Source organism: Magallana gigas, chromosome 10 (genome assembly GCF_963853765.1).
Source record: "Magallana gigas chromosome 10, xbMagGiga1.1, whole genome shotgun sequence".
Classification (NCBI taxonomy): Eukaryota; Metazoa; Mollusca; class Bivalvia; order Ostreida; family Ostreidae; genus Magallana; species Magallana gigas.
In genome coordinates this window covers 19,337,687-19,481,865 of record NC_088862.1, presented here as the reverse complement: position 1 = coordinate 19,481,865, position 144,179 = coordinate 19,337,687, and the positions used below count along the sequence as shown (strand labels likewise).

Genomic DNA, 144,179 nt, shown 5'->3' with positions numbered 1-144,179 from the left:
ACAATGAACGCGCCATTTTAGATAGATCTTTTCCCGTTATAACGAGATCTTTTCTTATAATAACGAAATAATTAACTCAAATGAGATTTTTTTCTCGTAATATCGAGATAATTACCTCGTAATAACGAGATAATTAACTCATAATAACGAGATAATAAACTCGTAATGACGAGATAATTAACTCGTAATAACGAGATTATTTCTCGTTATTACGAGATGTTTTCTCGTTATTACGTGATTTTTTTCTCGTAATTACGAGATAAATAACTCGTTATTAAGAGAAACGATCTCGTTATTACGAGTTAATTATCTCGTCATTATCTCGAAATCAAAATATCTTGACAACTAAGTACAGTAGATCTTTTTAAAATTTGCCAATATCCAAATATTTTTAGGTAAATACCAAACCCTTTTTGTTATTTTAGTATTTGTAAGATGATTTTTATACCCCCGCAAACGAAGTTTAGGGGGGTATATTGGTTTCACCCTGTCCGTCTGTCCGTCTGTCTGTCCGTCCGTCTGTCCGTCTGTCTGTAGACGCAACTTTGTCCCCCCTATAGAAGTTTTTATTACTGCATGGAACAGTTTGAAAATTTGTACATATGTTGAACACCATCTGAAGATGTGCACCTGCAATTTTTTTTAAGATCAGACAAGATTTAATGATTTTATGACAGTTTTCATTTTCCTTATTCTATATATTGTACACTAATGTTGAAAAGTAAGGGAGGTAATCCTTACAGATTTTATTAATTAATTAAAAGAAAACACTCTAAGATATATTTATATAAATACATCCAGATGGAGTTTTTTGTCTTTATGTCTTAATTTATAAAAAAAAAATATTTTTTATAAGTATTCTATCAACTGACAATGCAAAGTTTTTGTTTGTCAATGAAAATTCTTAGGAGCTAATGAGAACATCAAAGACAAGTGTGGCTGAATTCATTTGTCCCAAGGGAGCCATTATCTGAGCCATGGTTCAGATGGAGCATGTGTTTAGAGGAAATTGATAATCTGTAAAATGGGTGATGGTTTTGGGGCTATTTTAAAACTGTTTCATGTAAACCAAAAGGTCTATCATTATAAGGAAATAAATAATATAATTATTAATAAAGAAGTTAAACTATTTTTAGAGGTTGTTTAAATTTATTTGTCAAGTAATTTGATGAAGTGACCCTATTGGGCATTAATTTAAATGAAATTCAAAATTACTGATATGATTGTAGTGTTTTGGCAAATTTAAAACTTTTTGTAATATTAAATTTTCTTTTTTACATATTTTTACATAGTATGGTAATTATGGTAATGTTTTGGGAGTTTATTAAATTTAACAAGCTCATCAAAGAAAATCATAGTCCTATGGGATCAATTTTCTGATATGGAGTTCAATTGTGCCATAGGAGAAAGTGAGGAAAATTTGAAACAACTAATTGCATCTGTCAAGACTCTTATTAGAAAGATATTGAAAGTTTTATCAACAGAAGAGCATTGCATTTCTATTCATTGCAAAGGGAGGGGTTATTGTCATTTTGTTGGTTTTTCTTTAAATCAATTAAATTAAAAAAATATATCATCAAATACATACATTTGTAAATGTATTACTGTTATAGATATGTATTTACAGTGAAATTCTGACAATTTTGATTTTAATTTTTCTTTGTTAACTATTTTTTTTTTTTTACAATTCTAGAATTTTTTTTTGGTATGTGTTCCAAACCTTAATTATTATTCAATTCAATTATTTGTCCCATTTGAAATTAGCCTAGCGGGGGTATTAGTCCCATTAGGACAGTTCTAGTTTCTCTATTTCTATATACCCCCCCCCCCTCCCTAACTTTGTGGCCCCACTTTTCTCAAGGGAATCATGGTTTCATCAAACTTTAATCTGCTTTTCTGGCCGATTGGGTTTTGAGAAGATGATGTTTTAAAGATACTTACAAATTTTTAATAAGTCTTAATTATCTCCCCTTCAAAAAGGCTGTGGCCCTTCATATTTTACAAATTTGAATCCCCTCAACCTAAGAATGCTTTGTGCCATGTTTGATATCTAATATATACTATATTTTGTTTGTCAAACCACTTATTTTAAATTTTATAATTTTTCTAGAATAATCACACAGATTTCGATTAATTGTAGAAGTTCCGTAAAGAGTTTGAAAAACAGCAGACACAACAAGAACATAAGAAAGACGCCATTTGTTCAACATCTATGACGGTAAGTTTATTGTAGTAAATTATGTACTAGCATCGAATCTTAAATAATTGCATTTTTAATGCAATGAGTTTATCAAACTTCAGTATAAGCCGATAATGAGTTACATCATGTATGCAATTTTATAATTTTAATGGCACTTTATTTTCAGCATCAAGTACTGCGTAGAAGGTAAGACATGACATGAATTTATATTTTATTCATTTTCTCAAATCGTGATGAACACGTGCATAAGCGTGCAGTCTTTTGAGCAAAAGTAACCTTTCTATTGCCACCTCGAATTTCACTATGGCATTGTGCTGTCTTCAGAATCCTTGTAAAAGGTTTCCAAAGGATGCAGTTTCGAAAAAATATTCATAGATACATGTACCAATAATAGACACTTGCCTAAAGAATGTAACTTGGCTAATCATTTAAGTGTGTCTAAGGTAGTATGGGACATCTCCATGTTGTGACGTATTATTTATTTTTCACAAAATGTTTACAAGAAGAACTTTTAATTAAAACGTTAAAATAAAAGACTGACCACAAGAATAATAAGAACAAATTCCTATTGATTGGATAAATCTTAACTGTGGTCGACGGGTATATCCCGCAAATATAAATCGTTATCCCCGTTGTCCTTACTTCCAAATGATAAACAAAATCACTGCGTTACCTTTGAGCTTCCTCCACTTTAGTAGTAGCATAGTACATAGCTGATGTTTTAGTTTTAGAGAACTAAAAACTAGAAACTGAAAAAAGCTTGAAACTGAAAAAAGCAAGAAAAAAAATTGGTAGCAGGCTTATGTATAATTATGCATACAGTTTGCAAGGTTGTACTTTTCTTGATCCAAGGGGGTCAGTTATAATCAGAGGGGTAGTGACCCCGGGCTAGTCTCATTATAATGTGTCCTTGTTTACAGTATATTTAACAAGAATCGTTATTCATATTACAGATACCAAGCTCCATTGTTTGAGCAATTTCGTTATTTATTATGGAGGAGTTGGGTGACAAATATTCGCAATCCATACCTTGTAATTCTCAAGTTTACTCAGGCAATGGTGAGTTTTTTGCTATATCACTACGAACAATGATCTTATCACATAATGGTATTTTAACACCTGGACATAGAAAAGGAGTGCAAAATCATAAATTTCAAAAATGATTTCACACACGGATCATAAAATTTTAGAATGATTTCATTAAATTATTAGAACGCAATGTTTCAAACAAGGGAAAATGCTTAGAAACATTTGAAACTTGGGAGCTATTTTTGCAGTTTTTCACAATTTGCTTCTTACCTTAACAAGACTGTTAATTATCAAGGTAGGTACCCAAATTAATGATGTATTTGCGAGTTGATAGATTATCAGATTTAGACCTCTGCTAATGTGGTGGAGACGGCTCTGGTCATTTATGGTCGGATCCAACTCTGCACGGTTTTATTGAATCTGATAGTGGAATTGCGATCGTGGAACTGAGATTCACTCTCAGACGGTCACACCTTTAAATAAAATACTTAATTTTTATTAAAGTTTTTTAAAGTTGTATCCATTTGGTAAACCACGCGCAAAATAGAATTCACCATTATAAAACGTATGTACCTGCTTGTATTTAAATCAAATTTATGCTGCACTCGCCGCCTCAGCGGTCGCACTGTAAAACATATTACTATAAGATAGTACTCAAAAAATGATTCCATATTTCGTAAAAACTACAAAAATGACATTTCCTCAATACAAGGCGTCAGGTACAAGAAACCTTATAACTAAAGTACCATTGTACAGTACTGTGTGATTAATAACTTTTGATTCCCCTTTCAGTTGTTTGCTGTTATCCTTGGATTGTTCTACTTAAAGACGGACAACCATTACACACAGGATGACGTCATGAATATTAACGGCTGTATATTCTTTGCTATAGTATCGTTAAGTCTAGATAGCATCTTTCCCATATTAAATGTAAGTACATCGCATTATTGAGAATATCCTAATGTAAAAGATATTCTGCACATAACTTTTCATCGTGTTTTATATTTCGATTCTTTTCAAAGGTTTTTCCTAGCGAGGTCCCTATTTTTGTGAGAGAGTATGGAAGCAAATTATATAGAGTGGACATTTATTACCTATCTAAAATTATTGTGGAGGTAACTTTTTTTGGATAAATTGGACACTAAACGCAAGAAAAATTAAATGAAATTAATACACATGCAATGACCTAAACATAATTATATATTGCCCTTATTTATCTCAATTAATTTTTGCAGATTCCTGTACACATAATTAATCCTGCTCTTTTCATGACGATTTTGTATTGGATGAGTGGTATGTGGTTTTTACAGTTTAAAAAAAAACTTAATAAAAACTATAAAGTCATTTTTCACCTTTTTATGAATAACAAATTTTTAGAAATTCAATAGCGTTACATTTTCATAAATAATTATTTTTTCAGGTTTGGTATATGACAAAATCCAATATCTGACAGCTATAGGAATATCTGTTTTGGTTGCTAATGCTGCTGCAGGATTTGGTAAAATATTGAAGTTTATTCGTGTGTATATTGAAAATCTAATACATGTGTATTAACTGTTTGACTACATGTATTATATTTCACTTTTTTCTGAGTTTTAATCTGGTTCCAGTATTTTCTCTTAGCTTTTTTCTTCTTTTTTTTTTTAAACAGGTTACGTCATTTCTGCGAGTGCGCCATCCATAACTGCAGCTCTTTCTTTGGCGCCATTGTTACTAATGCCGCTCATGATGAATGGAGGATTCTTCCTAAATAATAGGTATTGATAGGATTTTGAAAACGTTAATATTCTAAAAAGGTATGGTCACGATTTGAGCTGAATACTTCAAATTTGATTTGTTTAATTTTTTGTATTGTATAAGGTATTTCCCCTTATATTAATGATTACTCCAAAAATGCTTAAATACAAGAATGGATAAGATACTGAAAAACAAAAACAAAATATGTAATGATTCTTTCAAAAGTTGAATCCAAACGATGGATATTTTACATACAATCGATTTGTAATTCTTTACATGATTTTACATTGATTTGTATTTCTCTAGGTTCACGTAATTAGGGCACTATACTTTAATTCACCTTAAAGAACCTTATTGGGTTCAAAACCACCAAAACATTCGGCAATTTTTTTTTTAATTTCTGTTTGTTAGAATATTCAACTGACTACAATTAGATATTGTGCATTTGCAAAACAAAATATCAAGACTAATAACTTATCCAGTCATTCACCCAAAACCACGCGCAATTCGTGGTTTTCCTGCAATTTCCTGCACATTCTCGAGGAAAACCGATATTATAAAGTACCGTGTAAATAAATGATCGTCATGTACAAACTGCATTCTAAAATAAGGGGGGGGGGGTTTAATCTCTCTGCAATACTAACTTCTGAGATTTTAATATATTATCTCAAAAAGCAAGCCAAAATACAACGTTCAAAATATAGTTGTGCTCGTTTAAAGAAATATGTTTGATATTAGTGAGTTCCTATGCTTCCCCAAAAACGCATACCTTGCAGTTTACAATTTTTTTAACTCAAGTTTTTTTTATGTATCAAGTTTATATTTCCGTAATTTTAAACCAAGTCTATATTTGCGTATTTTAAAATCAGAATGGAATCAATGATATTGATAATGTTCTTTGATTTAAATTCTCCTTTAATTTCAGAACCGTGCCTGTGTATTTCCTATGGATAAAATACTCGTCATGGTTTATGTACAGCAATGAGTTGATGATTCTAAATCAGTGGACCAATGTTGACCAAATAGGTTTGTACATCTAAATGTCCAGTTGATGTTCCTCAAGCTTGATCAGTAATGGTCGCTGTTATTGTTTTTGTTTACGCTAATGTACACCTGTATATTTAAAGGTTGCCATAAAAATTCAACATGTCTTTCAAATGGAAAACTAGTCACAGAAAGCTTAGGGTATAAGAAGGTAAGATTTTAGACATAGTTTCTTATTGATACAGTTATCGTTTCTGATTGATACAGTTATCTGTCTTTTTCACTTTGATTTTGAAATTATCACTGTTTTAAGACCTGTTTCTCTTTCAGGACAACATTCCTATGGATTGGATATGTTTAGCAGCGCTGACGATTGCTTTTAGACTTCTTTCTTTCACAATTTTATTCATTAAAGCCAAACTTTTGACATAATAAAAAATCTCAACGTGTATCTCCTTGTTTTACCTTGTCCTTGCTTAAGAAAGCTGGGTGGTCAACAAATTAAAAATATATATTTGAAAAACCTTCTAAATATTTCTGTCATTTAGAGTCAAGAAATTTTCTTAATAAAATTATTTTAAAAATTGTAGAATCAGAAGAGAAGATTATATAATCAGTTAGAAATCATGGACGAGGTGAAATCTTTTTATGAGAAGCTTTTTAAAAATTCAGACTATGAGCTTTCTGATATAGATTTAGAATCAACTATCCAGCCTCATAATATTACTAAAATTAGATAAAACAACATCTAAAATTTTAGAAAAAAACTAGAGTGAAAGTGAAATATTAATGTGTTTTAAAAAGCATGAAAAATAAGTCGCCTGGAAGTTATGGTTTCACAGCTGAATTTTATAAGTTCTTTTGGGCTGATCTTAAAAACTATATTAAAAAAGCAATTAACCAAATATTTTTACGTGGAGAATTGCCAGTGTCTCGGAGGTTAGGAGTTATATCATGCCTACCTAAAGGTGACAAACCTAGGCAATTCCTAAAAAACTGGCGACCAATTACACTATTGAATGTTTTTACAAGTTAATATCTGGTTGTGTCAGTCTTAGGATAAAATCTACTCTGGATTTACATATTTTTAATACTCAGACTGGTTTTATACAGGGTAGATACATTGGTGAAAATACACGATTTATTTATGATCTTATGTCTTATACAGAAGTCAACAATATCCCTGGATTACTCATACTTATTGACTTTGAAAAAGCCTTCGATTCAATTAATTTCATGGTCATTCATTTATAAGGTGGTACTTTTTTGGATTCGGAAATCATATCATCAAATGGGTAAAAATTCTCAATACAAATTTTAAAGCGGCCGTTCTCCAAAGCGGCTTTCTGTCACAACAGTTTGAAATACAGCGAGGATGTCGTCAGGGTGACACTGTAGCCCCATATCTTTTCATTCTTTGTGCTGAAATATTGGTTATACTATAAACAAAATAAAGATATTAGAGGTATTTTTGTGTATGATAGAGAACATAAAATATCCCAGTATGCAGATGATACATCCCTCATCCTTGACGGTTCTGCTTCATCTATATTTAATGCTCTCGAAACTTTAGAATTATTTTCAAAAATATCGGAGTTGAAAGTTAATAGCTCAAAAACAAAAATTACATGGTTTGGTTAAAAAAAATTTCATCTGAAGTCTTTCATCGCTCAAGATGGAAATTAGATTGGGGAGCCACTGAATTTGTATTATTATAGGTATTCATTTTTCTGTTGACTTGGAAAAAATTCCAGAATTAAATTACATGTATAATATTCAAATTCCGAAAATCTCTGCACTCATCCAACAATGGGAAAGGCGAATTCTTACTTCCATAGGAAGACTTACTGTACTTAAAAGTCTTATTATTCCAAAAAAAAACCCATTTACTTCTTTCATTACCAAATCCAAGAAAAGAAAAATTAATTTCTTGAACAATGACTTTTTTTTTTAGATTTATTTGGAAATCCAAGTGTGATAAAATTAAACGCTCAGTCGTGACACAAAACCTCTTTGAAGGAGGTCTGAATATGGTGAACTTGAATAATTTTATAGACTAGTGCGGGGGGGGGGGGGGGGGCAATCTTGGATGAGTATTTTTAAAGCAGTGTTTAGAGATATTGTGTCTGGATTTTTTGGTTTTGGTGACGCTTTTATTGAAAATCTTTTGAACAACTGTACCAATACTTTTTGGAGAGATGTTCTGAAGTCATGGCTTATTGTATTGAATACACATTTTAACCAAAGTCTAATTTCAAATGATTACATAACATATGCTCCAGTTTGTTAATTAAGGAGGATAAAAAGCCTGTGTTTTATAAAGAATGGTACAGAAGAGGTGTTAAAATTGTGAAAGACTTTTTATATGAAAATTGATCATTTCTATCAAAATCTGATTTTGAAAAGAAATTCAATTTTAAAATATGTATGATCAGTGCTGTAACAAAGTTTGTAAAAGGTTCAAAGTTCTGTAAGGAAAGCTGGTCAAAAATCGTAACCTCTAATGATATGTCAAAAAATGGTGAAATAAGTACGTCCTTGACCACTAATGATAAACATTTGCACACATTTTCAATTGCATTAGTGGATGGATTTTAAACCTTTAATGATATAATATAATATACATGCACTCTATACTTACAAAAGCATATTATCAAGGAACAAAAGGACGACATTTACATTTGCAATCAAAATTTACTTAAGTGACGTCATATATAAATGAACAGGTCATGGACATTGGTGACTGATGTTGAGTCTAATATGTTAGACAACCTCTGTATAATGTTGGATAAAGATTTGATTTTGATACGATACTACATAAGAATTAGATAAATTTGGGGGGAGGGGGGGGGGCAGTTATTTGATCATATATATAGTCCTTTATTGTAATATACACCATTCTGACAATGCCCCTGACATTTTGCCGTTTTACTTGAAATGAAATATCATCATAATATCATTAGTGGACGGTGTATCATTAGAGGTTGCTACAAAGCATTGTTAAAGCAAAGCTATGAGTAGTGTATCAACTACTTCGGCGTATTATAAGCGGCTGATATATCATTTAAGTACCTCAAAGGCTATCTATAGTTACCACAACATTTACAAAAGTCGCTCATACATATTATTATTTGTCGACATATCAACTATTTTCGTCCATGATAGCGTCTCCTTGCATGGTTATGCCCAGTTGCATAGTCCAGCGATTTAACTAAAACCAGTTTTTACGAATCTTGCTGCACAGTGAATAACATCATAAGCCATCGCGTGTATTTCCCTTCCGTGTTCAATTCAGCCAGATCAGATTTTAATTTTCTATTGTGCATTGATGAAGTTTTCCGGTCAATTTTTCCTTTGATACGTCGATCGATAGAAAAATTATTAAATTCATTTCTTAAATAAGTAAGGAAACATTACAAAATCTGAACATTTTCCTGCATCTTACACAGTGCTCTCCGCCCAAGAACTTTGTCTTTTAGACTGCTGTTCCGCGTAACACCAAAGGTTTCGCTAGTATGCATAATACATTATTGATCATGGGTTACCGTTCAGATATAAAGACGACATATCATTCTGTCCCAAGATTTTTAATAGAAATACACATACTTGTCAAAGAAGTGCAATTGAAATCAATTAAAGGGAAAATTCATTTTTCACACGGAATAATTCATAGAAACGAAAGATTTCTTTCGGAGATTTATAATTGGGGAAAGTTTACATCTTTTTTTCCAATCAGAAGCCACTCGGAATACCTTGCTCAATTTTTAAACGTTATCATCTTGGTCTGCTTCAATAAAAAAAATCCCCATAGACATCACTTTTTTGAGCCATGTATTGAATCCTGATAAGTTAAAGGAAGAGTTTCGACATAGAAATCTTGGATATTTTTCATTCTTTTCAATACATCGTTTGAACCCTGAGGTAGTTATGAATACCTAGTAAATAAGCAAAATGTGAATCAAGGATATATCGGGACAGTGTAATTTGTTTTTTATTGAATATATAAATTTCTCTTATTTATTTATAAATGTCTACGATTCATTTTATTTTTATCTTATGGGTAATTTAATACGATTGATAATGATATTTTTTATTCTATATAAGAACATGCAGTGCAAATGTGGTCCTTGGACCAGCCACATATAATGTTTGAGGAGAGACACATCGTCTTGACTGGAACTAAGACACGAAAATGAAATTACCTGAATGTCCGCGCATCTCTTTGATACCGACAATAACCGTAGTAGAATTTTCTTTAATACACAAAGGTACACATATAATATTGTAAAATCTTTCAAAAAGAACTATGAAACCTATAGATTAAAGTTATGTGAAAAGGTACAATACTCTGATAGAAAATAATTTTCCCATGTCTGTTAAATATCAAGATAGGTTTTATGTGTATATGTTTTCATAGATAAACTTAAACAAGGTGGATAGTAGACATGTTTTATTAAAACAACCTCTCATTCCCAGAGGCAGACAGAAACTCTCCCTGTGAGCATTTAAACAAAAACAGCTTTAAAAGTACAATGTGTTATTCACTTCTGTTCCAGCTTTTGAATATTTAATAACCTTCATTGACATTTCATCACCATCTGGTATTAATATCAATACATTTTACATATACTGCTCATCAGTGATTTGGGTTATCCAATTATTACAGTAACTTTACTATTAAAAAGTCTATTTGTTTATTTAAGAAGTTCAAAAACGGTTTTGGTTTCAAATGATGAAAATACTTGCAATTCTTTTTTCTAAATAATTATGTGAATTAACGCATTTCTTTCATTGAAATTCCTGAACAGAATAAAATAATAAGACAAATAAATAACCCTCCTTCCCAGCCAAAACCCTTGCCTTAAATGAAGTTACACGAAATATTATTAAAGATGACACTCGGCTTAATGTTTTTACTAAATATGCAGTCAGTTTTTATTTTGTGTTAGTAGACGTTTTTTAAACATTTTATATACATTAACACTAAATGACAATTTTTGGAGACACCCTGTATTAAGAAACTTATACACTATATGAGTGTTTGGCACCGCCCTAGGGATTCAAATCTCTAAATTTGGAGACATGAAATTCAAAATTTTGATAGACGGCTTTTTTCTTTCTTTATATGCAGTCAGTTTTTATTCAGTATCAGCTGAAGTAAAGAAGACGATTTAAAAAAAACCCAATAATTGCATTAACACTACATGTACCAGTATAAGCCAATTTTGATCCCGCCCTAGAATATGAACCCTGCCTCGGGGGAACGAATTTTAAAATTTTTGTAGAGGATTTCCTGGTTAACATAATTATGAAGTCAGTTTTTCTCACATATGTGTGTTAGTAGAGAAAGTGATTTTTAAACATTATTGCATTTGCGCTATATCTATATGGCCATAACCCCCCCCCCCCCCTAACGGCCTAAACCACTGACCAAGGGCCATGAATTTCTCAATTTGGGTAGAGGAGTTCGTGGACATGAAAACCACGCATTCAGTTTGAGGGAGGAGAGAAGATTTTTGAAAATTTAGCTTTGTTTGCATATTGGGCCCCGCTCGTGGCGACCCGAGCTGTTTACCGTTAATTAATTAATAAAATCTTAAGGATTTCCCCCTTACCTTTCAACATTAGTGTACAATATGTAGGTTAAGGAAAATGAAAACTACAATAAACTTATTAAATTTCGTCTGATCCTAATAAACTTTGCGGGTGAACATCTTCAAATGGTGTTTAACTATGTACAAATTTCCAATTTATCACTACTTCATGCAAAAGGAAAAAATTATATATGGGGGGGGGGGGAAACAAAACTGCATCTACAGACAGACGGACAGGGTGAACTCAATATACCCCCTAAACTTCGTTTGAGGGAGGGGGCATAAAAATTTGATTTGCTAATGGTTTAATATTTACAGAAGGGTTATCTAAAATCACATGGCAGTTGATCCAAAACTTACGACTTCGAACTATTCAAAAATTCAAAACTGTTGGTTTTTCTACTTTTAATAAATATATGTAGTTATCATAAAGATTTAAAAACAGATGTGCACAAATTTGAACAAAAAATAAAACCTATCTTTATATATTTCTATAATAATATACAAGTTGCATGGTTAACATGTGTTATAATTAGTGGATACAAATCATCTGGACTTCATTCTACAGTACTTGTTTATCATGGTACAAGTGCAAGTCGCACTCGCTGTTACCATCATAGCCATGCAAAGAAATATCATATCTTAGATATGGCCAAAATATGAATGGATGCAAAAGATTGAGATTGTTCGTTACTTTCTGCCCTAACCTCAATTTTTTCTACTTCGAAGTTTTTTCATGGAACAGTTGATACCAGGGGAAGAGGAGTGTATTGCATCCCTTTGATTTTTTGGTGAAAGACAAGGGAAATCTGTGGATTGTTTTTCATGACGTTTGAAATTTTTAGATTTCTGATTATTTTTGGTGGACAAATGTTTCTCACTACGAGTATCAGTACCAGCTGTATTGTCTTCTTTCTTTGTGACATCAATATGGTCCAAATTTCTGCCACTGTTACCTTTCAATGATGACTGATTTTTTTCCAGATCCTGATGTTCAGTTCCATCTTGCTTTCGAAATTTTACTTTTCTATCAGAATTTACGAAGTTTTTCTGCTTTTTTTGTTTCACATCCATACATTCTAAGGATGACCTGTAGTCCAGAGACTTTCTCTGTCTGTTTCTTATTTTGTACTTAGGTCCTCTAGTTTTGCGTTTATTTGGACTTGAGAAATTGAACTGAATATCTTCATCAATCTGAGCTGCTTTATCACTGACCAAAAAACACTGAAACTCATCACCATCGTCCAACTTTCTTCTTTTCTTTGTTCTGTTAAGTTGATTTTCTGTTAAACTTTCAGGAATTGATTTAAGTCTTTTTCTTCGCAAAGGGGAACCAAGTGGTTCTGCTAATGATTCCTCTTCTTGACACGCAGACTTAGTCCTGAAAGACATTTGTCGATTTGAGAATTGAGTATCTATGAAGTCCACAAAACCAGTATCCCATGAAGAGTCAGATCGTTTGCCAGGAGAGGAAAATATTTCTGGTAATACATCTATGGCTTCATTTTCAGGTACATTTACCTCTGCTTTCTCTTGCTCTATCTCCCATTCATGATCAGAATTTTCTTCAAGCTCCACTTCATTTATTTCAATAAATGATGCATCGCTACAAAGTGAGCTATGTCCAGTTAAATCTCCTTTTTCAAATCCTTCAAAGTTTGACTCCGAGTCACTATCATGCAAAAGTTTATTGACACTCCTATCACTTAACACAGACCAGCTGCCATTCAGTCTTATTCTCTTTTTACCTTTAGGAGTACTGCCTTTGGCATTTCTCCAGATCAAAGGTGATGACATTCCACGAGGAGTTACACATTTTGAAAGTCTTGAAGGTGACTTTGACTTGGGAGTTCTCACAAGTGATTTACCATTGTCCTTGCTGATGTCTTTCTCCACAGCTTGATAAATAATCTGTCTTTTTAAATTTGATTGCTTTTTGTGTGATATCTGCTTTGAAGGAACTCCATCTGAAAGAACAGACTCAATACTTTGGGAATCTTTTTCACTTTCTTTACCATTGCCAGAAAGTTTCTCTGGTGTTTTCTTGTTAGCAGTTGGATACTTAAGTTTTTCTAGTTTTCTTGGTTTTGAAGTACTGAAGTTCTCCTCAATACATTTTGAATTCCTTCTTTTGTTCCACCGCTTCCTTTTATTTGACCTTGGTGTCACGCTTAACCCACTTTTTGGACTGGCAACAATGGGGGTGGTTTGTTCCACTTTATATAAGCCATTTCTTTTCTTTGGAGTTGAAGTGTTGATCTTTTTGGGAGATGTATAACACGAGGGGGAATCACTCAAATTGTTTTGTCCTTTGCCATCCAACACTAAAGAACTATTTGAGCACGAGTTCCTTTCTTGCACTTTTGTTGTTATATCTTTCAGCTCACGATCAACAATAGATTGTCTCTGATTTGTGGACCGTAAACGGTGAACTCTATCTATGTAACACAAAGACTTCTCTACATCTGCCTCTATTGTATCGTCTTTGTCCTTGGGAATTTCCACAGTCAAAGGAATTTTCATATTTGCACAAGTATTTTGTGATTCACATTTTTCGTTGGTAATGCGTTCTTGATTTCCAGAGAGACAAATTTTGCTAGGGAGTTGGGAAGAATGACTGACATTATTCAATTCCAAATCCATTGTTTTTAATGCAGTTTTTTGTTCATATTTTGCCTCTTCCTTTCTAATAAAATCTTTATCACTTACTACAGAAGTCTCTTTATTTTCTGTCAATTGTTCTTCTTCATCACAAGTGAAATCTTTTTCAGTCTTTCCTGAAGACTTTCTTTTAGCTGATTCTCTCCTTAATATCATGTTGTCCTCTTTAATATCTGCATCCTCCCTTCTATTTTGTGGAAGCTTTTTCAAGTCACATTTGTCTTGTAAATCTTCATCTGAAATGCATCGTATTGATTTTCGTAATCTTTTAGAATACTTGACAACATCTTGACAAGTTTCTTCATTGGTTTTTTGCAATTTACAGATTTGGTCGCTATTTTGTTTATCCATCTTCACTTTTTTCTGCATGTATGTTGGTTGTTTCAAGTTTGCTGATCCTGTCTGCATTGTCTCCTCAGAAACTCTATTGTTTAAATTTTCTTCAAGTGTTATTTTATCTGAAGCCTCGGCTATGTTTTCATCTGTTTGTTCATCAGGTCTACCTTCCCTGTTCACGAGTTGGAATCGAGAGGAACGCCTTGGAGATTTCTTTACCAAGAATTTTTCATTGTTCAAGCTTTTTTCCTTTTCAAAGACATCTGTCTTTTTCACAGTTCCAACTCTCCTTTCTAAGACACACTCTTCTTCATTCAATTGTGTATGAGTGCTTTTCTTCTCAGAAGACTTTTCTGACAAAAATGTTTTTTTTCTTAAATTGCATTGTAACACAGGAGATTGCTCAAAGGAAGCTTCGATTTTGAGGGGAGACCTGCATGTCTTTTCAGAATGTGTTTTTAGCAAGTGATCACTTTTTAGGGAAATATTGCTTATTACTTTTTCATTTTTAGGTAAAGAATTTAAATTCATGAAACAGAGGGAACTTTGCTCCAAATTCTTTTCAGCACTGTTTTTCAAATGTTTCACACAAACAGGCCCTTCGTTTTCCATCTTAGCCTTTACAGATTGTTCACCATCTTTATCAAATTCTTTTGTTTTTTTATGTGAACAAGTACTTTTCACATCACTTTTTTCTAAAACCTTTGTTTCACTGACTTGACTAGATGATCCCTGAATAAATAAAAAATTCCTCGTCCTCGCTGGCACATAGTGCTTCTCAAGTTGCATGTCAATTTCAGCACTTCTTCGAACTTGTCTGTTTTTTCGTATTTCATGCTCCATGTTGTCTTTAAGCAATTTGCTTTGATCATTTTCATTTGCTTTAAGCCAGATTTCCTTGGGACTACGACTGCTTCTGCGCTGTACTTCCGAATTAACAATCTTGATTGTTGTTTTTTTGGAGGAATTCTGCAAATTTCTGGGTGTAGATTTAACTGTCGTTTCCTTTCTGCACTTTACCTCTCTACTGAAAAATATAATGCAAGCTAATCATGTTTAATCCACTAAAATATATCGTCAATTCTTGTACATGAGAAACTAATTAACGTTTATTGTTTGGACTTAATATTTCTCAAAGGTTTTGATAACAATCTATTCTTTTATCCAATGCATGCTTTAAGCAAGGCCAGCATTTTTTTCATTTTTAGGTTTACGAACAACAAAATTGTAAAGTTCTGTTGGAGGAAAAATTTGTTGACATCATCTTTATTCTAATAATATTAAATGAATTGCAACTTAATGATTGTGGTGTGTAACTGCATCAAGTGTAGCATGACTTGTAGCATGTGAAACATATTACTGAAAAAGTACAATAAAATACCTAAGACATGCAGCTTTGATATTACATGTTGCTATATTCCTTTGTCATTTTATAGGGATCGAGTCATCTATCATTATAAGAATCTTTAGTTATAATTGTAATTGTAAACATTAATTGTAATTGTAATTGTAAACATTTTAACTAGGTACAAAGTTTTCCAATTTATTTGTTAAGGGTAAACTTCGTCTATACCAATAAAACAAAATTTCATATTAAATGGTTGAAATAAGGAATGCTATACATAAATGTATAGTCAGAGGTGTTAAGCATGGACATCATCATTAGATGATGTTGCTTTAGAATATGTTAACTTTCTTTAAGCAAATGATTTTAGAATTTCATTTTATTCAGCGTTTTGGATTCTCGAGTGACTGGTTCCTTTCAACTTTGCAACACATCGACATGCATTAATTACATATTGGTCTGACAAGATAGTTTGATCTTTTTAGTTGTTGATCTCGGCATTTTATAGCCCTGCGAACAAATTTCAGACCAAACATAGGCATTAATCACAAGAACCTCAGCTCCATACATTTTCTCGCGCCATATTAGACACAAAATTGTTGCCTTACAATATCGATCCCGATAATGAAATCTCGATCCTTAACCAAAAAAAATCTTGATCTGGTCAAAAATTTGCTGTCGGGGAAAAAAAAGGTCTTTTTGTAATTTTTTTTTTTTTCTTATTACTCAGAAAACTGAGCGGCGGGTTTGTAAACTTAAAAATCAAAAAATGATGGCCTAAATGTTCATACACCAGTTTGTTTTACCTATGAGATCCACTGACAATGCTACAGTGCTGCTGCAAAACACGTTGCAAGAATGTTGCCTCATTAGGACCTGAATTAATTAGAGAGTCCAAAGCATGGTAATGTTTCTTTTCCCTGATGAACTCTTTGTGTTGTTCTTCTGCCACATGCTAAAAGAAAGTAAATTACAACAAATATTAATCATCAGCCCCTTACTAGATACCTCTGTATAAAATAGGTTCAATAGTATAGTTTTCCTATAGTGTCATAATAAAGCAACACTGAAGCAATTGGTTGACACATGTTAAGAGGGGTGTAATGATATACTACATCAGGATTTTCATGAAATTCTATTTTTTTCAAAATAGTTATGCTGACAAACTGTGTCAGGAGTTTATTCATGAAATACCAAACTTGTAAACTCAAAAGTGGGCAAATTTCTCAGAAAAAAAACCATCAAAATCAAAACTGTCTGCAAATATGCACATCAAAATATTACGGTACGTCTATATTAACTACAAATTTTCATGCTATTCCATTTAATAGATTCAGAGGACTTGTGCTGAAAAATTGTATAATTAAATATATGTTTGCCAAACTTATCTATCATACATATTATGGACCAAAAACATGAAAGTCTAACAGACACACAAACGGATGTATAAATGGATAGATAGACTAAGAGATAGACCAATGTGATGATTCAACTTTCTTAACTTCTGCTTTTGTCTCTCTGAGAAATCATGACATTACAAAATCATTTTATAACGATGACTTCAAGAACTTTGAAAAACAACTATAAAATGAGGATGAAATGTCATCTCATTATTAAAAGATAATGCACATATTAATTTTGTTAATTGTGTGTCCACTTCCTTAGACCAGCAAAGAAAATTCAGTACAGGTGGAGTCCTAATGGACTAGACTAGACAAGTGCTTTATCTTAATTCTATTGGAATCTACATGTATATTGGAATTTTAGACTACTAGACAATTTTTTTTTCTATCTTAAAAAGTCTTTTGATATTTCAAAGACAGACGCAGAGCATACAAATTTTTCTGGTGTTTGAAGTTACATTTTAAATTGCAATACACTAACATTGTTTTATTTCAACAGTTTTACTGTTTAAACCAATATGATAAAGTTAATTTCTTTATTCTTAATTCTCCAATAATTAGGAAAGGAATTTTTGATAACATTTTATTTTGAAACTGTTTTATTTATCAATACCATGAAAAATCTATCAAGTAAGTATACAATACATTTCTTCAGTTCACAAGAGGACATGTAACAGAAAACCTTTAAGACAAGAAAGAAGATTTGGGGAAAAAAGGCATGGTTACTTGTCCAAATTGACAAGCAAGAATAAAAAGTTAATGTAGAGTCCTGTATGTAATTCGAAATATATCATAAACACTTAATTATGGTAAATGATTTACTGATCAAGCAATGGCAAATTCTGCATCACCTACTTTTGTCAAATTGTCGTATTTAGTTTCACAGCATTCACAATAGCCTTTCTTCTTCTCTTGGAGTCGCTTCATTTCCTTTCTTCGGCGCAGTTCACCAGCAGTGACAATGCGAACACCTCCTACAATGCTGGAATTCAGACGTTGTTTTCTGCAATGAAAACAGATGCTATATAAGAATCATTTCTAATGTATTCTTATGTGCATTAGTAGTACATGTATCTAATCTGGTATTATAGAAATCCAAGTCTATGAAAAAGATGTACATGCATAATGAATAAAGAATTTGTCTGTTGTTTTTTTGGCAATATTGTATTTTTGGCAATATATGATGAATATGATAAATATCAAAGACAAAAGTTCAATAATAACAAAATCCTTAGAGTAAAAATATATCAATACTTGTGTGAGGACTTTGAACTCTCCTGTGTTTTGGTCGACTCCTTGTGTTTAGATTTTGTGGTTGGAGTTTTAGCAGGTTCTAGAGGAATCAGGCCTATCCTGTCCCCCCTCTCCTCCCTAGACCTCTCCCCTCCCAGTGAGGTCCCATCAAATGGGCAGGTGCCCCGTGGAGTCTCCACATTAGCATGAGGCCAAAGGTCCACCTGCTGGTACACCACCTTGTACTGTCTTGTTGTGGATTCAAGTTTCAGGTAAGGGGGCTTAAGTTTCTTGACTATAAAATAAAAGAATGAGACATTAAAAAGTGTAAACAATGAAGACTTCTTAAATTAAATAAAAGTTTTAAAAACAAATATCTACGTTTACATCTATTCAAATGTTCTTGTTCCTTTAATAGAACATACTTATTGTAAAACTTAAATGAATAATAGCTAAAATTGTGACGTCTACACCAGAGACTTTGCTAACATTATTATGACATCACAATAACGTCGTTACTTTGGTAAGTTGTAAAACATCTGAAGATGAAAATGAAAGCGCTTATGTTTTACTCGGATTTAATTTATATATATATATATATATATATATATATATATATATATATATATATATATATATATATACACACACACACACACACACACACACACACACACACACATATATATATATCATAACCTACTAATGTGTATTATATATCATTTAATGGGTATTTTATACATGTAGGTTAATTTTCTATAATTTTCACAAGTTTTATTAATCTATAAAATTTGAACATGCAATTATTCTTAGCAATAAAAAATAAACAAGTTAAACTTTTTGTATAGGAAATGTAAATGTATTTAACATCCCGTGAAATCATTCCATCTCTTGCTGAAAAAAACCTAGATTATCTTTTTAATGCTAATTGTTCTGCTTTAGTTCAGATATAAGAAAGGCATAGTATTTAATTGTCGGGATCAAAATTTAATGTAGTGAAATGGAGTAAAATACAATGGGGCTTTCTATAAAGATGGATTCACTGCTGTATAGAAAGATCCTGATGGTACAATAGGTCAAATTTACAAATTGAGCCACTGAATTTCACCTGAATTTTACGCATCTCCTAAATATTTTACTTCTGAGATTCTGTATCTGATGACAAATGAGTAGTTATGATGTATGAGGTCTGCTGGTAGAATATTGTATCCGTTAGTGTTTCATAAAAGAAACTTTATGAAAGTTAAATGTGCCATTTGATTTAAATAATTTATGCATTTTCCATTTGGTAAAAAATAAAAAATTTGAAAAAGTGAGTTCACTTAAAATATTGTAAAAGTACATAGCAGTAAAAACTTGAAATTTAATTAAAATAATTACATGTAGAATTATCTTTTAATAGGATTCCAAAGAATTTTCTTCTCACATTTCATAGAAATGAATAGTGTATTTTCTTTCTAATAAAATCATTTTTATATTTAATTTTGTTTATTTATTTGTTGAATTTTCTATCATTTATAATGTTTATTTCACCACATACATGTACCAATTCAGACTACCTTTAAATCAAAAATTTCTATTGGCCATTGACAAAAAAAGACGCCTGACCATCCAATGAAAACAAATACACCGAGTTTAATTGACAGGTAAAGCGAGGTGCATGTTATGTGTGCTGGTTGTACACTGACGACTAGTCTCAGTTATTGTTGTAAATTTAAAAAAAAACATGCTTATCAAGACATGACCGTATCACTAAAAGTTGATTTATGTTTGTTTCTGTGGAAGTCATGTTTTGTTAATTGTATATAATATTTTTAAGCATGGCGAATTTTAATAGTGTGCTGAATGTATAAAAACTTTATATTAAGTAGTCTTCCTGTAATAGCATTCTTGTGTTCGTTGAAAATTAATACAATTTGCTAAAAGATAGTACGTACATGCATATATCATTTTTTCTAGATTTATTTTTGTAAGTATACCTACACAAGTGTAAAATACCAAACACAAACAATTTGGAGAAATGTAAATCTGATGAACATTTAACAGGGTCCTCGCACACTTTGCTCAAAATGACTTACACCATCACTCTTTGCCTGAAATGCTGCACGCTTTGCTCGAAACACTAAACGGTTTACATGAGACATATCTCAAATGAAAGTCGCTCACTTTTTTGGTGTAGTAGTATGTTTCAGGGTCTGTAAATTAAAGCTATCCAAAAAGTAAATCTATCCCTTTCAAGCCACCCTCCTTTTTCTTTTTTCTGTTAAAAACATTGTTACCAACATTATAAAACACAATCACAACTACAATTCTAAGTAATCAAATGTTAATAGAGGACACACCTTTGTAACTTCCACGAAGATTGCTTCCTTTGGTCTGAAACAATAATAAAACTTTTTAAGTAGAAATTCAGCACAAACAATGTAACATGTGTATTTTTATTCATTATAAAGCCATTGATGCACAGGATTATTAAAATGTAATGAATGGATTCTCTATGATGTTAAAAAATCCTAATAATCCCAAACTTGCTTATTAACATCCATAATAAGGTACAAGAAAAAAAAACCACTAGTCAACGACAATGCGGAACTGGTATGAGATGACATGAAGTTTATACACATCAGAAATGAAACATCTACTGTTCAAAATATATTTCTTTAAATCATTTGTTGGTTTTATACCTAAATATTTTCATATTCCAGTGTCTTTGTCTATGAAAACACTAGGAATCGATTTTGGACAATACAGTCCAATAAATTCAAACGATGTATTGTTGGGGCGCAAGTGGGGTTTGCATTATAATTTTCAGCATTTTTAGTTTTAAAATTATAATACGAAGTATGCAAACCCTGCTTCAGCCCAACAATACCATACAATAATAAATATAAGTAATAAGAAATCATTCTTTAAATATTATGAGGTGATAATTTTGGTCGGGGCTTGGTCAAATCTATTATAAAGACCTTCGGGCTTTATTGGATTTGATCACGCCCCGACCGAAATTATCACCTCAAAATTCTCATAGACTGATTCCTTATTCCTCAAATAAAACAAATTTATATCTAGTAGTGCTATGCCCCCCTTTTTATTCTTTTTTAATTACATCTTTTTAATATCATAGTAATATCATAAATGAAGACATCAAAGTCTTTGTAAAGATGGGATTTTTGAAAACGTAAGTTACATAACTGATGTTTAAAATGTGATTGTTGTGTGTTGTTTCCTCATATATTTAGACAAATCTAATTTGCACAGCAAAAGATAAAGACTGTAGCAAAAGTTTCAATACTTTTTCATCCTTCTATTATTAAACAAAACACAATAAGTTTTGTATATTTTTGTTTCTTATTTCTATTCTAAAACAAGTATTTCTAATTGTGCACTCGTTAAATGTTGAATGATGTAGAATCATAAGTTTGTAATTGTTTTTCAATCTAATCATTAGTAATCATGCATCATAAAAGTTCGGGTAGATCATTTGGGAATCAGAATTGTGGGTGCAGATTGTCAACAATAATGTTGTAACAACTATACCAATAGTCAAAGTCATAATATTAGGGCTCCTATAGGTTTGAATTAATTATCAATACTTTTATCATTCATGCAGAGTTTTATCTTACCTTAATATTAGTATTCACTGGAGGAAGTTTGGAAATTTCTCGCTGGATCCACTTCAAAGCCACTTTGAAAATATAATTAGTAGACTACCAATATCAGTCAGAAAGTTTTTGAACATGTCAACTTTTCAAGGTAAAAAGAGTCAACAATGAGATATTATTTAAAATACAATATAAAAGTCACATTAAATATTCCAATCAATACAGATCACTAATGGTATATTATGTTTTTGATGATGATTCTTACCATCTAAAGTTATAATCTTAATTCCCCAGTTTTCAGCATTAGTCAACACAGGATTTGTCTGAAAATAAATATTTCAAAATGTTTTTCAAAAGGTGTGAGCATTTTCAGGGTATGAACACTCAAAGAAGCAAAATAAAACAAGAGATGTTTGTGAAACACTTATGCCCCCCTCCCTTGGAAACATCCACAAAGAAATTGAGCGTAAACTGCAAATTTTTTTAAGTCCAAGGGGCATAACTCTGTCAATTGCTCGATCGAATCCAATATCAAACTTGACCTAGATATTATTAAGATAAACCTGCATACCAAATTTTATATTAATATGTGCACCCTCTGTGAAGAAAATGAGCGGAAACTGCAAATAACTCGAATTTTTCTAAGTCCAAGGGCCATAACTCTGTTGAAAATTGTTCGATCGTACCCAATATTAAATTTGACCTAGATATTATCATGATAAACCTGTATACCAAATTTCATTTCAATATGTTTATCCTATGCGAAGAAAATGAGCAAACTGCAAATAATTCGAATTTTTTTAAGTCCAATTAAGGGCCATAACTCTGTTGAAAATTGCTCAAATTATCAAACTTGACCTAGATATTATCATGATAAACCTGTACATGTATACCAAATTTCATTTTAATATGTTTATCCTTTGCAAAGAAAATGAATGGAAACTGTTGGTGGACCAACCAACAGACCGACAGACAGCAGCAAAGCAATGTGCCCTCCCTTCTTTGAAGGGGGGCATAATTATTAATCAATTTAGGGCAAATTAGAACTGCGCGTATAAACATGGTATACACAAACATGGTATACACAGGAAGAGAAAACAAATGTCATTCATTTTCTTACATCCAATCTGGGGCCTCAATTTAGATGATTGACAGGGGTACACTGACCAGGTAAATTTGAAGGCGGTGCTTATTTTCTCGGTCTTTAAATGAAATGAAATCAAAATTAAAATGTTAGAATAATTTGTCATTTCCCCCTTTAACAAGCTTCAACTTGCTAGCCAGGCAACAGCTACCTACATGCAGGCCTCAATTAAATTTGTTGTGTAATGAAGCATTCACAAGATCCTGGTTAATCCGTGAATTTTATCCTGAGAAATGTTTTTTTTTTTACATAATGGAGTTTCTAAACTTCAATTATTTTAATCTCTAATTTAGTACATACAACACTGTTCTACCAGTATTTGCTTATATCATTTACATTGTTAACAAGAACAATGTAGACCTAAATCAATACCGGATGTCTATAAGTCAAACCAATATTGTAAAATCCAGATTGTGAAGAAGTGCAATAATTTTGATCTTTCATAATAAGATGAACGACACCTAGATTCTTTGTTACTTATATTGTTTTTACAACAAACACCCTGGCATGGTTGACTCATTCTAGAAATAAAAAAATAATCAGTTTTCTCACTTAAAAGAGAGTGTCACTGTGTGGATATTTTGTGGATATATCAATAACCCATCTACTGTGACAGGTGATCACTTGACAAGGGCTGTGTAATTTTGTGCAATATACCAACAAAATGTGCGAGAGTTGGCCGAAGAGTATGCAGAAATCATATATGTAATACCTTTCTATAAATACCTTCTCATTAACTGACCATTTTATTTAGCAGGCCTAACAAAAACAACAAAAATGATCTTGTATAAAAGATGATGCCAGCGATGATCCATCACACAAGGAGACAGCCATTTTTTAACATATGAGTTACACTGGTTCATTAATAAAACTTCTAGAAGTGTTTTTGTGACCTATATTTAAGTGAACCTTTTTTCCAAAGCAGACAGACACACATCTTTGCTAGCCAAGGTTTACTGATCCGCACTGCTTCTCTTAAACCCTTGGCATATCGTGCTATCAAAAGTGGGGGTTTTTATCCCTGGATTTTGATTGGGGTTTACTGATACTGTTCGACCAATCAAAAAATGCAAAGCATATCTTATTTAATCAACAATGTTTTCCTACTGTTTATTCACGAGTGTCTCCAACACAAATAGCTCAAAACCTTTATTTTTCTAGTCTTTCTGTTTGAGCCTTAATGATGCATGTATCATTCAATGGTGCAATAACAAGTACACCAAATTGTTTATCAACAAAGGCATACACTCGTAGATTGAGGATTTCCCAACTGTTTTCCACTTCCAGTCTTTCACTTTTCAAATTAATTCAATTTATATGTAACATTTCACATATTCCTATTTATTGAATACACTGGGCATTAAAACTTTCTTCCAACTTGTCAATGCCAATGTCTACAAAGACTGCCATTTCTGCAACAGGTACATATATAGTACAGCATCTTTCATCATTTGGCTGATTTAAAAATAGGATAAGAGAGCACCTGACAAAAAAAAATCCTGACTTTTGATAGCACGATATGCCAAGATTTTGTGGGAATCGGTGCGGATCAGAAAACCTTAACTAGCGAAGATGACAAACACAGTAAATTGATATCTTCAGTAATACAATCCTGTAAAAAAAGTGTTCAGTTGGTGGTAAAAGCTAGAACTGGTCAGGAAAATTAAATAAAACAAACCTTTTTTTTCTTTGGCCAAATAACAAAATACTGGAGACGAACATAATGAAACATAATGTATGTAAAAACATCAATACCAACCTCTTTAGTGACAGCTCTTTTTGCAATAGCTTTCCCTCTGGTAACCTAAATTAATATATATTAATAATTAAAAATCATTCCAAAAATACATGTCCCCTACTGAATAATTATCCCCGTAACTATATTATCCCCATAACCTAACCTAATTTATTATTTCCTCATTAATCTTTTGATCTATAAAATATGCTTAATATTGAATAGGTTTCAAAGAGAAAATTCTTCATTTAATTGTTGGTTTACAATGCAAAACTAGAAGAACTTTCATAATGGGACTTAAACAAATTCAGGGCTCAATTCATATGGGGACATTGTCAACATTTCTTTATTTAAAGTGACTATGATAATTGAAACATGAAACTTTATATATAAAGAGATACCTACCCATAAACAAGTATTTTTAAAAGTAAACTACAGTTACAGTCAAACGAAAGAGTGAATGTCAACTTAGCATAAATTTAGACAATATTGCCAAAACATTTATGGACCAATGGGTATCAGGAATCATGATTTTTTTTATGTTCCCCTTATCCTACAGATGTTACATCATATTTTACTCAAGACTGGCCAAGTAGTTTCTCTGAAACAGCTGAAAATGATCAAAAGTTTATGATCAACTTACAATGGACAGCAATAGGACAAGTGAGTGACTAAGGTAATCTTAAAAGTGCCATATTGTGTTGTGCAGATATGAAACATCTGGCTTTTGCTGTATCCATCTGGAAGAATTCTTTCATACTTTCGAAATACACACTTCAAAATGAAATGCACCAGCAATAGCGATATAATAAAAGCTTTGGCAATATTACAAGTCATCTTCATACATGTGACCTATATACATAGTTCAAAATTACTGCACAAACTTTGACCAAAAGCACTCTGTGGGTGTATGAGCCAGATTGGACTAAGGGGAGAGAAGATATGCTCTGGACAAGAGATCTCGGATGAACAGATGGTCAGTAGAACAGACTGATCTCTATAGGTCGCCCGCAGAGCGGGGCCCAATAACTGTAAAGTAAAGTATATATACATACTGACTCTAGTGGAGGTATGGATCCAGAGGCAGGGGAAGGAGATGGACCACAGTTAAATGGACTAGGAGTGGAGACGATAGATGGACTCTCAGGTGACTGGAAGGGTTCACGTTTGTCAGGTTTCGATGTACGGTTACTGGTAATGACATAATTGATATCTTTGTGGAAAAACTCATCAGCCCTCTGTAAAAGGAGAAGATCTGAAGATGAGGTTTAATGAACATGTACTGCATAAGCCATTCAAAAAATTCCAAAAAAGCATGATTATTAAATATTGGAATCATATTATCTATGTGTATTGAGAAGCCAGCAATTTTCATAAACAAGCAAGATATTTTGACAGTACATACTTCTTTAAATTCTATAAAATCAAAGGTGCAAGTAATATTCTATGGACTTAACTCTATTAGGCATTAGTACATGTAGTTATTAGGTTATTTCTTATTCAGATAAAAATTCAACAGTTCCAAAAGTGAACCCTAGCTTTTCACTCAAATCACCTTACATGTATCTGCAACACAAGTTAATTTTTTTCCCCAGATATTTTTGTTTTTAAGACACATGTCATCTGATATAACTACATGCATTAAAAAGTGCTATTCTATACAGCCTTAACTGATAAAAATTGTTTAAGACTTAAACTTGCATGGTCTCGGCAACCTCCGTTTTTGGAGGATAGATTTTTATCCTCCAAAATCAGAGGATAGATGCTTGCACCCCTGGTGGATATTTAAAAATGAAAGGCAATTAACTCTATTTATAATGACCCAAAATGTCAGACAATTAAAAAATCGCCTTTTCCATTGATAACTATTGATAATATTTAATAAATATTCAAGAAAAATGATTAGAAGGCTGCTTTTAAATAAAAACTATTTTAAGGTAAAGATCGACTCTCACTTTTTTATTTAAACAATAAACATATCAAATATTCGGCATTTGATATTTATAAATTAATGGTATCATTTTGATGATTAAACTTTGACAATGTCTTTTTGTGTTGAGGGGTTAGTTTTTCATAATAAAAATGTAACAGTTTACAATCATTCATTAAGGAAACATGGTTACAAAGTTCCTAAGATATGCAAACATTTACTTTGTCATCTTTTTGAAAGATGAATTAACATAAAAATTTTGTAATTTTATTTAAAAGAAACAGTAAATAGTCTCGGTCATTTGTAAAACTGAGCACCAGAACTTTTTAATCATATTGTAAAATTACTAGAATTTCAAATTGGCTTTAATTTCCATATGGTCTGGTGCTTGCATATTTTCAAAAATGGAGGATAAATTCACCCACAATGCAGTGTGACTTTCTATATATGGTAAAAATTCGGCCGCCATCTTGAAATTGAGCTATCCACCAACACTGGATCTTGCCTTGACCTGTTGAACCATTAGACTTGTTGGGAAGTAAAACCCAGGGGCACACGTAAACAAAATTTGCAAATTTATCATAAAGTGATGTCACAAGTTGCAGAGGATATGTGCGCCAAACAACTTCTATTGTTCAAGTGATACAGGGAGGGAATGGGCTAAAATATCAATCTCACCTTAGGAAACTTGCACTCTTATTCTTAAAGTTTATATTATTAACTACACAGTTTCTATATATTATTTCACATTTTATACTGTATTACGAATGAATAATAATCATAGGTCTACCGCTCCAAGTCTTTTGATGTCTTCTTTGATTGACCGACATTGCGACTTTTCCTTAACATCTACAAATATGGATTTTCCATTCAACGGTAGCTTTTCTTTCTTCTCCACAAAGTTCAGCTTTCGTCGTCCCTTCGGACTGGTGCCACCTGGAATTGACAATGTTCATTTACAGGCATAAAAAAAATTAAGATTTATAATTTGAAACTCCCCCTCTATCTCATTGTTTATGAACAGATATAAAAACTAGAACTGCCCTATGGGACTAACACACCTGCAAGACTAATTTCAAATGGGACAAATAAATGAATTAAATAATAAAGGTTTGCGACATATACCTAAAAAAAATTCTAGAATTGTAAAAAAAATATTCAGTTAACAAAAAAAATCAAAATTGTCAGAACTTCGCTGCAAATACATATGTATTATGTAATATTGAAATACATAAATTTCTGCATCTGATATTTTTTTTTATTTTAAGGGGTTCTAAATCTATTCTTAATCCTGTTGTTTAATACATTAAAGCTATACACGCTATAATTTGCGTCAATTTTGAATAAAGGGGAAAATGTGTGTGTTTGATTACTAATAAAAGTTACCTTTATGCTGTTAATTGTAATGCTCAATTCGATCACATAACAAATATATCAAATATTAAACAATAAAAAATATTTATTTTCCTGCCAGGAAAGTAATGCCTCCTCGTGAATATCAATCTATCACGTGATATCGACAGCTAAATTTAGTCTATCATACCACAACTGGTGAAGGGTCAACATCTTCATAATTGTGATAGTTTCACAAAGGAAAGGATATTTTCAGTAAAGCATAAATTTGTCCGATATACGAGTACAAACAAAAGAAAAAAATACAAGCCTGTGAGTAGATATGAATACTTCCTTTAAAAAAATGACGTAGACCTGTGTTTTTCCCTATGTGCTATTTATAGATCCTATAAGTGTTAATGCAGAAGTAAGGGTATCGTGAATGACAAACGCATTTTACTCAGTATACATGTATGTATTTCAAATTAACAAATGTTAAGCATATTAAAAATCAAGTTTGATATTTAATTAGGCAAACAATAACAACCACCTAGTTCTCCGCGGACATGCGCAATGAGGTCGGTTTCGCTCTTCCTTCATCAATATTCATGAAAAGGTATATTTTCCTGGCAGGAAAATAAACAATTAACAATCTATATCTTTGTAACGAGATGGAATTCACCATTGTAATTTACAGATTAAGGATAACTTTTTTAAGTAGACAACCACTTGCGTTTTCACTGTCATTCAAAATTGACGTAAATTATAGCGTGTATAGCTTTAATGTTGGTGCTGACCTGTTTAAATTTAATGATAGCAACATATTCAGGGATCTGGGTCTTTTTTCAACTAAAAAGAATTAATTCATTTTGGGTATGAAACTATAGGAAACTATCACTGCCAAATAAAAAAAAAAAATCTGGTGTAGAATGTTATAGGAAGTTGCGATAGAGATTGCAACTTGCAACTCTTGGTGGTATTAAAATATTATAATGTGTTTAGTAAACATTTATGTCTATTATTGATGATATTCAAGCTTTTTATTAAAAAATGATAAAAAGAGGATTAGATATAGATTGCTGCAATATTAATTGCTGGTATAGTATTGCAATAAATCAGGGTTTCGTGATTATGACAATGATCATACTCTGAAAACAGTATGATAATTATAAAGCATTAAACTTGGTTAAAGGACGTTTCAGAGAGAGCAGGTCTATGGGATGAAGTTAACAATGATGTAAGATATGTGTATACTATCATTCCAGCTGCACACACCCTAACGGTGTCCGGTCAAGTTGTACACAGACCAACTCGTATACAGGTCAACTCGTATACAAAATTTCCGCATAAAAAAATGAAAGTCAACTCGTTTACAAAAAAATGCCCGTATACCTAACCGAAAGTCAACTCGTATACAATTATTCCCGTATAGTTAACCGAAAGTCAACTCGTATTCAAAAAATCACCATAATATGAAAGTCAACTCGTATACAAAAAGTTAGAAACAAAATGTGAAAGTAATTGAAAAGTAAATTAAAACACTTGGTTTCTTGTAATAAAATTTCTTTATATATTGCTTCCGTAATTCAGCGTAAAAAGGACATATCAGAATAAAATGGATGTTATCAACTATTACAAAGATTGCAAAATTCATACATGTATAATTGTGCATTATCATTAAACTCGGTAACAATGTAAAATTACAACAAAACAATTAACGATAATTAATTGTGTCAATCCAATCATTATTATTTGGTAATTATTTCTACACATCAAAACAATAATTGTTAAAACAACAAGCGCGGTATTTCTTGCTTCTCCAAACCGATGACTTCTCAAAGGCTAATTAAGATACTCCTCATTATTTTGTTTGAAAAAAAAAAATATATCCAACTTTCCGCTTTATATGTCATTTCCCAAACTTCTTTCACCATGGTACGACACCTGTGTGTACCCTGTCGATGAACTGTAAGTAATATACCATTGATTAATAAGTTAAAAATTTGTTTATTCATATAATGAGTGAAAAATGAAAAGTGGATATAAAAGTCCGTATGAAATTTCTTTAAATAATTATATATATATATATATGTGAATATTCAATAAAAACATATTTAAAACTAGAACTGTCCTAATGGGACTAATACCCCCGCAAGGCTAATTTCAAATAGGACAAATAATTTAATTGAATAATAAAGGTTTGGAACACATACAAAAAAAAAAATTCTAGAATTGTAAAAAAAAAATTAGTTAACAAAGAAAAATTAAAATTAAAATTGTCAGAATTTCACTGTAAATACATATCTATAACAGTAATACATTTGCAAATTTATGTATCTGATGATATTTTTTTTTTAATTTAATTGATTTAAAGAAATATCAACAAAATGACAATAACCCATCCCTTTGCAGTAACTGGAAATACCAGTAGCCAAGCAATGCTCTTCTGTTGATAAAACTTTCAATATCTTTCTAATATTAACAGTCTTGACAGATGCAATTAGTTGTTTCAAATTTTCCTCACTTTCTCTTATGGCACAATGGAACCCCATATCAGAAAATTGATCCCATAGGACTATGATTTTCTTTGATGAGCTTGTTAAATTTAATATACTCCCAAAACATTACCATAATTACCATACTATGTAAAAATATGTAAAAAAGAAAATTTAATATTACAAACAATTTTAAAAGTGCCAAAACACTACAATCATATCAGTAATTTTGAATTTCATTTAAATTAATGCCCAATAGGGTCACTTCATCAATTTACTTGACAAATAAATTTAAACAACTTCTAAAAATAGTTTAACTTCTTTATTAATAATGATATTATTTATTTCCTTATAATGATAGAAACTTTTGGTTTACATGAAACAGTTTTAAAAAAGCCCCAAAACCATCACCCGTTTTACAGATTATCAATTTTCCCCTAAACACATGCTCCATCTGAACCATGGCTCAGATAATTGCTCCCTTGGGACAAATGAATTCAGCCACACTTGTCTTTGATGTTCTCATTAGCTCCTAAGAATTTATCATTGACAAACAAAAACTTTGCATTGTCAGTTGATAGAATACTTATAAAAAATATTTTTTTTTATTAATTAAGACATAAAGACAAAAAACCTCCATCTGGATGTATTTATATAAATATATTTTAGAGTGTTTTAATACTATTAATTAATTAATAAAATATGTAAGGATTACCTCCCTTACTTTTCAACATTAGTGTACAATATATAGAATAAGGAAAATGAAAATTGTCATAAATTCATTAAATCTTGTCTGATCTTAAAAAAAATTGAAGGTGCACGTCTTCAGATGGTGTTCAACATATGTCCAAATTTTCAAACTGTTCCATGCAGTAATAAAAAATTCTATAGGGGGGACAAAGTTGCGTCTACAGACAGACGGACAGACGGACAAGGTGAAACCAATATACCCCCCTAAACTTTGTTTGCGGGGGTATAATTAAATACACAGATATACGGCTAGCAATCTATTGCCTACTTAAAAAAGACATACTGGTTAATTAAACTAATTAATATTGGAGTTGACTTTCGGTTTAGTATATGGGATTTTTTTGTATACGAGTTGACTTTCGGTTTAGCATACCTATTTTATATGAAGAATTATTCTTTAGTTTTTTTCATGCAGAAATTTTTGTATACGAGTTGACTTTTGTTTTTTTATGCGGAAAATTTTGTATACGAGTTGACCTGTATACGAGTTGGTCTGTGTACGACTTGACTGTAAATCACCCTAACAGTTGCACTGTAAAACATATCAAATCTCTGTAACAGAAAGTTGGGAAATGATTTTAATATTACCGTAATATTAAGTAAAAGGCTAGAGGAATTCTGAATCTATCAATACTGATCTTTTAACTAAATTTAAAATCTGTCTGATCTTTTAACTGATCTAAAAATCTGTCCAGGTTTTCTTTTTTTAACAAATCTTGAAAAATGTCGATATCAATGAAATATATTATAGTTAAAAGAAAAAATAAGACATACTTATAAAAAAATGAGGCCTAAGCGTTTATATACACATGCTCACATCACATGCACCATCAGGTTGGGACCAATCTCCCAAATGGATATATTATTCTGTATGGGGTATAATATTTCAAATGGGAAATAAATTTGAAGTCCCAAAAATGGATAATTTTCATTTTGCTAAAAATTAGTCAATTCTGCATTAGAACTTGTCAGATGAAATATAACTTTTGGCAGAGTTCTTGAAATCTTTCGGTCCTGTCGGCAAGACCGATTAAAATAACCAAGGACCGATTACTTGAGGTTGCCTGTCAGTCCAAATGACCGGTAAAAGTTGACAGGGGGACTTTCGAAAACAAGACTAAATTTCGTACAAAAGCAACGAAGTTGATGCAAACTATTCTGGGTAATCTCTGAGGAGATCCGAATGCATACAATAAATCAAGAGGATTTGTCGCGGATTTTTGGCTCTCTCTAGACTGATTATACGTTTTCGGAACATTTCAGTACTAATGAATATAATTTACGTCACTTAAAATGTAAACTTCCGATGCTTTCAATAAGTTTGGCGAGTGTTTAGTACATATCAACAAGGTGTGTTTATAATGCAACTAACAGATGTATAGTCATGCGATAGGAATAAGGCTTTCGATCATTTTCCAACATAGATATAGTCAGAAATCACTTGGAGAAATTGGAGAACTTGTTTAAAACATAGCGTGAACCGATGGCCCCCTATAAATCCAAGATGGCGAGTGTCGTCTTTTTTACGTTTTTTATGTATATAAATACACTTTTTACACATTGAAACAGGGTTTTAAGTTATTGTTTTCATTGTAATACACAGAAATACACACAAAAATACTAATTTTATAATCATTTATGTCTTCGGGAGTAAATAATAAGAACTCCACTATCCTACAACTAAGACCCAGTGTGGCATGATGTTTGCAGAAAGAAAAAGAGAACGAGAAAGAAAGATAAAAAAGGAAAGTTGATGAGAGAGAGGGAAGGCAGTTAAAATTAATGAAGTGATAAATAATAATATGAACGTGAGAACCCAAAATGTGAAAGTTAAGAGGAATCATATCAGGAAAAATTGAGAGAAATTGGGAGGCTTGTAAGTTAAGAACGGAATGAATTGATAATAAAATTCAAATAAAGTTAATTCATCTTTCTATTAAATTATTTTGGACTGATAGAAATTTGTCCGGACTGACAAAATTAATATTGTTTACCAAAACAGAGTTCTTGAAATCTTTTTTCTGCTGTCAGTCATTTGGACTGACTACCATCTGAAGTTTGTCAGTCCGGACAAATATCAGTCATATTAATATCTCGGGACTGGTCAAACGATGAAATTAATGACTACTTGTTACTAGTTGTTAGGTTTTAAATATATTAGAATTATTTTAATAAATTATGACATACAATTTAAAAACAAAGATGATATTGCTAATTGGCAAGACCAATACACTTCAGCTCATATAACACGTTACCTTTTTTCGTATCATTTTTCATGCTGATTTTTTTGTGCGAAAGCCACTAAGTAAGTGTAGCATAAATCATTCAAATCCATTTTTGAGAAACATTTCACAGTACACGTTTTGCAACTAATGAAAGATATATCTTAGAAAGATTAACATTTTATCATTCAATGTTTTCTGACTTTTCACTAATTTTGATTATTTTCAGTCCAAATAACCGCGCGAATATCAGATTCGCAGAAGGCAATGGATTTGTTTCTGATTGGATAAAATTCATCTAGAGAAATACTCAACCGGATAAAAACGGATTTAACGTACGTGTATGATTGTGCTTTTTGTGATCATTTATTGAAGGAAATGTTATTCAACAAGCTCCAATCATCATTTCATCATTTGATTTTCATTTTTTTTAAATACTCAACCGTTCTACCAGACAAGAGTTAATTAACCGACAACTTCGGTATAATAAATTAATTATGGTTTGGAGATATCCAGAAGTTAACTTGAACCAATAACGTTATGTACATATATTTATTTTCCTACTTATTTGAATGGTTGAGTTTAACTTTATTTGTTTGTTATCATATACCAATTAAACCTATTTCATAAATTTCAACAGTACTGAAAGAAATAACAATAATTAAACCATTGATTAACACACCATCACATACGTATAGTTTTTTGGTGCTTATTCCCAATTAAATGGTTTTCTATAGTTTTTCATTGTTGATTTTCAATTTTTAAATGTAAAATTCGACTTGCTGTTTTCGTCTATGTCGAAAGCGCCCGCTTATTGATTTGGATGCATAAATAAGGACACTTCATCGCCTACACCAATATATATATATATATATATATATATATATATATATATATATATATATATATATATATATATATATATATATATATATATATATATATATATATATATATATATATATATATATATATATATATATATATATATATATATATATATATATATATATAACACCTCTTTCTTCATTTGCTGTTGACCAGGGCAATGTCGTCGACGTACAGTAGAATTATTGGAATATCTTAGTTTCACCCACGGCTATTCCGTGGTCTTGAAACGACTAGATAATTTAAAATATTGCGAATAATGTAGGTGATAGGTTATAGCCTTAACTGATTGTTTGACACCAGTTGAAAAATCGAACTACACAGTTATGGGATTGTAAACTTTCCCATATTATTTAGTAGTACATGTAATTTGTAAAGGGGCATTTCTCAATCAGTGAAACCAAAAGGCTTCTTAAGGTCAACGAAAACTACGTTAACACCAAGCAAATTCTTCCAGCCTTATGTTTATTATCGGTACTGAAAAGTTTGCTACTGGACAGGAGTAATTACTTTGAGAAGGACATTATAAAAACTGTGTGAGTACAAGAAACAACAAGAACACCCCGGTATATGTTACTTTTATAGAGAAATTACGAGATTTATCTTAATTGTTTCAAAACATTCTAATTCCTCCAATTATCACATTTAAATTAACATCTGCATCACTTATTGCAAAAGGGAAAAATCAATATTATTGGAGACAGGAAAGACGCCTTATGATTATTCAGTTTTGATTCAATGATAGATACTTCATTGGAAGTCGACCTATGATAATAAGTTTTAGAAATTTTGTTCTTCCTCTTTTTTTCTTGTTTTATTCACTTACATGTTCTTTACGGACGCTGTTTGAGATTTGACACATATATTGCATGTAGATTTTCCATAGACGTACACGCAGATTGTCATAAAAGACAGAGGTGTTAATTACCCAACACACACTCATAAATACACCGAGAATTAACCAATACTTTATTCCGTCTTCATACTGAACATGGAGGACTTGGTAGTCATCATCATTGTTCCTATCATCATCATTGTCGTTTCCGCCATCGTGTGTGTCATTTGCAACAGAAACTGCACCAACAAACTTGACATCAACTTTTCCACGACTCGAAACAGCACAGCATAAACCCGAAGGTAAATATGCTTTTAAATTAATGTTTGAGATATAAGTACCTATAAGATCTTTTAGACTACTATATAAAACCTACTTTCTGTCAGAAGTAGGCACGTAATGATAGAGGGACCATCTTTCTTAAATTTACATATTTACTGTAGAAAATTAAGTTTTGAAGGAGTTGCCCCCCCCCCCCACTTTTAGGGACTATATAAAAAACTGTAGTGAAGTTAACAAAATTAGCTTTCAAATCGGAGTTATAAGTACTATATACTATCCCCCCCTCCCCCCCCCCTCCAAGGATAAGGATTTTGAAGATTTGCGGATAATAATGTTGCGGAACCAAATTGGGGGTGGGGGGGCTAGACTAATCTCCTAAAAAAGAAAAACAACTAATTCCCCCAAAATCAGGAAAATCCTAATCCGGGGGGGGGGGGGGGGGGGGGGTTAGTATACCTATGGCTCCAACATGTCAATATTTCCGTCTTCTCACGGTAATTTTTGGAACAATTTTCCTTCCCGCGAGAAAAAGTGAGGGGGGGGGGGCTGAACCCTCTATGATGCTATGTGCATAATGGTTAGGTCTAACTTTGAAAAAAAAGCCCCCCCCCCCCCCCCGGTTCTGACGCCTAGGCGATGTTAGATGCCTAAAACGTTATTCCACAATGGTTAGGAAATTTGCAGTTTTTACTTTAAAGTAAAGGAAAATAATTTTCGTAAAAAGCACAAACAAGTTTATGGCTTAAGAGGAATTACGATGAAAGGTATATATATTGCTTCTGGACGGGAGTAATTACTTTGAGAAGGACTGTGTGAGTACAAGAAACAATAAGAACACCCCGGAATATGTTTCTTTAGAGAAAATACGAGGTTTATCTTGTTTCAAATCATTCTAATTCCTCCCATTATCACATTTAAATTAACACCTACATCACGTTATTGCAAATAGGAAAAATCAATATTAAGACGCCTTATAAGTATTCAGTGTTCGATAGAATGATAGATACTTCATTGGAAGTCGACCTATGATAATAAGTTTTAGAAATTTTGTTTGGGGGGGGGGGGGGGGGGCTGAGCCCTCTATGATGCTATGTGCATAATGGTTAGGTCTAACTTTAAAAAAATGGCGGGGGGGGGGGGGGCCCTAGCCCCCCCCCCCCCCCCCCCCCCGGTTCCGACGCCTAGGCGATGTTAGATGCCTGAAACGTGGTTAGGAAATTTGCGGTTTTTAAAGTAAATTACATAATTTTCGTAAAAAGCACAAACAAGTTTATGGCTTAAGAGGAATTACGATGAAAGGTATATATATTGCTTCTGGACGGGAGTAATTACTTTGAGAAGGACTGTGTGAGTACAAGAAACAATAAGAACACCCCGGAATATGTTTCTTTAGAGAAAATACGAGGTTTATCTTGTTTCAAATCATTCTAATTCCTCCCATTATCACATTTAAATTAACACCTACATCACGTTATTGCAAATAGGAAAAATCAATATTAAGACGCCTTATAAGTATTCAGTGTTCGATAGAATGATAGATACTTCATTGGAAGTCGACCTATGATAATAAGTTTTAGAAATTTTGTTGGGGGGGGGGGGGGGGCTGAGCCCTCTATGATGCTATGTGCATAATGGTTAGGTCTAACTTTAAAAAAATGGCGGGGGGGGGGGGGGCCCTAGCCCCCCCCCCCCCCCCCCCCGGTTCCGACGCCTAGGCGATGTTAGATGCCTGAAACGTGGTTAGGAAATTTGCGGTTTTTAAAGTAAATTACATAATTTTCGTAAAAAGCACAAACAAGTTTATGGCTTAAGAGGAATAACGATAAAAGGTCGTGAAAAGGTGGATGTGCAATTAAACAAAGTTGCGCATTTGTGTGGGATGACGTCAGAAATATATAATATATTGTTGTAATTAAATGATAAAGATATGTAGATTCATTTTGTTTGAATGATAAAGATAATGTAGATTCATTTTGGTTTTTTGGAGTCCCCCCCCCCCCCCCCCCCCCCCAATTTTCATTTGAAAGACATTAAGAACAGGTGAGAAAAGACGATTCATTCTTTTAAGGCAATAACTGAACGATTGAAACATGAAAACACAAGACCATTTATAATAATATATGTTTACCTTTTGATCCATTTTAGATTTTCCATGCATCTTTCCATTGAGTTGCCGAGACGTGATCTGGCTACAGTTTCGCTAATGTGATTTTGAGCTGAAGACAATATCTGTACAAATGGTTTCTGCCATATGACCTTTATCTGATAATACTGGGCTGACGATATGGTTTCATACTTCAAAGTTTAATTTAGGATGCATCATGTCGACGTTAAATACTTCTTATTTTTATCCTGTTACCCTGGATTGTTAACGTGAAGCTAGGTATTTGTGATCCAGAGAAAAAATATACATTCTGAATGTAGGGGAAAGTCCAATTCCATTTACTATAAATAATAACGCCTCGTTGTAATTGCTCCATCGAGTTCTATTCTTCTTTTTTTTACTTTCCTATTTAAAAGGAAAGAATACAAAAGCTATCTTTATTCCAATATACTGGATTGAGGCAAGTCTCATGGGCCACGTTGCTTACGTGAGCAACAATGCAAGATATATTGTTTTAAGGGTCCTCGACACCTTTGGAAAAAGTTTAGCATACCAGCCTAAACATATATTTCGTAAACATTTCGATGTAGCATGCATTTAGAGAATGACATAAAAAGTTGAATTTTTAATGAAAAAAATTGCCACATAATGCGACACCACAAAAATAACATATTGCTTATAAACAGTTTCATAACGTGTTGAAAGCGCCATGTTGTGACCTACTGTTATAAAAAGTAAAAGTCAAGGGATGTTGAGGACCCTAAACTGATAGTTTATCTCCCTGATTGCAGTACAGTAGCATGCCAAATGGTCATTGTATAGTATTCTATTTCTTTTCTTAACCAATTAATATTTACAAATTAAAAAAAAATAGCCTGCTTTTGAGTTTTGTAATAATTTTCCTTGTTAAATTTGAACCTTTCTCCCATTGGAACTCTCTTTCATAATTAATGTTACAGTTAAAAGCTTCATTTATTTCATACGATATACCCCGCGTATCATATATACGAGTTCAATCCTGCGGTTGTTTCTCAAAATGCCCTTCGACTGATTAGGTATGTAGTTCGATTTGCTGCGAATACAATACCAAACAAGGCGATTGGGGCATTGGAGTGTAATAAGAAAACTTGGTGAGTGAATTACGAGTTATGACGAAAATATAAAAACGATTAGTGTTTCGCATTAGTATTCTTCTTTTGATTACTAAGTTCATCGGTCAGCAATTTTGTAAGTTACTTACAGAACCTTGTCTCCGAAGTTTTTCATTTACTTGTAATTCTTCTTAAAAAAAGGTTTCTTAAAAATATGAATTTATTGATAATCTTATTCAGAGAATAAATTAAACACTACTGCCACTGATTTCATGTTCTTTAAACAACTCGAATTAACATCAAGGTTACAAAAGTAAACACCCGTCAGCAAATTATGAAAAGTTGTTAACAGTGTCACAATATGGATTTGGTCATCTTAACCCACAAATTAACATCTCCGTGTACGTGTTTTTATATATCTATTATAATTTCTAGTAATCTCACCACAATTGCATTATTTATCTTATGTTGTAAAATATTCCATGAAGTGTTTTATGTATAAATATTTACATTTTCAATTGTCTTTGTCTGTGATAACATTACGAATGAATGTTGAACCCTAAAACCCAACAACTTCATAAAACATGAGTGACACAAAATGGGCGTGTCTTGTGGCATAACCGAGAAACGGTATTGGCTGCGCCGCGTAGTTATACATAGCAGGCGCTACATAAAAATAGTGGTATTAAGATGTTGTTTTAAAGTGTTCAAATTGGATATAATATAAATATAAGTAATAAGGAATCATTCTTTGAATATTATGAAGTGATAATTTCGGCCGGGGCGTGGTCAAATCCAAGAAAGCCCGAAGGGCTTTATGATAGATTTGACCATGCACCGACCGATCACCTTACAATACTCAAAGAATGATTTCTTATTCCTTAAATATAATCTTTAATTTATTTGATATTCACTTTATCAATAAACACACCAGATACAGTAGTAGTAGTAGTAGTAGTTTATTGGCATATACATTACATACATTGCCATAACATAAAAACAGTAATTTACAATAATTGTGGGTACAGTCCATCTTATTGAAACATTCGTACACATATTTCCCAAGTTTTAATAGCGTTAATATAGAGCCAGAATTCCGTAAATCAATTAATTTTGCCATACTTGGTCGAACATAGAAGTATTTCTTAACATACAATTTTTTTTAAATCCGTGTAAAAATCACAAACCAAAATCAAATGCCTTATGTATTCATCTTCGTAAAAATGGACCCCCCCCCCCCTCCCCCATGTGGCCCAACCGTACTCCTGAAGAATAATTATGATTTTGACAAATTTTAATCAACACTATCTGAACTGTCTAAAATTAGAGCTTTTCTAGACAATTGGTGTTTTAGAAGATTTTTCCCTTAAAAATTCCTTCGAAAAATTTGACACCCCCTCAAATTGTGGCCCCATCCTAACCCCGGGATCATGATTTGAACAATCTTCCCTACCTTCGGATGCTTCCACACAAGTTGCAGCTTTTCTGCCCGACCAGTTTCTGAGTAGAAGATTTTTAAAGATTTTTTCTTTATATATTTAAATGTGAAAATTCGACCCCACCCCCAACTGTGGCCATACCCTACCCCTAGGGATCACGATTTGAACAAACTTAAATCTACACTACCAGAGAATGCTTCCACATAAGTTTCAGCTTTCCTGGCCGATCAGATTCAGAGAAGAACTACGAATTTTAAGACATGTCTTCCTATGTCAAAATTCAACCTACATTGTGGCCCCACCATACCCCTATGGGGTCATGGTTTGAACAAACTTAAATTTACACTACCTGAGAATGCTTCCACATAAGTTTCAGCATTCCTGGCTGATCAGTTTCAGAGAAGAAGATTTTTAAACATTTACTCTATATATTCCTATGTAAAAAATTGAGACCACCCCCATTGTGCCTCCACCCAACCCCCGGGGATCATGATTTGAACAAACGTTTTGATGGTAAAAGAATCTGGGGGAATAAGCCGTTGCAAATGCCCACGACCTTCTCATACCTCTAATAAGAAGTAATAATCGTACGACTTAACTGGGCATTTAAACGGTGGACAGTATTGTCCAAATGAAAATGTCCAAAAAGGCGTAACTGTGCTTAAATTTTATAGTATTTACATATACTTTAAACTGGCAAATTTGAAATGACAATCACGCACTCATTTAAAGAGTTTAAATACAAAAATGTTGATTACTTTCTAAAAATATTTTATTTACCAATTTACCTCAGTCATCATATACAACCCCTAACGCAGGGGAGTCGACAAAGAGTATGGGGGAGTCGATTCCACCATTTGTAGTAGTCGATTTTTTCCGCTTCGGACACCGGAGGAATTTAGGTAACACCTTTTGTAGGTATTTAAAAAAAGGTTTTTCCAAAAATAAAAATGAGTTGCGTCGAAATCAAATTGAAAGTGGGGGGGGGGGGGGGGGCTAGACTTGTACAAAATATTGACAAGCAAAAAAAGGTCTTTGGTATGTATAAAGAATGTGGGTGCTTAAGATGTAGATTCGGCAGGAATCTAGGCGCACAAGGAGAGTGAAAATTTCATCAATTAATTTTGAATATTTTTCGAATTATAACCGTTATTTGGTTTCTGTTGGATGTGGAATGAGTGGAAAAATATTTGAAATGCAAAAGGTTTTTATTATAATATGGGTCTAAATATAGCAACACGATGCAATTCATGCAAAATCCTACTTATTTACAACTGTTTTTAAATGATTTTGTTGTCTCTGGGTCTTCTCTCCACAAATTTGAAACGTGTAAAGGTAACATATTTCAACATTAAAAATGTCGCATTTTAAAAAAAGATGGAGAGATGACCCAGAGATGACTAATTATGTACTTTTCAAATTATTTTTTGATGGATAAAAAACAAAGTCCATTGATATGACAGTGGTGTTTCAAACAGTACTTTATAGAGCATATATTGACAAGTCTCTGTGGCTCAGTGGTTTCGTCCTGGATTTAGTGAATACATACATTCAGTGTTTTGGGTTCAAATCCAACTGGTGGTCTTTTTAAAAAAAATTAAACTTTTTTGTTTTAAATGTATGTTATTATAACATGATGTTGAATTATAATATACCGGTATATTTTAATTTGTTTTTATTGATTTCTAGATCTGCTGTATGAACACTATAAAAAAAATTCTTTTCTTATTACTATTTTTTTAGGATAACACAATATAACTTCATTAAATAATGTTTTCATTAACATTTCCAACTAGTTATCGGTTTACCTCTCATTGCCATTTTTGAAAGCTTTGTGAGTTTTTTAATAACCGGAATAGCCATGTACTTCGACTCTCAACATAATATATTTTTGTTGAAACCTGTACATAGCCTTTCGAGGTTATAGACATTTAAATCCCAATTGATTCGTGTCGAGGATTCCTGCAAACTTACAATCTTGTGCGCTCACTTTCTTTGCAAAAAAAAGTTAGCGCCCCCACCCCCACCGGTTCCGACGCCTATGATATATACCACACGGAAGACAGCGGTAGTCAAACCACTAACATATAACAAGGGGACTTGTTATTCGTCACTGGTCATACTTTGTGTTGGTCTTCTGGTACAACTACTATGCTTTTTCTTTCACAACAAAACACGCATTTGTAATGTGATTTTCCTGCCGATACAATTGGAAGTGAAATACATGCCTAGTTAATAGTTGAATTTTCATTAGGCGCACACTGTACGTTTGACCTAGCTTGTATTCTGCATTTTGAGCACAATTACATGTTTTTGTCCAGCGTATGTCCCTGTTGTGTTAACAAGACTCTCAAGGATTCAGCGATGGAACGTTTTATCTTGCCATTTAATAGTTTCTTGCATGCACAACAACCATCTGTTTACAATATGAAATCGTGCAATCTTAAAGAGAATAACATACATTTCATATTTTATAAAAGTAGTAGAAAACGCATATCAAATAATTTCAAGTTATTATTAGCAAATTTTTAATTATTAAGAAAAGAAAAGAAAAATACATTTTAACAATGTATATTATTAAGTATAAAAAGAAAATTACATTTTAACAATGTAAACAAAAAGATAAACAAAAAATCCAAAACGCGTACGATTCGAACAGCCTCTTTTACAGTGACATTTGTTCAAAGAACTCCTCGCTTACCACTACACCATCGATTCACTAGTTTAAAGGGTATAATATAGCTGATTGTATTGTTATCAGTATTACGCAAACAACTGGACTTAGCCATTTAAAGACCAATCTTAAAAGTTAAAAGAAGAAAACTTACTTTTTACCATAGAGTGCATGGGTTTTCGTACCATTTTTTGGAAAATCGAAAAAGATAGACGTTAAAATGTGTTAACAATATTCGTTCTTTAAAAAATGGTACGATGACCCACTCTATGAAAAAATATAATTTGAACATCCAATTTCTATATCATTTTGTTGCCAAATTAGCATATAACTATTTTGTTGTCTTAATAACAATTAAATGTGAAGTTACTTTTTGTGGGTTATGGCAGCACTGAATGTATAATGATGACATATGTTTAATAAATGTAACAAAAGTGAAATTTGTTAGTTATAAAAATGTTAGTTTTTATAATGGACCTATGTGGTTTTTTGCCCCGGCTTATTCCCCCAGATTCTTTTGAGTTTTGTACTTAGAGGCGAGGCGAATATTGAACTTAAAGGGTATAGCTTAATCATAACATTGATCGAAAAAAAACCCAGTGATAATTGTTTTATTTTCTGATTCAGCGACGAATTGATACAGAAATATCAAATTGTTATCAAGCGACGTTTGAAGCCATAGCCGAAAAAATTTAGAAGCGCTATATTTTTTCGTTGGAAGAGTAAAGAGTTAGGAATTAATCAATCATATAATAATTTTTATTTATTTAAAACCCTACCATTTCATATATGATCAAGTTTGCCTGATCAACCCGTTCCTTTATTTCAGAAATTCAAATGTTGAATACATAATAATCATACTAGTATCCCCTTTCTATTTCTCCAAAACTATTCATTTGTTTAACAATGCTTTGTGATATAATGAATAATTTTAAATTTTCTTGTTACACCTAATTTTCATATTTGTGCATGTTAGTATCTATCATGCATTTGTACAACGAAGAAATTCTGATATTTAAAAAAAATAGCAAATTTATTTAATTTGAAGGTTATTAGCTAACAAAACCAATCAAGCTGCAAAGTGGGCATCATACGAAGAACTGTAACGTCAAATCTTAAAAGTTAATGCCCGGGTTACACCATAAAAATTACACAAATTCATACTCAGACGAACCAAAACGATTACATATCGGTATTACAAGTTTACATGTCTGGATTTTTTGAACACGGTTACCATCTATATTATATTCTTATATAAAATTTCACTAGTATGTTTTTCTTAGATTAATATACCTAATACCGGTACATGTACATGTTTTATACTTTTTAGTGTGCCTTTTAAGCCAATTTTTGAAAAAAAAAAAAAATAAAGAATTTGGCGATGCCTGTTAAAACCCCTTAATATAAAGTGAACACAATTATTTTTTTTAAATTCCTAAAGACACTTTAAGAAAATGTATCGCATGTGCACATACTAGCATTTAGTTTTTCTTATTAATTCTTAAGGAGGCTTGGTGGTCAACAAATTACCCAATAGATCTACCTTATAAAGAAGATGGGGAATAAGATAGCGCAAATGCCCATTCGTATGGAACGCCATGGCTGCCTTATAGCATAATACCATAGGTACATTATGTCAAATTATCATTACATTATGTCAAAGTCCATTACGTGGTGTGAATATATCTTTACGCTAGGTCAAATCGTTATTACGTGATGTCAAAAGCACGTTAGGTGAAGTAAACATGTCTTTACATGATGTCAATTGTTTACGTTGTGATGTAAAATCATCCTTACGCTATGCCAACATTGTACAACCAAAGGTCAATACATCATGACATTATTTCGACACTGTATTACATGGGGCGAATGTATCCTTACATTATGTCAACATTTTATTACATGCTTTCAATATATCCTTACATTATATCAACACCGCAGTACGTATCGCGATTCTATCCTTACATTACGTCAACATTTTATTACATGATATCAATGCGTTTTTACATTTTATCAACACCTTAATACATGGTGTTAACTCATCCTTTCATTATGTCAACACTTTATCACTTCATGTCAAAAGTACATTACTTAATACGAAAATGTCTTGACTTTTTGTCTAAACTTTATTACGTGATGTAAATAAGTCTTTACATTAGGCAAATTCTCTATTCCGTGATGTATACGCTGTATTACTTTAAGTCGAAACATCATTCCGTTATACAAACACGAAATCCTTGGTCTTTGTATATTTGTCATGTTTTAAATACAAAGTGTTTTAAATACAAAATTTACTATATAGAAACGGTACGCCGATTTACCCAAATGGACCCAGAAAAACCCCAACAGTAGATACTAGTAAGAAGCAGTGATTTAATCATACAAGAATGAAAATATATATAGGCCTATAAATAGGTCTTCTGAAAGCTGTAAAAGACTTATTTGCTGACAATTTAATTTCTCGAGAGTGAATGAACATTTACGAATTTAAACATTGAATTTATAGTTTAGATAGACCTAAGTTATAAGAATAAGACTTAAAATCCAAGTTTTCTCGTGCTCATCGGCCCTTGAATATTTAAAATGAAATGGATATAAAATCTAAAAATTACACACTCAGTCATTAAGCAGTCAGGGTTCTTTATCGTTCCAAAGCCTGTATGTCGTGGCGCAGACACCCAGTGCATATTTAATTTTCTAAAATTTAGTCTCAAAGTATTTAGTAGTTAAAATAAAGTATTTAGTAGTTAAAAGTAAACGTTGCTATTGCTATCTTAAATTAAGGATACTGACCCTAACTACACATGTAGGTATGGCCGTTCTGCTACAAAATTATTATGCTATGAAAATGATTTTTTCCTTATTGCTGCAGAGGGGGTGGGAATGGTGTTTGTGGAGGGGGTACGCTACGTTCCTCTGAATAAATTTTCTCCTTTTCATCCAAGAGGGCACTTGATAACTTATATGAAATAAAATCTACAAATAAATTACAAGAGATCTTTAACCCCTTTAAAGACCTTCTCCATCTTGATATACATGTTTTTTATGAAATGTTGGTTTCAGGTAATTGTTCAGACAGAGGGTATAAATCAGAAATATGTCATAATAAAAACGCACACAAATAAGAGAGGGGAACTTTATTCGCCGATTTCAGAATTATTATAAAGAAAGGCAAACACTTTTGGTAGAATCGGTACTGTCTTCAGGGTTTGTCCCATACATGTAACTTACTAATTTTTAATTAAATGAAATAATTCGACAGCATGAGTGTTGGTTTTTGTAAACAGTTAAATGTATGATCATATTACATATATTTTCGTTGTAAGTATAGAATTGGCGTGAAAATAGGTTGAGAAGGAAATTTACGCTCATTCCGTTGAATACCAATATCCACAGGGGTAATAATATATTGCGGAACGTAACGGAACCAGAATCTTACAAATAAGTCAAGTACTGCTGACATTGTAATTTTAAAGATGGTATGCTTTGGAATGCGTTTCGTTTGTTTTAAATCTCTAACTAATAGAGAATATTTTTTGCTAGCTTAAACTAGTTAGTAAGTTCTGCTGTGAAAATACTGTAATATGTTAATATTAGAGTAGTAAGTAATATAATTATGTATATTTTTCATTAAACAACGAATTTAAGCAATAAAATTAAAGATCAATCTTATTTTGAAATGAAATGAATAAAAACAAAATAAATCATTATTTTTAAATTTCTATTTTCCCATTGGATGACCCTTTACTGGTTCCGTTCTGTTCCACAAAATTTCAATAACCCCTGGATACATTTGGGTAAGCTTACCGTTTCCTTGTATATAGAAAGGCCGATGTATCCGTGTTCGCGTAACGAAATGATGTTTCACCTTAAAGTAATGGAGCATGTACATCATGAAATAGAGAACTGACGTACAGCAAAGACTTATTCACATCACGTTATTAAGTTTAGACATAACGTCATAAACTTATGACATCAAGTTATAAAGGTTTGACATAATAAAACGATATATTTACACCATGTAATAAAGTGTTGATAAAATGTAAAAATGCATTGATATCATGTAATAAAATGTTGACATAATGTAAGGAAAGAATCGCGATACGTACTGCGGTGTTGATATAATGTAAGGATATATTGATATCATGTAATAAAATGTTGACATAATGTAAGGATACATTCGCCCCATGTAATACAGTGTCGAAATAATGTCATGATGTATTGACCTTTGGTTGTACAATGTTGGCATAACGTAAGGGTGATTTTACATCACAACATAAAAAATTGACGTCATGTAAAGACATGTTTACTTCACCTAACGTGCTTTTGACATCACGTAATAATGATTTGACCTAGCGTAAAGATATATTCACACCACGTAATGGACTTTGACATAATGTAATGGTAATTTGACATAATGTACCTATAGTCTAATGCTATAAGGCAGCCATGGCGTTCCATACATTCGGTTTAGGCGTAAAATATAATTTCAAATATTTTTTTTCAAACTAACTAACTAACTAACTTGATAATGTTATAATACAAGTTTAAAAATTTTAAAGGACAATTTCTAAAGTCTATATTCAGTTTTGAATATTTTAACAAACGATAACTTTTTTAAAAGTTTTGGTGGTATCGAACCCACATCCTAAAATTTTAGTTCTATAACATTACCTAATGTCTGGTGCTCTAACAACTGAGCCATATCAGTCACAACAAACTCCATTGCTATATATGCGACTTCGACCACGAATTTACGGACTTGTATAATTCTTTTAAAACGTTAATTGTTGGAATACAAAATGACATTTTTAAAGTATAGTGGGTCATCTCTCCACGTATTTGTTGATTGAAATCGGTTTGACTCCCTTTCAACCTTATATGCACTATGGCAAACTCAGACCCATTCTATAAAAGAAATGGCAAATATGGAGCTCAGACCCACTCTATAAAGATCTAAGAGGCCCATGGGCCACATCGCTCACCTGAGTAACAATAACCATAATAAAATCAGCTTTATGCAGTCACATACAAAATACTTGAACAAAGTCGTATAATAGATCCTGTATAAAAAGAATTCCTCTGCTATTCTCTTATGTTTATCATTGAGCCCCTTTGTAACAGGATGATTTTACAGTCATATCACATAGAACTCTGCAGTTCTCGAGAAGATCTTAAACAACTGTTTATACATGGATAATAAACCTACATCAAACTTTGAAGGCCTTGTGAGGCCCAAGATATAGTAACATATGAGTTTTTGAGAAAAATTCAAATATATAATGTACAATTCCTTTGTAAAATTGAAACCAACCCCCCCCCCCCCCCCCCCCCCCCCGTGGCCTAACCCTACACCTGAAGATTTTGCATGATTTTGACAAATTTTACTATAAATTATCTGAACTTTTCTAGGCAAATTGTGTTTTAAAAGATTATTTTAAAGACATGTATATATACATGTATATATATTCTAAATTGAAAAAATGCCCCCTCCCAACTGTGGCCCTAACCAAAGCCCAGGGATCATGATGTGAACAAACTTGAATCTTCCCTACCTAAGGATGCTTCAGCATAAGCAAAAGATTTATTGCAGCTTCAGTTTCTGAGAATTTTTTGAAGATTTTTCTCTATGATTATATTCCTATGTAAAAATTCGACCCCCCATTGGGGCCCCACCCTACCCCTGGGGATCGTGATTTGAATAAACTTGAATCTACCCTACCTTAGGATGCTAAAGATATTTCACTATATATTCATGTTAAAAATTCTACCCCCAACCCCCCATTGGGGCCCCACCTTACCCCTGGGGATCATGATTTGAACAAAATCGAATCTACCCTACTTGAGGATGCTTCAACAAAAGTTTTTCTGGGTGATCAGTTTCAGAGAAGAAGATTTTTCTCTATATATTCCTATGCAAAAATTCGACCCCTAATGGGGCCCAATCATACCCCCAAGAATCATGATTTGAGCAAAATTGAATCAACACTACCTGAGGATGCTTCCATACAAGTTTTAAAGATTTTTCTCTATATACTCTTATGTAAAAACTTGACACCAAATTGTGGCCCCTACCCCTGGGGATCATGATTTGTCAAGGATGTTTCCACAGAAGTTAAAGCTTTTCTGGCTGAGCAGTTTCAGAGAAGATGGTTTTTAAAGATTGACTCTATATATTCCTATGCAAAATTCGACCCCCCCCCCCATTGTGGCCCCACCCTACCCCTAAGGTTCATGATTTGAACAAAATTGAATTTATTCTACCTGAGGATGCTTTCACACAAGTTTCAGCTTTTCTGGCCAAATGGTTTTTGAAAGAAGATTTTCGAAAAAACAAAAAAAAAGTTCAATTATTTTTAATTATCTCCCTTTTAAAGAGGGCTTGGCCCTTCATTTTAACAAACTTGAATCCCCTTTATCTAAGGATACTTAGTGTCAAGTTTTGTTGAAATTGAAGCAGTGGTGAAGAAGTCGAGACTGTAAAAAGTTTATGGACAGACAGAAAAGTGATCAGAAAAGCTCACTTGATCTTTCAGCTCAGGTGAGCTAAAAATGACACTGTTTAGAGGTTTTGACACGCATATGCCAGTTTAAATCAACCTAATCAATGATTATTGAAAAATCATTGCTTTGGGAGTTTCTCCTATAAACAATCACTCACATTGAAAGAGATGTGGACCAGAGAACTCATTAGATGAACGACTATGCAGTATAAACAGTTCTTGGGGGGATGGGAATAGTTATCATATAAGGAATAAGGAATTATTCTTTGATTATTATGGTGGGGTTTGATAATTAAACCCTTAAAATACTTTCATTGGTGATTTATGCAGGATATGAAGGTTGGGCATTTGTGGGTTATGTAAATTTTTTCACCATTTTATTGTTTTTATCATTATTAGATAGATAATTAAAAAAAATTATAATAAAGGAAAACATTGTAGATTCAAAACCTTAATACAGCTCAGTTGGATTTGACATACATCTGTGAGTAGTCTATAGTTTCCTTTTGAGCATTGACATTTTAATGGTAGTATTATGAGTTTGAGTGAATCATAGAAAACATTTCTTAATCAATACTAATCTTACTTTCTTCCACATATTACATTATCTTGACAATTATGATTGTACAGCATGTACACCAACTTTTATTGGCATGCAAGAAAGTTTTACAGGGTCCACAAGTACCATAATCATCTAGCTATAACATTTTAACCAGTCTGTCAATGTCTCTGATAAATCATCAAATAATGTTGTTATGAAAAAATGGTCTACAATATCAACTTCAAAAAACAACTTTTAGGTTTTATAAAAACAATGAAATATTTCCATAACTTCGAATTGTTACATGATATCAAAATTATGTGCAATGAAAGATCTCATTTTTGTTTCTTGAAACACAAAAAGAATTTTTTAAAAATTAATTGCATTGAACATGTATATTCTTAGCTTATGAAACATTTAATAACATTAAGAACTGGTGTGTATCAGTCTTCTAAATCCAGCTCTAGATTTTCGATCTCATCCACGAGCTCCTGGCGCCTTTCAATTTTTGCTAGCTGCTCTTTCTCTGGGTTTTTTATCTCACCAGAATCTATTTTTGTTTTTAAATCATCCACCTGTTTTAATTTCTTTTTCAAGTTTCTGATTTTCTTTTCTATGGCAGCCTTATCATTGGCTTGCGCCTCTTTTACAGAATCTTCCGAGAGTTTTGTTCTGGCCAGAGTCTGTGATATGCTGACTTCACTGGGTCCTGTCCCTTCAGGGGCTGACTGTTGATGCTGTTTCTTCTTTTCTTTCCTCTTTGCATTCTTCTTAGCAGACTTTGACATGGGCTGGCTTTCTGACTTCTTAACAGTCTCCAACTCTGCTGGATTAAGACCAGGAGGTAAAGTTGGCCGACTTTTCATCCATTGAACTCCTTTATTTTCATATCTGAAAATTATTTACAGTACATTTAATTGAACCTTTTATCCTTGTTTGTGTGTGTAGGGGGGAGGGGGGGCATGATATTCAAAATTTTGGTAGAAGGCTTCAAAAACATTATAACCATGCATTTCGTTTTTCTCAAATATTTATGGGAGTAAAGAAGATTTTTCAAAAATTTACCAAATACATTTTTACTCTATATTCATATTGGCCCCGCCTTAGGGCCTGAAACCCTGACCCAGGGGCCATGAACTTGACAATTTTGGTAGAGGGTTTCATGAAAATCATAATCATGCATTTAGTTTTTTTCCAACATGTGTAGATGTAGAGAAAAAGATGTTTGATAATGTGTTTTCTTCTCATTGGGCCTTGCCAATGAAAATATCAAAGAAAATGCTAAATAATAACATATGTGATTTGCCTGCCTTCAGCCGGGGTTTTTCTTTAGCAAATCTCAGCTAAAATCAACAGATGGATGAATTACTGAGGGATCTGCATTTTATGATTTTCATTTCTTCAGAAACACTATTGAAACATATCAAGAATATATCGATCTTTCTTGAGGCACAATCATGCAATTGAAATTAAAATTCATAGAAATCACTCATTTAATTAACCCTCTTTTTAGAGATGCTTTATACCATTTTAATTAAACACTTACACTGGAACTTCTTCCTGTGGTACATAGCCATCTTTCACTTTCCTTGGTTTTCTCCATGTTCCATCTGGCCGCCTTGTTGCAGGGATATAAAGTTCTCCTGAATTTGAAAAGGATTAAAATTCACAATCAGGTACAAAAAAACACTCAGATAAAACTTAGGTTAAGACATGGCTGGCATGTATCAAGAACATAAAGCCATTAATTGTAATGTACAAACAGCAAAACTTTAGGGAACATGTAATTTAATATCTCACATTGTTCATTTAAAAATGTGCAATGAACTACCTGAAGAAACATGCCATGCTTTGGGAACAAATTATTCATGTAAAGTAATTTTTCCACTGAACCCCGAATATAGTATATAATTCACATGTATGAGAGTAAAATTTCAACTTATTAATCAACTTCTAGCTTAGTTTTTAGACTCTTAAACATGTTCAAACTTCATTTTTTAAATACCTAAGCAGTCTGTACATAAATTGTGTCTGTGATTTCACACCTAACATTTATAGGAAATCCCTTTTTAGCAATGATCTCAATACACTTCTTTGTTAATAGCATTAGAGACAAGCAAAATCCATTTATTCTCAAATGGTTCCATTGATAGCGATAGCGGGTTATGTAAATTTTTTCTGCAATGATTGCTACCTTCATAACCTGCAGGAATTATCAAAAAAAGCATTTTATTGTTTATATTTACATATTTCTTTTAAATAATTAATAATTTATAAAATTGGTTTTTAAAAGTTAGTAAAATTCACTAAATTACTGTTAATGTACATAAGTACGTTAGCTAAAAAAAACCCCAGTCAAATCGTCTCATGTGAGACTGAGTATAACATCATCATGATTATTTCGTGCAGTCCGTGATTTCGACTAATTGATAAACAGGGAATGTCAATTTCAGTCCTGTCAGTTTCTGCCACTGTAGATTTCGAGCAATCGATAAATGGGGCTTGTAGATTTCAGCCTGGCTGTTTCTATAGAGCTATGAATTAACTCCAAGTTTCCGTAAGAAATAGAGGAAACAATACTTGGTAGATGTAAATATAATATAATATGAAATAATATTGTATCATATACTACAATAGTGAATCATATCATACAAATACTATATCATGTTTTATCATTTAACAACAAACACATCTATCAAGAAGGCATACTAATCAAGCTGCCAAAGAAAGGAGACCTAAGGGAGTGCAGTAACTACCGGGGAATTATGCTCAAGATTGTCAGTGCCAAGCAGGTCCTCAACAGGATACTTCTTGAAAGAATGAGCAAGGCAGTCGACCCAAAACTCCGTGATCAACATCTGACCAGACCTGTGTATCATAATTGAGCAATCACACGCTTCATGTCAACTTCATCAACTATGAAAAGGTGTTTGACAGTGTGGACAGAGTGACTCTCTGAAAAATCCTGAGGCACTATGGAGTACCTGAGAAACTTCTCTTCCTAATTCATTTCACATACCAAGGCATGAAATGCAGAGTTACCCATGCTGGCCAGCTAGATGTTTGACAGTTTCGAAGTCAAAACAGGAGTTCGTCAAGGATGTTTGCTGTCGTCATTTCTCTTCCTCCTTGTTATTGATTGGATTCTGAAGACTACCACATCGAGCAGGACGACCGGAATACAGTGGACACTCCTGACACATCTCGACAATCTAGACTTTGCTGATGACCTGGCTCTCCTTTCACACAACTACAATAAGATGCAGGACAAGACAACTTGCCTGGCATCTACATCAGCAGGAATTGGACTCAAGATCAACCTGCAGAAAACTGGGTGGCACAGACATCAAGTCAAGAATTGGCAAGCCGAGAACAGCATTTTCCATGCTTTAAAACACAATTGCCTCTAAGAACGTCCGCATTATCACCAAACTGCGGATCTTTAAATCCAACGTTAAGTCCATCCTACTGTATGGAGTGGAGACCTACAGGACTACAAAAACATCCCTGCAGAGGATCCAGACCTTCTATAACACCTGTCTCAGGTGCATCTTCAACATCAGATGGCCAAAGAGATTCTCAAATGAAGACCTGTGGAAGAAAGCAGGACAAGAACCAATGGACTTAAGGAGATGCAAATAAGACGTTGAAAGTGGGGCTGGATAGGACACACCTTGAGGAAACTTGTGACCATCCAGCATTACAGGCCATGCCGTTACCTGGAACCCCCAGGGCAAGAGGAAAAGGGGACGTCAAAGAAATTCCTGGAGGCGGGATGCAGAGGCAGAGCTACAGGCACTAGATATGACCTGGAACAATGCTGCCAGAGCAGCCCAGAACTGTGCTCATTTGAGGACTGATGTTGATGGCCTACGTTCCTCATGGAATGACAGTCCTAAGTAAGTAAGTACATCCATCAAGCGAGTTTAAGTGAGGTAGGAGGTTTTTTTAGCATCCTTGATAATGGAGATAAGGCTCTGTATCTGAAGCTACCTCTGCAATTCATCTATATAGTTTAATCAACCATGCAAGTTTGAAATAGTACTGTTATCTATTAAGGAGTCTTGAAGGAGAATGTTTCAAACATACAATTTCCTTGATTTTTTTCCAGTGAAAGGTAAACTTATGAGTAAACTATGTGCAAAATATAAAGTAAATTGACCAAATAGTTTATCTGTTTACTGTGCCCAAATTTTGGTCTTATGCCTGAATCATCCACAACATCTTAACCATTTTCAAGTTTTTTGGACACTTCCTGTTTAAGGAGGGTCAGGACCACCCTGGGGACCCATGACCTACATACCATGTGATTCTCCTTAACACAAGGAACAAGACTATATATGGTTTAGGCGTGGGGATCTCAATTGTTTTCAAGATATCCGGGCACTTCCTATTTGAGGGGGGTCAGGACCACCCCCAGGGCCCATGACCTTCATACAATTTGAATCCCCTTAACACTAGGAACAAGAATATATATGGTTTAGGGGTGGGTTCTTAACTGTTTTCAAGATATTCGGGCACTTCCTATTTGAGGGGGGTCAGGACCACCCTGGGGACCCATGATCTACATACCATGTGATTCCCCTTAACACATGGAACAAGACTATATATGGTTTAGGGGTGGGGATCTCAACCGTTTTCAAGATATCCGGGCACTTCCTGTTTGAGAGGGGTCAGTACCACCCTGGGGACCCATGATCTACATACCATGTGATTCTCCTTAACACATAGAACAAGAATATATATGATTTAGGGGTCACAAATGACTAAAGCTCAAGACAGGACATATTTACAGGTAAAAATCGTCCAAATTTGCTGCATAAATATCTTGGGACAGACTATAGAATGCTTTTTGATATGAAAGAAAAAACATTCAAGGATGCAAAGAGATAGGGCACTTTGGAGAAAAAGGATAGGAATACAATGAGTAAAATCAAAGTAACAAGTGACAATCATAAAAGAAAATCACAAGCACCAGAAGCTATCAATGATAAACCCCCAGGATCCTGCTACAAAACATGAAGAATAAGAAGTTTAACAAAGTTGAGGACAGTATAGGAAGAAGCGATGGATAGTTCAGATAACTTTGAAGTTGAGGAAAAAGATTTATGTGTCTGTAAAGAGTTTTATCCAAAAGAGATCAAAATAAATTTGTGATGTTGTCATATTTTCCAGCTCGGAGATAAATAACTTTTTTAAGAGCAAATAAACCCATATTTTGTGCAAATACGATCGATAATAAATTATATCATGGGTCTTTTAAAACATGTTAGAAGTCTGCCAACACATGCAGCTCTTAGCAAGATGATTTCTTGCGGACCCCATGTTTTTATTGAAAAATTGCCATTTTTTGTATAAGTGCACATGCGTAGACTCCCAAAACGGAGTCCAAAATACTTGCAGAAATTCACTTCTGTTGACTCCGTTTTGGGAGTCCATCTAGACTGTTTAAGCTTTCCCAAAACATTTTAGTGAAACATAATCATAGGATGTGCACCTAATCAGCACGCGACCAGGCTCCGGGATCATGAAACTGTCTTAAATCTTAAGTCAGACTTAAGTCAGTAAATTTGCACTTAATTTTTAAGATTGTTCTTAAAGTGGATCACAAAAAAATGACTTAGGGTTAAGTCTGAAATACTGTCTTAAATCTTAAGACTGCTATTAGGCAGACTTAAGTTTACAGATTGTTACTAAGTAAGTTCAAAATGGCGACACTCGTTGGATTTTTAAAAGAAATGATCAGCAAAGAAGGTGGCTCCCTCGTCCTTGGGTTTTCTATTTATAGTCTAGGTTTTTCCCCTTTGTGGACTTGCTATTGAAGTTATTTCCCTTTGTTAAAGTGAAAGTGTGTAAACACGTCTGTATAATGACTGACATGTTATCCAGTAAGAAAATATGCTAATATTTGTGTGAAGCGTCTTTTAAATATAATTTTTTAACTTTGTGATATATAATAATATTTATGATGCAGCCGATAGGAATCTTCAAACGAAGAAGAGTTCCACTTTTAACAAATTCTGTCAAAAATCGCGTGAGTTACTATGATGTTTAAGCTAAGACAAATCTTAGCTAAGTTTTTTCTTCGATCATTTTGTGATCCACTTAAGTAAGCAATCTTAACTAAGTTTGAATCTTAGATTTAAGAAAAATTCTAACTTAAATTTAAGACAGTTTCAAGATCCCGGAGCCAAGCTCCAGGTTCATGAAACAATCTTATACTTAAGGAAAATATTGAACACTAAAAGTTTCTTAACATCTCCTGATTAAAAAAGTGACAAAATTAAAATGCTATTAGCCTAAATGTGTCTTGATATAAAGTTATTAATTAGACTTTCAATCGCCAAATCATTTTATAACTGACTGAAGTTTTGACTTATTCATATAAAATTGCTTTATGATCTTGAGGCCAGCTAGTACATATGATAGATGTTCATGGTGTAAAAACAACTTTTTTAAGTCAGCGAGCAATGTTTGGATTCTATTATTACAGTTATAGTCTATAGGGTGACCTTTTATTTCAAAAACAGGCACCTGTGTAATCTTGATTTACTGTTTGAATTTTAAGGTTTTTGCTCATGTAATTTGTAAAGTATAGCCATGATTGTAAGACCGTCAAAATATGTGCATACAAAGAGGTATAGCACACTTGATACAGGTAAATCTCGACAACTCAAACTTCAGGGGACCATAATTAAACTTTGAGAAATCACAGTTCGGAATATCAACTGACATTTTACACAGAATTTTTCGAATTTATATGTCAAGTTAATTGTTACAGACATTAAAATGTAAGTATCAAGGTTTCGAAAATTATATTGCGACAGCTGGGTACCTGGAGCGATTCTTAGTAACAGGTACATTCCGTCCAAACACAGGTGTGGGCGAAATAATGAGAGTAGGCGCTATACCTCTTGAAGTGTTCTGAGAAAATTCGAACTGCATACATTTTTCGTTCTCATTTTAACTTAATAATCTAAATAATGATTACCTGTTTATGTTATTTGTAAAGTAATCTCATTAGACCGTCGCAACATGGGCGGTACGGGCACACAAATTTATTTTTTCCGAGAAAACTCGAGCTGCTAACATTTTTCGTTCTCATTTCACCACAATAATCTGAATAATGATTACCTGTTTTATCATCCTTCACTACACCTTCTCGCTCTGGAGTAAAATCCATGAGGAGACTTACGTGTTATTGAAACAGATAATGTATAACGGTATGATTCAAATTTGAGTCTGGTGTGCAGCTCTCCTACCCAAGGAGATCGATTTGGTATTGGGATTTTTTTTTTCGTCCTGGGGTGGTTCGCGCCTCGACTTTTCGCTCCCAACAAATGTGCTTTATATCTATTCAAATACTAGTATGATGCCAAAAAAAGCTAGAGGAATTCTTAAATTATCAATTAAAATCTTTTCAAACTCGTTCAACAGCTGTTCAAGGCTTTCTTTATAACAATTCTTTGAAATATAATGATTTACAATGAAACTTGAAATATGGTGAAAATATACATAAATAATTTGTTTAAGAAGATTAAGAGTTTGGGACTTTTATACATGTATCTGTTTTATAAACTTTAAAATAGAATATATCATGGAAGAAAGTTATGTATAAATTTGTTATCGTCAAACCTCAACCGGCATGTGTGCCTCAAGGCTCGGTCCTAGGGCCTCTTTTATTTGAGAAACATGTTAATTAATGATGTTGCAGATGATATGTTATCAATCTGTCCAATTCGGTTCATAAATTAACAGATGTAACAATTATACAACTGGCGTTAATTTAAAGTCTGTTTTCTAAGTTGTATAAAAACTGAAAGACATAACTACTTACAATGTCAGAATTGATACCCAAATTAAACTGGTCATGTTGTTAAAATAAATATGTTTGTGAAACTGTTTAAATAATTTGGTTTTCTAAAAGAACATCATCTATGATGCATTTCCCGAAAATTCACAACATACTGCATGTACTCTTTAGTATATTTGATATGAATTGTCGTGTTACGAGTTTACCCTATCACCGAGTTTTGCGGGATCCCTCAATTACTATTGTCCTTTCTGATATATTTCATTTTGTCAAATAAAATATACAACATGACTATATTTTATTTGACAAAATGAACTATATCAGAAAGGACACTATATAAACTGAGTTTGAGATATTAATAAAAAACTTACTTACAAACTGCTATGAAAAATTTAACACAAAAATAACAATTCCGCCTGAATATGTAAATCGGCGTATTTGCCACTATTTTGTCAATTATTTCCTGATTCGTTTGAGTAACAAAAGTCTTTAAAAAATCACTGACAATATGAAAACAGTAAAACTACAAAATTTTAATTTTAATTCAACCTATGAACTATGAAATAAGTAAAATAAACTATTCTCAACTAATGAGTATTAATTGCAATGAGTACTCAACAAATGAGTATCAACTAACCAAGTATATTGCTCAGCTAATAAGTTATCAAAAAATCAATGAGTACTCAGCAAAACGCTATGAGTGCTCATCAAATGAGTACTAGTACTCAGTTACTCAATCTCTGTGTAACAATAAAAGTGTAGTATGCTCGGCACACCCCGAGAGAGTGAGGAAAGTTTCACATTCTCTTATGGAATACACACTAGCTGTACCAGAATACAAACCTAATGTGACTTTTCTGTTCTCTTCTGAGGTCAGCGAAGTTTCCGACGATGAATTAGAAAGTGATTTCCCAATTTGAATATATTAACTTATTTTCAGCACACTACAGAGAAAAAAATGTGGTGTTTCATAGCGGATGCAAAAGCAGCGTTCTTGTGAAATCTCAGTATCAACTTGAATGTGTACAATATTAGGTTATAAATATTGACGATAAAAGTTATATATTTTATTTTTCAAATGTTTATTTGTTAAATTAACATGTAATATTTGACTGAAAAAATATTTATGAGAAAATAAAAACGCGTTGACCTCGTTTTCTGAACAATTTGACGTCAAAAGATAAGGGCCCTTTTCTCGTGACGGAGTAAATTATCAATCCTTATCATCATCAATCCATATCAATCAAGTTTCAAAATGATACTACATGTAACTTACTTATATGCCTAAAATTGTCAAAAACATGTATTATAGTGTATTACTTGCAAATTCAAATGAAAAGAACTCATTAACTGTTGTGCGTTTGATTATATCGTTTATTTAATCAAGAGTGTACGTGTTTGTCAGTTTTGATTGTTTTACACGAATATATTCAACATCAGTTTATATTCGAAGTGCTGTCGAACTGACAAAAACAGTAATGAAAATGTTATACAATTACTACTTTATCATATAACATGTATTACGGAACACGCATAACTCACTAAACTCACTTCGTACTCACTGAATAAGTTTGTATTCAAATAATGACATAAAATGCAGAGATATGATATTGAACCTAAATAATTTTCCGGAAAACGAAGAGAGAGAGATTCATCCACTGTATATTTTTCAGTCAAATCTTAGGAAACAGTGACACAAGGGCAATCTATACGAGTATATTTCGCATTACGTAAAAATCTATCGTTACGTTGTCTTTTGTGGTTTTGTTTGTATTTTCAAAGTACAAGTATGTGCAATTCGGCTGAAATGTATTATGGTAATATCTTATGAATATCTACATTATATAGCGATAAAAATACGAATGATAACAAGCATTCTGAGAGTATTGCATAAGCAATACACGTCCCCTACCGGTTTGTGGAAATTGTGAATACAATGCACTGTTATGCAGAATATCGAACCCGAACATTAAAAAATTGGAGTATAAAGAATTCAATTTCTCGAAAATATGTCAACCAGACGCTACAAAAATGTAAACTTGATCTGTAGTTTGACATTTTGAAGCTGTTCAGCAAATTTCATATTATTCTTTAAACGCATAAAGAAAAAAATTGTGGAAAACTGAAGTGGGACAGACAGACGGACGGACGGACGGACGGACAGACTGACGGACGCAGAGGAAAGCTATAGTCCCCTCCGGTGAAAACCGGTAGGGGACTAAAAATACGAATGAGGATATCAAATGCGTTTAGGTGTGATTTAATTTATCATAAAGCCGAACGATTGATCACCAAGACCTTATTTGATTACTCCATACAAAAAAATGGAATACTCAAAGAATGATTCCTTATCTAATTCCTTGAATAAATATAATAATTGATACATATTTAGTTCATTCGTTTTATGCGTTTCTACAATACATCTACGTTTTAGGTAGAACATTAGCAGTCTAAATATTTCTCTTAAAAATATGCATTTTTATTGAAGATTCTGAAGCATGTCATACAAACTTAGACAATACTCGTGTGTAACTATTTTGAACGCATCAAGACTATAGTGAACGAAGACCGCTTTCTGAAAATAAGGCTCTTCGGAAGTTTCTGTCCAAACGATTTATGACTGATTTGAGTGAAAGTGACATAGTGTGTAATAAATGCAAGCAACTCTTTTACTATTCCATGAAACAAGAATCTCAAGCCCCGGGACTCCATCCTAAAGTTGACAAAGAAAATATTGCCCCACCGTAAATACGTACGACACTTCCTATCCCGTCTACTGGATATCGGCTGACGCTTGCGCAGTTTATGAAAAGAAATCTCGCAAACTTCTTGTCATTCCTGAACAGTCACGGCTTGAGGTGTTTGTACAACTTGGTGTGTTCACGAAAGAAGGTTCAAGATGTTGTCCAATACATATTCATGGCGGACATATGACTTCAGAGGCGTTAAATCACGGCGTGTCGGACAGAATTAGACACTCAACCACTTTCAGTGTTGAATGCATTAGCCATTCTCGACAGTCTCTGAACAGACTTATGAAAAAAGAAATAACTCAATTCGTCTGGATTTTGACAATGAGGTCCCACTTACGTCTGAAGATTATTATTATCTTACAAGATTGACGCAGACCCAGTTTAATGATCTTATGGCTACTGTTGGTAAAATTAAAACTTAAAAATATAGAAGCATCCGCACTAGTGTTGCGATTTTGCTAATGAAATTGAGATGTATAATTTATCTATTCACCAAATGAAAAAGACAACTTTTGATATGTGCACTACTTTTCTTTTTTTTTTTTTTAGGTACGTAGAGCCGTTTCTTCAGCCAGACGCTCCCTAATGAAGGACTTTGTACCACACAATTTGGGTTACGGACATATTTCTCGCGACGATGTCATAGCCAAGCATACAAGGCCGTGAGCACAGAGGCTGCCCGGTCTGGCGGAGTCTATCCTATCGTTGCTTGTGTTAGACGGGACTTACATATAATATATATTAAAAAAATATTATATAATTATAAATATATACATCCAGAGGTCCACCGATTTCAGCTTTTCCAGACGTTTCTTTAGCCTACATACATAAGTACAGACAGCTTGTAAAATCTATGATGGTTGTCACGACAAATTGATATACTGTGTTCGTCCTGGTTCCATATCTGTCCAGCTCCAAAACCAACGACGCAGGTATCTTAAACCAAATGATTAAGAAAATACATTGTTGATCGTGGCTTTAGGGTCAGTGCTGATGTTTTATCCGATATTGGCATTCGGATGGAGATGCAATGTTTCCTTAGAGGTACAGTGCAACACACAACCGAGGAATCGAACAGTTTCAGACTGATTACCAACTTGAAGGTAGTTATTTTAATTGATTCAAAACATAAGCATGTGAAAGTTGTTTTTTCGAAATCCATCATTGAGTTATGTGTGTTGTATTTCCTGTTATATAAATACTGCATTTGTATTATGAATAATAAGTATCTTTATTATATCTTTTTTAAAAAGGTGCGTTGGATGGTGCAGTCGGGACAGTGTCTAATACACACATTCCATTTAATTTCATTCATAGGGGATTATGTACTCGTCGGTGCCGATATTTCTAACAAATACTGCCCTCCACTAAGCTTTGGAGCAGCTGAAGATGACCAGGCGATCGCATCCAAAAATTTGTATCTTTCACAAACGGAAATGAGCTACGGGAATATGTGGAGAATGAAAGATGGGACAAAGATCTTCTATGTGGAAGGAGATGGATGCTGCTGGTTTATCCACGGACTTTCCTATTCTTATTGAAGAAGAAATTTGCAACATTTCATTAGGAACTTACCAGATGAAAATGCCTAAGGCGTACTCGCACGAACAATTACAGGAAGATGGCGCTTACGACATTCTCATTGCAGAGGATGTGCCAAATATCGTCTGTGCAAAGATTCGAAGTCGCCACTTTTCAGCCATAAATATTTGTGTTGGATACGCCACTGTAAAGGAGCTATTGTATCCTGGTACTGTAAATGCAAGGCTGGATCACGTGTAGTCGGTTGCCGCGCGCATATCACAAGTGCGGTTGGTACCTTGCATTTGCACGGCATCAGTCCACATCGGCGAAGGGAGTATGCAAAATCAGTGTGAATCCTATTATGTTGCTAAACGTGATTTGAATTTTAAGTTTTCCACTGTATCATTAAATATTTTCTGCTTTCCCTTATCTCATATTTTGTTATGTATAATAAATGAAAATGAACTCAAAGAAGAAGTTAAAAAAAAATACTATCAAACTGATTGAAAATAAAATTAAAGTGTTTACTTTTTCTAATAAATAGAAATCGCCTGGTGTTAATATATTGAATCTGTCTGTATTATAATAGATAAACATATATTTTTCGAAATGACGAAATTTTCTGACTAGAATATACGGATAAATGAGTATGCAATGAGAGAAAGACCTGGAGAGAGAGAGAGAGAGAGAGAGAGAGAGAGAGAGAGAGAGAGAGAGAGAGAGAGAGAGAGAGAGAGAGAGTGAGTTTTGGTACTTAAATACGAGCGTTTTTATGGTGCAGCATACAGTTTCATGGTACAATAAGTCTATCTTCTCCTTTATTTTTTCCTAGCTAGTAATCAAGATAAATTATTCTAAATAGCAATAGATAAAGATCTATGTAATATTTTGAGCACTATCATTATCATTGATTTAGTAAATTAGTAAACAACTGTTACGTTCCTATACGGGTTTCCTCGATCCACTTCACACACTGACAACAAATATGTGAAACGACTGAATTACTTTGCCGTAGAAGATGCAAGACAGACATTTGCATCAACAATTAAACCAATTTTACCCATACATATGCTAATTATTATTAGAAATGTGAGGCGTTATAACCACTATGTTTGAGTACTGCATTATTTCTATAGGGGGTTATTCGGTCTACTTCACACTCTTTCGACATATCTTTGGAACACTGTTGCCTGTTTCAGCTCCATAAAATTGGGTGATACGCTTGTCTACGTGTCGCAGTTGTTATTAAAAAGTTGATACTTTGCATATTTACATTAGGCGCGCATTGCCAATGGAGCGTGTGTGAGAGGTGAATGAGTGAATGTATGAATGAGTTTTGGTTAGTCACGTGAGGATGTTGTGTACGGGTGTATGTTGACTTTGGGTTTATTGTTTACTACTAGATTAAAGCTGACCAATAGTAACTTACGGATGAATTCATCAATATGCATGATTTACCAATTCACAATGAATAACGAAAACCCCGCCAATTCCCCAACCCCACAACTTTTACCTTTATGGTTTTACCTTTATGGTAGATACAGTGAAGTGTACCTTGACCTGTATTCAAGATATTCATATGAATTTTGTAAACCTTTTATTACAATTCCCTGAAATAATTTTGATTGAATTACACGGAATGGTACAATATTAAATGAATATTTTATACAGAAAATTAAAATATATTGTGTTTTATGGCATAACTTGAGATTGGTTTTGATTGATGGGTATGGAATGCTATCATACGTAGTTTGTGATTTTTTTTTGGATTTTCACGTACATTTTAAAATTCATATTTTATATGTATGTTTAAAGGCAATTTGTTCGTGCAATCGATCGTAGCTCTGCAATTTTGTCATCCCAAACATTGTCCATCATTCAGTTTCGTTCAGTTTGATAAGAAAGGCTTATCCTGTCTTCATGACTTGAACTTTAATAACATTTAACATAATTAAATCAACCAAGACGAACCGAAAAAGAATGAATGAACCGGAACCGGAAAAGAAAGACGACAATCATAGATCTAACAATTCCGTTTTGAAATTGTATTATTGTAAATGTATGTGCTTTAGATTCCAAGAAATAAGAATACACCAGCCCACCCCCTCCCCCCATTTCTTTCAACTCATTTTCACTGACTTTGACTTCCTTTTACAAGTAGAGTACAGGTTCATAAGTTATATGTGTAAGTATATGCGACTGAGGCCTACATTATTTTCTTATACTTTAAGGGACAATCTGTTACATTGTAAGCTTGTATCCTCTTTTACTGTCCTTGTCAATAATAAAAAAAGAATACAACCCCGGTACATATTCATAACATTTTGCAATGATATTAAATTTTGCGTTCATCTCACCAAAACATATTACAACACACAATGTAATCATCACTCAAAACCTGCCAAAATGTACCATGATAACTACGAATAATACACCAGTAATGAAGACCTTACCGATACTGATACTGGACCAGTATATTTCATTATTTATACCAAATTCGACACAGTTTAAATGTGTGCTGTCTTACATGTACATCATCTCTTCCTATCAACAACATCATACTAAAAGACCATAGAAAACTTTGTACTTTTTCTAGTGTCATTTAAAAATACTCGGGGACCATTTATAAGTGAATTTTTTGCAAACAAACTGTCATTTATCCATATATTTATTTTTAAAATAAATTGATAAATATTCTACAAATAATTATGTATATGCACTCTATACACTACTCAATGAGTCAGTTATTGTTATGGCATTGGTCAAGTTGCTACTGTATTGTACTGTGCATACTATTAGGACAGAATGGTGCGAAACTACTTATATAAAACAATTATTTTTGTAGTTTTCACAGTTTGTAAGAAAATCACATGTCATTCAGATTCTAAAGAAATGTCCCTCGGCAATGAGTCTTTACCGTCAACTGATTGTCTGCCTTGGATGATAAGGCAAAGATCTTTAGGTTAGGAAATCGGGTTGTCTGCGTTTAGCTAATTTAATGTGCCACATTTACAATTTTTTTTAAAAAATATGACTGTCTAATCGGGTAATTATATAATATAACTATTATGGACATCATTGTACTGGATAGGTATTTCTGCATGATACTAGTATTTAATAATGCGGTACACTGAGTACATGTAGGTAATGTGGTTCACCTATTACAGTGCTTTGTCGCTAAGGTTACGTAATCTTTCCATTTGATGTATATTTAATCATGTGTCCGTCTCTATAGGAGAGCAACGAATTTTAGTGCAAAATTTAAAAAAAACAAGACTATCGAGTATTTTATGTAACTCTTCTATATAAATGTATTTTTCGATGACAGAGTTTTTCTGTACAATTATTTGTATATTGTTTATAAACATGACATACTATAATAGAGGATAGTTAAGTTCAGGGACAGTACTACCGCCTAAAATTTTGGTATCCAAGATAAAATACATGTATCTAGAGGCACTGTGAGCAAGCTGATGCTTACAAATGATACCCCCGCAAAGAAAATATAATAACTCCGGTATTGTTCTTTTGGAGGGTGATGGATTCACCATTTTTCTTACAGTGATCTGAACTTGCAAAATAACTAAAGCTCACGATCAGGACATATTAAAAGTTCGCAAGTAATCTTTCTGTCAAGGCCTAGACAAGAACTATGCTTTTATTTACAATGACCTTAAACTTTCACAACCGAACCTTAGTCAAGTTGCTGACACACCCTCAAGGTCATAAGCAATCTTTATGTGAAGTAGAAACGTCCATTGTGTCTCCATATACATAAGTAAGACATGGACCGGACACGATTGCATAGACAGACAGACGGACAGACAAGGTGATTCATATACCCCACCCCCCTCCAACGTGTAGAATTATAATAATTACATCCAATAAATGCATTATTTAATAATTTCTTAAAAGAGGGAAGGATAAAAAAAATTACGGGCCCAAAAATGTGTTTATATTCGTTGCGATAGGGAAAACTGTGTTATGATACTGACAAAACATTGTTTCTCTTTTCTTCCCCACAGATTTCCGTTACGATTCAAACAATTGAAAAGGGAGATCTTTATCATGGATTTACATCTGGGAATTAATTATCGCAGTTACAATACATGAACATGTCGATGTGGGAAACCTTGAGAAGTTGGTTCTAAAGTCCTTTTCCCATAAAACGAGACGTAACGCGCGTCTCTGTCGTCATATGGTACATTTCCTTACAAATCTTGGGAAAAACAAATAAATAATGAATACAACATTACAAATGACGATTTACAAATGGTATAAAAAATATGAGACTTTAGTTAACCATTTCAATTTCTCTACTTACATTTAACGAAAAACACTCTAAGAAAACACAAATACAAAACTATATAGAATATTGAACCCGTTGGCTTTCCATGTTATATGAAGCGACAGATTTCACGTTACACCTGTAAAATTATTTTCCGATCATCTCCGTCTTCCAATCGGTCCTCAAACTTTAAAGCTTACAATCAAATCCCCTCTGAATTTGGCAATTTGCAATTAATGCTTTAGATATGCGATAAATTGCGGAAGGGAGGACGGGAGTTTACAGTATTGCGTCATACCTTGGGTAATCCTTTCACTGGTACGCTTAAAAAAGCGCCGATTTTGATCAAGTTAAAATAATAAGGAGATAATAAAAGCATTCAAATATAATTTCTATTACACACAGTTTATACTATATTATTATACTTTCATGTTAAGGAACATCTTCGCTAGCCAAGGGTTGTAGAACATTTTCCTCAACGTAAAGAATTATTAAAATATTAAGTGTAGCTCTGTGTAGTTCTTTGGACATTTGTTAAAGATTTGAAGATTATATTCTTCAACGAAATGATAGAATATCAGAATGTCTTTATACTACTAAATTGGAAAAAAGTATTTATACTAAAATTGATATTGCTTAGCTCAAATTTCCTCAAATTTTCTTACATTTTGAAGAAATTTTGATTATTTTTTTAAGCTTCCAATAATAAAATATTTCTGGTTTTTATGTATTTATGAAAACTTTATAGAAAGATATGAATTGACAGAAAAGCTAATATATTGACCATTTAATAAGAGCAAAACTGATTCAATGTATAGAATGGGCGCTTTAAAAAGCTTATAAAAATGTAATTTGATTGGCAAATCATATTTTAAAAACATATTCTGAAACCCAAGTATCATATCATTACTTCACATTTTAGTAAAAAAAAAATCTAACATTAATGTTACTGTTTTTAAAATGATAAAACAGACTCGTTTATCTGCAGCAACTCTGATTTGCGAAATATGTGATATTTTCCTACGCCAATATTACGCCAAAAATGTAGTCCTTTTTAGATTCTAAACATTGATTACTTTTTCTATGCCAAGTTGTATGATAGTAAAAAAGAAAGAAAAATATACTATTTTAATTTCCTTTCATCTTGATTTAATGAACAATTAATCAAGTTTACGTTTGACAAACGACTCCTTCCTTAAATACTGAAAGACGCAGTCCATTATTCGTTCTATTACCTCGGAGTTAGCAACACACTTGGCAACGGGTAACAACGAATTGTTACATGAGCGTAAAATATGCGCATACGGTTCGTCGTAGAATTCACGTCATATCTATATAAAGGCAGTAAAGTTTTCTTTAAAATTAAGACATTCAGTATAATAAAATAAATTGCGCGTGTTTAGGAGGCTAACAGTTGAAATTGAAACCCCTCACTTCGCTTCGCGTCGGTTGACATTGATTTTATCGGGGTATCAATTTCAACAGTTACCCTATCTATATAATGTTGAATGTCCGACCCAAAGACTGGAAGGATCGAATATAGTTTTATAATTGAGTTTCAGGCGTAAAATAGGACAGTTTTCAACAAATTTAAGATGGCGGAGATGTGTACCTTTTATATTAAATTAGGTAAATTGTAAATTTTTATCACCAGAGAAATATACAACGTCAGGTGCCTGTGTTTCAGGTGTGCTACCGGCCATAACAAAATTAAATGGTTTATATACCTGTTTGTGAGTCGGTTTTCAGCTTTACAAGTTGATATCTTTATAGTCTTTCAAAATATAAATATTTTTTTATGCAGTCGGTTTCTATTTAGTGTGAGGAGAAATAATGAAAAAAATGTATAAATGTAATATACATTAACAATACGTATGAGTATAACAATATGGGATAAAAAAAGTAAGTGTGTGAGAGAGTGATCATATCCTAATATAATTTATATACTGTGTACAGCTCAACCCTGGGGTCCTGGAATTAACAATTTTTATAAAGGGTTTTATGGTCTTTCTAAATATGCGGTCAGTAACCAAATCTGGTTAAATTTGACAAAAACATAAACTAATTAGAGCTAAAATATATATTTAAACATCTGTTTATTTCATTAATGGAATTGGTGCAATATTCAATGACTCATTGATGTAAATAACAATAGTTTTATAAGCCCAAAAAATTAAATAATGAACACAGTTACAATACATCGGACAATAAATATATTAATCAGATATAGTGTATCTTTATACTTTTTATAGTAGCTATACATCTGAAATATATATATACATATTTTTATGAATACACATATAATAATTACATTGTAAATTCGGACATTTTTCAATGAAACATAACAATATCATAATATACAATTATTTTCTATGGCATTTTCCCATGAAAAAACCCTTAAGTTTATCAAGTAAATGAAGTTAAACTTATACGTGTTATGACTATGTAACACTACCTACCTAAGGAAAGATTGATAAAAGAAATACCAATTTTTATTGAAAAATGATTCTCTATGAATTTCTCATCTTTCTCAATCTTATTGCGAACTCTATCAAACAAACAACACAACAGTTGGGACCCGGTGATGAATTGTTTGATCAATTGAGTCTCAGAGAGAGAGAGAGAGAGAGAGAGAGAGAGAGAGAGAGAGAGAGAGAGAGAGAGAGAGAGAGAGAGAGAGAGAGAGAGAGAGAGAGAGATGCAAATAAATTGAATAAAAATGCCGTGGATTCATAAGAAAAAGCATGAAATAAATGTTGTAAATATTTTGCAAGGTATAATTTATTTATATCATTGAGTTCCATGTAAATGAAAATAGATAATTTACTTTTAATCAATATGTTGCCGAGAAAATAGTATAATTACAAGAAAATATTTTGTTTAATGATTTAACAGAAACACAGTTAATTGGACTGATGATTGTAGATAACAGCTTGTGAATATACCGTTCTTCTTACGTCATTATTTTCTTCAAATCTGCAATCAAGAACACTATGATTGCTCTGAAGAATCCTACTACAGATTAGCATCACTGTGTATAAGTACAACCAACTAATCAAACTTCCTTTGACGCATGAATATCGATTTCTGGTGAAAAAAAATGCATATAAGGCTTTTCATTTTCAAATGCTTTCCCAATAAGAGCTGGCGCGCATGCAATCGTTTTAAAAATCTAAAAATCTGATACTAGTAAAGCAGCTTCTAAAAATAATATTTGAACGTGCGTCTCCAAATTAATGAAATCCACTCATTCTTGATTAAGACAAAAACTACCATTACTGCTACCTGTACAAGAGGCATGCATTGATCAATTCCATTTAACTGATTCAACCAGTATCTGAAAAGTATTTAATAACGAGACGCAGACAAGTTTTAACTTGGCGTAAAGATTATGATAAACAGTTGTCAACTCTCCCCGGACAGCTCTATATACATTACTATGAAATACGTGAGAAATTTTTAAGGTTTAAAATAAATGTTGGATGTCGTACTAAAACGGTCATTTCCAATGAAAGTACTGTGTTTGTTCTTTAAGCATGTGACACTGTGGCCTACACTTCCGATCGTGAAATTGTTGAAATAAATCCGCCTTTTCTTAATTCCATATCAAGAAGACAACACCTGTACTTTCTTTTTCCTAGAATGACAATAACACATTTACACATGTGTAAATCACAGAGAACAATGTGTGGTCGCCATGCTTTCCACTCCCCCGCCCCGTGTCGTCATTACTGCCTTGTCAATCATTGTGCTCGTCTCTGGGTTTGTCATCTTTGGTTTTTTGAAACAGTGGCAAAAAATGCTCGCAGAAGGAAACTTTTTCTTGAAAGCTTTACGAACACCTTCGTTCATAAATGCGTACACGAATGGGTTTACACAAGAGTTGGCGTACGACAGCGTGTGAGCAAATATTTTGAACTTAAGTAAAGCGAGGATTTGAGGAAAGTTTGGGTCAAATTTATACCATAAGGTAAAAAATTGAATTGGAAGCCAACACCAAGCGAACAACAGAATGACAATGGCCACCATTCTTGTGACGCGTTTCTTTCTCCGCAGCTGTCCTGCACTTCGAAGGGGAACTGTACCATTCGCATCAGCCTGTGAAGATATAATGCAATTGATTTTAGAACATCAATGCTTTCCTCGAATATACTTTTGATCGAATTAAAAGAATCTCTTTATGTTTGAAAGTTTGAGACAAATTATAAATACTTGGACCCCAGATTCACATGAAAGTAGATTCAGAATAAATCAGTTAATCAAATCATAACCCCCGTATGTTTATGTTCAATACAACAATTCTGTATAAAGGGTTATTTTCCCCATGTTCTTCATCATTTGCGAAGGGTTTCTCTCCGTCTTGAATTCGCCCAAACAAGGTTTGGGTGAAAGAGAGATAATCTGAGACATTGAAATTCGCCCAGGGTTAAATTCGTCCGCTGACAACGAAAGAGAAAGGAGCGAAAATAAAACGGGGCGAATATTTCCCTGTACACAGTACTCATTGGGCCATTTTGGATGTGTCATTTAGTTTCAACAAAAAGCCAATGAACACGCAAATTATTTAGGTTAACATGGAAAAAATTTGTCAACATGCGAGATTTTTATGTTGACATGCGAATTATCTATGTCAGCATGCGAGTTAATTATGTTGACATGCAAGATATATATATCAACATACGAGATAATTATGTTAACATGCGATATCACTTGCATGTTGACATAAATATCTTGCATGTTTACATAAAACACTGTGCCGGATAATTATGCCAGTGCCAATATGGCAATTTTGCACTCGTCTAAGCTACAGGAAAATAATTATTTTCATAGGAATTCCTGCAGGAAATACTTTTCTCCTGTATGAAATTTAATTATTATGGGATTTTTAGAAAATTCTATAGGATTTTCAATATTTCTTGTAGGAAAGATATTTCTCCTATTGGAATTATTGTTTTCCTGTAAGATCTTATTTTTCAATATTTCTTGTAGGAAAGATATTTCTCCTATGGGAATTATTGTTTTCCTGTAAGATATTATTTTGAAGATAAATATTTTATTGTCAGGTAAAACACACTAAAAACAAAAGTGATTATATACTCTCTAGACAATGGTCTATGATTTGGTATATATGGATTTTTACGAAATTGTAGCTCAAGCGGGTGCACTGGCAAGTACTACTTATCCGGTACAGTGTTATACCTGTAATCAACTCGAGTGTTGACAAAAATAAGTCGCATGTCGACAAAATAAACTCGTATCTCAACATATATAAATTGCATGCTAACATAATTAACTAGGATGTTGACATGAATAAGTCGCATAAATATGTTGCATATCTTCATAATCACCATAAATAAGTCGCATGTTGTCGTAATAATGTTGCATCATGCATCTATGATGTCAGAGTACGCCATTAGTAAGTCATTTTACTCATATAACAATCGAATTCTTAAAAACGATCTGTAACTTTCATGTCAACATAATTATCTTGCGTGTAGAAATAATTACCCTGCATGTTGCATAATTATCATGCATTATAATGCATGTTGACATTTATCTTGAATGTAGGGGCAGATATATGCCACCATAGCGTGTTGACATAGTTATCCCGATGCTGAAAGAGATATTCCTTGAGTATTACTAGGTGATCAAATACGGCCTGGGGTGATCAAATACAGTAAATCTCGAAAGGCTTTTATGATAGATTCGATCACTCCCGACCGTATTTGATCATCTCATAATATTCAAAGAATGAGTCCTTAATACTTATATATTATTTTGGGTATAATGGGGTGTTTAATATGGCTGGTGTGATCAAATCCAGTAAAGCCCGGTAGACTTTTTGATAGATTCGATCACGCCCGACCCTATTTGATCATCTCATAATACAGGAAAATTATTATTCCCATAGGAAAAACAATTTTCCTACAGGATATTTGGAATTCCCTACCGAACTCCCATAAGATTTTAAAATCCGATAGGAAATCCTAATTTCCTGTAGGAAAACTACCTGTCTGAATAAAATTCCTGCAGGAAATACTTTTCTCCTTCTTCTTCAGCAATTGTACGATTCAATATATTAAACTAGGCATTGATGAAATGAATTGTACTATTCATTATTTACTAAATCGATTCTTACCGTCATAACAGACAAAGACACTAGAAATGTAAATATTTGTAAATGGTACAGATCTTATTTGTTTGGAGTTATCTTACATTTTAGGTATCTGACGATATGCTACAAGTATAATATAACACCTAAAGATATGATTATTCTATATAACGCAACTTCTGATTGGTTCTAGACAATTAAGTGTCAGGGCAATGAAACTTCATTTCCCTGTCATCGTCATATTTTTCACCATCTCCAAACCCCTTGAATTTCATTTCATTCCATTCCGAGGATGAGTATATGATGCAATTAAATGATTAATTTTAAATCATATTTTCCCCCGGGTGCCCTCGGAAAATATTTTTCACGAGGAAAAAAAAAATCTTTATATTTTCATAAATATATAATGTTGGCACTGATCATATGGAAGGTCAACCAAAACTGACCACGCATGTCTCCACAATGACACAGCTAACATAGAGTCATTTATTTTCTGTAGACCAACTATTTACGGCTGCACGTGTCTCGAAGAGAGAGAGGCTTGACTTTAAACTTTAATTTTTCTGGCTTAATGCCTTTTTAAAGTGAATATTGAAATGACTTTCTTGTGCAGGCAAGGTGTTTAATTACTCACCGTTTGCCTACTGTTGCGATTTGAACCACCTCTCCAAAGATGAAGCAATATTCTGGAATAACAAGCTATGATGGCAGCCAGAGGAATAACGTATGATGTCATAACTACAGCGAGGGTAGCACCCTTGTCGATAGATTGGCTTGGCCAGTCGGGTCCACAAATTGTAGTATTCTCTCGATCCTGCATCTCTTTGTGGAAAATTGCAAACGGCAGAGACAGCAGAATGGACACTGTTAAAAAAAACCAGTATTTTATGCTTTGTTATCCATTTCTTTTACTTTAACTAAGTTAGTATATAAGATTGACTGTTTGACAAAACCATTCCTTTTCAATGATATACACGATCATTTTCACATTTTGATATTGAATGAAATGAAAATCAGACCAGCTTTATTAGTTTGCTTGCTTTTCTAAACGATCAATTTATAAATAACGAAAACTAGCATTGCCTTTGGAAAAAGACGCTTCTTTATTTACTGAATTCTTTATATACAGAATGTCAAATATGGAGGACGAAATGAACAGTTACTGTAGATTATAAGTGATTACATCCTGACACCAATAGTCATTGTGCCAATGTAACTTGTTTTACATTTTAGACTGTTACGTTTACTATAAGGCGGCCGCTTCGTCTTTTCATTGCAATTCTTTGTTTAAATTTAAAAGCATAAAAAAGTTTTTATCCTTGACTTAAAGAAGCAGACCCTTCTATGAAATTGATAAAATTAACCCAGCATTAAAAGTCATACTAAACCCTTACCACTCCAGACGCCAAGACAAACAAAAGTCGATGCCCTGGTGTTCCTCCAGTTCATGGACTGGATGGGATACACGATTGCCTGGTACCTGTCTATCGTCATAGCCATCAATGTCAGGCAGGTGGCATGGACCGTAACCTAGTAAGGAAGAGAAACATATCTAAGAGCCACATTGAAAACATGTATGACCCACAGGGGTTGCGATAGAAATAATTGTGAAAGGCGTATTCTGATTTTCAAACGTCATAATAAACATACGTGTACTTAAATTTTGCAAATCAAATCCATCACTTACTTGAAAAAGCTTTCCTTCAAATTAAAATATTTCAATGCTAAATTAAACTTTTAAAACTATTATTCATATAAGGAATAGGGTTATGCCAACAACTAAAATTTGTTTGTTAGGCTTCTACATTTCTTTTTCAAAACATGCTTTCTACATATTCTCCCAAAGAATATATTTCTCTAATATTTATGTTATGGTAGGGATATATCTTAAATATCCTTTTAATAGCTTTGTGAAATAAAATCTTTCTTCATAACACATTAAAAGCTTGGATTTTCTTTATGAAAATGGGCCCAAAAGATGTTACTAGTAATTCGACGGGAATATGGGTGCACGTGAATAGTGAAAATTTCATCTATTATTTGTGCAATTTTTGAATTACAATCGTTATCTGGTTTGGACATGTGAATTAGTAAAAACAATTTTCTAAATCCATTTGGTTTTACCATAATATGGGTCTCAACACAACACAATCGATCCAAAATCCTACTTATATAAAGCTGTTTTTCAACGATTTTGACGTCTCTTTGATCTTCTTCCCATGAATTTGAAATGTGTTGATTGCATATTTAGTAAATAGAATATGCGGCTTGAAAAAGATGGAGAGATGACAAAATATGATTTTCCAATCATTTTTAAAAGAAAATGAAGTCGCATGGCTCAATGGATTCGTCCTGAAACACTTTGAAAGATAGTGAATTTTCTATTCATTTGTTAGAAAATGATTTATTAGCATTTTCAATTATAATAAACCGGTTTCGATAATTAAGTCTCCCAAACGAAGTTTTCTGGGGGGTCAAAAGGTCGTGGGTCTAACATTGAACCTTATGGAAAAATTGTAAACTCAAGCGTAAATTGTTATAACTTAAAAATGGGCAAAGGTAATAATATAGGGTTTTCAGCATCATATATTGACTGTTACAGGCAATATATAGGGTTTATTAGATCTGACCCCTGGGGTCATCCCCACCCCCAGGAATTGGAAATGACCATATATCTCAGAAACTGTTACAATTCTGACCCCTAAACCATCTATATTCTTGTTCCTTGTGTTAAGGGGAATCACATGGTATGTAGGTAATGGGCCCCGGGGGTGGTCCTGACCCCCTCAAACAGGAAGTGCACAAATAATTTGAAAACGGTTGAAATCCCCACCCCTAAACCATATATATTCTTGTTCCTTGTGTTAAGGGGAATCACATGGTATGTAGGTAATGGGCCCCGGGAGTGGTCCTGACCCCCTCAAACAGGAAGTGCACAAATAACTTGAAAACGGTTGAAATCCCCACCCCTTAACCATATATATTCTTGTTCCTTGTGTCAAGGGACATCAAATGGTATGTAGGTCATTGGCCCCGGAGGTGGTCCTGACTCCCCTCAAACAGGAAGTGCCCAAATATATTGAAAACGGTTAAGATCCCCACCCCTTATATATTATATATTTATTCTTGTTCCTTGGGTCCTGGGGAACATCATGAAACTTCAGAAATAAAAATAATCAAATCTTTTTGTCTTTAAAGTTTGACGCAACTCCCAATGATGGCCTCGTTCGTTTGGGAGACTCTATAATCGCCCCGATTATAATTACATCTTGTTTAACACAGATTTTTATTGACTGTCATATTTTTGAGTCTAAGATGTTGAATTCCGCTGGGACTTATATAGATTTTACTTTTCCAAAAATTTTTTAAACATATTTTAGTCAAATATTGTTAAATTGTTGTTGAAAAATTTATTTTGATTATTATATCATTTTATCCATATTAATATCGACAGGTGCCCCATTCCACCTTAAATCGTTTACGTTTATACTTTCTGACATTTCTACATCATAAACAATGGTTACATTTGAAAAGTTCTAGTATGTATTGTTGTGTTTGCGTACCCTTTATGCCGGACCAATATTTAGGGCTCCAAGAGGGGTTCAAAGTTTAATAGAGAAATGTAAAGAGAAAATGTATAAAAATCTTCCCAAGACCCACTTCACCAAGAATAATATTTACAAAAGTTTAACATAGAAATATATAGGGAAAATGTTTAGAATATTTTTCGTAAGAACTACAATGTGTGATATTATTACGCGAACACCCTCAAATAGTATATATTTCAAATTGCTGAAGACCTTGACCCCTAGACCAATGTTAGGGCCAAAAGAAAGGATCAAAGTTTAACACTGAAATATATAGCTAAAATGTTTTAAAAAATTTCATCTCAATAACTATTCCGCTAAACATGCCATTATTTACATTAGATCTTGTTGTTGTAGGGAAGATTCTAAAATTTTAAAACTGATACCCCCTCCCCGATCTAATTCTAGGGATATAGGGAATACGTTTAACAATTTCTTTCAAGAGCTACAAAGCTTCAATGTGTGATATTACTATGCAAACACCCTCAAGTAGTACAGATTTTAAATTGTTATAACAGTGACCCTAGGACCAATAATTGGGACTAAAGAGGGGTTAAAAATCAGACATTAAATATATAGGTAAAATGTTTCAAAATCTTCTTCTCAATAAACGTTGCATCAGAAATACCAATATTTACGTAAAAGCTTGTATATATAGTGAAGATTTTATCTTGTTAAACCGTGACTAGTGGACCATTACTAGGGTCTAAAGAGGGGTTCAAAGTTAAATATAGAAATATATAAGAAATATGTTTAAACATCTTCTTCTCAAGATCTATAATGCTACAATTTGTGTTATTACTTTGCAAGCATCCTAAGATAGTGTTCTTTCTAAACTGTTAAAATCAAGACCCCGGACTAATATTTAGTATCCAAAAAGGGTTCAAAATTTAACAGAAAAATATGTAGGGAAATATTCAAAAATATTCTTTTCAAGCACTATAATAATGCTACATTACAACCTGTGAGATAAATATTTAAGCATCTTAAAATAGTGTAGATTGTAAATCGTAAAAACCGTGACCCCGGACTGACACTGGAATCCAAAAGAGGCTCAAAGTTTAACATAGAAATATATAAAAATTTTGAACAAGAGACCAGCAGGCCTTAACGGTCACCTGAGTACCATAGCCCTAAGATTGACTTGTCAGAGGGTCTCATTTTTCATTGTGAGCTCAATTTAAGTACATAATGTTAATACATTTAGTTTATCTCCCACGACTGTGAAAGTATAGAAGTACCGAAGAAAATATTATAAAATTCAATAAATTTTTAATAGGTGGTCATATTGGCCATACACAAGGACAATAAACCCCTGAACCCAGGAACCATATCGTTCTGAACCCCTTATCAAGGTGTAATGAATGTCACAATTTTGTTGAGGGCTTCAATGACATCATTACCATGGGTTTAGTTTTATGCCCACATGTGTGGGAATATAAAAGGAGATTCTTGAAACTTGGACCCAATTTAGCTTATTTGACCCCGCCAAAGAGACCCCTTTGGTGGTATAGTCATAAATTTTACAATTTATATTCCTCTTATCCTAGAGATGCTTCAAATCAAAAATGGTAATGAGTGGTCTTGTAGTTTTCAAAAAGAGGTGACTTAAAATTTATTTTCAAGAAATCCAATCCAATGATTGCTACAGTAAATAGACATCCTCGTATTTTCATAACCTTATATAAAGGTCACAATAACCTTTAAATTGTTATGAAAATTTATTGCTCGTTTTACAATTTTGTTATCTTTTAATAAGTTGAGGCATAGGATAATAAGATTGGTCAGTTGGTCATCTTAGATCTAATTAGGTATGATGTTAAAAAGCAGCCTTTTCTATGTGTTGTTTATCGTATCGTTAAAACTTTAACATTGATGTTTACTTTAACATGTGAAATCGGTTTTAAAATCAGACGATGCATTGCAGAAACATGGAGGTCTTAAAATTGATTTTTCCTGATAATTTGATTCATAATTACAGAAATTTGGGTGTTACTTAATAACGCGTTTAAAGGAAGGTGTTCTCCTACAATACTTTGATCTTGCATATTTAGAAAGGGAGAACTATTTTGAAAAACAATGGCTGACAATTGCAGTTGAATCATTTATAATAAAATTTTGTTTGGAAATTTGGCTTTATAAAGTGTAAATATTTTTTCAGGATTGTATCTTATCCGTTTGAAACCGTAAAGTATACCTAGTCGTTGTTAACAACGAGATCGCATCTAATCATTTGAGTTTCGTTAACTTAACCTTCAAATAGTATGCCTAATCTGTATAACAGGAAATGAACGATTTATAGAACAAAGTTAATATTGATCTCTGTTAAACATTATATAATACTGCAGAAACAAATTGTTATAGATCGAAATTTAAACACAACGGGAGGCAATCAAATCTCATACGCAGGCCCTAACGACGGTACGCAGAGATGGAATTCACAAGCAAATTGACTAATCTCTAACATAGGCTTACAATATTCCGCTGCAGAGCTATTCAATAATTAAAGGAAACTGTCGTCGTACAAACAGCTGTTACTTGGCTGACGATTCTATAATCAATTAACAGTGTGTTCACCTTGTAGATGTCTTTTCATCGCCATAAACCACTGGCACAAACACTATTCTCTCCATCTTGGTCGGGGTTGAAGAAGATGCCATGTTGAAAATTCTCAACATTTTGACAAATGAAGGCGAAAGCAGTGGCGAAAATCGATCTTTTTTTTGTAAACATATTTCTTGTTCTATTAGTTCTTGTATTTTAATATCGATCAATACACTTAACAAAAGATATTTTGCTTAGTGTTTAATGTAACTGTGATTAGTATTATAGCAATTTAACAAAATGAATAAATGAGAGTCTCAAAAGAGAAAGTTATATTATAAAAAAATAATGCCTAACTTATTCATATACATACGGCCGATAGAGTATACCAATAAATGTAAACTTGATACTACCAAAAACTATTTAAAAAAAGTAAAATGGAAATATCAAAGTTTAAGACCATTACCAAGCGCTTTCATACATGTAGTACATTCGTCTAACTATCCTTGAACTACATGTAATAAAATAACCAGGAACTCTAAAATCTAATTATATATTCAACTATAGTAAACAAAAACTATGGAATAAAAAAAATCAATATGTTTCCCAGACATATTCTCTAACAATTTCTTTCTTAATTTTAATCTTAATCATTGGTTTTCTTATTGTTATATATTAATTGTCGTCCAAAGGTTCATCAAGCACATTTGCATTTTCAGTTCACAGTTGAGGCACACTTTCTTATAACCCGATTGCATGCATGCCACACGTTTTTATGGATAAATTGACTTACAATCTGTATGAATCATGAATATGCACATTCAATACTCTGCCTAGGAATAAAATAAGATCCCAAAGGTCTACTCCTAACACTTTTAAATAGAGAGAAAACAAAATCCTCCAAACTGTTCACAGGTCCTAACTGATTTATGTAAATCAAACCACCTGGGATTTTCCCTTTCAAAAAATCTTTACAAGTAATAAGTATTGGTGTTGCCACACTGCAAACAATACCACTATAAATTGGCAATGCATATTCATCATGCCTTGGTATTTTCCAAATCCATCTGTAATTTGTCCATAAATATTTCTTCTAATAAAATTCATTTCTATCGTTTACTCAAATGAATTTGAAGACTATTATGTTTAAAAAGTAATTCATTTGATTTTAATATTTAGAAACAAAGCACAAACATTACACAAGACTAGCTTTAAAATTTTACATTGAAATAAAAAGGACATAACCATTTATGTTTTCCTTTAAAATTCATTGTGTGTCTTAATGTAGATTTAGAAAAATGACATTTGCTAAAACTCAAAGTCGATAAAGTAAACCTGTAATATCATTGAATAATAAGATATAATGAATAATCGTAAACTATGGTACAAGTAACTTACCACATATACATGTAATATTGTTGATTATGTGCAGATACCCGATGGGCGTGGTCATAACGACACTCGGGAGCAACGCTTCTTTGTGTCATTATGACCACGCCCATCTGACATCTGCACATAACCAACATATTAATTTGGGTAACTACTACGTAAACGAACATTTTGTTGCAATATTAGGTAGTTTTACTACAACCAAAATTAACTGATAATAGTTACGAAAATTTGCACAAGCATGTACTTTATGTAGCGTGAACTCGAACGAGATTTAGTCGAAATTGTTACAAACATTTGCACAAGGGATTAAGAAAGGTTTACAACATAAAAACTTGAAGAGACAACTGATTATTTTTGTAACATGCAAGTTACACAGGGAATAAGCGCTGATATATCAAAACATATACTAATCAACTGTTAATCGAGACATTTCTGTGAATCATAGGTCATTTCCGGTTGTTGTTTTTACCCATTGTTTTGATACAATTGATATTTTATTTATATGACGATGTGGATCTAGCCCTTACTTCAGTAATTAATTGAGTCTCCAATGGCTCTGGCAGTCGATGGGATATTTAATGATACAAAGCATTGTCTGTGGTCCTTTTAACTAGATCTCCCGCCTTAACGCACGTGAATAATGGCTAGAAGTAATTTGTACGACTAAATTACAAAGATAGAGATTTGTATCAGATTGGTTTTACAACAACAGTGATACCGAGCATTGCTTGATGAACCAGTTATAAAAAAACTCCCCCTGGTCCCTTTTATATCTTAGCGATTATTGTTTAAAAATCATTCAAGCTTTAACTGTTTGCAAACGGTGCTTCCATGGTAAAGTACACATTTAGAATCGTACCCACTGAGATTACGTTTACGAAATTTTTAAATACTTAAACAACGATTCAATTTTTCTGACAGGTTCAAATTTATATGATTAACTGAAATAAATGCATATTCTTTATTGTTTGTTGTCTTTAACAATATATTCATGGAAATCTCTAATTGTAAAAACGTTCATTTATATGTTATATTTATATGTTCCAAAGATAATATTGATCGGTTCATTAAATAAAGTCAATCTTAGTGATATGGGGTATCAGATGAAATACCTGTAGAAGCAGTCGCCAAACGTAGGCAATCTGTTGTTATAATCTATTGTATTACTGTATTAATTGCACACAACCTCTGCATTTATCTGTTTTAGTTAAATGCACGAATTCTAAAAGTAAAAAAAAACCAAATCTGATTTGAACAGTTTGGTATAATGAATATGTTACTCAGAAAGGCTTGGGATGAATCTGATATTGTTTAAGCTGCTGCGGTGTTCGGCGAGAGAGATTCCATCTTTGTCTAACACCAGTCCCCCATTATATTTAATCTTGACGCATGCGATGAAACTGGAATTACTATATAGTACCTGGTTTAAAGCAGCCTAGCCATGTAAGTCAACAAATCTAATATAACAAATTGGTGAACATTGGAATTACTGTGAATGATGACTAAGTCATTCTATTTCATTTTGAATTACATGTAAATCATGCTAAAAACAGAAATTTATTAAAATATTAAAGCATGTCTTATGATAACATTTTAAAGGAATTACTGTTATAACATATCATTGATTCTGTTAACAAATCTATGTGAATTAAAAAGATACATTACAGTCTGAATGTTTATTTTTGATGCAATAGTTAAATGTCAAGGTCTAGACTAATACAAGGTATTTGCGAGTGGTAAAATGCAAATATAAGTAATAAACAACGATTATTTAGTGTGCATGGCGTTATGAATAGCAACTGCTCTGCTGGCATATTTTCCATGATGCGCTAGAGCGCATCATGGAATATGCCAACAGAGCATTACGCCATGTTCCCTAAATAACGTTGTTTATTTCTTAAATGTGCTGATTATTGCTGACCAGAAACATTTAGCATAAATTATCTGGTTCTTACTGTTATTTATGTATCTAAATGAATATTTAAGCTGTTGTGTTTTACATCTACATGTATCAATGTATGAAATATAAAGAAAATTGGTTACTATGCGTGGCCAGACCCTATTATAAATCATTGATTCTTACATAGAAATGATCTTTAAAAGAGTCAACGTAATCTACTGCAAGAAGATATTTTTTTTACCGGAACACACAACATAGTTTCTAAGAAGATTTCTTACGCTAGAAAAATGATTGAAAATTACCAAGAGTCAGAACAATATGTCCCTGGGATTTATACCAGTTTCAGCAATTTTAAAATTGACTAATTAAAAATATCTCGACAGGCAAACCATCCTCTGCCCCCCAAAGTAATCGAGAGAACCAGCAAGGAGAATGAGGCATTTTTTCTCACATTATTAAATAGCATGAAAATACTTTTGTGACGTTGACAAATTATTTACTCATTCATAACTTTCCTTACGATAGAAAAATGCAGGAAATATTATTGAAAATTTAGACCATCGTCTCATGTCTGATCATTTCTTCTGTCTCCAAGAGCGTTAGCACACTATAAACAAGCTTAAATTGCGTCAACATCTGGTTTACACACTGACAAATCTTTCGACATCACGTGGTAATGTAGATTATAAACTGTGGCGTTTACAGTCAAGTCCGGAATGTATAAAATAATGAAAATTATATTCAATAATTTGAAGTGCATTTAAATTAAATTGTATGATTAGCAGAAAGTTTATGATTAAGTTTATGATTATAGTGTGACTTAATGGAAAAAACCCACAAATGTTCCTTTCATTAAAAACATTCATTGGATAGAACATAGCTTTAAGACTGTTCAAATCGTTTTTTTTCATTTTGTATGCTATTATCATTTACCATTTCTTTGCAATACATGCGAATACTGTTAAATACTTGTTAAAAACTGATTTTTTCCTTGTATAATTCTGACTTTGTAAAATGGGATGGATTGCAAACATTATTTAAAAGACATTTCAACAAGAGTGTCAACAACAATTTATATCAGGATGGGTGGGTGGGGATGTACTGTCTCGAAGCACGTGCACCTTTGCCATTTGTTAGATTTTAGAAAACGACATAAATTAAGTACTCACAATCTTCAATAACGTTAAATAAGTTTAAAATGCTAAGCTTTCTTATTTGTAGTCCGCTTAAAACTATAAAGAAAATTGTTATCATAACGAATGCTATGAAGTTAACAACGTGTTGGAATAGTCGTTAACTGCATATATACATGTAATATATAATTGTAATATATTGAATCCTTTAAAAATTACTACAAATATCGGACATTCATCGTTGAAACATTATAAGTGGCCTTTTTGGCTTTCCAGAAAAATCAAAGGACGGACATCTGTCTACACAAAAAAAAAAAATGTTATGAGATCTGATATTTCTTTTTACGAGGTTTACATTGCACATTTTAGGTTAACGTTTTATCTCGTTTCGTTGATTTTGTTTATACTTACATACTGTGTAAAGATGAACAATTTACACCCAAATTCAGCAAATACCCAGTGATTGAAAATGAATGCCAGGCAGGTGAAAGGAACGACAACGATCAGGTAGGCAATGTCTGACACGGCCAGGTTTAGGATGTAGGTGTTAGTGGCGGACTTGCCGGCGTGTAAGCACGTGATGTAGATCACAACGCTGTTTCCAACCAACCCCACAAAGGTCAACAGTGACCAAGTAAATAGTATTGGTAAAGGCTGTATTTGGTCGCCCATGACCTGAGTTGAGTTATTCATGACGAACTATTGTGTCTCGTTTTCTTTCACTGTTTTAGTACTAGGTATTAAAGTAAACCACGGCTTCGGGTCTCGAAATTGGCTACTTCACAAGCAAGATGTACTTATTTAACGTAGGTGTCGTCACGCGGTTTTGACTTGACTGTAGAACAAGAATTCGAAAAACAACTGAAGTTGATAACAAAGATCCAATGCACCCATACCTTAAGTAACACACAAGTCTTATATATTCTTTTCTATGCAACCACAGTTAAGACACATGTCAATTCAATCTCTGTCCGTGTCTCTTTTAAGACTGCAGCTTTAAGTAACCAATGAAATATAATGACACCTCGTTCCTCAATTTCTTTTTTTTTTTTGATTTATTTTTCTTTCCAAGTGAAGCTCAATACAGCACGCATTCGTTAATCAATGTTGCTTTCCGTGCGGTGTTCTCTCCGGCATAATGTAATGATTGATGCATTGCGCTATACATGTATGTCCCGAGGTGCAATTACCTTATTTTTTCAGAATTTTCTTCAAATTCCTGCACATTTTACGAATGTCTATTCCTAAACAATTTGAGACTATTTTTGCAGCATCTTGACAGCTTAGTCATTCAAAGTTATACACACAAGTGGATCAATCATTCAATTTGCATATTTTAAGATTTTGTTCTTTCCATACTTTACCAAAATAAATCTCAAGGGAGCCCGAAAATCCGTGAATAAAATCTCCAATGTAAAACCACAATAAAAACGCCTGTTGTCGAGAAATACACCAAGGCAGTCATGGAATAAAGGAATCACTGAGTATAGGATGTGACTTGTATCATCACAAAACGCATTTAATGACATTAATTTGGCCTGTTTAACGATAAATAATCACATTGATTTTGTTCTCTGTAGTTAGAGTAAATATTCCTGCATCGATGCTTGATTTCCTGTGGCGCCTAGAACTTCTACAATCTCAGCCACGAGGAGATAAGATTTTAATTCAAAGATGCTTACAATTATTTCCAGCTAAATTCACTGGCAAATTACAGCATAGTTTGTCACATAACAAGGCGGCATTACTGAGAGTGTCAATCAGCGCGCTCCTGTATATAGTCATTTGGTGGGGGAATTAATAATTTGATACAGTGTTCAGATCAATTCAATGTAAATAGATCCGAGCGGAATGACAGTTTGCATTTATCTCAGTTTGTCACCTTTTTATCGGTCAACCACCGATGCAAGTGGGCGAAAAAGGTCTGGTTCAAGGGCGTCGGAACAGAGGCGTCCTTCGCCCCAATGATTTTGCCAAAAAAAAGATTTTTTTTTAAAAATAGATTAAAATTGAATTTCGGCAATCTATGTTTATTTGAGCGGCAATGATAACGGCGATCTGTGTTCAATAGAGCGGCGAAGTGTGAACTCTGTTTTCACAGCCAAAAAGGGGTATATTATGTACCTATTTCCGTGTAAATTAACTATAAAGATTACATTTTTCTCTATCTTTGATGATATGTAAAAAGTGCAAAATACACAAACTATAGTTAAAATATCTTTAACAACTTTTTACAATTACTGATATATAAAATGATGCCAAATTAAAAACTAGAGATATTAACATGTATAATAATCACCCTGTGTATTTCATGTTTCCAAAGCGTTCTTTCGGCAAAAAAAATTACGACCAATGGCTATAGCTACGATACAATTTGAAAAGGCTAATATCACAAATCATAGCTTTCTTGTTAATGTACATAATGTACGATCTTATTATCAAAACGAATTTTGAAGATCTTTGTTTTACTATGACTCAAAAGAGGATTAAAGATTACCTGATCTTGCACATTCACCGACATGCAGCACGTGATTTGCAGATAGGCCTATCCATTTCTGGACGTTTTCTAAGTGCCAGAGATACTGATAAGTTGAATAAAAAGTGATGCTTATATTCTCTATAACTAATTTAAATGTGAGTCGCGTTATCTTTTATGTCGTCAAACGTAAATACACAAACATTAAGCACAATTTGGTTTAAAATTGTTTCTCATAGTGCCATTAAACAAGTGACAATATACTTTATTAATTAAAGAATCATTAGACATAGATGATTACGTAGAATACCTTCAAATCCATGTCACCCCCCCCCCCCCCCCCCAATCGATCAATCTCGCCGCCCCAATATGAAATACCTCCCGACACTCCTGTGGTTGCTTTTCTAAGATTGAACGTGTGCAGTTATGTTAGTACTTAAAGATAGTAAGAGTGAATAAGTAAAGAAAATTGTATCTTTACAAGTTACTCTTTACAACTACGTAGTTCACTGCTTTCTACCTATAGTTTCCTCTAAAAAAATTAATGTTAGTCGATGTAAGCCTTTGAACGCGAACGAGTACGTGTTGTATTAGACATAGAAAGTTCATTATTTTATTTGTTGATATAAAGTTGTCCGCCAAACAAATGTTTTATCCTTCTTAGTTCTGTTTCTAAAAGTTGTGTATTGACTGATATTTAAAGGCATTTAAATAATTTGAACACAGAAATTAGTTCTTAAATTAAAACTTTAAATATTGAAATATAGCTGCAGGTCTGTAGCTCCCGTCTGAAAAAAAAACTCGGATGGAGGACCTGGGAGCGACAATTCCGTGCGTGGTAAAATCTTGCAATTTATAGTGCCCAACAACTTGCGCTAGTTTTGGACTGTTTAACCTTATTTCCATACACACTTAATAATATCGTGTTTTTTTTTAAAGTTAATATTTTCATATGACAATTAAATTGTTGAAATTTTGTTAAAAAATAGATGGTTTGGGTAAATAAGTACCTTTAATTTGTGTATCCTTTTGTCTCTTTAACATACATAGTTTTAAGAAACACTGAAAGTGTTCTGATAACACGATTATGTTACATTGTGGAACAATTTGGCAACGTTTCATGTTTTTGTTGCAAAATCATCTTGCATATTGAAAAACTTAGAGTTAGATTTGAATTGAAATGAGGTTAATGTTTTTAGTATTTATTTACTTATTTCGCATGTGCACTAAGCCAAAGTTTGAATGTTATAAAGTTACCTATTTTTGAATGAGAGTATTTAAAGACAGAGCCCAATTTTGGTAAACAAATTATGCTTGCGTCTGGATATACCTTAATAAATGTTTTAAAAAATCAGCAGAAATCGTTACAGGCCATTGTCATGAAAAGAAAAAAAATATCAGTAGAATTGATGACGTAATACGCAACGAATTGGGAAATTCCCAGAGATAAACTTATTTGTACACTTTTAAATGCTTAGCCTCTTGATTGTTTGATTAGACAATAATTGCATGCATTTAATCTTGACGTTTGTCATCAATCTACACTTTTAGGATCTCTTGTCAATTAGAGCAAGAAATGATTCATAGTTCACTGTTTCACAGTTCCTATCAATTAAAATAGATACAAATTGTTGCATAATATCAAAAATAACACGAAAATGGTCGTAGAATGACAGATAATTTAGTTTTCATGTTTTACCCAGTATTATGTTGACCCTTCGAAAAGCCTTTTGTTGTTACTCCCACATGACATAAAAAACACCAAAAAAAAAAAAAAAAAAAAACCAACCAAAAACAAAAACAATATTCTAATAACAAACCAGAGTATTATCTAAAACCCATCTCTTTCGGCAAAATATTTTCTCCGACACATTTCATTATAATCCTATTTTAACAGATTTTTCAAAGGGAAAGGATGGAATGGATATTCGAATTTTTATAGATTTTATTTCTTCTCATTCTTAATACTGTTTTTTAAAACCCACCTGCATTGGTGAATGAAAATCAACTCTGAAAAAGGTTTTGACCTTGACTCTTGACCTAGAGACGTCATTCAATGTCACTGCACACCATTTGACCATAGGCACCCTGTGTGTGAAGTATGAGCCAGACTGGACCAAGGTGAGATAATATATATGATCCGGACAAGGACTTTTCTGATAATTCTGCTATGACCCAGAAACGTGGTTCATGGTCACTGCTTACTCTTTACTCAAAGGCACAGTGACGTATGAGAGCCAGACTGGGCCAAGGGGAGAGAAAATATGTCCGGACAGGTGATCTCGGACGGACAGACAGGCAGACGGACAAACAGACTAATCACTTTAGGCCGCCCTAACAATGATTCGATTCTTAAACAAGCACATTGAATGTCTCTCGCCTAGTGTTCTTTACAGTTTTCTAATATAATTTAATATGTAAACGGTGTAACATGTTATTGTAGGCAATGATTAGCGTTACGGAAACAGTTCACTTGTTTAAATCATGCACAATCTGGCCTTCCTACTATGTTAGTCAGAATGCAAACGTTAACACGATTAAGGTCACAATCTCAGTCTACATTATGAAGTCATATTTAGGTACGTTACTAAATTTTGTCTTCAGTAGATCGAATTTGAAAAAAAATAATTCTGAGGTATTTTCATTGAAATCTTTAAAGATCAAATTTATGAAATGAAAAGTGCACAATTATTGAGTAAATTTTAAACATGAGGCCCAAAGCCTTGAGAGTCACCTGAGTAGCAGTAAGGATCATGGTACGTAGGGCTGTAAAGGAGTCTCAAGTGTGCATTGCAAGCTTTCTCTTTTTGGGTACGACAAGTGAAGTCGTACCCAAACCAACTCGTACTCAAACCGACTAATAATTCATTGGTCCGGTGGTAAACAATGATCCTTGGGTTGTAAATGTAAAAGATAATCTGTTAAGGTTAGGTTTTGATATAATTACAATAATTAAGAAATGAGATAAATGAATGTAGAATTTTTGATAATATAATCATGCCATTTCAATAAGTTTGCCAAAGAGGTCCCTATATCAACATTTGATAGTAAATTTCTGTTTACATGCAATCTTTCTTTAAAAAAAAATCCGATTAATTAGATTGACGAATTTATAAATTCTTCTCACTCTTTGAAGGCAGGCATGATATTATAATTGATATTTTTAATCGACAATTTGGATACAAGTCTGTTTGGGTACGAGTCAGTTTGGTAACGGATTGGCCCCATCCGCGAGTCTTAGCTTTCCTTATCATTTGTTTTGGTGTTGATAATGATCTTGGTTTAATCATCACTCCAGGGACCCTGTCATCTACCTGGACTTGTAGTTTGTCTTTTAAAAACTCTTTGATAATCTCCCATCACATGTTTTCATTGACTTCCTCTGGTATTTCAATGATTTTAAAATTGTGTTTTCTTGAGTTTTGTTCGTTTTAGTTTCCCGATGGAAAAGCCTCTATAGATACGCGTTCATTTCCTCTACATTTTGTTTTGGTCTCTCTAAGTTCTTTGTTACTAGACATCAGTTTTCCGCCAGCTTATGCTCATTTTGTGTAAGAAAATCGATCTTTTGTCATTATTTTTTTTCTAATTTTCTATTAAATGTCTCTGTTACTAGTATTTTATTGCACCGTCTATTCATTTCTCTTTACAGTTCTGCGTCCATAAGTTTATGCGAACGATTTGCTTACCTCTGACATTTCTTTAGTTTCCTTTTTAAGTTTACTTATTTGCGTTTACTGTTCCTTGTCAATAGTGTGGTATTTCAATTATAGGCGAGTGTCCACAGAACAGTGTGAAACACTACCATGACTAAGTAGAAATTGTACTATAAAACCTTCTTTGATACCATTTGAAATTTATCGTCAATAGCTCACAACGACCGAGTTTCTTTGAGTTCAAAATATGGTAAATATACTAGATTCTTCTTTCAGTTTTACATAGTAGTAACCTTTTTTCACGACCTTTAGGTATTTGGTACCTTCTGGTATTTGAGAATTTAGGTAGGATATCATATCGTCATCGGTCGGCATCTGGTACTGTGATGTTTCAACAGCTGAGTTCAGATCAATGCATAGTCTCAACTTATCAGACGTTTTGACACTTGCCACATTATCTATCCAATATCCCCATGATGAGCTTGTGGCACTCTTCTGGGATGTCGTTGAACTGGTTTCACTCTAGGGTCAAGTTTGATATAACACTTCCCCTTCAACTCACCAAGTCCCTTAAAACACACTTTTGATTCATTAAGAATTTGATCTTATGCAATGGCATAGGCATGGACATGGTGGTAATGTAGTTGAGCCTTATTGTCTATATTGTCAGCGAGTTATTCACGTTTAGCCGGAATTTGCTCAATCATTATTTGAACAAACTTGAATATAAACTATCTGATGAGGGTGCTTTTAAACAAGTTTCAGCTTCTCTGGTCAATTGATTTTTAAAATTGATTTCTCTGTATACTACTGTTTTAATATTCAGCTCTCTATTGTGGACCCACACTACCCCTGGGAATCATGAATTTAAAAAAAATCTAAACTACCTGAGTGCTTCTACAAAAGTTTCCTCATTTCTAATATGACGGTTTTTAGAAAGATTTTAAAAAATGTTTCCCCTATATATTACTCTTTATAAGTTCAACCCCATTCTATCTCTATGGATAATTTTTGTACAAACCTGAAACATCACTACCTGAGGATGCTTCCACCCAAGTTTCAGCATTTCAATTCAAGTGGATTTTGAGAAGAAAATTTTGAGTTACAGCTTCTATCTTTATTTATAACTACGTAAAAATTCAACCCCCTAGTAGCCATAACCTTTCTCCACGGAACATGATTTGATCTAACTCCAATCTACGCTGATGGTGCTTCCACACAAGTTTCTAGTCAAACTGTTTTTGAGAATTGTTTTGGTATATACCTTTGTAAAATTTCAAGTAAACCCTATTGGAATGATATCGATCAACTTTCAACTTTATGGAAAACTATGCGGGATTAAGAAACTGTTTCTAAAGGCTAAAAAAAACCATTCAACAAATTGCATTTCTCTCGGATCAGAAACTCTTTGATAGGCACTTAAGATTTTTTAGCCTTAGTTCAAAAAGGATCTTGCACTCAACATTGAAAATGTCTCAACTAGTGATCCACGAAAATTCTGGGAGGAACTGAAAAAAGCGAACACGAACTTTGAATAAGACTTCTATAATGAATGCTTACATGTACAACATAAACAATCTCTTGAAGATAACATGACGATGTCCCTATACATACCAAACAGATTACTTAACAAGATTATTACTAGGGAGAAAGTTGATCCTCATACATACCAAATAGATTACCTAACAAGATTATTACTAGGGAGGAAGTTGCTCCTGTCGTATTAAATTCAAAAGAAGGAAAGGCACCTGGGTTTGACCAGATGTATTAATATGAAGACAGCAAGAACTATGAAACCATAACCGTACAACAGAAATTATTTCAGTTGTGGTTTCAAACAGGAAAAGTACCACAACCGTTGAGGAAAGCACTTATTTACCCCATTCCCAAGGACACAGCAGTTAGATCCAAGAATACCATTAAACTATAGAGGAATTGGCCTATTGTTTATGGTGGCCAGTTGTGTACTAAATAACAGAATACATTTTTTCTAGAGGAAAACAACGTCATAGTGGATATACAGAATGGCTTCAGAGAGGATAGGTCATATATGTATGTAGATCATGATTTACATTAAATAGTTTAATTCAGAACTGTACATCTACATTTGTACACTTTGTGGACCGCAACCTCCTTCGATACAAACTTCAGCTTAGTGGTATAGATGGATATATGTACAACACTATAGCCAGTCTTTATACTGACACAGAATCATGTATATCTATCGTGGCTACCTTACAAATTGGTCAACTGTGCTACTGGTGTTCGACAAGAAGATCACCCACCCTCTTCTCGATTTTTACTTATGACTTAGCTACTGTAACCAAAGAACTCGACCTATCTGAATGATGAGAATCTTTTTTTCTCGTTATATCGCAATCGCATCAGCAATTTTTTTAAAGGTGACCTTCTCTTCGAAATACTTGTGACCTTTTCAGGAATTTTACTCATTTCAACTTCATAATCAAAAGCTTACTTTTTAAGAGTTTTATTTAAAAAACAAATAGCAAGTTAAAAGTTCTTAAAGAATTGCTTGATCACGTGATCAAATCCTGTGAACTTCTTAGAAGATTCGATCCCGTACCAACTACGTTCATATTTCAGTGTGCATTTTTGGATTTTTTCCTTATATTTTCATTTGAGAAAGTCAGATTTAAACTTGTAAATATAACCGTGTGTTAGTGTGTATACTAATGTAGCTGTCAAACCATATGGCGCGGTCATCATCGTGACGTCAAAGATCTGATCTATTGTCCGGTTAAAAAATTCATACAGATTTTTCAAAATTAATATTGAAATTGGGTAACCTTCAAGTAATCAAAGAGACATCTCGTTGTGCGTTGCGTTTTGTTCCTTTATGCTGGTTTAATTTTCATTTACATGTAAAAGTTCACAAAATCAGATTGATCACCTTTTGTGAAAAACATATAGTGCTTAATCGAGGTTAAGATATTGAGATAATACGCGGACTCGGAACAATATGCTTTGATTTCGGCGTATTCGTTGAGTTAATGGCTGAAGATAAGAAGTATACTGTCAGTATTCCACTAAAATGTCCTTACATTAGACAAGAGCAGAAAACCAAATTCTCTGTAATGATGAATTGAAATGCAAATGCTGCCTGGAACGAACAAGCCAAAGAAAATAAACCTCCCATGTTACAAATTAATTTCAATTCCGTCGCATTGAAAATTGAAACAAGTTTTATGTGCCGACGAAATAGATTTTTATCAGAAAATTTCTGGTCAGTGTAAAGTGAATGAGAGCCTCACAATTGCTAAACATAACACTTTCGACTGAAATAACGATTTCTTTGAATAAGGTTTATAATGCACAATATTCCATGCACGCAGCTTTAAGCTACCAATAGCTGGTCGTAGTTGGAAGGATTATTGTCAATAACATTGTTTTCAATCAACGTTGGTATACAGTAAGCTAGATTTACAAATTACAAAGAAAGTGATGAATAAACTAGTACATGTACATGTACGCAATTTCCGCAGTAGATATTTTCGTTAGCTTTCAATATTATTATAACTACTACAATATCATAATAATGTTTATAAAAACAAGCATTCTGAGAGTATTGCATAAGCAATACACGTCCCCTACCGGTTTGTAGAAATTTGTGAAAACAATGCACTGTTATGCAGAATATTATTTCCATTTCTTACCGTCTCAACAGACCAATCCGATAAAGAACCCGATTGTAATGATACAAAAAACCCTGTCGATTAAATTTACAACACAATGCTTGACACTATTTTACAGAACTTATTTGTTTGTTAGAAACAATAAAAGGAATGGTCCAAGTAATGCACGATATTATTACTAGCTACATACTTTCCTCGTTTATTTGATACACACCGAGCCCGATAACGAACCCGAACATTAAAAAATTGGAATATTAAAAATTAATTTTCTCGAAAATATGTCAACCAGACGCTACAAAAGTGTAAACTTGATCTGTAGTTTGACATTTTGAAGCTGTTCAGCAAATTTCATATTATTCCTCAAACGCATAAAGAAAAAAGTGTGGAAAACTGAAATGGGACAGACAGACGGACAGACGGACGGACGCAGAGAAAAGCTATAGTCCCCTCCGGTGAAAACCGGTAGGGGACTAATAAAGCTAGACAATTTTCGTTTTCTTTGAAATAAGGTGTGAAAAATTCGAACGCTAATTATAAGAGCTTTCACCTTCCGCATGAAGGCACAAAATAAGTAGATACCACTTGTGGTTTTTTTCCCCCAAAATGCGGCGAATACGAAACTCAGAATTGTTATATATTTTTCTCATTAGTAAAAATATATAACCAAACTTAATTACACACAAGGTACACATCGCTGCCATCTTGGATTTATCTTAAAGTGCCACATCAACTGGAATCTTTGCCTGAAATTTGTTATAGGAGTCTCATGTTTGCATTTTAAGCTTCATTATAGAGTCTTCTTATTAATTCATTATTAAACCATAATCCAAGACTCCTCGAACTATAACCCCGCTTTTTTAGCTCCCAACAGCAATAAGTTACTCGACCGCCTCAAGTGACCTATAAAATATGTTCACTATGTGGCCCCCCTCCCCCAAAAAAGCAGTTTTATGTGAATTTGACAATTCAGACGAGGACATGATAAACACAATAACAATGCATTTGTTTACTCCCTTATACTGAAAGCACAAATTGAGTAGGATAAAAAGTTATATCTGGTTTTATCGGCTCCACCCAAGCTTCTGAAACCCTACCCGAGGGTCATGAATTTCATAATTTAAATCTAATAATATGTAAACGATGTGACCGTTGGACCGAGCGCAGATTTAACACAGTGGAGTTTGATTTTTATAGAACTAAATTTATTTGAAACGTACACAGTAGGATCCGCCTGGTTGCCTACTCAAATCATCAGCCAAAGTTAAACCAAACGTCGCGTGCTCAGTCAACATTATGACGTCATGTTACAGACGTAAAACGTACACGTTTTGTCTTCGGAAATAGCCGAAGATCGAGTTACGTTATTCCGAACTTTTTTATTTCTTCTTTCATTGTTTATCAATTTAATTCATATAAATGCTGCGGTAATAAAATTGAATACTTTATTCAGTATCTAAAAGATCAGTTCCTTGATATTAATGTTTTTATTTTCCATCTGATAATTTGATAAGACATACATAGAACTAGTCGTGTTTCTTGAAACTATTGAAACTTATCTGGTGTCCTCTTTTATTTCTTTTAATTCAAATTACCTTCTATTGAAACATTGGAAAATTTTAATTGAGTTTAGCTCCAATAAACATTGATATGTACCAGTCAATCAGTTATCGAACTAACTTTTAAAAAACAAAATGGCTGCCAATATGGCGCCGCCCAGGGCTGGAAGAAAATTTGTTTGGCCTTAGTACCCCTGATTCAACTTTCATTTTTCACTGATTTTCTTATATATACGTGTTACCATTAATGGCTGACTTGTAACTCGTAATTTACGGTGACTTAAAGTTTGAAGACACGTTTTGAGTACCGCATATACTTTGGCGAGACTCAAAAGATTTGTTACATGCTTCCATACCTTCGTATTGAGTCGAGAAACGTAAACAAAGACGAACAAAATCATGGATGACGTCACAATGCACTCGCGCTATATTTCCCGCGATAAATTTAGAGGTGGATCAAACATCTGTAATGAGTGTACTGGCTATTGCAGTATAGACTGCGATACCTGTCTCATTAACATATGATTTGTTTTTAATCTTTTTTTAATATAGAGATTTTAAATTTAAATTGAATTGAAATTGATATATATACTAGCAAGAGGCATACTTTACTGTCATATCGATCCATTTTTAAGCTAATTGTGCATGCATGTATACAGTAGGCAGGTAAGTATATGAGTAGGGAGGAAATAAACAATAGGACATTTTGAACTAAATAAAAAGGAATAAAATGAAACAATAAACAGGTAAAAACAATTATGTAGATATTGCATATAGTCAGACTATTAAATTTAAAAGTGGGAAATTACACACCTACAAACAGGTACCGGTCTCTCTCTCTCTCTCTCTCTCTCTCTCTCTCTCTCTCTCTCTCTCTCTCTCTCTCTCTCTCGGGGTAGGAGGTTGCGCTGTATGTATCATAACCATTAAAATTAGTACCTTTGGCATACTTATTGTAGAGCAATACTCTCTCAAAAATTCTTTGACGTTCATTGATACCTAAATAAAACTATAAGTTGACAACTTATGACAATAAGTTGATGCAAGGTATGTGTAATTCTTGCTGCGCTCGCCAAAACGGTAGCACCGTAAAACATATTACATTTTGAAGTAATTTCTTCATCTTGTAACAAAAATACAAACACAAGAAATAACCATTATCGTTTCCATCAAAAGTTGTTATAATTAATTTTTGATTTCCGATCCCGATTTAAAAATGCAATCCCGAGCCCGACATATGAAAAAGCGATCTAATTTATGAACAAGCATTGTGTGTGTGTGGGTTTTTTTATTTTCACATCTCGAAACCAATCTGTCCGCAGACGTTAAACATAGGTAAAAACTTGGAATGGCCTAAACCCAAGGCAAGTTTAAACCGATTTTATCTCTGTATATAAAAAAGTATACAGTTTTCTATAAATATAGGTAACCTGTTTTTTATCTTTTATCGTTTACAGAATTCAAAACAGTTTTCGGTACATTAAATTTTTTTTTGAGTGATTTGAATGTAATTTTTGTAACCTTGCTTTTATACTCCAAAAAGAACAAAAGTATATAAGTGCGAGATTAAGCTTTTTTCTCATAAATCTAATATCAATTTCAATCGATCAGTTGTTTGTCAAGCAGGATTCTTACGAGATATTGGTATGTCCAGGTATCATTGTCTAAAAAAACTGAAGTTTTTAAATTTCATAATGGCAGATCCTACAACTCTAAGATTCAATAATCGATCATGTCATAACTATGGCGGGACGCATCTATTTCATACACCCCACAATTCCATTGTATGAATTAAATGAACGATATTATATTAGAATCATTCTACATTAGAAGTCATTAACGTAATCGATGTCTTGTAATAAAGGTTAAATAGCGTCGAATAGATCGGTGTTCTTCTGTCTCGGGGGTTTGAAGTTTGATAATAGTACATAAATTAAACGTGCATGAATTTACAGTATCGCTTTTCATGCATAGTTTCATTTTTCATAAAAGGGCAGGGCAATAAACTGGATTGATTGCTTCCTTATCAAAGAAATCTCTGCTTTGTCTCATTTAGTTACAGGAAATGGTTCCCTGTCTGATTAAACGGGTGGTTCTGGTCCATTCATTGAAAGAGAGGTTTCATCGAGGGTTATTATTATGTGTTTTAACCTTTCGGTCATACATGTGGATAGATAGATAGATAGATAGATAGATAGATAGATAGATAGATAGATAGATAGATAGATAGATAGATAGATATATATATATATATATATATATATATATATATATATATATATATATATATATATATATATATATATATATATATATATATATATATATATATATATATATATATTCTCAATATACAATGGATATCACTCATGGGATACATTTTTGATATTTATCCACGTGACGTCATAATTAAACATTACGTACCTTTAGGTTGATTATTGACGTAGAATGAAAAAGTATCAAAATAATTCAGTTGAAAAGCGTAGAGTTATAAATGTGCAGCATTTCATGCTGTTTCAGGGGTTTTTTTTTACTATTGATAAAAAATTGATAAAAATATACCACAAAATGAAATGTTGTTTATCTTCAAGGAACTTTTTTCCTTGCGTAAAGTTGTTGACGCCTTGTAGTGAATGTGTTGTGCGGCTCAAAATTATTAATAATGTTTACAGAAAGATTGAGGTTTAACAGAAGATTGAGGTTTAACTTGTGGTAAAACATGTGATAAAAAGAATCTCTCATGATTTGGGATGGTACCAACTAGTTGTGTGTTTTCTATCCCCTCGCCAAGGCTCGGGGATAGAAAATACGCAAATCATGAGAGATCCTATATATATTTATTCGCGGTCGGACAAAGTTAAGGGCTTTAACATGAAACGAAACCATTTCTTAATTCAAATAGTAAAACATATTTTAAACATGAAATCAATCTATGGCACCAAATATTTTTCTGAAAGTGTTGGATTTTTTTAAGGGTGGGGGGGGGGGGTGGATACCTTGAACATGGATACAAGGACATGAAACGACGCTTGATTACTGCAGGAAAACTAACTGTTTAATTTTGAACTGTGTTTTGAACTAACTAAATTTTCGACCGATACGACAACGATATCAGGAGGAAAATTACCATCCAGAAAAGGGGTACTCTTCTATGGGAAAACATGGAATTTATAATTATGAATTCAGTTTTCTTTACAGATGTGTGGGAGAAGAGAAGATGGTTTTAAAACATTATTAGCATTAACACTATACATCCATTTTTGGCCCCTCTTAGAGAAAAAACCCATAATCCAGGGGACATGAAATTTACAATTTTAGTAGAGGACCTCCTGGTTAACATAATTATGAAGTAAGCTTATTTAAAACTATAAAGCCATATACTGTTCTACTTTTTATATTTTTTGCAAGCGTCACGTAAAAAGTGCGTTCGTCTCATGTCCATGACTATCAGGGTCTGGAATATATAGTTCCTCTCTTACTCACTGGCGTCGGAAGCAAATTGAAAGTGGGGGGGGGGGGGGGGGCTAGTCTAATCCTCAGAAATATTGAAAAAAAAACCTAATTCCCAAAATCATGAAAATCCTAATCGGGGGGGGGGGGGGGGCCCGGGGGAGGGGGCCCCATGACTCCAACTTCTCAATATTTTACTCTTCGAAGGTAAATTTGGGAACAATTATATTTCCTGCGAGAAAAAGTTGGGGGGGGGGGGGGGCTGAACCCTTTATGATGATATGTGCCTAATGGTAAGGTCTACTTTTGCAAAAAGCCCCCCCCCCCCCAGTTCCGACGCCTATGTTACTTCTTGATTGTTTTTGGTCCTCAGTTGTTTTTTACTTTGCTTCTTTTGTTGATTATTGAGTTTGGATGTAATCTAATGACTATCTTTCTCAAAGTTGTTGACAAGTTAAAATATACCCAGGAAAGAAGACCACTGTAAATTGTAATCTCAACATTTTTTTCTCATAAGCTTATAATGGTACTATGTGCACATACATCTATTTTTCTGTTTAGTGTATGCTAATTAAAAATACATATTTTTTTCAAAGTAACATCATTGCTATATATATATACATGTAATATACATCAATGATTTTAGGTCGTGAAAGACTATAGAAAACTCTGAGAGTCGATCAAGTTTCTAAATTATTTAGGTGTTTTCACCCCTGTTACAACAAATTGACTATAATACTCCATGCATAACATTAATTTTTCATCAATGACTTTGTGTACATTATATTTCATTAACTAATACAATATGTGTTAACACAAACATGTACAGATGACGTATATTTGTAAATGATATAAACATTGTAATGAACCTAAGCTTTGTCTTGATATTTGAACATAAACATACGTCACAGTCAAATTTGATCGCGGGAATGTGATGAGGTGTTTGAGAAAACTAAAACGTGTACGATGGAATCAAAGGTGTGTATAAAATCTTAATATGAATAAATGCTTTCTTCCGTAAGCACATTCTGACTGGCAAAATAAGTCCATAAATTAAGAATCTAGCCAAAAATCTTCGCGTAACCTCCTTTTTGCCACTTCAAAAACATACACCACGTGTACAACATAATATACAACTCGAATGTTGTGGTATACGGCCGACGCAACTGCAAAGTGCCTTTTTGACTCTGGCACAAAAATTGAATAACGGATTTTTAAAATTTTATCACAAATACCACCAGTAAATAAAAGAACGCCACTCATAATTCAGATAAAAATGTACAAGTACCCTCTCATCATTGGACTGTTTCACTAGGCCATTTTGTCGAGGTAATACTTAGACCATGGTAATACAATTAAGGAAAATGTCAAATCGACAGCAAAGCAAACTCAGGCAATGATCAACATCCACGAATTATGTTACAAGGGGGAGAGAAATAGTCAATAATGAGATACACGAGCATTCTCGAAGATGATATTGGTTTTAATATCCTCTGACGGAGAGGATTATCAGTAATTTCAAGCAGCGACTAATTTGTTTTCTTTGTGTTCTCTTGTAATGGAAAAATGGAGGGAAACCCTATCGTATTAACAGGTCTTTCTGGAAAGGATTCACGGCACAGGAGTATGGCCTGTGTATTATCAGAAATAAACTTCATTTTAAATGTTACTACCACGGCAAACTCAATTAGAAGCTCTTCGAGAACAGTGGATTTTTACAAGACAAGGAAAATCAATTTATCGCTGAAATATTTACACTTCTCATTGGTTCTAATCAGGAAATCAGATTGGCTTTGTAATCGACCTAGTCACATCAATCCTCAAAAGAAAAAAATATGCAACAAATTTGGCGAACTAAAAAGAGCAGATGTGGGTAGATTGTCATAGCAATGTTTTTTAGAGTTGATAATTAAGATCTCATAATATAGTTCCCTTTAATTGTATACATGTATACATTTACATCAAGATTTTAAAGCTAGCTTGTCATTTTCCTACCAGATATTTGTTTTTAAAAGGTAATTATCTCACCTGTCAGGTAAAACTCACTAAAAACAAAAGTGGTTATATATTCTCTGGACAATGGTCTATCATTAGGTATATATGGAATTTTCCGAAACTTCATCGTAAGCGGTGCAAAAATACCACAATGGCACCGGCATAATTATCCGGCACAGTGTTGTATGCTATACTTTTATATTCATAAAGATTTTTTTTGCATTGCTTTCCCACTTCTCCTTTATTATAGAATTCCTTCGTCAAAAAGAGCCGTAGAATCACCCTTTTTTGATATTTAAACATAGGGTTTGCACGGGCTTTCATCAACCATAAAGGAACTTTTTCTACATCTCATATTTTTATCGAGGAATTTGAGGAATAAGGCGTGTCAGATAGAACTGATTTCTCTTTGCAGCTCCACATTAAATTAAGTGAATCAAACATTCGTGATAAACGAAATCAACTATTCTTCTAATGTACCTTTGTTTGTTTGTTTTTTTAAGTGTAAACTGACCCATACCAAATTAATTTGTTTTCGATGTGTTGTCTTGAATAAAAATAATATTTTGTTTTTATTTTACATGTTGTACAAATTTGGACGCGCTTGTTCACACAGCGAACTGATGAAAAAAAACTAATGAAACAAAATAAACAAATCTTTTTTAAGTATCCTTTTTATTTCTCGCCCAAACACGATCTGATTGTCGATAGTGTTTTGAATAGACTTGATGATAAGTCCTCATATTATACAGAACGGTTTTATCTTGAATCACATGTCAATTTTTTTTAAAAAATCAATCTTTCGCCTACCAGTTCTGGATTGAATACAACTTAATGACGCTCAAAATGTTGTTCCCGCATACTACTATATGTTATAAAAATATATGTAAGGACTTTTTATTAACTTGAAAGAGATACAAGTATGCTGAAGTGAAGCGATAAAGGGCGATAGATGTTATCAAAAGATATTAAGTCCAAACTTACGTCAATAATTTTCAAATTAATCTTATGAAAGAGAAAAAATGAGGAAGGACCGGTATACAGGAATGGCGTCGGCTGATTGTTTACATAACTCTGTGTCAAAGCTGTAAATTCAAAATTATTCAGCCATTGATTTTTTCCATCCTCCGCAAAAGCGGCTCAAACAACAGAGGAAATGCTTGATCACATCAAAGGTTGCAAAATAAAGATCGTAAATTTTAAATGATGTTAAATATTACATTTTTATTCAGATTCTGAGTGTTGTTGCTATCAATGTCAACAGCAAATAGTTTGTTACATGGTAATTACATAAATTGTCGATTTTTTTAGCAGTTCGCTGGCCGAGGTAGCTTTTGTTCATCAGCAATCAAGATGAAACGCGTAACGCCCGCCAACGATTTTTCATGGTGTATACCCTGATATTTCTGTTTTAATGTTAGTCATATTTCCATTAAAGAAGTTGGCAGTTTCCTCTCAGACCAGTTTGTACAGTTTAGAATTTTTCTATACCCCCGCTCCGAAGGAGAAGGGGGTATACTGTTTTACCCTTGTGTCAGTCTGTCCGTCCTTCTGTATGGCTGTTCGTAACAAACATTTCTGCCGCATTTTTCTCAGCAATTATTCATTGCAGATGCTTGAAATTTTAACACACTATTTGTTTTAGCATGTCATATCGTGGGGTATATTTTTGTACCAATCGGACCTCAATTTCATGTTGGATGACGACTTTGTTTATTTTTAGCCTAAATTATCAAACAAATTTTCGTCAAAGATTTTTCAACAACTATTTGTCGCAGATGCTTGAAATTTTAATTAATTCACTATTTGTATAGCCATGCCATAGTGTCTGGTATGTTTTTGTACCAATAGGACATCAACTTCCTGTGAAATAAAGACTTTGCTTATTTTGCATATTCACATCAGAGCGGGGGTATTTACTAGTGAGCATTGGCTCACGGATATCTTGTTTATTTTGCTGTCTCAAACTAATGAAAGTGTTCACTGCCTACTACATCGTTGTAAATGGTGATGTGATACGAGCTTCAGTAAAGACAACCAGATAAGGAAGTAAAATACAACACCAATGTCAGTATTTCTGCAAATTATCAATGCTACATGTATAAACAAGATGTGATATAGTTTTGGTAAGCTGTTAACATATAATTGATATTCAAATTTTCTTATTTTTCTTGAATGTCTGAAATTTTCGGAGCAACAAACCTTCAAATTCACAAAAAGTACCTGAATACGTATATTACAATAAATCCAGATACCAGATAGCTTTTGCTTTTATCTTCTATCGTAACTATTGTAATCTCGACAACCATTGATTATGGTGAACAAAGACCCGGGTAACAAAGCCACAATTTGGTTTGAAGAACATTGTTATGTTTTATCTGAATTAGAAAAGAAAACTCTGGCACGCAACATATTTTCCCTCGCAACTAAGATTTGTAGCTAATAAAGCAGTAAATACATGTACATATCAAGTAACACATAGCATTCAAGTCGAAGATATTTCTTGTCAACATTATATACACCCCATTTCCTTCTTTATCAAAACATGAATACGCTTAGGACCCATATGTTAATGATTTGCTCATGAATTACAACAAAATTGAAATCATTCTCAAGTTAATTTTTTACATTAATTCTTGGCTATATTTTTTAACCATGTTGAATAAGATTGTACAACTTAATACATTGTACGCAGATTTTTTATTCGTGTAAGAGACTTTGTTAAAAAGCGATTGTGTGAACAATCCGGATGGAACTGGTAACTGAAGCAATGGGAGGTATATTGTAATACACGATTGGTGAATGATACTTTACCGAATGACATCATTAGATATAACAAGAATGAAATTGATTAAGACATTTAAATCAATATATATATCATCAGCTAATAATAAATCTGACATCAGTCCCAAAAGTTCTTACCAATAGATTTTATTGATTAAACGTTGAATATAAACATACTAGAAAACTGAATAAATGAGTAGGGCTCCACTAAGAATTGCTCCAGGATAGTGACATTTAAATACATGTACTGAAACTCAGTGGTCATTTAATAACTGGAGTCCCATGGGCCACATCGCTTACCTGAGCATCAATAGCCAAATTAAAACTGATCAAATCAGCATTACAGTATCTTTTACAAACAAGAGGATTTTGTGAAACGGAAACTGCAAATGACTGGAATTTTTCGACGTCCAAGGAGCATAAATCTGACACAAAGTGCTCGATTATACCCAAATTCGAACTTGACCTAGATTTTCATATGATAATTCGGTATATTAATTCAAAATTGATTTAGATTTTCATATGATAAATCTGTATACAAAAGTTTTATTTCAGGTGCAACCTCGACGAAGAAAATGAAAGAAAACTGCAAATATTTGTCCAATGGACAAAAATTGGTCGATCATACAAAAAATCTAACTTTATCTTGATATTCATAAGATAAATCTGTATACCAAATTTCATTTCGGTAGATGCAGCCTCTGCGAAAAGAATGAACGGAAACTGATGATGTACCGACCAACAACAGCAAAACAGTATGGCCTTCCTTCTTTGAAAGGGGGAGGGGGCATAACTGTCTTGACAATCTAGAAGAGTTTCTTTTATTGCAAATGTATAATTGGATGCAAACTTCCCCAGACTTTGATCCGCTAAAGCGTGTCCACCACCTTACTTTCATTTTTGCTATTTCGGGCTTGTTAATCGACAATGAAAGTAGGTTTTTAATTTCACAATAATTATAACTTATCAGTTGAAATTCAATTATAGCTTAAGGACATCATTTCACACATGTTTGAATACCAAAGGTGTAAGCAGTTACTCTGTTGCAGGCATTTTGAGTTTATTTGCAAAATGTCTTAATTTATAAGTAAAGATGTACGATAGAAAATAACAAAAAAATATTCTGGGAAATTATCTCCCCTATAGGTTTTCGCAATGTGTATTGGTATTCGCAATAGATCCTTTTGAAAATGTCTTGTTAAAAACAGTTTGAGTAATCGCCTCACACACAAAACTAACAGAAAGATTTTTAAAGCGGGGCTTTTTTGTAGTGGTTTATAACGGTTAGAGAGAAAGCGAGCATTGTTTTACTAGGATCTCGAATTAAATGATGAGAATTTGGAAACGGAACTGTACCAGTTGTTACATTAGATTGTTACAATCTCTACGTTCAAAGATAGCTCTCTAGTTCTGTAATAAATATCAATAAAAACTTACGTATATAGTGAATGTAAAGAACTTGCACATTCCGTCACCGAATCCCCATGCTGGCATTGCGAAGCTGATAGCTGTGATTGGCACCACAATTAGAAGAAAAGCTAAATCCGCCAGGGCTAGATTTGTTATATAGATGTTCGTCACTGAGCGCTCTCCATATCGAAACACAATGTAAAGAACCAATCCATTGCCCACAGCGCCAACTATGATCAGAATTGTCCAGATGATAGGAACGTGGACATAATTAGAGGGAGAGGGGTCCAAGGCAAGGCTCTCATTGTCAAAACCGGAAGTGGAATGGATGATTTCAAAACCTTCTGTTGTAGACATCTTTCTTTATTTAACTGTGAACAGAAAATCAAAAACTCTGTAATAATACATGAACTAATAATGAAACAAACTTTCATTAAAGGGTTTTTCAGGAAAATATTTACTCTAACACAACTTCACAATGTCAATGTTTTGTGATTAAGCAGCTCCGAGTGAGCTTCCGTAATGACACAACCTTGAGATTATGAAGATGCTCTTAACATGGATACATGATTTTTCGGCACTCCATTTCTTTCTTTTTTTTTTAATTTATTTCATTTAACTTGGAGAGAATCTAGTGAATGTAAAAATGAATGTTTATCGTGTTATGTACATGGGTATTCATGTGCGGCATATGTATCATTATATTCTTCTTTTGTACTTGCACTTAACAACAACAATAAACACCAAAAACAAAACAAAAAACTATATTAATTTTATTTTTTGCATTTGTGTTCTTGCTTTCAGAAAGTCACTCCCACAGAATCTGCAATATTTAACATCAATATTCTTCAATATTCAACACCAACCATATCTGAAAACTTCCGAAGTTTTGATTTGACAGGCAGCTTGTCATATTTGCTCAAGAGCACATTACCATTATACCGGTATACTCAATAAGAACTTTATCTGGTACTGGTTACCACAATCATACACTTTAAACTTTCCTGTGCAAAGTTTGAACTCCAAAATGAATACATATCGAACACGACTTACCTACAAAACCTTAAGCCCCGCCCCTTACTCCTTACTTGCGTTTCCACAAAAGAAAATAATTTTATTCTAATTCACCGAAATCAACCAAAATAAATTATATCAACAGCGACGTCTTCTAGCGGAAAAATGAAGCGAAGCCAAAACTAAACTGCATATCAAATTAAATATCAGTATAAAATTGTGTGTCCTTCCTGTTAAAGTTTTGTAATATTTTATATAGTAATCTTTTTTAAAAGAGTTCATTACAAACAATGGTTGATAATTTATACTAAAATTGACTTAAGTATTTTAAAATAAAATATATGAAAAGACTGAAGAGATGAAAATCAAATTGCAAACAGTAAAAAAGGAGACAAAGTTATCTCTAATTGGATGTGAGTAATGAAGTATTGACAAACAAAAAGTGCAAAAAAGCATATTGTGAGAACTTAAGCAGGAATGTCTTCTTTACGAATGCCACGCGAGATACAATATCACTGCTATCATCAATTATTTATGTAAACAGAAAATTTAAAACGCTAAAGTACGTGTATTTTTATTTGTAAACATCCAACCTCCTAAATAGTATTCAATAAACATGAATGAAAAACTACCATGTAAAAATCAACCGCACAATATTTCGTGACACAGAACACGAATTTAATAGAACATAATGAAAGTCTTCTGTTCATTCAGTCTCTTGTATTTGATATTCTAATTCCACTCCCATACCTTTCTTTGATCAAGTTTCGCTATGATGATCATACGAAAGAAAGTTCTTCCTTTTATTTGATTTCAATGTATGCGACTTAGATATATCACTTGTTCACTGCGAATATGATAATTTTCTTTAAAAATTGTAGAATATATATAATAATTTAGCACAAAACGATAATTATTTCATTTATACATAACATTCATAAAGAAAATCGATCCAAAATTGATAAACAGGTAAGTTTTGTCTGGAATTATATTTTCGCACGGAAGGTTTTATAGAGGTAAATAATGAAAATCAGCATTCTTTAAAAATTTATTAGCACTTAACATTTAAAAAATATTTTAATGCACGCAAACTTTCAACTTGTGATATTTTGAAAAATTTCTGTAAGCCCTGTTTTGCATCTAGAAGTCGAAATTAAAGAATTTGAGTGACTTTCATCGTAAAACGATGACAATATAAAAAAAATAGTCTGAAAAATGTTTAGTCAAATTTTGCAAAAATTTTACCTTTAAAGGGAATGAAATTCGGAAGTCATAAGCAAGATACAGTGCTCGAAATTTGTCATGTAAACAAGGCTCCTGTCCCGTTTTTGTTTACATATCTTCAAAATACATGTAAAAAAAATCATTTTAAGCTGGCTTGTCTATCTTCTTACCCATTTTAAGCATAAATAAACAGTTCTTAACGTTTCATACATTCATTTTAGGTCGAAAACGATTTTTTTTCTTCAACATTTAAAATGTAAATAAAAGCTTTGTTTACATTACAAAGAATTAAAAGTTCTGTAACTTGCTTATAACTAAACGAAAGACCCTCAAATTTCGGTTGCCTATTAAAAATGCTTTACTGAACCATTGTAAACATTAAATTTGGAAAAATAATTTTGACAAATATCATGACCATACTCCTTTAAAGCAAATTGATATTACTGACCCCCCATGTACACATGTATTATTTCGTCAATTACATACTGGGCACATATCTAAACAAACTGCATTGGATTAAAAAAGTGTTTGATATTCTGAGAGATTTTTTTGCTAATCTAATTGTTCCTATTGAAATAAAACCCAGTTTTAAGGACGTTGTTTACTCAGGGCTTGAGTTCTCAAATTCGGATTGTAAAAAAGTTCAATGTCAAGAGTTAATGTTCTAAACACTAAGTATTTGTGAAATAAATTATTATTGACATGCCATTTGATATTTTTACTATATTATGGAATTCAGCTCAAACAAAATTGGACTTTTAGCAAAACAGAGAAAATTCGGACTAAATTTTTCAGATTTTGTTATTCACTGAAATGTATTTGTTTGTACTGTAATATTCAAAGTAAAGATTTTATTTGTCAGTCAACATAATTTTGCATATTTTCTGTTGGTTTTATCTCAACTTTTCATTTAGATAATCGATAATCACACACCTAAAAAATATTGAAAAATGCATAAAAAGATAACAAACACCATATCTCAAAATTTTGATCATTAACCTCTTATAAGTTTTATGCATGCAGAGTAAGGTCAATATACTTAGTTTAATGCTATAAATGTCTTATTCAGTTTTTTGTTAAATTGAATCAAAAATGGGTAGGGATTTGAAAACTGATAGAGGAAATTCGGACTGGAATATTTATAAAAATTGTGAATGAAACTTAGTGCTTTTTGTCTGTTTAGTGCTACTGCCATTCATAAACTGTTTTTCATTTTTAAAAGAGTTAAGCAATTTGAATTTCTTTCGCAATTAAGAAAATCTCAATCATAGTGTAAAATTTTTAGGGATTTTTCTTAAATTTTCAAAAAAATATTCTATGGCCATTAACTCAAGAAGTAGGTCATTGACCTATTTTTTTAAAGTGAAAAAAAGCACTTCCATGATAGGTCTTTAACACATAATAGATGATTTTTCATTATCATCAGTGTATTTTTTCTGAGTAAACGTATTCCTTAAGTACAAAAAGTAGATTTTTTTAATGACCAAATATAATCGGATTCTTGCGTATACTTTAAAACAATATTTGATGTAAAAACTCTGCTTGGTTAGAGAACCTAGTGACAAGTGTCAATAAACGAAAAGCTGCAATGTCAATTCTAAAGGTCAATCAAATTTGCCCTAACTCAGAGGGATGAACACTGACCCCCCCTTTTTTCTTTGCATTTCTTAAGCATGTTTTGTCTACATATTTCAATGATATACTTCTTGAGAAATTCTTGATACAACCACCTTTTGGAGTGAGATACCTAAAAATAATCACAATCACACAGATATGAACCTGATGACTGTAAGGTCACACAAGATGAAATGCTAAAATCGCCTTTGATTGATGTCGGAACTTTCCGCGTTTTTCCATTATCTGTTGAAACGCTCGTCCGTCAGAGACAAGGGATTTTATTGTCATTTGATGCGATGGATTGTCTGCCCACAGCACAGGGTTTCTCCCAGACAACTTATTTGGGAGATTAACTTTTAATTGGAATGTTATTCAGTATTATTGGAGTCTATATTGAATGGTTTAATTCTTGTAAGACGTCAATTAGAGCACAATGGACTTTCCATTCCTATCGATTGACATCTCTTGGATTTTTTGCCCATTTATGTGATGAGGAAATACGTTGTGCGACATTTATTTTTAATGACATCTTACAAACGGACCAAAAAAATTCAAACATTAATTCTATACAACATACAGCTTTTACCTAAACCATGATTGGCTTTTTTCGTGTACAGTAACCCATGATGCATGTATTTTTATTTCCCGTTAAAGTAGCATCTTGTGGTATAAAGACCACTTTTTGCAGTATGCACAGATTGCTGGCTCCCATATCACATACTGTATAAACATCACTCATAAAAAGTCCAAGGCATTTACCCATGGGTGTTGAGACGGCCTAAAGAAGTCGATAGCACCAAAAGCATATAAATATAAATGTTTTTGATCAACAATAAATGTATCATTTCTGTTTAAAGTATATTAAAGACTTTAAGTTACGCAAAGTTCAGACGTGATGATAAAACGTGTCTTTTTGCTTTCCAAAGATATCGGAAATTTCAGACTATCAAGATCCTAAGAAAAACATATATCTCTGGGGGTCGTATAATCTAGATATTTAGTAAGGACTCTGCATTCAATACACAGGCATGCGATTTGATCAAATAAATTTCCTATGAAAACATTCAACATATGTTATTGTGATGCGGGCTTATGGTGGTATGGGACACCTCCATGTTGTGACGTATTATTTATCGAAATGAACAATAACAAAATAACGGAAAAATAATGTCATTTTTAGTTAGCGTAACATGTATGTTCTGTTGACCTTTTGAGAAGAAAAAAATAAATGATTATTTTTTTAATTTTCATTTTTTTCAGAGGCCTTATATATACTTTTTTTTCACAGTGAAATGGTATAAAAATATGTAATTTTAAATTATTACCTTTTCAATAGATATTAAAAAGAACTCGTACATACTAAATGTCTCATTGGAAAATGTTTATATATTTCATTGTTCGGTGCTTACGTTTGGTAACATCTAACAATCGCTTAACGTGTGAAAAATATTGATAACATCAGTAATAAGGTTGAATATTTCTGTAGTTAGGTAGATAACATTGCAAGGAGTTACCCTTACTTTAATTGAACAGGTAAACCTGGATTTGGAAAGTAAGAAATCGATACATTTTAATGAATTTTTGATAATCTGAAGGATAATCTTGATTACTTGTTTTACGTGGCCATATGTTGACCAACTGTTCTGCAAAATACGATCATCAAATACTAGTACATTCAATAATCCGCACAAGCTGCATGTATGAACAATTGAATTCTACGACCAATTATCTAAAACCACTGAAATGTTTTGTCGGCGTAAGTTACATAATCCATAACTAATGGTACAGTGAAGTTATGAAAAAGTACAAAATGAATCCGATTTCATCATAAACTATATTCTACTAAATATTAGTCCTGAAACGGTAATTATATTATTGTTTCAGGGATCAAACATCAAAAACATCGTTCACATCCTACTATTTGCACTACGAAAAAACACATGCATCGACTTTAAGCGTGTTTTATTTTTTCAAATGAAAGATAAAAATGAGCTCTAATACTTTTGCTATACGGAAAATGTCGGGTTGATACTAGTATCACAGTAGAAATTTCACACTTTATTAATTTTGTTTAAGACTGTACTTTTTCAAATTTAACATAATTATGTTTTGTCATATTTTCTCACAACTTAATATCAACAAAGCTATTTCTTCTATAAATCATAGACACTTTTTATACTCTGCTTGATTTTACGTAAGAGACGGGTATCAATGATTTCTAATATCCTAAGACACCACTGTGCAATTATTTCTTTTCTTTTTAAAGTTTCAGGACATCAATGACTCATTGATGTCCTGAAGCATCAAGTTTATGCAATTAAATCCTTCACTCAGGTTCCTTACAGATACATGTAATCAGAATACCTGTAGAGTTTTCAATAGCTTAATGGATTGCATAATAGTGTAAACATTTTTGTCAGCTAGCTAGGTATCACAGCTCTTTATATACAATATAGGACCAATTTTATATGATCAAAAGTTCCAAAATTCTTAGAACAGTAATAAAATCGAAATTTCCTAGTAATATGCGCATCTACACATTGTGTCGTAAATACCTAGAAAGTTTCAACAAATTCCTTGCAGCGTTTTAAGAGGAGCTGCGCTTACAAACTGTTCTTTAATATGGTCAATATAGGACCAAAATTTTAAGAACAAAAGGACCTAACTCCCCAGAGTTATAATGGAATCGGAATTTCCTGATAATATGAACATCTACACATTGTTTTCAAAATGCCCACTTTACTGAAATCCTGTGCAGCAGTTTACAAAAACAAAAACAGGACTGGCGTACTAACTGACTGACGGACCGCCCGCAACTTCGTTACGTGGGTATAATAACAAGATCTGAACTCCATTTTAATAAGTTAACATAAGGAACTTTATCACACACGTTTCCATTTCAAATATATCACACTGACAAAATTTGGGTAAACATAAAACAGAACAGAAGTGATGAGCTTTGGTGCAAATAAAGTATACTGATATTGAAATAGAGAACGGACCAAACAATATCGGTTTTTTTTTCACATGATGCAAAATCTGTAGATGTCAAAACATACACTCGTTTCTCAAAATTATATCCAAAGTATATATTAATTTGAAAAAAATTACGGTACAGAAGGTGGTGAGGCTCAAGTGGAAGAGAGGAAAGTTGATGTGGGGTACACTTTTGAGGGACACATATTCCAAGATTCCTGTCTTGTATTCGTAGAAGTAGAGGTACAATCATGATCTTTAGGAGTTATGGTACATAAATACAGCTTACGTAAATTTTGAAAATGTGTCATTATGAAAATGTATGGAATATTGCCATCATTTTGATTGTAGATACATGCAACCTGTGAGTCACATGTGTCGAGCAACTGTTCTCACAAAAAGAAAAGTTTTTCTTTGGTTTGCAATGTTCGGATGAAAATCCATTTGATGTTCCACTTGATGTAATTGCAAGCACCTGTCCCCCCCCCCCCCCCCCCCCCCCACCAAGTCTACATGATGTGCTCACAAAGATAAATACCAAAATTAAGAACCCAGACTTGAAAATTGCAAAAATTGACTTATAATGTGTATTATTTGAAAGTCTCAAGACAAGGTTTTTTGGCAGGTCTCGAATCCTTCCGTCGAGTAACAAAAGCCTCGCAAAACAGTACGGAGTATAATACAGGAAATCATAAAAACACACTCTAGAGAACCGAAAGGGATACTCGATTCTAATCAACTACTTCCGCTTCAATACATATGGGCTATTTTCGCTGACCATTTGAAATCATTGTAAAAAAAGCAACTTTGTATTTACATAAATAGAAGGTTCATGCATATGTAAAACGAAGCCTGGTGTTGGTGCTTTTTCAGTACACAAAGAGAGAACAAACTCCAAACAAAGAACACTTGTAAGAATTATCTATAAATCCTCGATATTCTCTTCGGACTGCTTGTAATATAATTGCAAATTAGGTATTATCATTAACAACAAAAGTCAAACAAGTGATCATGAGGTCAAAAAGTCACTATGTATTTCAAACAAAACGTGACTGTTTAAGGCTGAATCGATGGCTTTTGACTATATAGTTTCTTTTGTTTAGGTCAATGATTGAAGCTTTTTGCTGTTTGTTTTCATGCTTTAAAAGAATTCCGCGAACGCAAAACGGAGATACATGTCTATTCTGAATCAATACATCGGAACGTTTGGCTTTCGAAGTCTGATTGTATGCTTTGAGAGATCAAAATCAATGAAATAGCTTGACAATACTTAGGAATAGTAAAAACTAGCATGATGTTAATTCTACAGTATTACATGCAAAGCGTAGATTCAAAAATTTTCGACCGGGGGGGGGGGGGGGGGGGGATGGAGACTGAGGGATATCGATATTTGCCATAAGGTGTGGATACATTCCGAGGACCATTTTCGCTAACTTTATTTTTTTTCAAGGGGAAGGTCTAGACCCCTTTGGATCCGTGCATGAAATTTAAAGATTTACATTAAATAGTTCTCACAACCCAGAAACATTTTTATCTAAGAGAACTAAACTTGAATTATTTGGAGTAAACTCGTTATTTCGTGAACTATTGGATTTTTTTTAAACGGCGGGAAATGCTGTTTATTAGAGATATAAAACAAAATACTAAGATCCTGCTTATTTTATGACCATTTCTTTCAGTATTTGTACAAGTCTAGTGCAATAAAACGAGAACAAACTTGATCATAACATAATATGTGCATTATACAGGGGGATATTAGATAATTGGATTGAAGATAATTGTTATTTTTCCAATTTCATTCGACGACATTAGTTTGTTAGATAACCAGTGCTTCTGCTGTCTTTCTAGCAGTGAGAGACATCGAGACACAATTTTTTCCGATGTGAACCTCATTAATTCAAAAATGGAAAACCACCTATTTAGTCAATAATTATATTCAAAATCTTTTCACTTAAAGCAACACTTTGAATATATTTCAATCTTATTAGATGGTTTAGAAGCAACATGACTTGAAATCACAGCAAGCAAAGCAAATCAAGTTTCAGAAAAACGGATCCAAACATTATCATAAATAGATGACAAAAACTGTCTTGCACTAAAAGGAAGCAGACATGAATATCTTTCTATAAGTAACAAAGAAATTTTGTTTCCTTCTTTCTCTACTTCCCCCTAGATTTATATGCGAATAAAAAAGTTTCTATTGAAGGACATCTTTCTTTAACATAAATCATACATACTTGAAGTGAAAGCCCTTTGAGTCGCACACTAGTTCATGGCACTTGCACGATGTCTAGCCGATTCTGAAAATGACACAGAAGTGTTTTGTCAATAGATGTTACATGTAGAAGGAAACATACCATGAGAGACTCTACTTATATAATAGTGTTGTGTTGTGCCGGAGGCGAGTGCACTATGTATCAAACCCTGACTACTATTTAGGCATAGTACATGCACAACACAACACTATTGTTATTATTATGCCGACTGTTAAATATACTGACGTGCTTTGCTATAAGTAGCTCTGACGTTCGAGTGTTGACAAGTCCCTTAAAATAATCACCGGAAAAGCAAGCGTTTTTTGTTGTTTTTCAAATTACGTGTAATCAATTGATTTGATTGTTTATTTAATCAACAAGTTGTTGTACAATAAAAAGTCAACAAAGATTTATGTTCTTTTCAAGAAATAGAGAGACGTTTGGCCTTACCGAGAAAACTCGAAATGTTTAGCAGACGAAATCTCAGTGAATTTTTTTTCTTGAACATTCTTTATCAAGCGTCATTTAAAAAAGCGTTTTTGTGATTCTCATGTAGAATTTCTTTGAAAAATGTTCAATCAATTTGTTCAAAAGTTTATAGGAAACTTTAACTTTAAAATTACCGTCAAAAATGAAGGTTTTTTTTGGAAAAATGAATAATTTTAATTGCTTGATGTCAGTCGTACATATCTACGTTTTATATACCTAAATACCGGTTGTCATAATAACGGCTAATTTAGCGTAGCGGTAACGCGTTGGGCTTCATGCTAGATTTAATGATTTTAGCGTCGTGAGTTCGAATCCCGCTGTCGGCGCTTGACAGATTTTCGTTGAAAATATTCGCCGTGCTCTATTTCGGCATAGTATGCTTACGCTATATAAATCCTTTGATACTATGCGAAAATAGATGAGTATTGAATATATAGTGACAAACTGACAGAAGGCATAATAATACACCATACCAAACCAGACGTCTTTGAACAGTAATATTATAAGCTTTTTACTCCCTCACCTTGGATGGAAGCAAAAGTGAAAGTTACATCATAACATTTTTACGAAATATTTGACCGATTTTAAATGAGGAGGCAAACGAGATAACTTGAAATGAAAAAATAGTGTTTTTGTCTTCTTTACAAGAACGAAAAAGTCAATGATATTAACGCCTACCTAACCTTATTTCCTCGTTATTACAAAAAACCCATCGTAGCATTGCACTGGTATTCAGCATAACAGCCGGTCATGAGATTGTTGTTCTTTTAAACTTTTTTATCATTTCTTTATAGGCCAGTCCTTTTTTATTTTTTGTTTTTAATTTTTCTCAAAAACGGACATTTCTATTTGTCTTGCATATCATCAATCTTATCTTTATAATTTGAGGCTACTACATGTAGCCTTAACTACGACCTCACGGTCCTACTACATGTACAGACCATTTCATAATTTGATTCATCTAGTCTTCACCTAGACATTACTACTTTGTGTTTTTTGAAAATGGTGTATGTAAGATAATAATTCGGTGGCAAGCTCTGCAGTCATTATTTTGTTATGATCGAAAAGCTTTACATAGAAATATTCAGCTTACATGTAACAGAAACACTCAAGAGGACATTGATTTGTCAGTCTTTATTAGTACCAACTACATTGCCCGGGTAAACATCTGGTCCCAGGATTCACCTTGAGATCTGTACTTAAATGAATTAGAAGTAGCCGTTATCATCATCCATAAAAACCTATGAAACACCTTTGGGTATAATTCATTAATGCAATATGAGCTGTTAAGTTGGGAACTTTTTATACATTAGAAAGTGTTTTTATTCTGCATAAAATCAGAACCATATAATAAATAAAACTTTTTAAGAATCGTTATATTTTTGTCAGATGTATTTGAGAAATACAAGTTTATTTTCAAAAAGGATTAGAAGGTGGCGCAGTTTGCTGTAAAAAAAATCACAGAAATTTAAATTAGAAATTGTTTATTAATATACTCGACTGACTCTTGTCTTTGTTTTCTTGTTTCTAAATTAAACAGACCATCGTCGCAAACCAATGCCAATATATCCCCTTTCCAACAAAATAGGAGAGAGTGAAAGAGGGAGAGAAAGAGAAAGACTGTAAACTTCGACCTTGGCTCTGATTTAAAACACCGTGCCAGATAAGTATGCCAGTGGCAATTCAGGTGCCATTTGTGCACCTTCTTAAGACTTGGATGTAGTTTCGTAAGGATCCATTAAAGATAGACCATTGTCTAGAAGGTATATTGCTATTTTTATTTTTTGTGATCTCACCTGACAGGTGAGATAATTTACCATAAAAAATTATTATTCCATAGAAAAAAAGATAATTCCTATTTAAGAATTTTCCTACAGAAACTATTGAAAATCGGAAAGGTATCTCTTAAAGTCCTACATGATTTATAGTTCCTTCAAGAGAAAAGTGGAAAGGTGGGTAGTCTTCATACATTTTAAAATTCTATAAGGAATTTTGTTCAAATCATATCGGAATTATATTTCTACAGGAAAATTCTTTTCTTCAGATAGGAAATTCTCAATATCCTTAAGGGGAAATATTTTTCCTACATGATTTTTTATAAAGGTGAACATCTTACCTGACAGGTGAGATACATCAATACCAAAAGTGGTTATAAATGGCCTATCATAGAAAATATTTGATTTTTTTTTAAACACGCATCTCAGACAGGTAAAAATAAATGTCACCTTGGCACTGGCATTAAAATTACCCGGCAAAGTTTTGTATGTACAAATGATCTCCAAAACGAACAACTTCCTATCCTGAAAACAATCTTCTACTGAGTCGCATGCTGACTGACGTTTTTCATATTAATTGTTAGACCATAATTAATCACCTAATTGTCTACGGACTTTTCCGGGGGGGGGGGGGGGGGTTCCCGATTACGACAAAGAGCACACGGCGGATGTGACCGGTCAGCAGAGGATACTCACTCCTCCTAGGCACCTGATCCTACCTCTATCTTTTTGGAGGTCCGTGTTGCTCTGCTTTGAATTTGTATTTCGTTTTATGGATTTTTGAGATGGTTGACGGTGTGTTATTGTCGTTTTTTCATTTATCACCAAAAAATGACAAAGTTCAACAGCTTGTATTTCGCCTAAATAACCAAAAATTAAAATCCAAGCTATATGCACATCTGCATTTTTCAATTTGATCTGGAAAAAAAAATCTTCAAAAACTAACTGTACGAGGAGTTATTTGGACAAAAGGGACAGCCATTTTCATACGGAAAATCCGGTTAATAAAGTTAACCACTGTTTAATAAGCAATACAGTAATTTCCTCCACAATCAGTGCTACGAATAACAAAAGTGATAAAACGTTCTTGTTTTGTGATTTGACATCTAAAGTGTTGTGAAATTTATGTATTGACACGTGCATTCTTAGGTCTTTGTTATACCCCGGATATACTGAGTCCATCAACCCTTCTCGTATTTATTTATCACTTAAAGAGTGATACGTTGTCTTTTGATGATTATATTTTTGAACATCCTTAAAACTTATTTGTAATTAGATTTGATAGCGCTATAGAGCGTCTAGAGGGTTAAAAGTTTGGAATTGATCAATTAAAAAAAATACATCTTTTGAAACTTAATCCAACAAGGAAACCATAACAATAAAACCAAGCAATGAATTAGAATAACGAGCACTTAAATTAATTTGTTAAAACACTTTGACCTTTAAATTTTCTTTAGAAAGAAGATTCCGCCAGTCTGAGTGTAGGCTTTGTGGTAAGAAGTGCATATAGACGGATATTGTTAATTTAATTGATGTTTAAGCATTGGTCTTAAAATAATACTAGCAAGAGGAAATATCGGTTAAAGGTTAAAGGGCGGGGTCTGTTTGGGTTATTTGGTTCATTCATTATCACTCGACATTACCAACTATCTAGAAGCTTCCCAGTTCGGAGACACTTAAATTTACAACTTACAGAACAGCGTTATTGTGTCTCACATGCCGAAGAAAACGATGACACAAAAAGAGAACGTTTTGCAAAATCATCTATCAATTAATAACGTGACACACAGAATTGTTCTATCACTGTCTCTGGCCTTGCTTAAGAACGCTTAAAGCAACCGACGCCCTTGTTAATGAACTGTTTTGCGAGTACTGAGTGAATATTTCCTAACATCCACAGTGTTTTATTTTTTCCTCTACTTAACACAATCTAATTATTTTGCTCAATTTGTAAACTGAAAAATATTTTTGGTGGTTACTCTCAATTACTTTCAAATCGAAGCGATTCACTAAAAAAAACAAACCCTAAAACACCTCTCCCTTAAAAAAGGAAAGAAAAAGAATAATAAAGAAAGTCACTCCTGAAGGTTTATGTATGAATTGTTTCAGACTTTGAGTGAGTTGCTGGAGGTAAATGACTGTTTGACAGGAGATATAGCTTTGGAGGTTCTGAAGAAAGAGGTGGAGGACATCAAGGTGGAAAATGTCACGAAAAACGAGAGAAGACTACTATCCTCAGTCTAGGCTACTTTGGTGGCAATTTTCCCCGTAATAAGACTTCAGATTAATAAAAAAAAAAACAATGGTGTAATGCTGATTTTCTGAATATTTCCTTTGTCAGAATGGTGTCCGTCAGGGAGAAAACTTATTCATTGCTTTTTGCCTTATATCTTAACGACCTTTAGTATTTAATAATGTATGGAAATGTCATTGGACTGAAAAGCTTCTCTGAGGAAATTGGACAAAAACTAAATTGTTATCAAGAAATCATGATTATGCTGTATGCGGTCGACACTGTGTTAGGGTCCGAAACTAAAGATGATTTACAATATCAGCTTAATTGTTTTCAAATATACTGTGAAAAAACTGAAAATTACAAGTGAATGTTGAGAAAACTAAAATTATAATTTTTGGTAAAGGCAGACAAACTTCAAATGTATCATTTTTATACAATGTTATCGAAACAAAAATTGTTACAGAATTTAGATATTTTAGAGTTATATTTTCAAGAGCAGGATCTTTCTACAGTACAAGCAAATATGTAGTGACAAGAGATAGCAGAGTTATATATGCAACAATTAAAAAGTCAAGAAAATTAAATTTATTGACTTAAGCTAAAACTGATAAAACGCTGATAAAACGTATTTTTCCAATTTTACTGTATGGTTTATCAGTTATGGGGTTTTGAGAATTTACATATAATTAAAAATTGCATCTTAAGTTTTGTAAACTTGTACTTAGTCTTAAGACAGCCACACCAAATTGTATGATCTATGGCGAACTTGCTAGATATCCATTGTGTGTGAATGAGAAAGGTTGAGCTTTTGGAAAACATTGATGAGGTTTTCCGGTCAATTTTTCTTTGATACGACGATCAATAGAAAAATTATTATCTTCATTTCTTAAAGAATCAAAATTGTAATACATTATGGTTAACCTCTGACATAGCCTAACACAACTTCAAATTGGTAAAATGTATAATACAGAATATTTTACATGAATGTGGTTTAAGCTATGTCTGGTTGACGAATAATGTAGAAAATGAAAATTGGCTTTTAAATGTTGAAAAGCTAGTTTTGTTTGACCAGTTTCAACAAAAATGGGATTTTATCGCATCTAGTAAAGGATTGAACTGTCATTTGTTTACCAATAATATTTTTGTACCTAGAAATTACATAAACCCTAGTGTTGCTATGAATAATACTACATTACTTAGATATAGAACGAGCGATCTTAAACTTCCAATTGAGACAAGTAGACGGGACAACATACCCAGAAATAAAGATTTTGTATCTTTGATACAAAAAAAAGATGAAAATAAAATTGACGATGAATATATCTGTTTAGCCTTGAATAAAATATAATAAATAATCCTTTATAATACATGTAATTTTGTTAAAAAAAATAGCTATTCTTAATAATTTTAGTAAATTTATCAATATAATAAATAAGAGAGTCAACTCTGCAGGTTGATGTGTACAGTATACACTCTTGCTTTTTGCTTTTTGTATAATACTGTTTGTATTGCACATTTTTTCTAAGTTTTATACAATATGAGAATAAATGAATTGAATCGAATTGAACATTTTAGTAAAACTTGCTAAAATACACCTTTAAACATTAAAAGATGCACAAGGTTTTGTACTGTACTGTACTGTTGTGAGTTTTATATTAACTTAAGTTATTCCTAACCATCTACATACATTAGTTAACAGAAATTGAGCCGTCAACAAATCATTTACATTCCGATCCGCTTCAATACTCGTATTGAATGAGGGGAAAAAACGTCCCCGTGCTCAAGTTTTGAAATATTTTTTCATAAAAATGCTCAGCACAATTTAATAGTTGTTTTGTTTAATAAATCAACCTCGAAATGATGTACATAACCCTTTTTATAAAGTTTGCACAGTAATTATTATAAAAAATTGAAGAATCCGGCTAATTGTATTTGGCGCGTCAACGCGCTCGCAGAACAAATTTTGTTTGTTAAATTCAATTATCGATCATACAATTTTATTATACGATGTTTCACTCTGCCAGAATGAGAAGTGTACCACGATAGAGGTTGATGCACAATGTAACAAGCATTCTGAGAGTACTGCACAAGCAATACACGTCCCCTACCGGTTTGTATTATTCTTTGAAAGCTTCGAAGCATACATCAATTCCAAAAATGAACGACATGTTATGCTTTAATCAGAGATAAAAGAACAAAGGAAATTCAAACTACATAGTTGATATAAACATTAAATAAAAAATGAAATTTCGCCGAATATCAATTCTTACCGTTTTATGCACACTTAGAAACAATAAAAGGAATGGTGCAAGAAATGCACGATATTATTACTGACTACACACTAGCTTCCTTTATTCAATAGACACCGAACCCGATAACGAACCCAAACATTAAACAATTGGAATATAAAAAATTAATTTTCTCGAAAACATGTCAACCAGACGCTACAAAAGTGTAAACTTGATCTTTAGTTTGACATTTTGAAGCTGTTCAGCAAATTTCATATTATTCCTCAAACGCATAAAGAAAAGGGTATGGAAAACTGAAGTGGGACAGACGGACTGACGGACAGACAGACAAACGGACGGACTGACGGACGCAGAGAAAAGCTATAGTCCCCTCCGGTGAAACCGATAGGGTAGGGGACTAATAAATAATTATGATATCATGGGCTTTGAATTAAATGAGGCACTTGATGTCTTTTTCAATAACAAACTATTATAGAAATATAGACATGCGCGGATCGACAAAATATTTCCGGGGGGGGGGGGGGTCCGAAGGTATTCGAGTTTGCCAGGGGGTCTAATGTAAATTTAAAGAATTTGAATTCTGCAGGGGTGGAGAAGGGAGGGGGGGGGGGTCAGGACCCCCTGACTTCCTTCAAGATCCGCGCATGATAGAGATGATAAAAATGAATGAGAGAAAGAAATCTAAAACTGTTTTGATGCTGTGAATGTTGTTATCGTTTCTAGTTTGTTTGATGTGTATAATACAATTTTAAGTTTCTGTCCAAGCACATAGCATCGGGGGGGGGGGGGGGGGGGGGGGGTAGGGGGGTTTCCGCTGTACCAAATAGTTACACAAAGAGCCACGTTTTGTCAAAAGTGTTGGCATTTTGTTTCTTTTTTTTTATTTCGAGAGAATTGTCTATCTTTTTTAGTTTTCCTATTAACAAGATGATGCATTTAGGACACATACAATACGCATGAATTTCCATGAACTATTTGCTGCGCGTTGAAGAAATGGGGATTGAATATATAACGCTTGTTGCAAAATTCAAGAAAGCAACTGCTGAACTTTTTTTTACTAGACAGACATATTTTTGTTGATAGTCGCTTACAAAATTTGGTCGCTCCCTGACGCTTTGCCGACATTAAAAGCATGAGAGAGGGAGAGAGAGAGAGAGAGAGAGAGAGAGAGAGAGAGAGAGAGAGAGGAGAGAGAGAGAGAATTTTTTTCAGTCTTTACTACACAATATGCATAAAGACACACCAAAAGAGACCGGCTTTCAGTACTTCAGTACTTTGATTATGTATAGTAGTACCTTGCAATATTAAATTTTTAAATTGACAAGAAGTTCTCACTTGATAAATAACCTTTATACATCATGAATAGGTACTGGTAAAATTGACATATGTAAACTATATCAAGCTATGATAAAAATTTGGCATTCAGTTTTTGTATTACGCGATTTGATGGAAAACAGCTGAATTGCGGGTTTAAGGAGTTGCGTAAACTAAGGAGTCTACAGTATCGGGCTCGATATTTCTCGACATAATGAAAACAATAATACTTCAAAACAAGTATTCCTTTTAAAGGAATGATCGGCATATTATAGCATTGCTCAGCTCTGTTAATGTACTACGAAAGCATTACGCTACATGCAATAAACTCTATAGAGCACCATTTTGTTGACTTCCGGAAGAAAAGCAAGGCATACATAAGTTTTACTTTTAGTAGGCGAATTATACTACCGATAAATATTCTTACACATATGTGAAAAAAAACGTGATTTGAATAATTATTTACATGTATGTGACTGTGAATGTTTTTAATTTCACTTCAATCGTATAAGGGTCACTTTTTAGTAATCCGCACGTACCTGTAATTATGTAATTGAAAGAGGTTTTCATTGCATTGTAAATAAAGTAGTGCAAGGAGCATTGCGTGCGCAAATAGTTTGATGCCTTATATGGACACAACTGATCGGCCGAAGCCGATCATGAAAATTGGACGCCATTTGAGTGTTTTACTACGGGAAGCTTTTTTTTTAATAAAAGAATAGAGAAGGACGTGCGGGGGCGCCAAGGCGCTAAATACAATTAAACAAGAAAATAAAAGACTAACCGCACTTTGGCATGTGCCCCCGAAAAAACGAAGTGGAGGGCATGGTTATTGTTTACATGATATTGATTCAAAATCATCATAAAAATATCATGTTTGGATAGAAAATCTATTGCAGGTTTTAAAAACAAACCATTTGTTCTCTAACAAGAATGCGTTCCACAAAAAGAGAAGTAATACAGTATTTTAAATGGTCACTAATAAAAATCTTATTCGATTTTTATGTCATTTTTGATTGATTTTGATATATATTTAGTTACTCTAACTCAGATGAAATTTTCGTGAATATCGCATTTGTAGAAATGAATTACTAGTACCAAAAATTTATGGCCCTACGGGATGGGAGTCATTAATTTCAAAACTTAAGTACCCCTTCCCCTAAAAATACTATAGACATTAAGTTTGGCCAATATAACTCAATATAACTCTGGTAGTTTCAGAAAAAAGCTGAAAATGTTCAACGGTGGACGAAAACATATCGCAAAAGGTCTCCTGACTAACTCGGGTGACTAGATAACCAAAGAAAAATCAAAATGTTTAAATTCAATTTTAAAGATATTGCTGATAAAATGATTAAAATTCTTTCTTATTGTTATTTGATAAATCAAGATGTTTTAATATTTAATTTCAAAAGTACTTTTAAAAATATAATATCAAAAGTACATTTGTTTATATAAAGTAAAGTGAGTTTTATTGACATTTAATTGTTTTGTCACTTTGTCATTAACCGTTTTGCTCTATAATGCCTTTCATATAAGTACAACTAGAATCACTGGGTCAATTTCAACTAAACTTGGCACCAAAGGTTAATTGATCGATGGGAATAATAGCATTGGAATAACCCAAAAATATGCATGCTTTAACTGTGTACTAAATACCTACAAAGCTGTATGATATTCCGTGCAGCGGTTTAAAAGAAGTTGCGCTTACACACATATACACAGAAAAAAAGACTTCGTTGCGTGGGGTATAAAAATAGTTAGCCTGACAACTTTCATTACCTTTATCATATTAAGTGTTTTAAATGCGATTCTTCCTCTTTCTCAGCTATCTTTATTTTAATTTCAATAAAATGTTTTATTTAAACTCAATACTGTTCTCTCAAAAATTGTGATAAAAATTAGATTTTTACACATTCTTTTGTAATGTACATAGTATTTTGTATAGTTACATCCTATGTAACTGCTAACAACTTTATAGAAAATATTGATCGGTACTGATGACTAACGTGTCCCAAAAAATGGAAATGGCAACATTCTCTTTAAAAGCAACGGAAAAAAGAGAACTGCACCTTGCTTGATGATGACACCTTTGTTTCTGTTTTAACCGTTAGCAAAACCAGGCTCGGTTGCTGCCTGTCTCAGCGAAAATTCGGCGAGGACTCTGGTGTCGGACTCGCATTACTGAATCTCAAAACAACAGTATTACATTAGGAAGACATTCGGGACCTTTTTACTTGTCCAAATGACCATGGGACAAAATCTTGACTCATCCTCAGGTTTGTGTAAAAAAAAAAAAAAAAACTTCCAATGTTTCTTAACAAAAATGACTGGGAACGATTTTTGACCTGTTCCTGCTAGAGACCTTGACCTTGCCAAAATGACCTTGGGTCAAGTTCATGACACATTCCCAGGTCATAAGGAATCTTTGTGTGAAGTACAGTGCCAATCGGACCCAACCTAACACCAAACTTAACCCTGGGTTTACTTTATGGGTTTACTTTTTGACAATTTGGGTCCACTGTAGGTTTACTTTGGGTTTACTCGAGAATTGCTTTTGAAGAATGCATTACATTACCATTACTTCATGAATTTGGGCATTAAATTACCATTACCATTACTTGATTTTCTGGAAGTAATGCATTACATTACCATTACATGAGTAAAGTAATGCATTACCATTACCATTACTTTGTTTTAAAAAAGTAAAGCTAATAAAGAGTTTTTGCAAATGTTTCAAATATAAAACACTCTTCAACATATCTACAGGTTCATGCTCAGTATCGGGTTCAAATTCAAGGACTATACAAGAGTCATTCTTTATTTGCTCAATATGTAATCATCTTGTGGTATTATGAACAACATATTACATAAGTAAAATGATATTTATAGACATTTGGCATGATACAATGTAGGATACGAAATAGAAACACAGAATTACATGCATAACAAAAAACAATTTATGGAATAATGTTGCGGTTATCAAAAGCTAAATAGAGATATTTCCCCAGATTACACAAATCTTTATAATTTTGGACACTTAATTGTATTAATTCATAAACAGATGGTTTTTCCCAGTTATATTTCTTAAGATAATTATTTTAATCGTATTTCTTTCTACTGAGGACACTTTAAGACAAAGATTGCTGTTGCACTTTATGATCGAAGTTTCAAAGGGTTCATCTTTTAACTGCATCCTGTTAGTTTGAAAATCTTCCCAGCTATACTAAATAAATGTTTTACAGGAGCCGTCGAAGCTTGGACTGAAAAGTACTGTTTGACAATCTTTATCTTAGGATATATTAAGTGCAGTAATAGAAAAAATACATGAATCTTGTATTTTCTATCAGTCCAAACTAATGTAAAGTGTACTTAATATAAGAGAGAGAGAGAGAGAGAGAGAGAGAGAGAGAGAGAGAGAGAGAGAGAGAGATAACATAAGTAAAATTATTTTCAATTGGGTTATAATATTGGAAGTGATATTGATTTTTATCATGGATGGACAGTGCATTCATTTTGCTTTTAAAGGTGCATGTCTGTCTCCTATTCTATCGGGACATAGCGAAGGGAACAGGATTGGGGTGTTTAGCACTTCTTATAGCAATAGATTGTTTTGATACTTAGATTATCCTGGGGGCATAGTGTGTTGTTGACACATTTCTTATTGAAGTGCAAACTAATTAGAATAAATTGTGTAAATGATTAAGTAAAGGAGAAAATCCGAAAACTGTCCATTCTGTGAGAGAAAGAACTGTTCGAGGCCCGAAGGGCCGAGAACAGTTCTTTCTCTCACAGAATGGACAGTTGGAGGATTTTATCGTACTTAAAACATTTTCTCTATTGTTAACTTAAAAAACTGTCTTAGGTGTTGGCTTGAATGATTGCTAAGATTATAATTACGTAACACTATTCATTGTGCATTTAAAAAACAACAGCAAAAGGGGTGAAAATAATGGTGTATTGTTGAACTTAATGGACAGTGCCAGGTAAGTTTATATTTATATGATACCTAAGGTGACTTCTGACTACTCTCTGGGTAAAACTCAATGAGAAAAGATGTCTTCATCAGATTGAGAAAGTATATTTTTTAGACCCAATCACAATTCAGATATCCAGAAGAAAGTGTAAATACGGATGGCATTTTGAGTGATATTTTAGACATGAAAAAACAACAACAGAGAGTGAGTGAAATAATTCATTGAAAAGGGGGAAATTCAAGTGATGGAAAAGGGGGGAATTCAAGTGATGGAAAAGGGGGAAATTCAAGTGATGGAAAAGGGGGAAATTCAAGTGAAGGAAAAGGGGGGAATTCAAGTGAAGGAAAAGAGGGAAATTCAAGTGATGGCCAGTGTGAAAAAAGATGAAAATGTGCGATACCTGTGATTCCAATAGCAGTGCACCTGGTGAAATTAATATTACCTTTGGAAATATGTCTTTCTCATTCAAATTCTATGTTTCTGGAGTCACATTTACAGAACCATTCATTAAAATGGTCAGCATATTTGTTGTGCATGTATGCCTTTCTCCGGAGATGATATGGATATGATAAATTCGTATTGTTGTAAAATAATATTTTAAATACCAAGGTTGGTATTTATGTTTATTTTAATTAAAGTAAATTTTCCTAACTGTTGAGGACCATGTGTGTGCATTGCTTTCAACATTTAAAACCTGTACATTAAGTTACCTGTAGCTGTACATTAAGTTTGAGAAGCTGTCGATTAAGTTAAGAATCGACAGTGTTTTCCACTTAATGTACAGCTACAGGTAACTTAATGTACGGGTTTTAAAACTCAAAATATATTACAGTACATAATGTACCAAAAACATAAAGGATTACATAACAAAAATGTTTTAAAAACTCTTAATAACAACACTCTTAAAAATGTTATGAAATTGTGCTGTTATATTTAGTAATATTAACAATTCAAAAATGAATTTTAAAAAATCTTTTTTAATAATACAATTAAAACATTTTTATCTCAAGAATTATTTCTTTCTTCTTTAAAAATAAATTTAATCAAATTCAATTTCAACTATTCATTTATTCAACACATTTTTTAAAGTGAACAAACATAAATAAGCATATTAATGCATAGTAATGCAAAGTAATGCCAGCATTACACTAGATTTTGGAAAGTAATGAATTACATTATCATTACTTGTAATGCTAATTTTGTGGCATTACACATTACTGGCATTACTTTGAAAACATGTAATGCATTGCAATGCATTACCATTACATTTAGCATTACCCCCTGCCTGTATTCCACATACGCTTAATTTACTATCTATTTTGTACAAACAAAATTTTCTTTACTTTTTTAGACCCTTCTCAACCAGAATGACGTTATGTATTTCCACTAAATGCTACATAATCAGCATGTTTAATACGCTTGTAGAAAGCTCATCTGTATCTTAAATCAAGCATGTCTATCAACAAGTTTAAGTTTCTTAGTTTTATAAAACATTACATGAAAAGAGATCTAAAAGAGGTACATGTAAAGCCCCTTTTCCTATTATTTTGCCTATACCTGTGTTTGGACCAAAAGAACCTGTTACTAAATATAGATACAGGTACATGTCGAAATTTGGTTTTTGAAACCTATGTAGTGATTAAATGATTGTGTCTGTAACCACTGTTTTGTCATAACTCGGGAAACCTACATCAAGAAATGAAGATATAGAACTCTGTGTTTAAAGTCAGTTGATATGCTGACCTGTGATAACTTCCAAAAAAATGCAATGAATGTAATTATAAACAGAGTATAGTGTTATTAAACAGGTCGAGACCACTATATTTTGTGACGTCGGAATAAATTTACATAATAGTTTACTTTTATCGACAAATAAATTCAGGTGAATGAGTTGCAAGGCATTGTGGGCTACTACAAGTTTCAGTGTATACAAAGCGTATTAAAAATATATACCATTTTGAATTGTCCTTTGAAAACTCAGTTTGAATGATTTTTCCGAATTTATGAAATTAATATGGACAATTATGTCTGAACTTCAATTTCTATGCTCACATTTAAAAAATATTGCATATGAGGACTTATATCAACCTATTTAAATACCGCATTGTCAATGTTCAAAAGAGAGGTACGTCCTATGGAATTAGAAGCAGTGATTACCGATTTTTCACGTTATAACCCAGATTTTGGACAACATTAGTAGTTGATATTTTCTTCAGGGACATTCATCAGAATGCTAAACGGTCATAATACTATATGCTGCATAGCTTGCACTTCTGCATTTCTATTTTTGTGCATATCTACTACTGTGGCAGTTCACGTATGTTAAAAATGTACAGTTATCTGTATTTATTTCTAGTGCACAATGATAAAGTCACCAATACACAATTGTGCAGTTTTTTCTTATCAAAATCTGTTTGTACTTGTATGCGTATGTTTGTCAGTCCTTTGATGCTGATTATTTTTTTAAGCAACAATTCATCAACTAAAACAACAGTATTTTTCAATGTGAGAATGGAACAAAGTTAATGGTACGTAATCTTTCCTTTTTTACCTCCTAAAGTAAAAATCAAGATGTACAAACATTCCGGCAAGCAATTAAATATAGTGAATAAAACAGACAAAAAACCACGTGCGTTTGTTGAATCGTTAACACGTTGCAGACCGTCATGCTTTGCCATTCATTGGCTGGATTGGAGAATATGTTTGACGTAAATATTGTCACGTGTTAAATAATGCTATCCATATAAGGTAGTGTACCCGACCTGTTAAACAAATCTGTCTATATTCATAATTGGGTGTGCTCATACTCAGATTTGAACAAGACAATTTGAAGAAAAAAAATTCTAGCAAATTAGATTAAATTGTCTTATTATCTAACTGCCTGTATTTCCCACCCCGTGTATATTCCAAATACACATGTAGGGTCTGCGTCAAGGGTCTACTTCTAATCGGGATTTACTATGAGTTTACTCAGGGTCCATACTAGTAAACCCAGGGTTTGCTCTGGGTTTACTTTCTAGGTTTGGTCTGATCGGTACTGTACCTGTAATGTAAACTCTCTATTCTTATCTTGCTTTATGTGAAAACAAATTGATTTACTACTTGGTGGAATCGATCCAGCGACCTCAAAATCAAACGAACTGCGCGTTACCACTAGGCCACTCATATAACACTTTCACAGCATGTCTTATCAATATATGTGGCTATACACATGATTATATCAGGGGTCACTTTTTAAAATATTTGTCTAATTTCAAGTACGTTCAACCAATATCAATTCAACGTAACCGTCTACTACAATTTTTTTTTCTTTGGTTTAAAGTGGTTCAAATAGTCAAATATCCAACTTGTATTTCTTTTCCTATGTATCCCTTATAAAACCTGAAGATTTAAATGATATCGTGTATACGTAAGATAATTAAACCTTCTTCATCATGGTTACTTTGTAACTTCCGGGGTTTTTTAAAAATATAAATTTAACTAAATATTATATAATATCAAAAATGTCTGTTGTTTGCGGAAGTGATATATTACAGACAAAATCGTTTTTTAAGTGCGCTATACTTCTTTATTATAAATCGTACATGCTGTTGTGAAATATAATAGCAATACTATCATAAAATACCTGATGATAGCATGCAAAGCTAGCCTTAGTAAATTGATCTCGAAGCCGATGATTTTAATTAAAAATAATCTAGTTTCAAGAGAGTAAAAACAATGAACCTTGATGTACAAGTATGGCATTCAAGTTTGATTTACAATCAAGTTTGTCGATGCATGTAAAGATTCACAAAACAATAGCAGTAGAAAAGCTTCGCGGCATTCACCTGAAGCTTTTATCCTATTTAGGTCCATGACGATGCATTTTGCGTCGACAAATATAAAATACAGGCCCTTTAGATCAGACACATTCCATTAGTTATAGCTGTAAATTGCTATCCAACAATTAGAGCGACCTAGGTGAGTAATGACAAGTCTTTGTTCTCGTGAAATGTCGGATGTGCTTTTACGAGTTTCCTTAAGAGATTACAACAAAGTGCTGGAAAGAATGATTATAATTTAGGTTTAATTAAAAGTGAAAGATACTATTAGCTTTCCTTAGTTGTCGAAGCGTTAAAGTGTTGATCATTTATCGTGAATATTCTCTTATGGTATTTTGACAGTTGAACATAAAATATCCAATTCACCACTGTAACCAAAGCAACCAAATTTTAAAAGACATTTGTCAATATTTTCAAAATTTTGTTAAAAGAAAAAGAAAGAAAGAAACCACAACTCACCTCACTGTACAGCAAAAGGCCAGCTGATGGCGAATTGGTGATATTACAAAACATGGAAACAACGATATATCTCTGAAGAGTAGAGCTGAAATCACCAATAAATCTATGGTGTTCCTTGTTCACCACACGGATACTTAATGTTCAGACGGCAGGGTCGAGGAAGCTGTTTACAGCGCGAAACCGAGAGATGAGCTGATTGAACCGATCAATAGACATCGATAGCGCACCGTTCAGGCAAGGATCAGGCAAAACGGCGGACAGCTAAGTAAAACTTAGCATGAAGGCGCAAAATTTAGCAGGAACACTTATATGAAAATATTGTTATTTACTATGAATTTTATCATACTGTAACGTTTAAAATTTTTTTTGTTTAGTCTTATTTGGTCAGAGTTGTTTTTACTTCTTTTATCTCTCATGGGATATAAGTGAGGTTTTTAAATTAACGTGTCTGCGACAGCGATGGGACAATTCCAAACATACCCTGAAAAGAGCATTCCTGTTTGGAATGATTAATAAAGTACTAAGCCATCTCTCTGCTTAAGTATGGTAATAGTTGAAAACAGAATGATGTGATTCAAATATCTACAAAAAAGAAAATGAAATATTGATTTTAACATAACATTTGAATGGGGTGTCTGACATAAGATACAAACATGGCTTCAAATTGTTCGGGAAGGGGATCGATGGTACATATAGGATGAGGAAATCAAAACAATAAATTACAAATAATGATACTGCACGGAGTCTGCCACCTTCTAAATATCATGGCATAAAATAGAATATTTTTCAAAATATTTTCTGTGTTCATATTATAAAACGATTTCTCCAGATGAAGAATCTGTCAGTTTTTTGAACAATAAAATCGTCTTCAACCAAGAATTAAGTTTGGATTTAAACTTTGCCCAATAGAGAAGAGACTGCTCTACACATGTACATGTATTTCCCACTCCTAATTCAAACGTATATGAGAATGAACAAGGAAAATTGTTATTAAAACTGTTACATGCATAAGAAAATATTGTGATGATTAATTATTTTCAACGCAATAAGCCTAGGTTGCAGAAAATAACGTTTTCGTCGTGCATCGTCCGTTATGACGGGCCGGCAGAAGGCGGTCCGTTATTTGATGGACATTTAAATATTGTAACTGCTTTTCTGCGAGATAGCTTTTTGTTTACAGAATTAATACTAAGCTTATTTTTATGAATTAAAAGTAAATTTGCATGAAAAAAAAATATGTTTTATGTCTTTTAAATATATTACATATTTTTTGTTTTGCTCGTAAATGTAAATTAGGTCTAAAGACCGTCGTGTTAGGTGCGTTTTTATCGAGACTATAATCTATTCGGGAAATTTCGGATTTTTTCATTCTTTTCAAAACAATGTATCGGGATCGGTATACGGGACGTAGACCCGAATGACATAACATTTTATATAAATGATAATACTTAACACTATGGCAATAATTATACAATTACCATTAGAAATGCTTACAGTAACAAACTCGGTTCTTATTAATAGTAGTAAAATGTTAAACTTCAAAACGTCTTACTGACAATATATTAAAATTTACCATAAAAATTAGCACAACTAACTCGTTTTTTTTTTCTTTGTGATGTGTTTTTGATGTAAACAACAATGATGATTCTTAAACAATTAAATATTTTGCGGTCCATTTGACGCTTGCGTCAATATTTCTTGTTTATAACTTTAAGGACAATTAGTTTTGGTTTGAAGCATTTCTAGGATAGGAGGAATGAATATAAATTGTATAATTTATTACCAAAACCATCCCCAAGAGCGTCATAGACGGGGCCAAATACTGTAGACGTGAAAAATATTACGGTGTTTTTAATTTCACTATGTTCACGGTAAGACAATTTTCCGTGAACATTAAGCCACCGTGATTATTGAGCTGTGCATTCACCATCTCCGTGTTGGCGGCCATTACAGATGCATGTGTCCTTGAGCGGGGCCTAAGTTATAACTTGTTTATCGTAATCATTGTATATTAAATATTCGTAAAAAAAATAGCTAGAATGAGTATTACGTTAATTCAATACAATTAATATCATAATTAGACAACTATTTATAACGGAAGATTCGTTTCATCTTTATCTCTGTGGCCCTTTCGAAGCCATTGTGAAACCTGGTGCTAATTGTCGCTTATTATCTCGGACATACCTTAGGGCAAAGACTCCTGTACAACCATGACGTTGTCTGTGATCGGCATTCACATTTAGCAGTTAATTTTAAGATTGATTGATTATAAAGGTGTACTTCTTTTTAACAGATTATATGTGCGTTTCCCCCCACCTAATTTTCACGCCCAATAATCAATTGCGCATTATACACAAGTGCTTATTACATTTGACACAAACTTGATTTATTATTCTCATGGCACTTAACGTGAATAAGGCTTTAATTTTACTTTATTCAAAAGAAAATAATGTAAGTTACATGATGCAGGTTCATCACTCATCAGATTTTTTTACAATCAGGATTTACCTTTCTAGCATAAGAAATCGATTATCCGTGAAATTAAAAACCCCGTGAAAGGTACTTACACAGGAAATCGTGAAATATTAGATACGTGGAATTAAAGACGTTTACAGTAGGTAAAACTAAATGTGTCGTAACGTCACGATGCCCCACGATGTGGAAAGATGAAAAGTATGTATGCTCTGAAAAAAAGGATTTTTGCATAGCCCGATATGATCTTGATCCTTGATATACAAACGTCAAGGTCACTGCACAGCCTTTGACAATAGTCACTTTGTGATTGAAGTATGAGCTAGATTGGAATATGGGGAGATAAAATATGGTCCAGGTAAGAATTTTACTTATAATTCTGCTATGATGATTACCATAGACTTAGACACACGGTTCAAGGTTACTGCACACCCTTTACCCTAAGGCACTCTGTGGGTGAAGTATGAGCAAGGTTGGACCAAGGGAAGAGAAGATATGCTGCCGACAAGAGATCTCGGACGGACGGACGGACAAACTGATCACTAATAAAATTATATGGGTTTAAGCCAATACACAAGCGCTATTTCAAATATATGAACTACATGTACGTTGATTTAAGGAATAAGGTGCTGTCAATAAGGCCTGGTCAAATCCAATAAAGCTCGAAGGGCTTTTGATAGATTTGACCACGCTCCGGCCGAAATTATTTCTTCTGAATATTCAAAGAATGATCACTTATTACTTATATCTATATCATTTCCAATTTGTACACTTTAAAACAACATTATTTTAAAACCACTGCTTTTTATGTAGTAATACTACATGGCATAGCCAATACCATTTTTCGGTTACTGTATGCTATAAGACACGCCCTCTTTGTGTCAATCATGTTTATGAAGTTACTGGGTTTTAGGGTTCAAAATTGATTTGTAATGTTATCACAGACAAAGACAGTTGAAAATAAAAATATTTGGGAAGATATTTAAATTTCGAATATGTTGCATGTTACACAGAATATTAAAAATGTGTAGGTTTCATTTAAATAGAGGCACCATCTGTGACACTATTATGCTTCCCATTACAGGATAGTTCCTTGGTCATTATTGCTTTGGTGGTCGATTTTTGTTCATAAGAATGCTTGTACTATTAGAAAAAGCAATATGTAAACTTGGCTGCTAGGATTGTGTAGACTTCGAAGAGAAACATACCAAATAATCTAAATTACACTTCCTACACATAAAAAATAGAACTCATATAAATTAAAGATAGCACAAGGAGTATCAGCTGATAATGTTTCTTTGTTCGGTTTAAGGTGTGAGAACAGTTTAACGATGCACATTGCACATTTTTGCGCTTAAATAGACACCCAAACTTTATTGTCTTCTGCCAAGAAATCGGTAATGCATGTTTCATCGTAAATATCACCATTACCATGGTTATTTTCTTCATGAAATGGTGTGTAAGACACCCGCAATGGGATCATACTGTTTGGAGAAGTGATGCAACATTATGTTTGTGATCCAGCAGTGTTTAATACTTCTGTTGGCTCCTGTATCAATTTGTAATAGATCACTATACCTTTTAGAAAGAAAACTGTTATAACATAAAGTAATAATTGCTAATTTTCTATTTATAAAGCATGTGTCATTTATTTAAATTAATATTTTTTTCACAACAAAGAAGAAAAGTGCTAAAAAACGTGAGTAACTATAAAAAGCACTGAATAGAATCAACAACACTAGGCATCTTTAAAGTGTCGGATCTAATATATAGATACTAAGCCAGTAAACTGAATGTATGAAGCAATAAAAATAGCCAACGAAACAAACAATAGATATTGTCAAATTTTCGGGACAACCAGTCCCTTCTTCAGGACGAAAGAAATAAATTACATGGGTTAAAACAAAGAAAACAAAATCTAGCGATACTAATAAAACTACTTAAGAAACTATAAAAAACAAAGCAACTACATTATAAACAGTTTTAGTCCACATTCTTAAAGAAGGTGTTGACACTGCGGCCGATCGCTCTAAAGCAATCAATCGACTGCCAATTTCGCGCCTTGTTGAGTTAATTAGCTAATTGAAATTGACGTCCGAGTTAATAAATGAAAATTTGAACCCCTGTTGTTAACTCGTACGGCACTTATGATATAGATTTCAATTAAGTTTATAGTTAGTAAAAGTTTGGTTAAAAGAGAAAAATAAATGAAAAAATGAAATAAATTATAAAAAATAGCTATTAACAAATAAAAGGTTGTAAAGGAAACTAATAACTGAAAGAGGCGCAATTGACAGATTTGATTTACTATATTGGTGCATGTCAGGTGATGTAAGGTTATGAGACGTTCATTTTTGTGAAGTCCATTTGTTTGTCCATGGCCATCAAGGTATGTATGATTCGAGTCTGTGCATCCAGAACTTTTCCTTCCTTTTTCCTCTCCGCGTCTGTCCAATGAGAGGTGTGTGTGTGTATATATATATATATATATATATATATATATATATATATATATATATATATATATATATATATATATATATATATATATATATATATATATATATATATATATATATATATATATAACACACACACACACACACACACACACACAATTAGGATTCCGAATGAAGTTGTTGAAATTTTGTCGACATCGATTTTTTAATAGAATTAATCATGACAGGAAGTTTTTTGATAACTGTTTTGGGGGAATTCACAGTTACTGCAGTAAAAATGTTATGATAAAATTATTATAATGTTTTCCCAGTTTTTTCTGTTCAGCTGGTTCCAGTTGGTAATTAAATGTAACCAAAGGCTACCATATTTTTAATTTAAAAAAAAATCGTTCATGGTTCTACCCAAAATAATTGCAACTAATGGCAGCGCTTAGTGACCAATGGTAGTCATTGGTCACTAAGCGCTGCCATTAGTTGCAATTATATTGCATAGTTCACCGATTGCAACCTAATGCCGCCAGAGATAGATTTCGGTACAACTCTGAACGCATTTAAGTGTTGTATGTTACATATCTACATTTAGTTTGGTTTATTTGTAATGAAAATTATTTATTTTATTTACACAATATAAAGATTAAAGAACTATTAGATCAAACAAATCTGAAATATGTGGTTTTGTTGCTTTGAAATTAAAAAAAATCATGTCTTAAATGTAGTAAAATATCTGCCCGACGCAATTTCAAATTAAACAGAAAATGTTATGAATCAGATATTGTGTAAAATTATTTGAAAATGAATTTTATGCTCTTTTGAATATTTCAAAATTGAGAAGTCCTCTACAACGTATACTTGTATCGTTGTCTTGACCACATTTTTGCCTTGCAAGGGAAATATTTTGATAAAAATTACGTACCTCCCTCTTTTAGGAAAAATATTATTTTTTTGAAATATTCGCATTTTTTCAATATTTTTTATCATTTCTTTAAAGAATATAAACATTGTACCCAAGTAAATGTTCACAATTTTAGTCAAAATTCATTTTTCCGTTTTTTGGTCACCCGAGTCACTCAAGTGACCTAATGCACTTGGTCCTCGGCCGTCGTCGTGCGTCAACAGTTTAACATTTTTAACTTCTTAAACACTACAAAGCCAATGGTTACTATAATTAGTGTCTTAATGGCAAGAGGAATCTAAATTATGAAATCCATGGCTCTTCCACCCCCAGTGCGCCACAGACAGGGCCAAGTATGTTTTTAAAATTCTTCTCCATTGCCACACATATGAAGAAAAATTCTGAATGCATACTTGTGATGTCCATGAACCACTCTGCCAAAATTGTAAAATTCATGGCCCCTGGGTCAAGGGTTCAGGTTCTAGGGTGGGGAAAATATAGCCATATAGTAAAAATTATTCATATTAACATTACACCCCATCATGATGGTGGTTTATTTTCAATGTAATTATTTTAATTTCATATAAAAAAATTTATTTATCTCCAGAATTTTATATACAGCACAATATTCTTTTAATAATAATAAATCGGATAAGACAGAAATGACAATAATTGTTTCCATCCGAGCATTAAAAGGAGATGTTATTGAAATTAGACGAGTTCCGTAGCTTCATATTCAGCTATTGATACTTATGGTTTTTAGGCGCTCGATAGAAATCGTGATGAAGAATAACTTCTACATTGCTTTCTGCATCAAACTAATTGTTTTGTCTTACTGCTAATTGCCAAACGAAAAGCGAGAAGGGGGGTCTGATTTAGTGCAGCCACTCATTATTTTCCTCCAGGAAGACTTCGTTGACGTCTATATCATTTTAGCTCTTCATAAGAAGTCACGTCTCTGAACGATAATGACTGAGACGACCTCATAACTGAAAAATGATAGAAATTTCCCTCTTCAAGATAAGCTAGAATTGATTATTCTCATAAGAAAGTGGCTTTATTTAAGAAAGCGTACGTGTGGGTTTGAACACCCGGCAGTTTCATTTCTTGAAACAAACAAACTAGCAACAGTTATCAAAATGTGCTCACGTATTGCAATAATTAGAAATTTATCACTCTATTATTACAATTTATTACTCTAAAGTAGAGTGAACTAGTAAGTACTTTTGTCCTAAAGTTAATTGTTGAATTTCAGACAATACTATATAATCAAAGTACGGAGGTACTGATGGGAGTTGATTTTATGGATTATTATTTGGTTTAAAATCAACGATTCCTTATAGCTGTACTGTATAATAAAATGATGCACATATTTTCTAATACCGGTGTAAATTTGTGGGGTTTTCCGACAAGAATTATGATAAAACCTCAAAGGAATTATGTTGTTTAATATTTGTAGTTGTATCACGGCCCTGTGAGTTTTCTCTTGCTTGTGGCTGTTCAATAAATCATGGTACCTTGAGGAGGCGGAGCTACCATTTGTACAATAACCTACACAGTATCGGGAAGTTATTGTACAGGTAGCTGTACAACAACTTCCACCTTTATTACATGAAAACAAAATCCAAGAACATCAATTTATTTTCTTGAAAAAAATTACAAGCAACAACAAAAAAAAGAAACACATTTCTGGAAATTAACAGAATGTACAATTTCTCAGACTTTTTTAAAAATTGAAAGAAATATTACAGTTTTGAAAATACTGTCCCTTTTTGGCACTAGTTATGTCAGAACAAACTGAGTGCAATGTTTTTGTTGGACGACACGGTAGGTCGGTATCAGTTTCCATGTCGTTCTCGCGCTTTCTTTTCTTCAAGGATTTCGCCACCCCAGGAATAGGTTCCAATACTGCAGACACCTTCTTAAGAATATCGTCGCACGGTTGTTTGTATTTTCTTACTGCCTTTTCTGAGCGATGACCCGTCCTCCTCATTATCTCTTGTTAGTCCACCCCTGCCATGTATGATTGTTTTACGCAGGTGCGTTTACCGGAGTGGTGACTGTAATTTCCCTCCAATCCAGCCTTTTTGCATATCACTTTCATCATTGATTTCAGTTTGTTCACACCGACGAGTTGGTTTCCATATTTTGGCGGGCTTCCTTGCAACGGGCGTCGATACAATAACTCCCCCCCCCCCCCATTATCCAGATCATCCAAATACATTTTATAGTAGTCCGCGATACAACGCTTACCTAAGATTGAAGAAAAAAAACCAAAATTCTTTGAACATAAGCAAAATAAGTAACTTTGAATATTGATATTAAAATGAATTTATAGTTAATCAGATCATATCGAAACCTCAAACTCTTTACACAATCGTTCAACACGTGCAGATAGATCATATCGAAACCTCAAACTCTTTACACAATCGTTCAACACGTGCAGTTATATTAATTCCACGTTGTTTGTGTCCCATACTAGATAATTGTTTTTGTCGGGGAGGTGGGGGGGGGGGGGTCGAGGCCTACTCTTGCTAACTTCTAATGTCGATTTTAAAAATCAGAATGTTCTAGGGGTGGGGTCAAAACAAAAATAAGGCATTTACCACTGTACAAACTATTTTACTATTATTTTATAAATGAGTCATTGATTTACTTAGATAAAATAGATTATTTTCAATGGTAACTTACCTGCTGAACTGTGATGTCGTATGCGCTTATTTGTTAGCTGCATTTGCGCCAAACCGCCCTTGTACGTATTGCTGGCACGCCCGATAAATTCTACACATTTTCCAGAGTTGTTGGTCCCAAGAACAAACTGACTACACTCAAGTTCGTGGTGTCCACGTAAACCAAAGAGTTTGCAGTTGTAATAGAACATGGTATGCTGAAGAGTTTCCGAATCTTTATCGCCGAATATTCCTTTGTTCCACCTTCTTTCTTCATCCTGCGGCATGTTTTATCGATGTTCCAAACCCGCGCTTCAAGATGTCTTTCATTTTGCTATCGAGAATTTTCCGGAACTCACTCAATCTACAGTCATTGTTGTCCGAGATATTTTTGTCGAAGACGTTTTTGTCCTTAAAATGGCGCAATAATCCACATATAATAAGGTATAGGGATCGAGATGGGTATTCGACGCCGTCTTTCCTACGGGTTTCCATGATGAACAGTCCAAGGTTAAATCCGGCCATTTTAAAAATTATTTAAAAATAAATATCCTTGAAAAACAATGCTTCTGAATACATTACATCGGATTTATAGATTATTTTCAAGTACATGTACTAAGTCTTGTTGACGGTTTTGATTTGTGCTTAGGTCTTAACACTGATTCACTTCCGGTTTGCCCGAGTAACTAAAATCAACTCCCAAAAATCATTTCTAAAATCAGATATCTATTAGTATTGAATGTGACAAACGTCAATGTCCATTTAATAATCAGATTAAGCAAACGTCAAGGACATTTGTTGAAATGGGTCAGTGGTATTTCTTTCGGTCAGATTATTACAAAAATCACAAAAAATGTTTGCAATGCCATAATGACAGTTGTCTTTTGTTATGTATCTTCAAATTTGACGGGGGAGACAGCTGGTTTCGTTCCGAAAGCTACTTTTTTCCTGAGTCCCCGTCTTGTCTGTTTAATCTAGGTCCCTGTTAATGTTTAAGTTAGCTCTTAGGGTTGTGGGATTATGATTATTTGCGACTGACTTGTTTGTTCTTATTTTGTTATAATAAATTTATTAGTAAAGTTTAATTCCGAATGTAGAGGACAAATTCAATCTCAAAACAAAAATAAAAACAGCGCGAAGTACTGATAAAAAAAACCTATACGGAAAGATTTTTAAGTGTACCGGCCATATTATTTGGTGCCGTGACCAGGATAGGGTTTATGCTACATGAAGGAATGGAGATGGCACGTGCTTCTCGCTTTGAGAGCCCTATTCCGAGATTTGAACCTGGACTGAATTCAATTGTGGAAAACTTGTTTTTGATTTTGGGGGTTTTGTGAAATAAAAAGTAAATCATTTCCCTTAAGCCTAATGTTTGATTTTCATTTTTGAAACTTTTTTCTCGAAATTAAATTAGATTGTCATAGTCTACATGAATTGTCTTAATGGCTATATAGATTTAAGAGGTTATGCTTTCTCTACGCCTGCACCGAAAGATAGAAGTGTGCAAGTGAGAGAATTAGAGAGACAGATAGCAAATTTATCTTTAGAAAACTCTTGGATAGAAGAAGAAATATTGCAAGTAAGAATTGGAGTCTTTATGGTTCAGCACGATATGTTGCGTGATTTAAGCTTTGAGATTGTGAGCACAAGAGAATGTAATGGAAATTATAGGGGCATGAATAATAGTATTTCCAGGTCGGTAATTAGGCGCACTGAAATTAACACCTAAATTCGATGGCAGTTGTGAAATTAAAGAATGTTTTGTATAGTTATATCGGGTAGCTCGTCGGAATGGGTGGACGGTAGGAGAATGTGCGAGTCAGTTGATCAGTTTGCAAGGCAGATCTTAAATGAAATTCCAATGTCAAATACGCACGATTGTTATATTTTGAAAGAACGTTAGAAAACAATGTTAACGCGTGAGTTCATACAAAGTTGAATTTAAAGCAAAATGTAAACAAACGAGCGAGACCGTAGCAGATTTTGGGCATTCTCTGATGATATATATATATTTAATGGAGTCTCGCCTAAAATAATATTAGAATTATTAAAACCGACTCCATTAGAGGTTGTTGTGTATATATGCAAGCTTAAATTTCTCCAAAGAGGTAATATTTTTCACACATAACAAACATATGCAGTATAGTTTCTATTTCAGTGCCACAAAATCTACAACAGTCATCGGTTTTAATTTTGATTTTTTTAAGGTAGTAACACACAGGAAGAATCCTATGAAGGATTCTGTACTGTAACCATTGTAATGAGGAATCCATAGTAATTTTAAAACAAATTTTAAACACATCTTGTATACATATATTATCAAGGTTTGTCCTTTTTTAATTTCTCAAGTTTTGCGAGTTTACATAATTATATACGGTAGTTACTTCTGACCATTGCGTGTTGACAACCTATTCAGCAGCCCAGTTGCATATTATATGGAAAATGTTACAGCTCTTTACGACCACTGTTAAAATGTATATCAATTAAATCAAAACATTTATATTGGTGAACATTAAGATATTGATTTTGTGTAAATATGTGATAAATACACTGTATTTAAATGCTAAATTGAAATAATAAACAATGGAACTTCTAAATGTATCAAAACAATACTTAAGACATACTTAAGTCACCTATACCGGCCGCCTAAGTTTTAGGTAAATTGTCCTAGCTAAGCACTCTTCTAATTACGGACTTAAGTCTAAGAATGAACATAAGTCCTACTTAAGCACTTAAGTACCCTTTATGTTACGAGCCCCAGGTATCTGTGTGAGGATGCCTATTTACGAGCGGTGTTCAGCTTTAACGTACTTTAGTTTGGTTTGTATAATGGCCCTTCATCCTTTCGACGTTTAATGGAAAGAGTATTAGGACACCTGAATTGGCATAAGTTCTTGTGTTACCTAGATGGTGTGATTGTTTTTGGTTAGGATTTTAAGTCAGACTGTTCTTACAAATCTAAGAAGCGTGTTTAGTTGTTTTAGGGAAGCCAATTTTAAACTAAAACCGTTAAAATATGTCTTATTTAAACAAGAAGTGACCTTTGGTAGCATATTGTATCCAAAAAGGGGTTAAGTGTGATCCTTCTAAAATAGAGGCAGTAAAATGTTGGCCTACACCTGAAAATAAAAGCGAAGTGAAAGTTTCCTGGAATTAATTGGGTGTTATCGGCGGTTTGTTCCCGATTTCTCCCTCAATGCTTATCCACTGAACCTCCTAACTCGCACAGGGTCAAAATTTAAGTTAGAGAAAAAAAGTGAGGATTCGTCTAATATTTTTAAACAATGTTTAGTTAATGCACCAATATTGGCATTTCCTACAGAAAATGACAACACAGATTCGTTCTACACACAGATGCAAGTTATGGGCGCTGTTTTGTCCCAGATCCAGGATGGGTAGGAAAAAATAATAGCATATGCTAGCAAAACTTTCAATAAAGCACAACAAAATTATTGCACTGCAAAGAGGGAATATTTAGAGATGTAGTTAATTTTGTTCGCTTATTTTGTCATTATTTGATAGGTAGGAAATTCGTCTTAAAGCTGACATGAATTCATAAATATTCATTATTTCTTTTTATCCCTGGCTACCGCCATTGTCGATTTCTATTGTTACGCTCATCGCTACACACTCCTTATATCAGACCGAGACCACTATTCATGCTTCACCGCATTCAGGTATTTCATTTACCCGTACACGTTACAGGACGATTTGTTGAAACACATTTGAACAAAAATAAATACATGTATATGACAACCATGGTAAGGAATATCCAATGAAAGACGAAACAAAACAGAAGGAAATCCAAGCACACATATTTCAAAAAACCTTGTCCACATGCTTTGGCTTCAAAGAAGCCCTTTGAGCAGTCACGGTATCCCCCGCAGCTGAATAAACTCTCTTAGAGGATACAGATGTCGCAGGTATGCAAAGATACTGTTTGGCTATGACAATCAGCAAAGGATTTTTTTTTTTCATTTGCCTTCCATCACACAAGGGGATTCGCTGATGCAGCCACTGGTGGCATCTATCTACATTTTTTACTTCTTGGCTTGCTTTCTCATCAGCAGTTGGTGCATTTTCAACAGAGTTATGTAAATGTCTCCAAGGAAATCTGCAAATCCACCTGTTTGATTGTCAGCGCACAGTTTAGGTTTTTCAGTTTCATTTCCTGTACCTGTAATGACATTAGCCATACCATCAGATTCAAGCATTGAAGGCAAAGCATTCAGGGGTTGACAGTTCTATGAATTTTCATCCTGTGGTTAAACTTTCACACAAACAGAGTTAATACTCTTTCCAATAGCACTCATGATGCTCTCAAAGCAAATGTCTTTTTCATCCTCAGTTAAAAATGATAGCCTCTTGAATCTTGGGCAAGAACACTTGCAACAGCTAAATCATTATCCTGATTTGAATTTCTAGCACTCAAATCATTGAGCATTGCTTTTTTCACATTTCTCGCACATGGATTGTCTTCTTTAAGTTGAAAAAAAACTGTTGCACAGCTGATTCTTAATTGGTAAAATGATTTAAATAGTTGGAACAGATTCTGTACACAATGATGTAGTAATTGTTTTGAGAGGACTTAAGCATTTGACAATATCTTCTGCCATTGCAACTTCATCATCAATCAGAGTTTTCGGGTCTTTGAGAGTTTTATCTGTGGATTTTGTTTCTAACAACAGCAGTGACCGGAACTTGTTATTCCAAATACCTTTTAAGCATGTCATATGCACTGTTCCATCGTGTTGCAACAGCAATTATAAGATTCTGATAAGGTAAACGTGTTAAAATAAAAGAAAAAATTGTAGTTGTCTAGCTGTTACTATGTATGCAAAAAGAAATACTAGTATTTTGTTTTGTACGCGTTTCCAAGTTGTGTTGTTAATATTCTAATATCACAAATATTAAAATATATTAGGTATCCCAATAACCACGTGTGTGAGCTGACAAAAAGATGAATTCAAATTATATTGATTTTGATGTTTAATGATGATTTATATAATACATAGGCATTTAAGTTAATATGAAATACACTTGATATCTTATTATAATTATGCATTTATACATGTAGCATTTACAATATTTTGATGTTTACTTATAAATCTCTTCTCTTTTTCAGTATAAATCATTTTACAAATAGATGTTTCTGAGACGGAGTAAAGAGAATTGAATAAGGACCGTGATGTTTTTCCACTGGTAGGGATGCAGTGTTGCATACCAGGATGTGATAATATTTCAATAAATATTAAAGTGTTTCAAAAATTTCATAGACCAATGTCTGTTGGAAATGCAAACACTTGTCTACAGTGCCAAAGTATGGATGTGCGGTGTGCCAACGCCAGTTTAAGACACGTCCTCATGCCATAGCGTGCATTCTCATGATGGAGACCTCTTTAACTTTTTTTCTTCGGAGCGCGTCCCGAATGCAAGGTTCATAGATCCCAAAGGAAAGAATACACCCGAAAAGGTTCCCCCGAAGAAATCCGACACATGAAGAGGATACGCGAGCGCGAGGAAACCACAAAAAGAAGGAGGGACGCTGTAATAAAAGACTACGCCCCATCATTATACGGAAATGATTTCATAGGACATGCCCATCGATTTTGTCAATCGGAACAGTGAGCAAGTTGCCGTGGTAAATATGGGAGGCAGACAGTTGTATTTCCCGACGCCGTCCGATATAGATAAATACATTAATTCCTTAAAGTGAAAGTTTTCAATTTTTACATCCATTGAATCTGCATTAGTTTGTAGCGAAGCGAATTGTAACAGCAAGGCGTGTGCGAATAGAAAATTCGGACCAGCTCCACATTCATTAAACATATTTTTTGGTGTGAGTTACTCGGACCAGTTATGCACTGTTTTTATCGGACCAGCAAGGAGATTACACGGGCGGTAAGATGTTGCATACTGGAACACTGGTGACTATTACTGGAACCTTTCAATTTAATATAAATAACAATATTTTCAATTAAATGTTTAATTTTCACAATGTACTTATATACCTCATGACCGTAACTGCACACCATACAATCGCACCAAACATTACTCGCCCTACAAAACCGTTAAGAGTATCAGTTTCAGGTGTGCAGTCGGGTGTAACGAAATTGTACCTGTGTGGCAGTGGATATTTACGAGCGGTATTCAGCTTTAACGT

At 33.1% G+C, this 144,179-nt stretch overlaps 4 protein-coding genes and 1 pseudogene across 9 annotated transcripts in view; 1 reads left to right on the top strand and 4 right to left on the bottom strand.

The window, feature by feature from the left end:
* LOC105324339 (protein white) overlaps positions 1-6,401 on the top strand; it is a 21,627-nt gene extending 15,226 nt beyond the window's left edge. For all 3 annotated transcript variants that reach the window (XM_066073696.1, XM_066073695.1, XM_034452863.2), the window contains 11 exons: positions 2,141-2,218; positions 2,367-2,386; positions 3,154-3,259; positions 4,022-4,159; positions 4,252-4,344; positions 4,465-4,522; positions 4,650-4,727; positions 4,881-4,986; positions 5,892-5,992; positions 6,094-6,161; positions 6,281-6,401. In XM_066073696.1, coding sequence (XP_065929768.1) covers positions 2,141-2,218; positions 2,367-2,386; positions 3,154-3,259; positions 4,022-4,159; positions 4,252-4,344; positions 4,465-4,522; positions 4,650-4,727; positions 4,881-4,986; positions 5,892-5,992; positions 6,094-6,161; positions 6,281-6,382 — 948 coding nt within the window. In that variant the 3' untranslated portion in view covers positions 6,383-6,401. The remainder of the gene's footprint in view (positions 1-2,140; positions 2,219-2,366; positions 2,387-3,153; positions 3,260-4,021; positions 4,160-4,251; positions 4,345-4,464; positions 4,523-4,649; positions 4,728-4,880; positions 4,987-5,891; positions 5,993-6,093; positions 6,162-6,280) is intronic.
* A 5,533-nt stretch (positions 6,402-11,934) lies between these two features.
* Positions 11,935-33,984, bottom strand: LOC105330887 (TATA element modulatory factor). Of its 2 annotated transcripts, none has more exons than XM_034452865.2 (11): positions 33,766-33,984; positions 27,724-27,869; positions 26,059-26,241; positions 25,028-25,072; positions 22,390-22,447; positions 22,146-22,207; positions 20,865-20,898; positions 18,544-18,817; positions 18,145-18,292; positions 16,693-16,841; positions 11,935-15,568 (listed from the first exon to the last, which is right to left on the bottom strand). In XM_034452865.2, exons 1-11 carry the CDS (start codon positions 33,785-33,787, stop codon positions 12,253-12,255), a joined length of 4,437 nt encoding a protein of 1,478 aa, XP_034308756.2. In that variant the 5' UTR covers positions 33,788-33,984; the 3' UTR covers positions 11,935-12,252. The 2 variants fall into 2 exon arrangements, with proteins under 2 accessions (XP_034308756.2, XP_034308757.2); XM_034452866.2 differs by having other exon boundaries at positions 11,935-15,565.
* Positions 33,985-50,338: 16,354 nt separating this feature from the next.
* Positions 50,339-57,373, bottom strand: LOC105330886 (partner of Y14 and mago). Its single transcript, XM_011432819.4, has 3 exons — positions 57,224-57,373; positions 51,636-51,732; positions 50,339-50,980 (listed from the first exon to the last, which is right to left on the bottom strand). The coding sequence occupies exons 1-3, from the start codon at positions 57,270-57,272 to the stop codon at positions 50,533-50,535; spliced, it is 594 nt and encodes a 197-aa protein (XP_011431121.1). The 5' UTR covers positions 57,273-57,373; the 3' UTR covers positions 50,339-50,532.
* An 11,193-nt stretch (positions 57,374-68,566) lies between these two features.
* LOC105330885 (kiSS-1 receptor) lies at positions 68,567-129,721 on the bottom strand. Of its 3 annotated transcripts, XM_034452867.2 has the most exons (6): positions 129,522-129,721; positions 113,184-113,246; positions 104,143-104,486; positions 73,974-74,109; positions 73,214-73,443; positions 68,568-70,565 (listed from the first exon to the last, which is right to left on the bottom strand). In XM_034452867.2, the coding sequence occupies exons 3-6, from the start codon at positions 104,470-104,472 to the stop codon at positions 70,140-70,142; spliced, it is 1,122 nt and encodes a 373-aa protein (XP_034308758.2). In that variant the 5' UTR covers positions 104,473-104,486; positions 113,184-113,246; positions 129,522-129,721; the 3' UTR covers positions 68,568-70,139. The 3 variants fall into 3 exon arrangements, with proteins under 3 accessions (XP_065929459.1, XP_034308758.2, XP_011431120.3); XM_066073387.1 differs by lacking the exon at positions 113,184-113,246 and having other exon boundaries at positions 68,567-70,565; XM_011432818.4 differs by lacking the exons at positions 104,143-104,486; positions 113,184-113,246; positions 129,522-129,721 and adding an exon at positions 83,547-84,875.
* Positions 129,722-134,330: 4,609 nt separating this feature from the next.
* On the bottom strand, positions 134,331-138,538 carry LOC136271986 (uncharacterized; annotated as a pseudogene).
* Between the last annotated feature and the right edge of the window lie 5,641 nt (positions 138,539-144,179).

What these genes read in the sequence shown, in the direction of transcription:
- LOC105330887 (XM_034452865.2), bottom strand. Translation starts at nt 33,787, where the DNA reads ATGAAAAATGATACGAAAAAAG. An exon ending in GAAAAATGATACGAAAAAAG is followed by an intron (nt 27,870 to 33,765) that starts GTAACGTGTTAT and finishes TGTCAATTCCAG; the next exon opens with GTGGCACCAGTCCGAAGGGA. An exon ending in AGTTCAAAGTCCTCACACAA is followed by an intron (nt 18,293 to 18,543) that starts GTATTGATATAT and finishes TTTTCATTGCAG; the next exon opens with AAAACAACGTCTGAATTCCA.
- LOC105330886 (XM_011432819.4), bottom strand. Translation starts at nt 57,272, where the DNA reads ATGGATTTTACTCCAGAGCGAGAAGGTGTAGTGAAGGATGATAAAACA. An exon ending in AGTGAAGGATGATAAAACAG is followed by an intron (nt 51,733 to 57,223) that starts GTAATCATTATT and finishes TTTCAAATTCAG; the next exon opens with GAGAACTTTATATCCCTGCA. An exon ending in CCACAGGAAGAAGTTCCAGT is followed by an intron (nt 50,981 to 51,635) that starts GTAAGTGTTTAA and finishes AATAATTTTCAG; the next exon opens with ATATGAAAATAAAGGAGTTC.
- LOC105330885 (XM_066073387.1), bottom strand. Translation starts at nt 104,472, where the DNA reads ATGTCTACAACAGAAGGTTTTGAAATCATCCATTCCACTTCCGGTTTT. An exon ending in TTGTCTTGGCGTCTGGAGTG is followed by an intron (nt 73,444 to 73,973) that starts GTAAGGGTTTAG and finishes TTTTTTTAACAG; the next exon opens with TGTCCATTCTGCTGTCTCTG. An exon ending in ATCGCAACAGTAGGCAAACG is followed by an intron (nt 70,566 to 73,213) that starts GTGAGTAATTAA and finishes ATATCTTCACAG; the next exon opens with GCTGATGCGAATGGTACAGT.